Source organism: Juglans microcarpa x Juglans regia, chromosome 2D, assembly GCF_004785595.1.
Source record: "Juglans microcarpa x Juglans regia isolate MS1-56 chromosome 2D, Jm3101_v1.0, whole genome shotgun sequence".
Lineage (NCBI taxonomy): Eukaryota > Viridiplantae > Streptophyta > Magnoliopsida > Fagales > Juglandaceae > Juglans > Juglans microcarpa x Juglans regia.
In genome coordinates, this window is record NC_054596.1 from 8,994,335 (window position 1) to 9,125,897 (window position 131,563).

General features: G+C 35.5%; 14 protein-coding genes across 23 annotated transcripts; 8 read left to right on the forward strand and 6 right to left on the reverse strand.

Moving 5' to 3' along the window:
- The first annotated feature begins 7,829 nt into the window (after nucleotides 1-7,829).
- On the forward strand, nucleotides 7,830-10,712 carry LOC121248281 (pentatricopeptide repeat-containing protein At2g22410, mitochondrial-like). The gene has a single exon (XM_041146688.1). It carries the CDS (start codon nucleotides 7,943-7,945, stop codon nucleotides 9,800-9,802), a length of 1,860 nt encoding a protein of 619 aa, XP_041002622.1. The 5' UTR covers nucleotides 7,830-7,942; the 3' UTR covers nucleotides 9,803-10,712.
- Nucleotides 10,713-10,978: 266 nt separating this feature from the next.
- On the reverse strand, nucleotides 10,979-14,063 carry LOC121248329 (L-idonate 5-dehydrogenase-like). The gene is made up of 6 exons (XM_041146770.1): nucleotides 13,771-14,063; nucleotides 13,535-13,602; nucleotides 13,171-13,407; nucleotides 12,100-12,390; nucleotides 11,752-11,939; nucleotides 10,979-11,470 (listed from the first exon to the last, which is right to left on the reverse strand). Exons 1-6 carry the CDS (start codon nucleotides 13,886-13,888, stop codon nucleotides 11,278-11,280), a joined length of 1,095 nt encoding a protein of 364 aa, XP_041002704.1. The 5' UTR covers nucleotides 13,889-14,063; the 3' UTR covers nucleotides 10,979-11,277.
- A 7,730-nt stretch (nucleotides 14,064-21,793) lies between these two features.
- On the forward strand, nucleotides 21,794-25,431 carry LOC121248328 (sorbitol dehydrogenase). Its single transcript, XM_041146769.1, has 6 exons — nucleotides 21,794-22,108; nucleotides 22,269-22,336; nucleotides 22,414-22,650; nucleotides 23,364-23,654; nucleotides 24,084-24,271; nucleotides 24,802-25,431. The coding sequence occupies exons 1-6, from the start codon at nucleotides 21,982-21,984 to the stop codon at nucleotides 24,992-24,994; spliced, it is 1,104 nt and encodes a 367-aa protein (XP_041002703.1). The 5' UTR covers nucleotides 21,794-21,981; the 3' UTR covers nucleotides 24,995-25,431.
- A 487-nt stretch (nucleotides 25,432-25,918) lies between these two features.
- LOC121248313 (zinc finger CCCH domain-containing protein 48-like) lies at nucleotides 25,919-31,645 on the reverse strand. 2 transcript variants are annotated; one of them, XR_005937420.1, is made up of 10 exons: nucleotides 30,285-31,645; nucleotides 30,030-30,125; nucleotides 29,335-29,424; nucleotides 29,079-29,180; nucleotides 28,356-28,502; nucleotides 28,078-28,197; nucleotides 27,918-27,977; nucleotides 26,884-26,926; nucleotides 26,518-26,615; nucleotides 26,251-26,390 (listed from the first exon to the last, which is right to left on the reverse strand). XR_005937420.1 is itself a non-coding variant. In XM_041146747.1 (9 exons), the coding sequence occupies exons 1-9, from the start codon at nucleotides 30,708-30,710 to the stop codon at nucleotides 26,249-26,251; spliced, it is 1,281 nt and encodes a 426-aa protein (XP_041002681.1). In that variant the 5' UTR covers nucleotides 30,711-31,632; the 3' UTR covers nucleotides 25,919-26,248. The 2 variants fall into 2 exon arrangements, 1 of the variants encoding a protein (XP_041002681.1); XM_041146747.1 differs by lacking the exon at nucleotides 26,884-26,926 and having other exon boundaries at nucleotides 25,919-26,390; nucleotides 30,285-31,632.
- A 1,195-nt stretch (nucleotides 31,646-32,840) lies between these two features.
- Nucleotides 32,841-33,430, reverse strand: LOC121248378 (uncharacterized protein ycf20-like). The gene has a single exon (XM_041146839.1). It carries the CDS (start codon nucleotides 33,428-33,430, stop codon nucleotides 32,963-32,965), a length of 468 nt encoding a protein of 155 aa, XP_041002773.1. The 3' UTR covers nucleotides 32,841-32,962.
- Nucleotides 33,431-38,766: 5,336 nt separating this feature from the next.
- LOC121248338 (post-GPI attachment to proteins factor 3-like) lies at nucleotides 38,767-43,879 on the forward strand. The gene is given in 6 exon segments (XM_041146786.1): nucleotides 38,767-39,173; nucleotides 40,725-40,986; nucleotides 41,089-41,285; nucleotides 41,689-41,876; nucleotides 43,239-43,346; nucleotides 43,349-43,879. Coding segments are annotated over 6 exon segments (1,026 nt in total). The 5' UTR covers nucleotides 38,767-39,078; the 3' UTR covers nucleotides 43,525-43,879.
- A 743-nt stretch (nucleotides 43,880-44,622) lies between these two features.
- On the reverse strand, nucleotides 44,623-45,705 carry LOC121248365 (dehydration-responsive element-binding protein 1D). The gene has a single exon (XM_041146824.1). It carries the CDS (start codon nucleotides 45,543-45,545, stop codon nucleotides 44,907-44,909), a length of 639 nt encoding a protein of 212 aa, XP_041002758.1. The 5' UTR covers nucleotides 45,546-45,705; the 3' UTR covers nucleotides 44,623-44,906.
- Nucleotides 45,706-53,962: 8,257 nt separating this feature from the next.
- LOC121248360 (ethylene-responsive transcription factor ERF027-like) lies at nucleotides 53,963-55,144 on the reverse strand. Its single transcript, XM_041146815.1, has one exon. The coding sequence runs from the start codon at nucleotides 55,021-55,023 to the stop codon at nucleotides 54,295-54,297; it is 729 nt and encodes a 242-aa protein (XP_041002749.1). The 5' UTR covers nucleotides 55,024-55,144; the 3' UTR covers nucleotides 53,963-54,294.
- A 1,873-nt stretch (nucleotides 55,145-57,017) lies between these two features.
- LOC121248322 (traB domain-containing protein) lies at nucleotides 57,018-64,625 on the forward strand. 4 transcript variants are annotated; one of them, XM_041146760.1, is made up of 7 exons: nucleotides 57,020-57,482; nucleotides 58,096-58,211; nucleotides 58,283-58,371; nucleotides 58,473-58,547; nucleotides 58,730-58,861; nucleotides 63,797-63,892; nucleotides 64,243-64,625. In XM_041146760.1, the coding sequence occupies exons 1-7, from the start codon at nucleotides 57,103-57,105 to the stop codon at nucleotides 64,516-64,518; spliced, it is 1,164 nt and encodes a 387-aa protein (XP_041002694.1). In that variant the 5' UTR covers nucleotides 57,020-57,102; the 3' UTR covers nucleotides 64,519-64,625. The 4 variants fall into 4 exon arrangements, with proteins under 4 accessions (XP_041002696.1, XP_041002697.1, XP_041002694.1 ...); XM_041146761.1 differs by having other exon boundaries at nucleotides 57,021-57,482; nucleotides 58,754-58,861; XM_041146762.1 differs by lacking the exon at nucleotides 63,797-63,892 and having other exon boundaries at nucleotides 57,018-57,482.
- Nucleotides 64,626-66,911: 2,286 nt separating this feature from the next.
- LOC121248270 (two-component response regulator ORR23-like) lies at nucleotides 66,912-73,642 on the forward strand. Its single transcript, XM_041146677.1, is given in 10 exon segments — nucleotides 66,912-67,234; nucleotides 68,388-68,534; nucleotides 68,779-68,862; nucleotides 68,865-69,191; nucleotides 69,305-69,381; nucleotides 70,928-72,126; nucleotides 72,274-72,381; nucleotides 72,736-72,831; nucleotides 73,056-73,115; nucleotides 73,302-73,642. Coding segments are annotated over 7 exon segments (2,001 nt in total). The 5' UTR covers nucleotides 66,912-67,080; the 3' UTR covers nucleotides 72,287-72,381; nucleotides 72,736-72,831; nucleotides 73,056-73,115; nucleotides 73,302-73,642.
- LOC121249219 (deSI-like protein At4g17486) lies at nucleotides 72,325-82,363 on the forward strand. Its single transcript, XM_041147939.1, has 7 exons — nucleotides 72,325-72,381; nucleotides 72,736-72,831; nucleotides 73,056-73,115; nucleotides 80,038-80,131; nucleotides 80,882-80,965; nucleotides 81,718-81,979; nucleotides 82,158-82,363. Exons 1-7 carry the CDS (start codon nucleotides 72,325-72,327, stop codon nucleotides 82,228-82,230), a joined length of 726 nt encoding a protein of 241 aa, XP_041003873.1. The 3' UTR covers nucleotides 82,231-82,363.
- A 2,123-nt stretch (nucleotides 82,364-84,486) lies between these two features.
- On the forward strand, nucleotides 84,487-89,845 carry LOC121248312 (serine/arginine-rich splicing factor RS40-like). Of its 6 annotated transcripts, none has more exons than XM_041146741.1 (6): nucleotides 84,487-84,645; nucleotides 86,037-86,148; nucleotides 88,014-88,126; nucleotides 88,215-88,450; nucleotides 88,661-89,347; nucleotides 89,461-89,845. In XM_041146741.1, the coding sequence occupies exons 1-6, from the start codon at nucleotides 84,514-84,516 to the stop codon at nucleotides 89,483-89,485; spliced, it is 1,305 nt and encodes a 434-aa protein (XP_041002675.1). In that variant the 5' UTR covers nucleotides 84,487-84,513; the 3' UTR covers nucleotides 89,486-89,845. The 6 variants fall into 6 exon arrangements, with proteins under 6 accessions (XP_041002675.1, XP_041002677.1, XP_041002679.1 ...); XM_041146743.1 differs by having other exon boundaries at nucleotides 84,608-84,645; nucleotides 86,037-86,388; nucleotides 86,780-88,126; XM_041146745.1 differs by lacking the exon at nucleotides 84,487-84,645 and having other exon boundaries at nucleotides 86,031-86,148; nucleotides 87,473-88,126.
- A 4,518-nt stretch (nucleotides 89,846-94,363) lies between these two features.
- On the reverse strand, nucleotides 94,364-96,043 carry LOC121249220 (protein FAR1-RELATED SEQUENCE 5-like). Its single transcript, XM_041147940.1, has 2 exons — nucleotides 95,488-96,043; nucleotides 94,364-95,235 (listed from the first exon to the last, which is right to left on the reverse strand). The coding sequence occupies exons 1-2, from the start codon at nucleotides 96,041-96,043 to the stop codon at nucleotides 94,364-94,366; spliced, it is 1,428 nt and encodes a 475-aa protein (XP_041003874.1).
- Nucleotides 96,044-109,459: 13,416 nt separating this feature from the next.
- LOC121248290 (protein DETOXIFICATION 49-like) lies at nucleotides 109,460-111,560 on the forward strand. Its single transcript, XM_041146709.1, has one exon. It carries the CDS (start codon nucleotides 109,728-109,730, stop codon nucleotides 111,393-111,395), a length of 1,668 nt encoding a protein of 555 aa, XP_041002643.1. The 5' UTR covers nucleotides 109,460-109,727; the 3' UTR covers nucleotides 111,396-111,560.
- Nucleotides 111,561-131,563: the final 20,003 nt, after the last annotated feature.

Here is a 131,563-nt window from a genome sequence, read left to right on the forward strand (position 1 = left end):
AGCAGAAAAGTTCCGCCTAAGATGTTTCATATTCAAAGTTGATTTTGATCCATAAATAATGAAGTTGTTGGCGTGTTAGGTGAACATATCGTATATATGAGGGAAAGCTTTAATTTATTATATATATCTGCATATGTATAAATAATCAACCATATATTGGATAAAGCTGAAAATATATAACTTATCCTATATATATATATATATATATATATAAGATATATATATGGGCAGGTCATGTACGTACGTGTATGAATGAGTCTTAATATAAATGGAATTAGTTGATTATTGTGATGCGATAGATCATCTAGAATTAATACTTATCAAAATAGAATATTTATCCTTAAGGTAGAAGATTGCTTGATTTGCATGTCAAACGTACGCATGACTCTATCTATTAATTAATATCATGATAGATAATATATCTATTAATCATGATCACGTAAGTACATATATATTCTAGCCTTTCCTATGCTTCCAATGTTTTCCTATGCAATTTAAATTTAATTAGACGTTTCTTTTTCTTTTATTTTTTTTTAATTCGTATCTTGTTTTTTCCTTTGGAATACTAAAAGGAACAGCTATATATATATAGCCTTTGATTGATAAATCACTGGTTAATATATATATATATATATATATATATATATAAAAGAGTAGGGGCTTTTAGGTACATCTACAAAATGTGGAGCTAGGAGTTTCGAAAAGACAGGTTTAATGAAGAAAATTGGTGAAAGAGAAAGAAAGAGTAATTAACGTGGAAATTATGAGGAAGTGGTAATATTTGTGCGTACGTGGGGGAATGGAAGCATGGGCAAATTGCGTGACAGATCAATATTGGTGGCCACCATTCTTTCACGCAATAATAAACTTATAATCAACCAGAACCCCCACTAACCTCCAACTATATATATATATATATATATATATATATATATATATATATATTTATATATATATTATACAGATAAATGATATATAATTGATCGTCAAGCTGTATGCAGTTGATCTGATTTGTGTTGATCTTGCCTTAATGATTTGTGTCCTGATGCTTTTAGTTCTGGTTTACTCTACTGATGCTTGTGTTTTTCAAGTTGTCTACAATTAATTTATGCTGGTTTGTGCTGCACGTAAGGCTTTGCTTGTGTTTTTCAAGTTTTCTAAATCAAAATAAAGAGCAACGACATATGTAGTTGGTGATTACAGAACTACCAACGAGACTTGATCCTCTTCATGACCACCACAACAACCCAACAAGACCGTAAGTTAATTTAGTTTGTGTTTTGTAATGCAGTGTATAAATATCAAATAATGTAATATATAGTAGATTGTATCGTGCATTTTACATGATGAATATTTTGTTTTACGTGCACTTAGTTAAAAAGTTAATTAGTTTTTTATTGCTTTAACTATTTTTTACATAAGTTTAATTTTCCATTTTGATATATTTTTTATTATTATGGACAATGTTCAATGCATTAGTATTATGTTTTTTAACATGGGTTTTTGAAAAAACTTTAATAAAATATAGCCTTATATATATATATATATATATATATAAAGTATGCTTTTCAACATTTTTTCTTGAAATAATTGTAATAATATATAGGCTTTAAATTAAAAAAAAAAATCTTTTCAACACTATTTTTTCTTGAAAAAAATGAATAGCTTTTGAAAAAAAATCGCATAGATACCAGAACCCGAATTTTCAAGTTTCAAAAAATCCGAATTCATCTAAATTTCGGCCCAGATCATAATCTTGACCGGATATACCCAAATACCCGGTTCTAAATCCAGATAAACGGTACGAAGAGAACATTATGTGGAAGTGGCAATATTTGCACGTGGGGGAATCGAAGTATAGGCAAAAAATAAATATAGATAGAAGCTACTATTAGAAGTATTAATTTTGCATATATGATGTGGTATCATGTAAACCATACATCTCCTTAAATGAGTGTTGAAAACAATCAACTAGAAGCAACCACGCAGTAAGTGCAAAATATGCATTGCTATAATAATTTTTCTCTAACATTACTCATAGGCAAATTGCGTGAATTTCAAGCAATAAACTTATAATCACCAGTACTATCTGCTACCATAAACCTATAATCACCAGTACCATCTACTACCATAAGCTTATAATCAACCAACACCCCCACTGATAAATTTAGAATTTACCTAACATTACTCCTTATTTTTGTTCAATTTTTAGGCTAAGCATGCACGGGACAAGTACCGGTAGACTTTGAGACTTTTCGGGTGCGTAGGTGTGGGACCAGCTAGCTGACCAAGCCATTCTCACGTGCGTACGTGTGAGAATTTGGAACCAAATCAGCCTACCGTTGGGGGGCCCAAAAAACCATCGTTCTCGATCCAATGAATCCATTATTGTTCGTTTTGCTTGGAGAGAAAAATATTGCAGGAAAATAGCATTATTTCATCTGGGCCTTATTTGGTTAAAAAATTATTTTAACTCATTTTATTTAATCTAATTATTATAAATTTTTTAAATTTTTAAATAAATATAATAAATAATTCAACTTTTTTAAATCTCAAAATAAAAATTATATTAAAAAATTAAATTTTAATAATATTTTATTCAACTTTTAACTTCTATCTCATTTCAATTTAACATACTGTAGAAATCTCCATATTGTACTTTTATTAATACTTGTTGATCTAATCAGATTTTGTAATCTTTGTTTTGAAAGACGCGAAAGTAGTACTACTATTTTGCAAAATAATAATAATAATAATAAATAAGAAAAACTATCACTAGCACTGCCTAATTGTTTGTTAAATTCTATGAAGCAGCGTACCATCATAATTAATTAAAGAGTTATTTTATTATCAAGCTAGTATTTAGAGTATTTTATCGATATCACTTAAATATAATATTTGATGATCTATATGATTTGATTCGGTGTGATCGGCTTAAGAATATAATTTTTCTTAATTAAATATATAGTAACGGACCTATTAATATAGATACGGTTGGTTTATTTAATTCGTAGAAGTCCGATGACTCATAATAAAACTTGCCAAGTATATATTAAAGTGTGGTACATTAATTAAAGCCACCAAAAGTATTAATTATCAACCAAACTATTTAAAACCGGATTTGATAAAGTCAAAATGTTGTGCAGCAGTACTCTTTAATCACCCTTTTAATTTAATTCAAGCTAGCTAGTGCTCTACATTACGAATTGCCATTTTAACATTTACTTTTTCTTCAATAAGCTTGAAGAAAAAGTAAATGTTTTAATGCTCTGGTTGAAACTTGAGGGGGAGGGGATATGCAGTGAGGGGTCGATCGATGGGGATGGAATAAAAGAAGTGGAGAGGAGATAAAGTAGTTCTTTATTTAGAAAGTCTACAGATTAATTTCGACCACTTGCTTTTAATTTTCTGGATTTGTGCATAGAGGAAAATTTTGTTCATTAGTTTTTTGCAATTTTGCAATTATTATTATTCTTTTCTTTATACAAAAGGCTAACTAGCTAGCTAGCTAACTCACAAATATAATTAAATATTAAATATCTAAATTATTAATTTTTCTTGTTTTAGACCCACCGCTCCCAACTCCTATTGGCAATTTTTATTTTTTTATTTTGTGATTAAGAAAGTGGTTTTAAATGATGTTGTGACTTTATTTTAAAAAAATATATATTTAAAAGTGTTAAAAAATACATATAAAAAAGTTTAAAAAAAAAAACACCAAAATAACTAGCAGTAGTTGGAGCTACCCAGCGGTGGCTATAGTGCCACCCTTTAAGAGTGTGTTTAGATGTTGAAGTGAGTTGAGTTGAGTTGATAAAATATTATTTAAATATTATTTTTTAATATTATTATTATTTTGAGATTTGAAAAAGTTGAATTGTTTATTAAATTTTATATTAAAATTTGAAAAAATTGTAATGATTAGTTGAGATGAGTTGAGTTTGGTTTGGAAACCAAACGTACCCTAAGATATTCAAATCTCTGACATATTTGGAGGGTACAAGACAATTTTATAAAGAAATAAAATGGAACATTAACTTTCTCTTACAATTTTATAAAGAGCCTATCACAACCAGAATTATGGGACTTGAGCCGTGCCACATGTAACAGACAGACTCGACGAGGACATAAAAAAATTTAAGGGAGGGAGATTGTAATACCCCATATGATAAGGATAAGGGTAGGTGGTGAATAAGATTCCACATTGTTTGGGAGGGAAATTTTTTTGCTTTTTATAAAGTTTCAATGGAGCTCTAATTGTATCATTGACTAGTGTTTTTGAAACATAGGCCATATGGTTTTAGTCTTCCATTAGAAGTTTACGGCAGAGCTTTTATAAAAAAATTTAGCTTTGAAATTTATGAACCTTCAAGATTGTTTTCCTATTTGTACACCGTGTTCCCCATCAATAAGATAGCGTTATCAATAAAATTGAGGATACCATTTATTTTCTAAATAATGTCGAAAATGATGCCCAATGTCACAACATATATCTTTAAATATTTGTAAACCTGCCAACTAAGATCAATAATTTTGAAAAGAAAATGTTAATAGCTTTATCATCATCTCATTTTTATTGTTAGTCATTAATTATTAAATTCATATTTTTTTTAAAAAAAGTAAAAATTAATATAAAATGACAGATTAACGAATAGTATACAGCATAAAATGATACAACACTAGTGTCATGATATGGTGGCACTAAATCTATCAGAAGTCCAAGGTTCAAACCTCGGCCCACAGAGAGGATCTACAAGGAAAGCTTGCCATCCATATCAAAATCGACCTGGCAACTGCCCCATATTCTTGGCTATTCTGGCCTCTGATTTGTGAAGAAAAAGGCCGAATTACCTACAGCAAACCATAGGTGGTTCGCCCAAAAAATAACCTCACTCGTGTTAGGCCTTTTCAGCCCAAAAATATATAACTGGTTTTGAGCTTAACCCAATCTCTAGACCTAATTACATTAGATGTGGATCCTCTCAACTTTTAAAGGTACTCTTATCAAGTTTATTGTTTTTTATTTAAATCTCCACAATTATTTTCATATTTCATAATTTTTTTTCTTTTGTTACACAAGCAATTATCATTTTTAGATTAAAATTCAAATCTGCAACTTTTTTAGTTATATTGTAGTGTACCACTGTACCATTGACATATGTCTACACGTAGAAGAAATTTTAAATGAAAGTCTTACACCACATACATCTACCTAATTAACATGTGATTTGTCATTCTATATTAATGCTTAAATATGTGTGTAGGGGTGTAACCGGTCTGGTTCGGTCGAATCTTGAATAAATTTTGAAACCGAACTGGTATATATTGATTTTTGAAAGTTAAGAACCGATACGGACCGATTCATCACTAAAATCGAAACTTTAGGTTTTTTTCGATTTTGGAAATTTAGTATTCATTATTAACAATTATTAAATCATTAGTATCTATTGTATTAATATAGTATAAATAGTATCTAACTTATTAGTGAGATTAACTTATTCGTTATTAATGAGATTAACTTTTTTTAGAGAAAACTATCACTGTTTTTTATTAGGAAAATAATCTTCAATCATTACAAAACTCATCTTTCAAAACCACATTCATGATCAGAATAGGATAGTCCTCCATCCAGATGTGCTCCCCTGGTAAAGAAACAGCAATTTTGACCAAGTTGTGTGTAGCCAAATTTGATTCCCAATAGTTGAAAGAATCCTTCCAACCCAATTTGTTATTCATCATTCTTTTGATATCACGAATCAGAGGATTAACTTCCGCCCAGCTGTCCTGATGGGTATTTGTAGCCTTAACAATCTCCTAGCAGTCTCCTTCAAAGATAGCCTTCGAGAAGCCTAAATCAGAACATATATTCATAGATCTTCTTAATGCCATTGCCTCAACAATTACAGGTTGTAGAGTGGTATTAATGTTGCAGCACATGGAAGCTTGAACATCACCTTCAGAGTCTCTAATAATCACTCCTAGACCTGTGATCTTAGCCTTGGCATCCTCAACAGCATCTCAATTAACCTTCATATGGTACTCATATGGTTTTTTCCATTTCCTTAGCTCTCTCTTTGCTCCAGCAGTCTGATTGAGATTGTTTATGTTAGCTGTTTTTTGTGCAGACTGATAGTCATCCAAGTTCTTGAGGGTTTTCTGAACAATCAACTCTAGCCTATCGAACTTCTTGTAAAAAATGAAAGCATTCCTTCTGGTCCAAAGATTTCTCATAATGATAGCTACACACTCTTCTCTTCAGGCTTCATATTTTCAATCAATCTCTGCCATAATTCCCAGACATTAGTAGCTGGATTCGACCATTTTTTAGAGGACTGTATTCCTCTCCCCATACATCACTAGCAGCAGTGCAAGACCAAAGGGCATGGATAGATGGTTCCTCTTCCCTTTCAGAAATGGGACACCAAGGCCCTTCAACCACCTTTCTTTTAAACAAGTTTAGTCATGTGGGGAGTAAGTCATGACAAGCTTTCTAGAGGAAGTGTTTCACAGATCCAGGTATTCTAAGTTTCTACAAAATTTTCCATTCTGTCTCCTCGGATGCTCATGTTGAGATCTCTCTTCTTGTAATTTCCTGATTCTGTCCAATTCAAGATGATAGGTAGTTTTCACCTTGAAAATTCCATCTTTTGAGGGCCTCCAAACCATCTTGTCTTCAGCACCTAGCCTGCTTAAAGGTAAGCTACAGACTGTCTCGGCTTCTCTCTGGTTAAAGATCTGATTAATTAGACTTATATTCCGATCACCTGTGTCTTCGTCCACTAATGCTCTTACTTTAGCCTCTTTGTCCAAAACAGTGGTATGAGACTATATTGTGTAAGTTCCCGGAGAGGGAATCCATTTATACCCCCCAAATTCTAATGTTTGATCCATTCCCTACCCTCCTAAACAATTCTTCTTTGATAAATTCCATCGATGACCTAATGCTCGTCCAAATGAAAGAAGGTCGAGGCCCAATGTTTGCTTCCAGTAACATACCATCTTTAAAGTATTTGTTCTTCATGATTTGTGAGACTAGAGAGTCAGGATGTTGCAACAATCTCCAAAGTTGTTTTGCTAATAGAGCTTTGTTAAAAGACTATGTTTCTAAATCCCAATCCATCCCTTGTTTTGGACTCTCCCAACTTGGACCATTGGATTCCTGTCATTGTGTTTGTGACTCCACCAGAATCTTGACATAAGATAGGCCATTAATGAGATAAGCTTAGCATAGTATAACTAGTGAGATTAATTTTATGTTATATAAAATGTTATGTTAAAATTTTATGATTAATTTTATGTTATGTCAAATGTTATATTAATTTTTTATTCAAAAAAAATGTTATATTAATTTTATGCTATAAGATTAATAGACATAAATAATAAGATTAAAGTTTCATGTTATATTCATTAGCAATTTAGCATATAATATATACAATATAATATAAATAATTATATAAATAATGTTTTATATATAATATAAAATATTAAAAATATATATACCAACCAGTTGAAACTGGTTTTCAAAATATGAAAACTGGTACCAGATAAGTTTAGAATCGGTTCCAAACTGGACCGGTTATGAATCAGACCAACACAAGTGTTCGGTTTGGTTCAATCAGTTTATCGATTTTTTTATACTCCTATGTTTAAATAGAAAGAAAAAAATAAAAAATTATATATTGATTAGGTAGAGCTGTGTAATGTAAAATTTCTTTATAACATTTCTCGAATTAATTACCATATGACATATTTTATAATTATATGTTCAGTAAAAAGGAAATTATTTGTACATATATATCAATGTATCATAATTGAATTCCATTAGACAGTTTACTGTAACGCGCTAATGAATTGTGCAGTGCCTCTTATACGAGCAACTTCGCATTCATGCATATATCATCCCAAGAGTTGAGAGAGGGATCAGCGCGGCTGCTCAATCCTCATGAAAATCGCAAGATCCATTTGCCGCCGATTCAGCACCTACACGGCGAACCAAAAATCAGAGCAAGTAACCAATAGACCCATCTCCCTCAACCCCATCAAAGAGCTTCACGCCCACCTCATCCGAGCCCGACTTTACACTGACCCGTCTTCCATATCTGAGGTTATCAAGTTCTATACACTATCTCAACCAGCTCTACCCAAAGCCCACTTCGTTTTCGACCAAATTGAGCGTCCCACATTGACAATCTGGAACCATATGATCCGTGGTTTGTCACTGAGTGACCAACCTAGTGAAGCGATTTGTTTTTACCACCGTATGTACCAGCAAGGACAAGCGGGGAATCATTTAACTCTAATATTTGTCTGCAAGGCTTGTGCTAGGGTCCCTGATATTGTACAGGGCCAGAAGGTTCATGTTCATGCTTGGAAACTTGGGTTTGAATCGCATGTTTTTGTTTCCAATGCTTTAATTCACATGTATGCGGCTTGTGGCGAGTTGGGTTTTGCAAGGAGGGCTTTTGATAAAATGGGCGAAAGAGATTTGGTTTCTTGGAACTCTTTGATATGTGGGTATAGTCGGTGCAATAATTTTAAGGAAGTGTTGGATCTTTTTAAAGCAATGCTGGTGGCAAACGTGAAGGCCGATTCGGTAACAATGGTGAAAATTATTTTAGCATGTAGTTTTTTGGGTGAGTGGGAAACAGCAGACTCAATGGTTAAGTATATTGAGGATAATCAGGTTGCGATTGATGTTTACTTGGGGACTACCATGGTAGATATGTATGGACGGCGGGGTTTAGCGGATCTGGCACGGGGAGTATTTGATAGGATGCATGAGAGGAATATAGTTTCTTGGAATGCCATGATAACGGGGTATGCGAAAGCCGGGAACGTAGTTGCTGCGCAGAAGCTTTTTGATGAGATGCCCAAAAAGGATGTGATCTCTTGGACTTCTATGATCACGGGTTACTCTCAAGCTAGCCAGTTTGCTGAGGCGGTGAGGCTATTTAAAGAAATGATGGCAGCAGAGGTGAAACCCGATGAAATAACAGTAGCTAGCGTGCTTTCTGCTTGTGCCCACCTAGGATCGCTTGATGTTGGCAAGGCAGTTCATGACTACATACGTAAGCATGGTATAAAAGCAGATGTTTATGTGGGAAACTCGTTGATAGATATGTATTGCAAATGCGGGGTGATTGAGAAGGCACTAGAGGTATTCCGAGAGATGAAAACAAAGGACTCTGTCTCATGGACTTCAGTAATTTCAGGTCTTGCCGTGAATGGTTTTGCAGATTCTGCACTTGAGCTCTTCTCACAAATGTTAAGAGAAGGTGTTCGGCCAACTCATGGAGCCTTTGTTGGGATTTTACTAGCTTGTGCTCATGCTGGATTGGTGGATAAAGGCTTGTACTATTTTCGAAGTATGGAAAAAGTTCACGGGTTAATTCCAGAAATGAAACATTATGGTTGCGTAGTGGATCTCTTGAGCCGCTCTGGCAATCTGGACAGGGCATATGAATTCATAAAGATAATGCCTTTATTTCCTGATGTTGTGGTATGGAGGATATTCTTAAGTGCTTGTAAACTTCATGGAAATGTGGTCCTAGCTGAGATTGCTAAAAACAAGCTTCTGGAATTAGATCCGTGTAACGGTGGGAATTATGTTCTTTCTTCTCATACTTATGCTGGTTCGAATAGATGGGATGATGCAATAAAAATGAGAGAGTTAATGGAGGAAAGCAATGTGCAGAAGCCTTTTGGTTGTAGTTCCATTGAAGTTAATGGCACAACATTGTACAACTCTCAATCCGTGCCTTATCCAATCTTAAAGGAGGAATCCATCAAGCAAGACATGTAAAACTTGGTACTCTGACAGAACAATTCATTCAATGAATTGTTAGTTTCGGTAAAACGGAATGAATATGAGTACTATTTGCAGGTATGAACCTTACCCTCTTATCAATCTGGTGGGTATCGGAACCAAGATGTTCTACTTTTTATTAGCTTGTAAGCTGCGATGCCATGTTGGTATTGAAAATGATTTTGGCGAGGGAACCAATGGAGTTCAATATTTTGGGTTCTGAAAGGACAAATTCTGCTAGAGGTGCCCATCACAAACTGAAAAATGGCTTAGTCCTATGACTGGTCATAGCATTGATGATGTTGGGAAGGCTTGATGGGGTTCAAGTATTTGACAATGTGTCAGGAGGCAAATTCTTTAAGTGTCCTCTCTCTCGGTAATAAGTAATATTTGGGGACAAAATTCGACCTTGGTAAGCTGTGAAAAAGGGAGCATTGGTGATAAGAGGAACTAGGCTAGGTAGGAGTGCTCCTGGAGATGAAAGACCTCACGCTGAACCTCCTCATAATTTCACCCGCTAAACTTCCAGACACAAAATCTCCATTCGATTGTATTTTTATTGAAGAGTATTTGGGAGAATCTTTTTCACGTGAAGAAAGGTAACACAACCAAGGAGTCCAACCAGAAGTTCTCAATCCTATGAGAGAAAAACAAACTTTGGTTGGGGAGGTGACAGAAGATGGCTACACTTCTTATCTAGCCGCTGATTGCTACAAATTGATTAGTAATCTCATGTAAATAGTAAGGGTTGAGATCATTGTTTCTTGAGGAAACCTTGGAAGACTTATTTCCCGTGTTGTTAAAGGTAGGGAAAGAATTTGTAAAGAAAACAGAGAATTCTTCATTGCATTTCTATCATCGCTGCGGAAATTGATTAGTCGTTGAGGTTCGTCTATTTTTCACATTACTTTTGGCTATAATACCTTTCTTCTTCTAAAAGTTCATAAATCCATTGGATGTCCACCAGAATTGCTTGAAATAGGTTTTCTGATGTGGACCAAGTGCACAACGTCTTCAATAGTTCAATTAGTCCTTGTTAAAATTTTAAATACTGAACTACACTGTCTTTATCGTTTTGCAAAGAACAGTAACCCAAAAGAAGAAAATGGAATTTAAAAAAGTAAGCAGAAAGAAAGGCGGTACATTTAATTAGTAGTTTTTTTTTCCTTTAATTTAATAAACTTATATTATTAAATTTAATATTTTACAACTGACAGATTTTTCCACTATCAAACTCTAGGCATACATGATGGAAGAAGGATTTGCGGTATACATCCAAATGTGAGATTGGATGCTGACCATTGTGCAAGCAAGTGGGCATATCTATTCTGATCCTCCATAAATCTTTCACTTACATTTACTTGGTAGTTAATGGCAAGCAATTGGATACTCAGGCTATAGTACTAGATGGAACAAAACAAAGAAAGAAGCGATAAAGTTCGGTCTCATCAGATGCATCATGAGACCTTTTCCTACAGATTAAACATAACTTTAATAGCAGTACCTCCACGAGCACTTGTTTCAAAGGCATCTTCTACCTCCTGCTGCGAGAAGCCAAACCTGTGAGTTATCAATGGCTTTACATCTATCTTGCCAGACTTCAAAAACTCAATGCAGAGCGGCCATGTATTCCTATATCGGAATATGCCAATCACATCAACCTCCCTGCCAGCCACAAGAATTGGAAATAATCAATTGTATGAGATCAAAGTTTGAAAGGGAAAAACTGAGAATTTAAGAATGAAATCAAATCTCTGCTCGTAAACACAACATAACAAACACGCACATGGAAATGCTCATAGTCAAGCCATTGGAGGATGAAACCATTATGACTACTGCTGGCTTGCTATTAGGTATAGTGTAGGAATCTAGGATCGAAAAGGGGTGTTCGGGAGTGGAGGGAAAATATAAGGATGTCAGTTGCTTTGCCATCGAAGTAGACCTACCTTGCAGCCGCTGGGGTAAGAGGGGCAGTCATCTCGCTCTTAGCCAATCCAATAAGGCAAACTTTGCCGCCTGAGCGGGTGGCATTCAAGGCAGTTGACATGGTTTTATCAAAACCAACACAATCAAAGCTGACATCAATACCAGAGCCCATGGCATTTTGTATCTTTACTACTTCTTCACCTACATCCTGAGAAATGATCTTCAAGTGAGATCATTTCTAGCACAAATAACTTGGAGGACAAAATAACTTTTGTAAAATTGTCTATATGTCAATAAAAATGTTCAAGTCCTTAAATGATTCGGTGAGTAGTTCAAATGACAGAGAAAAGAACAACAACGTCAGGAACCTGAATGTTCGTTGAGACTTGAATAATCTCATCTGCACCGAGATTCTTCGCAATAGATAAACGGATATCATCAACATCAGCTATGATGACTCTGGGGGCTCCAAAAGCACGAGCAGCTAATAGTGTAACAAGGCCTATTGGTCCTGCTCCCATGATCAATACACTTGTCTCAGGACTAATATTTGCACGACGACAAGCATGGATACCAACACTGAGGGGCTCGCACATAGCGCCTTCCTCCAAACTCACATTGTCAGGTAGTTTAAAACATAAATATGCTGGATGAACCACCTGGGACAAGAAAATTGCATTTCAATTATAACTGAAAATGAAGAACATTGATTGGCATCTCCTTGATCCAACATACTGCAAATATTCCCAATTTAACTGACAAAACAAACAGGATCTCTAACATGGTAACATATGGTGTTTGGATGTGGTATGATTAACAAAATGAGGAGCAATTTGTACTGTTTAGTATCTCACATTTTAAAATCGCATTTCCAGAGCATTGATTTTGGGGTGGGAATCAAACCAGCCATAAATATGCTCATCTGCAAACTAACAACCTATGGTGAAAGTTGTATTGGCAGAAGTTGGATACTAAGATCTTTATTTTTGGATTAGAATAGGGCCAAAGTAATCAAAACTTCAAAAGAAATTAATAAAATGCATGCCCACCTTAAGAAGTTATCATATTATGAAATCTGAGAGAAGCTAATCTCTATAAACCATGCCTCAAAACTGCGGATTATATATAATATAACACATTGCATAATCTTCCTTAATTGAATCCCTATATAAATGCACTGATATGACCTGATTTTTGCATCAGTAAGATAGCGCAGACAAATTTCAACAAACTCTGGATAACTTAACAATGGTATATTCCTGTAGATTGTTTATATTCACAAGTGAATTTCGATTTCAAGACCAAAGTTGCAATGAACTATTTTTTATTTTTTCCCTCCCTGTAAAAACAGGATGGAAAGCAGTCATGGATTCAAAGCCCAATGAAGTGTATTCTTTACTAATAAACATAATGTCATGAAGAGAAGCATTATGGGAAACCTTATTAGCAAGAGAGCCATTAGTCGGGGGAGAACCAAAAAATTTCATCTCTCGGCAGAGATTGTAACGACCATTTTTGCAGAGGTCGCACCGCCGGCAACTGATTCCAGGCTCTAATGCTACACGGTCACCCACTGCTAGAGACTTCACATGGCTTCCAACTTCCTCAATGATTCCAGCACACTCGTGTCCTATAACCATGGGCTTTTTCACAATAAAGTTTGCACATCTCATCGTCTGATACGAAACATACAAGTCATAGCAGACATCAGTTGATCACAAGAAAAAAAAAAGGGGGAAAAAAATATTACTAATAAGCAATCTCATCCTCTGTCTTATTGGCAAGGTGCTGGGAATATATTACCTTGAAGTGATGAACATCACTTCCACATATACCCAGTGCCTTTATCTGAACTTTGACATCATGGGGCCCTAAATTTGTTACACGAAGTTTATGGTCAACATGAGCGACTGTCTCAAAAATTGTCGATAGAATGACTTGTTTGAAACTTCATCTGATCATTTATTTTGAAACATAAACGAGAGAAGGCATTGCCTAGACAAGAAATATTAAATACAAGGAGAGACAATTTCATTTACCTAGAGCAGGGAGATGATAAGGTTGGATTTTAAGGGTTTTGATACCAAGAAGCCAAGCAGCCATATTCTCTTCTCCATTCCTGTGTTCCTTGTCTTCACCACCAGTAACCCCTGACATCTCCCTCTCTCTCTCTCACTCTCTCTCTCTGTGTGATTGAAGTTGAACGTACTTTGTCCTCGTATACAATTCAGCTTCTCCACGTTGGCAACATGTCATGAGTCTCCACCTAACTTTTGGATTGAATCTCTCCTTCTACCATTCTTGATTCAGGTTTTGCTCTCCTGTGGTCAATTCCAGAGTTAAATAGCAAAAGCAAAACCAACTTTATTGGATTGATGCAAACTATGTTGTACATTTGGGCCCAAACATAAAAACTTTGAAGTTTTTGGCCGAAACAGCCCCTATATTTTGCTTACTCATATTCTATATCCTGTTTTGGGAATAATTTATAGTGCAATGCCTAAATGAGGAAGAGGTTCATGTGTTAGTATTTTTTCATTCATGTTTAAAAAAAAATAAAATAAAAGACGCCTAAGCCTCGTAAGAAAATAATCGTTGAAAAATAAAAATATACCATTTCTATATAATAAAAAAAAGTAAAAAAAGATTGTATAATAAAGAAATGAAGTAAATACGACTGAGGCGTATGTTACACTATCACTGAACAGGGGGCCAAAATCTGATTCATGGGCAGATCGAGATCATCTGCAATTCGGTCAAGGAATTGCAGACGATCCAAATCCTTCATGGGCACCCAATCGGCCTCATCAGTCTCCACGCGATTGCGATGGGATGAATCAGGATCGTAGGGATATTGAAATTGAAAACGAAACAAATAGTTTTCATTAAAATAAATTTATAAATTTGCGTAATTTTATAGAATTTATTAAATATTATAAAATAAATTTATAATTTAATATATTATATCAAGTGTCGTCAATTTATAATTTATTTTTATGTAATCATTTTATAATTAGAATATTTTTCATTTTCAATTAAACAACCAAACTTGCCCTTCAGACTAGGGGTGTAATCCGGTCGGTCCGGTCCAGTTCAGTCCGGACTGGACCGAATACCCATAGGGACCGGACCGGACCGATAACTATCGGTCCGGCCTAATTTTTTTTTCTTTTTTTATTTTTTAAATCAATTAATAAAAAAAATTTATTAAAAATACTAAATTAAATTAAGTGATTTATTAATGTGAATTATGTAATAAACTCAATAAAAAAATATTTTATATGGTCAATAATAATAAATTAGATGAAAATTACATTATTAATTTATATAATTACTATATAATTAATTAATTGATATTATATATTAGTTAAATCATAGAATATTAATAAGTGTTAATAACATATTTAAAATTTTATATTGTTAATAGTGATAGTTTAGATGAAGATATATATAAAATATTGTTAAATTTATAAAATATTAACAAGTATTAATAACACATTTAAAATTTTATATTGTTAATTGTATAATTATTATATAAATAATATATATAATTTTTTTTATTCGGTCGGTCTGATCCGGTCCGGCCTGAGAAATCTCCACTCCGGGACCAGACCGAAGACCGAAATTTTTCTATTTATTGGATAAGATTGGACCATGCATTTTTTCGATCCGGTTCGATCCGGACCAAACAGGTCGGTCCGGTCGGTTTCTCCGATCCGAATTACACCCCTACTCAAGACCACTAAAATCAAAACAGATAACGATGTGAGCCTTCTCATCATGATAGGCAAAAGCAAAACATATCCCACATTTAGCTATTACATAAGGAAAACCAACTGGAGTGGGTTAGGAAGTCACTCCAACTAAGTTTTAGTTACGGGTAGTGATAGGGTTACTATTCATCTACTATCCAAGTGCATTTCTAAGTTTTTTTTTTTTTTTTTATCATTTTTAAGTATTTTGTTAACATTCTTAATCACTAATAAAAAATTAAAAAATATATATAATTTTACTAATACTTACTTCTTTAATTATTAAGTAAAATAAAAAAATAAAAAATAACGGTCTGTTTCTTTCCCTCTAATTCACCTATCTTCTTCTTGGAAAAGATTACTCTGCGCACCAATTCTTCCTCCTCTACTTTGTTCACCAATTCTTACTGTTCTAAATTTTTTTATTTTTTTAACTTAACGATTAAGAAAATAATTTTAAATATATTGATTTATTTTTTTATTTTTTTAAAATATTTAAATATATTAAAAAATACAAATAGAAAAATAAAAATTAATTAATTAATTAATTAAAAAAAATTGTAAAAGCAACTAGCGATCTGCAGCCCGACTCCTTTTCTTTGTTTCACCCTTGTGAAATCATAGAGCTGGGGAGAGCAATGTTTTAAATTTCGTACCGTACCGGCCGGTACGGCTGAAATTTTTCGTTTCGGCCGTCTGGCCGGTACAGGTACTATACATGTTCCGTACCGGCCGGTACTGGTCGTACCAACCTCAATTTCGGCATGTATCGGCCTATATTTCGGCCTCTGTGTGTGTTTTTTTTTTCATTTTTTTCAAGATACAAGCTTATTTTTTAACCCCCAATTCAGACTAGACTATTTATAATTTATATATATATATGTATTTATATATAATTTATTTATATATAGACTATTATTTTGGAATATAATTTTCATATATATATATTTATATATATAATTTATTTATATATCGACTATCTCGAAACGTTATCCTGAAATGCTATCCCGAAACGGTTCGGGTATCGAAATATTTCGTTCAAGTACCTTGACCGGTACGGCGTCCGGTACGGTATTCAAAACATTGGGGGAGAGTGCTCTGAAGTTTTGGACTACACACTAGGGACGCAATCGATCTGAAGTATTTATCTCTGATAAATTTCCAACGAGACTGGTCTTCACTACGCATCCCTTGTTGAAACCCTAACTTCAGCTTGGCTAGACGCATATTACTCTTCTCCCCAAGGTATGCTAATTTCTTTACCTCTTTTATTCAATTTATTCACCCTACTATTAAATCAATGCAAAAATCCTAGCTATTTGATTCTGGAAACTTCCTTCGTAATATTTATGTAAAGATTTATTCCACAGTCTCCTTTGTACATAACTCAGAATAACAAAGATTGATATAAAAAATATATTGATAGAACCAGCAAAATTCGAAGTGATGCAAATCTCATAACAGAATCAGAAAATAACAAGAAAACAGAACAATATCAAGAAAAATAATCAAAGAAATAAAGAATCAACACAACATATTTACGTGGTTCGACCCTAATTGTCTACGTCCATGGCAGGAATGGCCTCAGAGCTTTATTAATAATTGATGTCCTTCACAGAGAAGCCTCAAAACCACACATATTTTCTCCTCAAAGTGAAACCCTAAACAATACCCTAGGTTATTCCCTCTTTGTTCTCTCTCTCTCGAAGCCTCTCAAAACCAGAATGACAAACACAAAATGAATTAGGGTTACACATATCGGGTTAGCAATGAATATATATGATGAAACAGATGCCAACGCATATCATGATCCTGCAGCATGAGTTTGATTCTTTTCTGGTGCAGCTTACGAGTCACGTGCAAGTCACATGATCAACCAGCTCAGTGTATTAATCTCCAAAGATTTCAGAATCAGCCACTTGTCCACCATTCAAAGGTCCACCATTCAAAGGTCACAAGAAAGAGGATTAGAGATTAAAAGCAACAAATAAATAAATGTATTGACATAACATTTACAATTTACATGAAGTTTTTGATTGGACTCAAATGAATAACCAATGTGAAGTCGCAGAAGGAGCTTTTTACTGATTCTCGTCCTTCTTGTGATTCTCTTTGATTTATGCTGCTACTGATTCTTTTTGTAATTGTTTGGTAAACTTTGAGTTCCTGGATTTTGTTTATAGGAAGATCCTGGTTTACATAGTTTGTTACTATCTCCGCTTCTATTGTCCTTGTTATTGTGGTTTGATTTCTTTTGAGTTTAATTCGCGGGGGATTGTTGTTTTGACTTCTATTTTGATGGGTTTATGTTCTTCGGAGTTTTGGGAATGGAGGTATTTTTATTTGCTAGTTTTTCTAACTTTTAATTGGTACTTGTAAATTTGTTTGGTGGGCATTACTTGCAGCAAGTCAGTGTCAAATATTGTTTTAAGTCTTCATCTTCTGTGTCTTGGCTCTCATCACGGCAGTGCAGTGGTGGTTGGGGATTGGAGTTGGGGTCGCTTTTGCCTTCATTTTATAATTCCTAGAATTTAAGCATCAAGACCACTGGTGTTCCATCAATGACCATGGTGAAAATGCCCCATGATTCTTCTTTATTATATTATGTTACTCTTACGCTAAATTTGCATTTGTTTTTAACTTTTGTCAGCTGAAGATGATGATCTAAGGATAAACTGAGATGGGTTTAAGTGGTTATGTCATTAACTTCTTAGATTAAAACAACTGGCTCAAAGGGGGATGGCCTAAGTTTTTTTTTCTTTAATTTTTTTGAGAAGATGTAAAGGAAAAATAATATTGTAAAGTATCATGTTTCCCATTGGTATTCAATGAAGAAAAATGCTATTTGTACTTAAGAAAAACTTACAAAAAACTTATTTCTCTATTTGTCAGTTATTGATTTGTTGAAAATTATGAAATTATTTGAATTTCAAAACAAAACTAACAAAATGAGTGTTATAAGTATAAGTAAAAATTGTAAGTACATGTAATACTACTCATTCAATGAATTCTCATCTCCAAGTCAATGCTGGAAAGCACAAGCTTGGTCTCTGGGAAAACACTTAATTAGTTAATTAGTACTGGTTTGTTTGTATGAAAGTATCTTAAGTTCCTTTTTTAATGCTTTTGTTTGGTCACTCAAATACATATATTACTGTTCTTGATTACTATTTTTTGAAAGCTAAGGTGCGAGTTGGGATACCGGAAGGAATAAATATTAAATATATATCAGTCAGATATGTTCAGAAGGCTCTTCTTGATTGAGTAGCTCACATCTTATATTTTGAAGTTAAAAATAAGACGTCTATTCTATTATTCTGGTTATGAAACTTGATTGAGTAGTTTTGATTGTATCTGGTTACATGCCAGTTGTTGCTCCAACACAAAAATGAATTCCGAGAAGCAAGTACAATAGCTTTCATTGCTGATATTTCACCTTCAGTGCATCATCCTTGGTGCTGGACAGCTGCAACAAAGAATCAGGTTTGCACATACTTTTTGCTGGTTCATTCATTAATGCAATGTTAATGAACTAAGTTTTCTATGACTACTGATGTGGATTTTCAATTATTCATTGCACATCTTTTTTGCACATCCTTGGTTCATTCATTGAGTTTAGGATTTTCAATTAGCTGGTATTATGTAGTGATGGCATAAAATTGAGGAGATAGTTAAAACAGAATGTACATACATTCAATTACTGCTTATATTACATCAAAATTCAGAGTCCCTATGTTTGGCTTATTTCAATAGCTCCTCCCTATTTTCTCATTTCATTCGTTATAATTATAATACGATGAAGGATGTCTGCACCATTTGATGAGGATCCTTTGTTCACCACTCTCTTACAAAGTGGTGGACATGGGGAAGACAGCACTCCGTTCGATGGCATAGATGATGATATTCTGGTCCAGGCTTCACATTGCGTAGGTGAAAGAATGCCACCCTTTAAAAAATCATTTCGAGGTGTCTCTTTTCATCGTAGAGGAGGACACCCTCCTTGTTTTAGCTTGGCTAAACATTAGCATTGATGCTATATGCGGGATCGACCAAAAATCCACTCAAATGTGAGAGAGAATAGGTGAATATTATAATCAGTATAAAAAACCAAACAATCCTGAATGTTCTATAGTGTCATTGACCAATCGATGACAATGTATCCAAAAATGCATAAATAAATTTTGTGCAGCTATTGTCCAAGTAGAGTCAATACATCCTAGTGGTGCCACGGAGTAGGACAAGGTAATAATTTAGTTTCTCTTTTATGTTCTTTTAATGCTTGAGCTCATTTTTACTCTAACATTCTCACGTGGCTCATTTAAGCTTGAGAAGGCCAAAATATTGTATAAAGAGAATGAGAATGCGAAGTACACCATAGAACATTGTTAGTGTCTATTAAGATACCAACCAAAATGGCAATAACATATGTCGATGTCGCACATGAGGAGGAGACTGCCTAGGAAACTTCCAACCATTGCTGACTTAACTCCGCTAGCAAATGACACTCTCGATGACAATGTTGAGATCATTGGTGAGAGACCTCTAGGCAAGAAGAGTAAGAAAGAGAGGGAGAGAAAGAAAATATTTAGAGAAGATGAAGATGTTGAGTTTAATAAAGCCTTAAGTCACATGACCGATGATAGAACCATGTGCATGGTGGAGAGGAGAGAAGCGGTCACCAAGGCCGAGAGCAATCGAATGTCATTCATTGCACTTAAGAAGAAGAAGATTGATATAGAGATCATGAAATTAGATCTTGCTGGCATGAATGCATTGCAACAAGACTATTTTCAAACTCTTCAGAAGGAAGTTTACGAGGAAATGAAGAATAGATCTACATTCACTTCTACATCTTCATCAATACCTTTTGAAGGGAAGTAACTGCTTGGTACTCCTGCTCTTTTGCTTGTTGTAAATGCATATTAATGTAGTTAGATGGTAGACTCAAAAATTATGATTTTAGTGGCTGCCTAGCCAAATATGCTGGAAATACATGTGGCTGGGCAGCTACTATGTGACAGATCTGGGATAGTTCGGAATTTATGTTTGAGATGTGTGCGTTGTACTATTTGGGCTGAAAGCTGTGGATGTTTTCTTGGCTGCCACCATATTGTTGTGGATGTTTTTTGAAGTGCAGATTTATGTGGATGTTTATTCCAAAGTTTAGTAGTTTATCTTTGGGCTGTATGTAGACTCTAAAATGCTTTTTTTTTTTCAAGTGAATATTTATGCAGATAGTCACAACTATGTAGTAATGCAGCATCCTTTGCATAGATGATGTGGTCACTACTCACTAAAAGGCCTCTCAAACGACAATGAAATTAACAGAAGTTACTACAACATGCAAAAGCTCCAAACATGTAAATTCTGGATAGCTAATAAAAGATAATAAAATTTGATTTGTAATTAAGATATTTATATAGAATTTTTGATGGGTTTAATTAGACGTTTGTGGTTATTAGCATTAAATGACTATTAAAAATATAATTTTTAATTAATAATTTAATTAGCATATGATTACTAATTAACATATAATCTGTAGAATGGTTAAATATGATAAAATTAAATAAATTAAAAATTAAAAAAAATTAAATTATTATTATTTTATGATTATATAATGAATAAATAGATAATTTAATATGAGAATTTGATGTGAATGGTATAATCAAAATCAAATTTATCTCATATTATTTTATTATTATATAATAAATAAATAAATAATTTAATATACAAATTTGATGCAAATAAAATAGTCAAAATTAAATTCATCTCATGACTTGGATTTCACTTTCGCTATTCGTGCTATGACGAAAAAATATCCCACATTTTATACAGATTTTTATAAACAAAAATGTTATACGTCGGCTGAATCTGATTCGCCTCCATTCCTCTTCGCTGCTCGAGTGGTTTGGTTGTGAAAGTCATCTCAGTTTATATCAATTCATTATTATAATTTTTTTAAATTTTAATATAAAATATAATAAATAATTTAATTTTTTTAAAATTTTAAAATAATAATAATATTAAAAAATAATATTTTAATAATATTTTATCATCTTATTTTAACTTAATTTAACTCAATTCAACATCTAAATACAACATTAAAAATAGACCCTTTATAACTTTCGAGGATTTGTTGTGAGTAAATAGTGAAAGTAAAATCTTTTTTATATTATTTTATTATTATATAATAAATAAATAAATAATTTAATGTGAAATTTTGATGCGAATGAAATAATCAAAATTAATTCATCTCATATTAACTTGAATTTATCTTTGGATATTCGCGCTGTCAACGGAAAAATATCCCACATTTTATACAGATTTTTATAAACAAAAATGTTATCCGTCGGCTGAATGAATCTGATTCGCCTCCATTCTTCTTCACTGCTTTTCCAGACTTAAAGATAAACAGAATGTGAACCTTCAACATCTTACCTTTCATAGCTTTTAAGAGAGAGAGAGAGAGAGAGAGAGAGAGAGAGAGAGAGAGAGCAAATGGGTAAGGGCGGGATGTCACAGGGGGGTGCTGAGGAAGTCAGAGATGGTGAAGAAGAGAACATGGCTGTTTGGCTTGTTGGCATCAACAGCCTCAAGATTCAGCCTTTCAAGCTCCCTTCACCTGGTATCACTTTTATCTGTCTTTTCTTTGCTTTTCTTGGATCAAGTAAACAGTCACAATTTTAACAGTGTTATTGAGGTTGTGCTTTCCGCTTCTTCTTTTTTCTTTTTTAAGCAAATTCACTAATGACTCTTTTGCTTAATTCTTTCTGGATATTTCTTAGGACCCCATGATGTTAGAGTTAGGATGAAGGCTGTTGGTATCTGTGGCAGTGATGTTCACTACCTCAAGGTAAACCCTTTTCCACTTCTTTAATCCGCATCAATTGTTGTTTTAAGACCCATGTTGAATGTTCCCTGTGTTTTCAGACCATGAGATGTGCAGATTTTATAGTTAAAGAGCCGATGGTAATTGGGCACGAGTGTGCCGGGATCATAGAGGAAGTTGGGAGTGAGGTGAAGACTCTGTTGCCTGGCGACCGCGTGGCACTGGAGCCTGGGATTAGTTGCTGGCGTTGCAACCTTTGCAAAGAAGGTCGATACAATCTGTGCCCAGAGATGAAGTTTTTCGCCACTCCACCAGTCCATGGTTCTCTTGCAAATCAGGTCAAAATTTGAAGCGTCTCAAACCATATTAGACTTCTGCTTTAACATACATACACCCAGCACAATACGAATCACATTTTATGCCTATTTATTTTCATTTGTAAAAGCATTCTGGTTAGTTAAACCTTGAGTTTATTACTTAATCTTTTTGCAAGAGAGAGGCTAAAAAAGGAATCAAGATTATGAAACTTCATCATGATTTTATCTACCCATTTAATCCTACGGCTCTGTTCAACAAATTTAAGCGCTCTATCATGCCATCATATATATACTGAAGAATTGGACTGTACCCAAGCCCCCCACCCTTTCCATGGGACAAGTACCGCATATGATCATAATGACCTTATCACATTATCCTACTAGTGTTTTGAAAGGCAAAACAAAGGTGAGTTTAAGTAGCTAAAAAGGTACTCATTTAACAGTGCCGACATCTATTAGATTTTTTTTTTTTTTTTTTTGTGTGTTTAGAAAGAGTGAACAACTCATAAACTTAAGAGGGATTAACATTATTTATGTGAAAAAGGGAGATTAATAACATGAAAGCACCATTGTGAATTCATTTCGCTGATAGCTGAATTAAGTTTTGATAAGTTGGGTTGTGTAGACTATTCCTCCCATAATCCTGGTGGCTGGTCATCCGATGCCTAGAATTGAATGTGATGACTAAATTCATTGGGCAGAAAAGCCGTTTTTATGCATTTTTCTTCTGGCAGGTGGTGCATCCTGCAGACCTATGTTTTAAATTGCCGGATAATGTCAGCTTGGAGGAAGGAGCTATGTGTGAGCCATTAAGTGTTGGTGTTCATGCTTGTCGACGAGCAAATGTTGGTCCAGAAACAAATGTGTTGGTCATGGGAGCAGGGCCCATAGGGCTTGTTACGATGCTAGCAGCTCGTGCTTTTGGAGCACCTAGAATTGTCATTGTGGATGTGGATGACCACCGTTTATCAGTTGCAAAAGAGCTTGGTGCAGATGGGATTGCAAAAGTTTCGACAAATATTCAGGTTTCAGTCTTTCTTTTTTTTGGAAAAAAAAAAAAGAATCCACAATTTTGTAACGTACAGATCCATCTCTCAATCCCCACCTCCAACCCCTTCCAGTGGTCAAATATCTCCATCTTGTAAATTTGCTCCATTTTTGCTACTTTTTTTTCCAGTTCTTTTGGGTAATATTTATTTTTTAGCCTTAGCCCAAAAAAGTTCCTTAACCTGTCAATCTGACCTCAGTCTATCTTAGTTCTCTTATTAAAGTCGCAACATTAATTTTTGAAACAAATGCTAACTTCTCACAGCGGATCAACAAGAAGATTTATGATCCATTCTTTTGTTGACTGACTATTCTTTTTACCTTTCTTTTCTCCGAATAGCTTCAAGTTCCAATGGCTGTTGCTTCAAGACACAACACTTCTATTTTTTAACTTCACTATCTTACAGGATGTAGCTGAAGAAGTAGTACAAATACATAAAGCAATGGGGGCCAGAGTGGATGTGAGCTTTGATTGTGCAGGCTTCGATAAAACCATGTCAACAGCACTGAGTGCGACTTGTCCAGGGGGGAAAGTTTGCCTCGTGGGAATGGGTCACAGCGAGATGACTGTCCCACTCACACCAGCTGCTGCGAGGTACTGGATATTATCATATGATTGAATATTTTGGGTTGAGGAATTGTAAAAGTTAGTGACAACTAGAATTCCTTTCTTGGTTTTGTGGGAAAATCATAAAGGTTGACATTGTAAGTTCTAATTAGAGAGCAAAAGAATTGGATGCAAGGGAAAAGGCAAAGGGCATATATCTGCCTTTTTATCATTAGTGGGAAGCAGACCTTGATAAGCATCTCACACGGTCAAGAATTCAAAACCTCACTTGTATAATAATCCCTTTGAAGCCACTCTCAGGGTTCAGCGTGGCCTGTTAATTGCTCAGTGCATATAGAATGGAGAGTTGCATGTGCCCAAGTGATTAGTAGGAGCACATAATCTTGGATACAATTGTCGGGGAATTAGCTGGAAAAAGTTGTTGGACTATTGATTTGAGATGGAAACCTGTTAGGCTGGTAGTATAGGGATATGAATTTGGTATAGTGAGTTTTCTTTTTCACTCTTCGGACTTTTCTATTTAACCTTTGGAGGTGATAGTTTTCATTCTTTTGCAGGGAGGTTGATGTGATTGGCATCTTCCGTTATAAGAACACATGGCCGCTTTGCCTGGAGTTTATAAGGAGTGGTAAGATCGACGTGAAGCCCCTTATAACCCACAGGTTTGGGTTCTCTCAGAAGGAGGTGGAAGAAGCCTTTGAAACCAGTGCTCGAGGTGGTAATGCCATCAAGGTCATGTTTAACCTATGAAGTGGGAGAAGCTTTACTGAAACAGCATTGTCTTGATACTAATAGTAAAAATGGTTTTTAGAGCTCAGTTTACCGTTATAATTAAAAAAGAGGTAAAAAAAAAAAAATACTAGCTTACGTATAAACTTCTTGTGGTTTGCCTATCTCAAAAGTGGCTTGTATAGACTTCTTGTGGTATCTAGATGCAGAACTTCAGATGTTAGTGACATCTCTCCCAGGCTAAGGCTTACCATTGCAGTCGTTGCAAGACATTGGCTTGGCTATCTGGGACTGAGCTCTATTATCCACTAGCATGAAGCATGCCTGAAGTCGGTGGTTCTTCTTCCGACATAACCGTTTATCATTTAATCTCAAATTCCTTGCATCATAATAGACCTTTTGCACTTAATTATGTTTCCTTGTCTTACAAAAAATAAAAGACCTTTTGCACTTGTTTACGATGTCGTGTTTTCCTCAGATTAGTTTAGACATTATATCATAATCTTGGTTCTGTAAACAGTGGTAGATGCCATTGAAATGAGAGCCATATCCTACAAACCAAACACTGGTAAAGCAACTTTATGAAAGTTTACCGATTACGAAAGCAACGATACAAAGAATTTGGCATTATAATTTATTAAGATGCTTTAGGGTAATTAAAAATGCTGTCACCAGCATGTTGTGCTTCTTGGTAAGTGATAGCAAGGCAAGGACACCCCCACCTATTCCAAAAATCCTAATAATACAGCGACGAAATAATCCTTTTACCATTATAAAATCTTTATATGGCCACCGGAGAACCAAAACGCACAACTGCTGATGCTAAGTTCTACAGTCTGCGAATCTGATTACCTGAAGGACACTACTCTAGTATTAAGATCTGCAACAAAAATGAATGCTTACCGATATACAATATAGGACACAATGATGAGTTGCAGAACACACTGACGAGAAATCTGTCTATATTGCATCAACCAATATGAATATTGGCTCAATTTTCATGAATATTTGTCAAAATCTTACAGCCTGGATATGGTCCAAGAAGCATATCTTTATAAGTTATGACACGGCAAGGAGACAATAGCTTCGATGCTACTAAACAGAAAACACCAACTACTATAAACCCCAAACCGGCATTCTCATCTTACAATTCCTTCCACGAACTCACCAATTACATAGAGACCAGAAAATAAAAACTTAAAAAGAGAAAAAAAAAAAAAAAAAAGTGAACTAAGCTGATAAATATAATCCAAGAGAAAAAATTAGGGTCGCTCATCAGGCATTAGCTGTTGGTTCAGTTGACCACTGCCACACTTTTACTTGACCTGCTCCATCACCAGTAAAAAACAGGCCACCAGGACCAACCTGAATTGCTCGAACCTCTTGTTTAGCAAAGATTTTACCCCTCTCGGTAAATCTAAACCAGAACATGCCAAAAGAAAACAAACAGATTTAAGTTGGTTATTGGAAACAAACAACCAAAATAAATAAAATTTAAAAAAACAAGAAGATGGGAGACAAGTTAAAACCAAGAAAACACTCACGATGGCAAATCATACAGGTGGACAGAGTTATCATTGGAAGAGCATAGCAAAATTGGCTTCGCTTCCGAATCATGCATTCCACGGAGGGTAAGTAGGCCCTGCAGCAGCCAAATTCATAACATCACTAAACTAACTATAGTAGGATATAAAGTATGACAGTGCAATGGTAATTCAATGTTTCCTAAATCTACAAGTAATTCCACCCCAATCCGATAATTTCCTTTTTCTATCATAATCCAATACCGATATAAGTTAAAGAAGTTGAGATTCACCTCCCCCACCTCCCTCTTTCCCAAAAAAAAAAAAAAAAAAAAAAAAAAAAAATCCAACCCCATACTCAACATTTGTAATAAGATTATGATTCACCCGGGAATATTGGAGACCCCAACTCTTTGAGTGGATGCCAAAACTAGAAAAGAAGTGAATAAAAAAACAATAAAATAAAATAAAAATATAATTTTTTTTATACATTTATAAGTAAATAAAACATATGATCTAATACTAAGATAAGGTTATCTATACTGGAACAAATAAATTCAACCTAACTATGATCCAATGCTTTGGTCAATAAATCTGGCTAATTGAGTCTCAGTTTATACAATGTCTTTGTTGATGATTTGTCAGAGTGACAATTACTTCAATATGTATTTAGTTAACCACATAAAAAAATTATAATATGTATAAAAAAATTATAATATGTATTTTGAATAACTCAATATGTCTTTGTTGATGATTTGTCACAGTGACAATTTACTTCAATATGTATTTAGTTAACCACATAAAAAAGAACTTCACCGTGTATTTAGTTAACCACAAAAAAATTATAATATGTATTTTGAATAACTCAATATTTAATGTCCCATTAAAAGAAAATGGATCTTACAATAGCAAAAAAATTTCGAAAACCACCAAACCTGGAATAGATATTTAGTTAACACATGCCAAATTTCCATTAGTTACAAATTTTTTAATAATCTGAAATATCGTTTAGGTCATTTGAATCCTGAAATAGTGTAAATCAAAACCTTATGTCAAGGGCAATCACAGTTACTCTAGTATAGTATCTATAAACAGCCAAATTCTGTATCAATAAAGGAAAGCTGGAAAACCCATTTAAGCCTATCTCATGATATGAACAAAAAATTCAATACAAGTCAGCATACTTTACAACAAAATCTCCCAAGGTTTAGATGACCCAAAATAAATTTCATAATCTCAACAAATGTATGCCAAGATTGAACGAAGATGCTCATTTTAGCAGTCTCAACATCTTAATTTAAGATATTACAAACAAATGCATCAACAAGCTACACAACTTCAATTCTGATATGGCTAACTTATTTGCAAATCAAATTTCAATATGCATGGCCAAGCTAAATAAAACATCATAAACAGCATACATGTTCATCTTCGTGAGTGTATGTGACTTCCAAATTTCCACTTTCTGTAGCAACCCACACCTGAACAAACAAAAATTGGAAGCAAAAAGTTTATAGCTCTAGTGCATATGAAGATAAACATGTGTAAATACAGTATGGGACAAGCACTAGAGACATCAACCTTTATTGTTTGGTCTAATGAACATGATAATAGAAACTGGTCCCAGCAAAGAACAGACATCACAACTGCAGTATGCTCTTTAAGTGTCTGTATACACTGCAAAGTTTCAAGGTTCCAGACCTGAAAAAGAAGGATGCAAAATTTTGAAAAGAAAAAATGTCAAAATGCCAGACAAAGAGATACCAAATCCAACTACAATGCAATTTCAAATCAAGACCCTAGAAGTACACCAAAAGGATGAGATGTACAGGAGAAATATAATACTGAAACCGACTTACTCTTATAGTACAGTCCATGGACCCAGAATAGAGTCTATTAGCTCCAACTACTAGTGAAACAACTCCAAGGGTATGACCTTTAAGGGATGCAGCTGGTTCAAAACAATTGGTAACAGCATTAAACTTCCATGCCAATATAGACCCATCCTGCACCAAAGAAAATCTTCCTTCAATCCTGTAAAACATGCTAATTACTAAAGATGCACTGGCTCTTCCCTTGGTGAGATTCAGGCTACATTATTGAATCTAGCTTCCAAGGAAACTTTTTGATAAGTTAGCTTCCAAGGAAAGGGGCCTTGTGTACCATATGTTCATTTACAGTAGATATCACATATTCAGAACCCCCTAATATCCTGATGGGAGTAGAGATACATGCATGACTGTCTACTCATAACTACAAAAATCCCCTTCCACTTTTTTCCAATTTTGGTTTTCTTTACACTCTTCATACCTTCTTAAGTGTGTTGAATTTTATATCCCCCCCCCCCCCCCTGGCCCCAAAAAAAAAAAAAAAAAGTAAAAAAAATCTGATAATTCATATAACATAGTTAAAACAATCAGATGGTTCGTGTAATGCGGTATGATATTCATTATAAACCTACAGCAGGAAGTCTAATGAGACCGCCACAAGTTTTAGAAGAAACCATGACGAGTGAGAAGCAAACACTCATTTTATTTTTTTTATAATAAGAGAAGAAAACACTCAAAAATCCAGATAATTACCTGCGTACCAGCAAAGAGCAAATCACTACCCACAACCATGGCATAAACTTGTCCTACAGGCCCATTTAGACTCAGCTCAGTAGAAGTTTGGGTGTTCCATGCCTGCAACACCATTGCCACAAATCCAATTAGGCAGAATTACTCACACGAGTATAAGCTGAACAGAACAGTAAAATCATACCATAATACCAAAAAGGGAATAATAAACATTGTACTATAGTAAAACACACAAACCTGAGTTTGCCTCCCATCTTACCTTGACAATATTTGGTATCCCAACAAAGAGCCAAGGACCTTCACTGATCATACAACCTACTTCACCACCGAGATTAATCACTCCCATACACTGCAAAAGAGAAAGGTAAAACCATAACATATGAATTAAGTTGCCTACTCTTTGAATTCATCTCAACAAAGCAAAATACGAGGGTTCTCAACTTTGAATTTTTGTGATATTCCAAGAGGACTAGCACAATCGATACTGACAAATGGTACAGATAGAACAAGTCTAGGATTTCTTCTTTAAAAGCAACACCTATTTAGTCTTTTGAACTTCGGCAAGTTTGCTCACCACAGTTGCATTCCGTTAGCATCAGAGAAGTGATCCAAAACATATGGAAATTGCTTTCAAAACACATGAAATTATTGAGACAATCAGACTCAACAACAAACTTCCGTTTAATAGTTAATTCCCTCGATATATTTGATGATTGCAGTAAAATGTTAAGTTTAGCTAGCTAATTCCATAAGTATTACAAATTTAGCCATAATGTTTGAGGTCATCTTATTCGTCATTTTGAGTGGGTACAACTAGTAGAAAATATGACTTACAAACCATAAATTTCCCTTCCTTTCCCACAGATTCCCGGTGACCAAATACAAAATGAACTAAAACTGAAAAATAGAATCAAAGCCAATAATATCACAACAAAACAAAAGGTTGATACCAACCTGCCCAGACTGGCAATCCCAAACCCTTACAGTCTCGTCCTTACTGCCCGTGTAAAGGTTATTGGACCCCGATGGTAACGCAATCCCGCTCACAACCTGTTCACAAAAAATTTACAATTAATCCACGAAATCCCATAACCTAAATACCATCAGTCCCCAAATATTTTTTTATAGGTATCAGAAACCCAAAAAATTTAGCCGAATCAACACGCAAGAAGCACCAAAAGAACTAAAAAAACCAACCAAAATCTTCACCTTTTGATGCCCCTCGAGCTGCGTTAGCATCGAAAAACCCTCTCCCAAGCTCCAAGAATGCAAGAACCTACACTGCTCGCCGTAGCCACAATTCCCCTGAACCCAATATTTACAAATCTTGGATACTCTCTCCGGCTTCCTAACCGTTCTACTATTTGCACCGCCGTGGGAACGGCCCCACGTCGAACCGGTGTAATTTGTCCTGGCCCGGGGGCCCGAGAAGCCCGATGAGTCATCGACAAAGCCGTGAGCCCGTTTGGAGGAGGAGCCGTTGGAAGGCGGAGGTGGCAATTCTATATGTAGATACGGACATGGGTGGCGAGTGCAATTACCGGCCCGCCAATGGAAGCAGACCTTTTGGTTCTTGGGATCCACGGGCCCACCCAACCTCTGGAACACACGCTTGTTACCGCTGTCTAAGTCCATAGCTTAAATGCCCAATCTCTGACTTATCAATTTGATCCAATTATCTCCCTCTCTGTTTCAGAGTTTGTTACTTTTTGGAAATGAGAAAGAGATAGTGACAGTGGGATAATAAAGAACTGTTTGTCTTTGAGTATTTTGGATTGGAAGTAGAAAATCTAAGTTGGAAGAATCGGGGGATGAGTAACGTAATTAGAAAATATCAGAAAACCTAATTTATCTCTCCCTCCAAACGTGAGTATGCAAGAGATATGTTTTGAGAATATTAGAATCAGAAACCCTAATTTTGTTTCTGTTTTGCCGAATCTCTCTCTCTCTCTCTCTCTCTCTCTCTCTCTCTATCTGGGGGTGTCTCTGTCCTCCGGGGGTGGAATGAAGGTAGGTGGACTGGAGGAGAAATACAGTGCGAAACCGAGTCGGAAGTACGAAGAGGTGAAATTACAAAGGTACCCTGTAAGTCGAAAGATTTCTCTCTTTACCACGTGCGTGCTACTGAGGCTGTTCGGGCCATCAGTGATGTGTGAAGTTAGCACGCCGTTTTCAGTTCTATCCTGCAAGACGAAAGGGAAGCCGAACTGAATTCCACAATGCATCCGATCATAGATAACAACTCTACCTCTCGTCTCCGGTCTCCAGTACTCAACCTGTGCACTTGGTTCGATCTCCTTTTTCTTTTTCTTTTTCTTTTTCTGTTTTCTTGCTTTGTGCGTGAACAAAACACTCGGAAACTTCTCGGTGATCCTTGTTTCTTTTATCCTTTCTTTCCAACTACACAAAAAACGCATCGGAGGGACAACAAGTTTAAACTCTTCAAGATGGTGGGTGATTCATTGCCATGCACACGTACCAGTTGATAATTGATATAAAGATAATACAAGTCTAGCAATTTAGCGAGGCCTTTTTACGTTTGGATTTGAGAGTCAAAACTAAAAGAAGAAAGGAGTTGAGTTCACCTTGCTATTTATTTTACACAAGTTAAAAGCAACGAGAGAATCGCATGTCCAAGATTGAATTATAGTTGAACAATAGTTTCTTAGACACAAGGAGTGTCCAGTCGGCTTTGGGTGGTTCTTTAATGCTATGTTTCTGTTTATGCAGAGCCCTGTTTCCTCAACAGGGGATCTTTACCGTCTTCGTGTCCATAATCTGCAAATCTCACACTGCTCCAATGCATGAAAACTCATACTCCAGATCAGATCGTATACATCCTGGCTGCTTCATTTTCAATTCCTGATCGATCGTTCTCCTTTCACACAGTACACGCCAACCGACAGCTGCGGGTAGAACCGAAAATGAATCCTTTTCTTTATTCGAGCGTACCGATAATTAGCCATTCTCTCTCTCTCTCTCTCTCTCTCTTTTGTACTGAAAAAGAACTGAATAGTAGGACAGAAGAATGGTAGGATCAGGGTCACGTTCTTTTCCCAAATAAAACGCTTAAACCAGTAACATCATCAATTACAAACACTAATTCTCTGTCAACACCTCTTACAAAACAAATTTTTCATTATCAAAACACTAATTCTCTGTTATCAACTCTTTAACCCAATAAGCCTATCGAATCATCTCACAAAATGTACCAAACAAGAAGATTACCTCGGTCACAAATTGCTATGCATGATATTAGAGAGCAATTCTCTTCGGTTCTGAGCCATGTCAAGGGAAGGACCAGCTCGTAAAGATTCAAGATTTAAACAAATACTATTGGATCAAGGATACTCAAACAAATTCCATCTTTCCTAAACGACTAGGATTCACGATAAAATATGTTATTGCTTGGGTAATCTGCATTTGACCCACAAAAGAACCAAGCACGCAAGACAACATACTAGCAGAGGGCAAGATATCCTTTATTTTGTGGTTTGCACATATTGTTTTTGGTTCACGACATACTGTTCTGGTAACGTCCATGCATTCAACTAAGCTTTTCTTCATAGAGAGAGAGAGAGAGAGAGAGAGAGAGAGAGAGAGAGAGAGAGAGAGAGAGAGAGAGAGAGTGAGTTTCCTGAATTAAGTAATAAAAGAAATGAGGCTTTTATAAAATTAGTATAACTACATAGGTAGAGGAGAAGAAAAAATTGAGGAAAAACGGAAGGGAGACAAAAAGACAGAAAGATCAGAAATATATAGTATGACTAGATTGAATATGCAAAATGTATCTTATCTTACTACATATTCGAATATGAACATGAAACTAGAGAAATTTACAAGAACCAAATCTGTCGAGACAACTACAAGTGCTTTATGAGGAATTGTCAGCTGGCAAGCTTGAAAGCATCAATGAAGAGACCATAAGTGAAGCCCATCTTGAAATTGTTAAGAAGAGCAAGTGGGAATGTTACCTTGGGCCGGCTGTAATAAAATTTTGTCACATACTCTGTCAGGAGAACACATACAACTGCAGCAATCACATCATTCACTCCTAAAGCTCCAAATGACAGAGAGATTGTCTGTGCAATATAAAATCCGCCCAGCAGCGAGATTCCCCCAAAAAGAGTCCTCCGAGAAGGACTTCGAAAGTAGTTCCTCAAGAGCTCTGGCACGAGTCTGATAATGTCAACTAGTCTTCGAGGCCCTCCATTCTCTTGCACAGCTCGGACACGAAGAAGCCCAGGCGAGGATCTCAAAGTAAATAGTCCATATTTATTCAGTGAAACTTGGGTTTGGTGACTCAAGCCAATTGTCGGGAGGCCTGTAGAGATCAAACTCACAGAATATGCCATTTAGAGTATCACTACCAAAAGGACCAAACCCAATGCCTATACAGGAAAGTTGAAGGCAAGCACATTAAATAAGAATACATCTCTAACATAGACAACAGAAAAAAAACACAAGCAATAAAGACACTAATAGAACATGTATCAGTTAATAGTGGGAGTAATAAGAGACTACAGTATGGTTTTCACTGTACCAAACTTCCAAAATTCTCAAAAGTGAAAAAAAAAAAAAAAATTGTTGTTTCATCATGCATGATTTTTCATATAGATGTTGACATATTTCTTCCAGATTCACGATTCACTTCACAACGTATTTATGAATATCACTGATTTCTGAAGGGTTGTGATGGAAGTTACAGTTTGTGGAGTACAGAAAGATGATCTAACTAGATGGAGACATCCAAGTTTTTGAAAACATAGATCACCTCTCTGATCTGCCAGACAACTACTGCTATGCTATGATGGATTTTTTCTGTGAGAAAACTTGGAGCCACAGTCCTCATACAAGGTTGGTTATTGCCAGCAGTGCCCTGGCAAAGTCAAGTGGCCTCTTCAAGAACCTCAAAACTACCCCTCCTACTCCTTTTTCTGAGCAGGTAGTTATGTAGTTTGCATGGTTAGTTTAATCATTATAAATCTTTTTTTTTTCAAGATTCATCACAGTTGTTGCTTAGTTTTAATCTAAATCTGACTGACTTGAGCGTTTATGATTCTAGCAGGACTTTTTGAACATGTTCTTCAGGGTGTGTACAAGCCGATCCCTCCAGTTTACAACCTTGTTCTTGCCTTGATGTGGCTGACACCCAGAGAACATGTTCCTTCGCAATTCATTTCGATAACATACAAAACAACAATTCAGTTAGTAACATTTCTTGGTTCATTAGCACAAATGCAGGTCTTGGCAACATCAACAGTCTGTCCTATATCGGCAAGAAGATCTTTTTATTCTTCTCTATCAAAAGTACATCTTCAATAAAGTCTCCCTAAACCATTTCGCCGTTGTCTTATCTGTTGAGAAGTTGATTCCATACCCTTATATTCAAGCACCTGATGTGTCAACTATTAGGACAAATAAACCAATCAAATCTCATAAACAAGTTTGTGATACCGGATAAAGATAGGTGGTGAATGAGATTCCACGTTGCTTGGAAAGGAAAAGTTCCTGCTCTTTATAAGGTTTCAATGGGAGTCCAATTATATCATTGACTAGTCCTTTGAAATATAGGTTATGTGGTTATGGGCCTTCCATTGAGGCGTTACAAAATTGTTCAGAAATAAACACATTTTTTTTTTATTGGCACCGGGTTAACCACATTAAATAAACGATACCATGTTATGCTATATATGTGTATATACAATTACGCAAGTTGATTGCTTATAAAAAAAAAAAAAAAAAATTACGCAAGTTGATTTACTTGTTAGGTCGCTTCTTAGGAAAAACTAGAATCTTGTAGACGCTATATTCACCTAAATTAGGTTAAGCGATCAAAATCCCAGCACTCAGAACCTCCGAAAAAAAACTATAAACACCAGAAAGTATCCTATAACTTTCAAATGCATACACGAACGAATGAGAAAAAAGTTTTATTTGCAAGAAAACCCATCACCACTTGCGTAAGAACTCAAATGAATTCAATCCAACAAAAATTTAGAGAAAATAAAAGAGCAGAAAAAAAAATACCTCAATCAAACCTAGGATTTCAAATGCAGAGGCTTCACAAGCTCCATTCTTCTTCGTTGCCGCAAACAAACGAGAGAGAGACAGAGGGAGAGATGTAACTGCCCAAGAGGTGTGCAGAGGAGGAGCGAGGAGGCGATGCCTTTCTCACCCCATAAGACGCTGTGTTGGTGGCGAAGTCCTCCATTTAGATAACGTGTGGGTAGTTCTATTGCTACAACTCAATATCGTCTTAACAACAAGTTTTGGTCGTTAAAAAAGATGAGACGCCAAATGGAACTATTTGGACGGGTAGTTTTTTAAACCGGACAAATGATATTTGTAGTCGTAGAGTATATAAATGTCGTGTAATATTTTTTAGAAAAATGAGTAAATATAAAATTCACATAAAAATAAATTTTTTAATAGTAAACCTCACTCTTTTTCAAAACGATTACATTACGCTTGAACATTCTACAGATGTATATAACATTATTCAAACAAGACACATTATTCCCATGCATAGAACAAATACTCGTCATGGTGCTTCTTAATTTTGTTGATAATTTATTAGTACAACTATTTTGTTTAATTGTTTTTGTTGATCTAAAGGTGAGAAATTCTCTTTATAAGAAAAATTCAATACACCATATTACTTTATCATTTTCATTCTATTATATAAGATGTGACATATTTATCAATATTGTACATTCTACTTTTATCTCATTTTATAAGATGTGACATATTTATCACTATTGCATATCCTACTTTCATCTCATTATATAAAATGTGACATTTATCACTATTGCAATTAGGCATGCAACCCAACCAATTCAGTCTGTATTTAGTCCCGATTCGGTTCGACCCGACTTCTAGGCTAGCACTAACCAGTCCAACCCGACCCGAGTCAAGTCAATCCATTATAACACCTACTAATTAAAAAGCCTCAGTTTGACTACATGCATGCCCAACTTTATCAAAAACAGAGTTTATATCAATATATTTGGCTTGACAAGATCTCTCTCTCTCTTAAAATTACTTCAATGCCTCGTAATAATCCTTGACTGTCATCTCGTCACCACAACTTCAAACTACTATGCATGCAGCTGAGAGCTCTAATAATCTTCATTATTGTTCAACAAAAGTCATTCAATCCTACCGCCACATCTCCATAGGTTCCATCTCATTCTTGCCCGAGGTCCGAGATGCTGACTTTTCCCACTACAACACTCCACTTCTCTTTGTCTCTTCCTTGCAGCCATTTTCAGCCTTGCAAGATAGAAACAATTAAATAAAGATCGAGGGAGGGAAGAAAGAGACCCTTTTTGTTTTGAGTGAGAGAGAGAGAGATAAAAACCAGCGCTGCTTCTACTAGTTTGAGACTACACCAAAAATGGGTTCCACTGCATTTCTATTCTATGTTAATGTCATCTTTTTGTTAACGAGCCCAACATGAGTCTATGCAAATCTAGAGCTTAGAGCACTCATGGGCATTAAGGCAGATTTGGGCCCACGGAGCCTGTACCTATCTTCATGGACCATCGATGGTAACCCATGTGACGGTTCCTTCAAAGGTGTTGCCTGCAATGAGAAATGTCAAGTGGCGAACATTTTGTTGCAGTGAAAGGGGCTCTCATGCAATATCTCTCTAGCTATTGTTGGGCTCAGGCACTTAATGGGGCTCTAGTTGCATTATAACTCTCTCTACAAAGAGATACCAAGAGAAATAGCAAATTTGACTGGACTAAGTGATTTGTATCTGAATGTAAATAATCTCTTTGAGGAGATACCTCCTGAGGTTGGAAACATAGCCGGTTTACAAGGTTAGTACCCGTGGATTTCTGTAAAAATCGAAGACTTCATCATGAACGAACGTAAAGAAGCGATGATGAATAGAGGTGACGACGATGATGAACAGAGAAGACGGCGATGATGATGATCATAGAGAGAAATGGGGAGGGATGGCAGCAGGGGAGTGAGATCTAGAGAGGATTAGAGGGTTGGTGGCTAGGGATTGAAATCTCCTGAGCTGTTAAAACATGTAGTCAAATCATTTTTACTTTTAGTGGGTTCGACCCGCAAGCTAGTCGAAACCGCATCTCTCGGTTGGGCCGGGTCGGGTCTAGTTGCACAGACAGACCCGATCATCAACTTTTATGCACAGGCCTAATTGCAATAATGATAAATGTACCGCATCTTATATAGTAGGATGAAAGTGAGATGAGAATATGATGTATAACATTATTCCTAAAGAATACATGAACATATAATCATTCAATCCTTTGAAATATATTATGAATAATGTTATAAATGCATAGATCATCTAATATATCCATACAGAAAATCTAGATTATATTTGTTATATATTTTATAGAAAAATGATAAAAACCGAGTCAATTGAAACTAGAGTTGATTATAAAAAGATAATAATATTATATACCACATTCTCATTTTATTCTTTATAAAGATCGTCTACGCATCTATAACATCCTTTATAGTATATTTCAAAGGATTGAATGATTATATGCTTACGTATTCTTTAATTATCAAAATACTGTCTCTAAGAGTGACAATTCGTATTTGTAGATCGTGTTAAGTTATGGACGTTTGATTATATGGATTTATCCGAACCTAACTCATTAAGCTAAAAGAATTAAACTTTTAAACTCTAACTCAATCAATTTAAATAATAGATCACATCGTATCACCTAATTTAATCTATTTACTAATTAATTAAAAAAAAGGGTATCGTATCTCATGAAAGAAAAAAACTTACCAGTGAAGTGTCTTAGACTCTTTTATATATATATATATATATGTAAACTCAGGTTGTTTACATGCATGTGTTCTATAGCTAGCTAATTCATCTCAATCCATGCTCGAAGTTTTTCCAACGGTAGATATTCCTATATATAATTAGGTCACAGTTAAATAGATTTTCCTTTTAGTTTTTTTCTTCCGGGGCTTATTTAGGTCTCGTTGGGATTCAGAAAATATTTCATCTCATTTCATATCATCATTATAATTTTTTCAAATTTTCACACAAAATAAAATAAATAAATTAACTTTTTCAAATCTCAATTCAATATTTTTAAATCTTAAAATAATAATAATATTAAAAAATAATATTTTAATAATATTTTTTTTTTTACTTTAATTTTTCATCTAAAACCAACTCACCTTATGAATACAAACCAACCCCTATCATGAGTCTAAATTATAATTAATTATGTGATCATAGCTTCAGCTTTTTAGCCATATACTTTCAAAGAATAATAATAAGTTTAGAAGAACAAATCTTGCCGCAATTGGACATCTTTAACCATATATTAGGAAAAGTTTTCATTGAGTGGTTCTTCTCTCAACGAAACTTTATTTTTAAGAAGAGTCCTTCTATTTATTATTCTTATATTACATATCACATATATTTTTTTATTTTTTATTTATTAATATATGATGTATAGATGTTAAATAGAAGAATTTATTTAATTTAACAAAACAAATATTAAATAAAAATAAAACATCATGTATAATATGTGAGGAATGTGTCACGAAAGATGCATTTGAAGAAAAAAAATCCAAAACCTTCAGATCGCCCTTACAAGTCTATAATCCCCAAATCCCGATACAATACAAAGTTGAGGAGGGTCATTATAGTAAAATTATAAGTCTCATGTGGGTGTCCACGTGTTCAGTAGTGGATCGCCTCTGGGGCTCTGAGAATCACCCCTCATCACGAGAGATTCTGGTCTCTCAATCTGCTACATCTCACCCCACGATTATGAACCGATTCACTCCCTCAAACAAACGCCCAAAGCTCGCCCGCCTGGCAGACTGACCACAGTTCGTGAGCCATCGACTCCGTCCTTTATCTGATTCCATGGAGCGCGAGTTGTCGCATCGTCTTTGTGATCCTTATGCATCGCCCTTGATTCTCTAGAAATCTTCTGAGCTTTTCTTTTTTCTCTCCTGTTGACTTCCATTTTCAACGAATCGGATGGCTCGGTTTCATGGGATTCTGCTCTTCTCCGCACTTCTCTGTCTCGTTCGTGCTCTAGAAGCTAGCACTGGTGACGCTGATCCGGTTTACAGGTAAGTTTCTTTTTGTTCTTTTATCTTTTACGTCTGCTCTAATTTTTCAAATTTCTTTTTGTATTATCATAATCGGTTAAATATGTAACCGCCTTTCTTTTCCCCCAAATTTAAATATTGATGGTTGCACTATTTGATGGAGAAGATTAGTTTGTTTACCTTATAATACCTGTGCAGCAGTGGAGAAGTACTACTTTCGAATTTCTGATACAGTGGAAGTTAAACAATTAGATAAATTTGAATGTGAGGGTAATCGCGTAAAGTTTGAGATTTATAAAATTTAGTACTGCTAGATAAATCTTTCCAGGATAATTAATTTTTTTTTCCTCAATCTTTTAAGATTATTTAGTTACTGGAGGAGATGTGTGCGGCCCCGTTTGTTTTTGCAGATGAGATGATATGAGATGAGATGAGTTGTGATTAAAGTGAAAAGTTGAATAAAATATTGTTAGTATATATTCTTTTAATATTATTTTTGTTTTAGGATTTGAAAAAATTGAATCATTTATTTTATTTTGTATGAAAATTTGAGAAAGTTGTAATGATTAGATGAGTTGAGAGTAGTTGTGAAAACAAACGAGGCCTCTCTAGAGGCTATGTGAACCTAAGGTTATTGTGTAATGAATAAAGTTATTGGAGAAGGCAGTACTTGAGTATTGTTAATGTTTGTAAGAAGGAACACTCGGTCAAAATTAGAAGAACTTCATCCATTTTCTTGGATGTTAAACCTCCGATTGTTTCGAACTAGCAAGATTTTTTCAAGAAATGATTTGTTTGTCATTTGGTTAAGATTTTGAACATGGTTTTTCACTGTTGGTTTGGATCTAATACCATAGAAACCAATCATGCTAAAGCCTATTAGCTGATACGGCAACAGATATGATTCGAGGATGGTAAATTAGGAGTTGGGGATGGTGCATTTGAGGGCGTGGTGCCAGGGAGTGAGGGAAGGAGGCTGTGGTGGTGCATAGGAGTTATTAGGGGGCGATGGGGGGATTGAGATGAAGGTCGTGGTGTGTGGGGTGAGGAGAGAGGGGGAGCTGGTGCTGTGTGAAGAAGTGAGGATTGAGAGATCCAAAAGACAGATAATAGACAAAAATATATGGGAAAAGACGGAAGATAGGAGTAGGACTCGGGTTCCGAAGAATGACTTGTTTTTTAAAGCATCATTTTCAGGTATTTCATCTATAATGTTTGGTTGATCAAGAAAAGCTTTCACCTGACAAGTATTTTTCAGTGCCTCTAAACATAGAAAATATGAAAACAAAATTTTCTGGAAAACATAACCTGCCAAAATAATTGACTGTGAGAGGTAAAAAGTACTTTTTTTTTTCTAGCAATATCCTAAGTTTAGGTTGGAGAGCTGAATCTACCTGGGATTTCAAGTACATTCTACAAATTAAAAGAATTAGTTTCTACATGGTTTAATTTGGCAATTACAACCAGGAAACTTGCTTATTCATGACTTTTTCTTTCTGATTTGGCAGTTTACGCATATTTATCCTTATAGTTTTAAAACAAGTCATTTCCATTCTCTTTTGTCTTTTACAGGGCTTGTGTGGACCAGTGCGAGAAAACTGGTTGCGTAGGGGAGAAATGTTTCCATCATTGTAAATTCTCATCTGATGGAAAATCTATCGATGGTCCATGGTATCTGCAAGAACCACTTTATCTGAGGTGGAAACAATGGGACTGCCTCAGTGACTGTAGATACCAGTGCATGCTAAGTAGGGAGGAAGAAAGAGAGCAGCTTGGTCATAAGCCTGTCAAATATCATGGGAAGTGGCCATTTCAGCGTGTTTATGGGATTCAGGTTGTTACGTCAATTTTTAGGAGAGCCGTTTAGTGTGAAATGGTTATTACCTTGATTATAATTGCTTACACATTCTACATATAAATGTCTTTCATTTTTTAGGAACCTGTTGCTGTTGCTCTGTCTGCCCTCAATCTTTCTATGCAATTTCATGGTTGGCTATCCTTTTTCATCCTTTTATACTACAAGTTACCATTGAGGCCTGATAAGAAGTCTTATTATGAGTATACTGGCTTGTGGCATATCTATGGGATTTTATCCATGAATTGCTGGTTCTGGAGTGCTGTTTTTCACAGTCGGTAAGCAGCCCTTACATCACTGCTAGATTTAAAGGATAATGTAAGCAGTGTATAAAATACTCAAAAAACAAGAAATATCATTTTACTTCACACATAAATGATCTATTAATATTTGTATTCTGGTTGTTAGTAATTGCACATCCTTCTTGGCGCACTTTGAGACAAAGTGGATTGAGTTTTGTGATATTAGCTCTAAAATAGGGATGGCCAACTCGAGACATGCTCAGAAACCTAGTGCCGTTCACATCCCGCGGAGGGGAAAACATATTGTGGATCTTTATTTCCAAGCTTCTTTTGTCTGCTTTTGTTTAAAACTTACGAAATTAGTTATCACTGGAGGAAATTATTTGTTTATTTTTGTTGCGTTATGTTGTTAACTGTTTCTTGATTCAAATATTTACAGAGATGTGGAGTTGACAGAGAAGCTATATTATTCATCTGCTGTGGCCTTACTTGGGTTTAGCCTGATTCTGGCAATACTGCGAGCTTTTGATGTGAGAGATGAGGCTGCAAGAGTTATGGTTGCTGCTCCACTGATTGCATTTATGACAACCCATATCTTGTATCTGAACTTCTACAAACTTGACCATGGTAAAGCATTTTCCTACTAATCTCCACTTAAGGAATGATGTTTGTTATTAATATTCCAAACTATTGGTACAATTGTGACAAATGTGTCTTTCTTACTTTTCATTGCATATGGCTTGGGTACTCTACCAGCAGTTTTAGTTTCCATTCAGCCAAGATTGGATCATTTGGTAGTTTCTGTAGAGTTTTAATGCATTGTTTATTTTAAATAGCCCTTATCTCAGCTATTTGGGACTGGTCATGCTTACTTTTGTTACTTTTCTATCTTGGGCGATCTTTCCTGCAAAATTTTTTCATTGTTCTCGGCTCTGATGGCATGGTTGTTGGATCCTTTCCCACACAATTTACCATCTTGATTGACCATATCACAACTTTTTCCTGAATTACTGATACCCTATTTACCCATGAGTGGATTTGTATTTCATTCTATCCTTTCTTGTCTTGTCTCTCATCTATCTCAACAGCCTTGTTTAAGCTAACCCTGTTACCCTGATATTGTTAGCTGCCTATACGTGGAAATATGTTGATAAACTTTGTTTGATCGAGACACAATTGAAATTTTTTTATCAGTTGAGATACACTATAAAATACTTTCTATCAATCCTTTTCGATGATGTTACCCATGCATTTCTCTTCATAACTTCAAATATAACTGCTTTTTGGAAATTAAATAGTTACAGATTTTTTTATTAATATGTTCTTTGAAAAATGTTGAAAAAATGTTGTGTATTTCAGTATATCTGTTTCCCTGTAAGTTGATCCATATTATTTTGTGGTTGGATTCGATAACTTTGAATTCTCAAAGTAGCTTCAAATATTGTAATTAAATATTTTATGCTCGCAACAATTATCTCATTTTTTACCTATATCCAAGGAAAATTCACGGAGAATGCTGTCTGTGTGGACTTTCTGGTTATGTAAGACAAATAATATCTGACCAGTACAACAATATTTCTTGGTACCTCATTGTTTGGATCACTAATAATTCAAAGTTCCCAGAATTGTTTTATTATGCATTTATTGGGAATTGAAAATGCAATCAACTTTATGATGGTACATGCTCAAGTGTCTATTATAGTGAAGCAGCCTTTGAACCTGTTATTGTGTTCATCAATAATAATGAAAACAGAGTTAGAAAGTTTTTGAGAGAAGTAAAGGTATCATGTGTGTAAAATACCAGCATGGAGTTCTGGAATTGATCAATTTCTATCATGATCCCTCAATATATTTACCATACCTATCAGCGAAGTTTAAAAGTTGAAATCTCTTTAGAGAAAAAGCTACATGCATAATATGTACGTGAAGTTGGAATAGGAGTCATGTTGGGTGACGAGTTCTAGGTTGAAAACCCACTTTGTATTGCAGGTTTGAACGTGAAAGTGTGTGCGATCATGGGTGTCATTCATCTTCTTGTATGGGCAATCTGGGCTGGCGTCACTCGCCATCCATCCCGCTGGAAGTTGTGGTTGGTGGTTGTGGGGGAGGCCTCGCAATGCTGTTGGAAACTAAAGACTTCCCACCCTACCGAGGATTTGTTGATGCTCGTGCACTTTGGCATGCAACCACCATCCCTCTTACTTACTTATGGTGGAGTTTTATCAGGGATGACGCAGAGTATAGGACATCATCTCTCCTCAAGAAGATGAAGTAGCATATCTGAATCTATTGGCTGCACTAATCAGCTGGTGGATGCATCAAGTACATGACATGCTCGCTCACTCTGTTAATACATTGGAATGTACTCTCTTCTTTCCTTCCTGAGTATGCATTTCTTTGAAGTGCTTATCATAATGTGTCCCCTTGTTTTGCTTTTTGTTTGATAGCAACCATTTTTTTTTTCTCCCACATGAATATGTGGGATGTTTATCTGTGATGGAGTTTACATTTCCTCTTTTTTTTTTTTTCCCTCCCCTCTTAGAAATTTCATAGCTCTAGATGTATAAGAAGCAAACAACCATTGCAACTTATATTTTACTGTAAAGAAATTGTGTAGCCTTGCTAATTTAGATGCTGGTGTTTATCTAGAATCACAGATACATGCTTACGCAGGAATATATGAAGAGGGCAGACATTTGTAGTTCTTGAGCGAGCCAAATTGAACATGGTGTAGGCAGAAGCCACGGTCTCATTGGGTTTCTGATTGCAGGCAGAGTTTTGGGTCATGTCACTGAAGAAGTTCAATCATCGGAGTTAGCACGACAAATGTACATTCTGATTCGGCTCGACGGCTACACTTCTTTTTGACCAACATTTACATCATGACTGCTGAGTTTCTATCCAATAAACTTCGGAACAGTCTGATATAACCATTTCTTTTTGACCAACGTTTACATCATGACTGCTGAGTTTCTATCCAATAAACTTCGGAAGAGTGATATAACCATTGTGTAAAAAATATATCTTTATTTCATGTTTAAAGGAAATTCCCAAACACTCCCCAGAATTGAACTCATTAGAAAGTATACGTTTCCTTCCCCATTCCGAATTAAAAGAAATTCTGCGCCGCAAAAGGGGTTAGCTCAAACTCCAAGTGTGGATGCTCCATTTCCATCAACCCCAAATCCAAGCACTCTTAGAAAAGCAATATAGACTTGAGACGCATAGAACTTTCCTTAATTCAGAACGAAACAAAAAAAAATTGAGAAGTTTTTTCATGTATAATATTATGGCTTCGCCATCTCTACTTATTATATATATATATATATATATATATATACAATGAAGCACGAATAGAAACTTACACAGCATCTGCTTGTTGGGCATTTTATGTGCCCAGATGACTATCATGATAATAATAACCCAATACTTGCTATCTTACAACATACAATGCTCATCTCTATGTAGATCGAACACATGACAGTGACACACAGTAGCCGCACTCAATCTAAAAAAAAGAGTACGGAATGATGGCCGCTTCAACTTCAAAACACATCTCATCACCCATTCGGTTTCCTAACACTACTACTATTACTCTCACCTTTATATGGTATATGTTCCGGGTGATGATATGATTTTATATTTATGAGTTCTAATTTATATGGAATAACTCCATAATGACATGTCAGCTGAAGCTTCCACGTCATCACCACCACTGAAAGCATCATCTCCCGCACAATTTGGTGGAGGCAGGAGCATCGCCTCTGCCATATTTGCCAGCAACCCCGGCATCCCAAACACTGCTTCTTCATCCATAAAGAACACTCCCTCCGGCGATTGCCTCTCATCCTCCGCCACCGTTTCCGACGAAGTGTCCATCAAATCCGCTGGCCGAAACGCCTCTGCAGCCTCTGCCGCCGTCCTCTGAATGTCCTTCGCTTCCCCCGACGCCGGCCTTGGCAACTTCGAGGCCGAGTCCGCGAAATTAAGACAGGCGGACCGCCCACGCAGAGCTATTGCGGCGACATCGTGAGCGCGCGCCGCCATCTCGGCAGTCGGGAACGTCCCCAGCCATATCCTGGACTTCTTGTTGGGCTCGCGGACCTCGCACACCCACTTCCCGGAGTTCCTCCTCCTCACACCCCGGTAGACCGGGTGCCTGGTTTCCTTGAACTTCTTCCTCCCGGCACGTTTCTTCGGGTTCCTGGAAGCCAAAAGAACCTCCTCGTCAGACAAGTTGACGACGCGACCACAGCTACTCTCGGAATCGGGGGAATACTGGAAGAAATCATCCATGTATGTACTTGGTTAGTTGGAGAAGGAATGGAATAGTGGAAGACGCAGTAGTGGGTACTGAGGAGTAAGTTCAATCAGTTTTTGCTGGTGTAGCAGATCAATGAGAAAAAGGGTGTGTTGGTTTGAAGTAAGAATGGATAAAAGTGAGTGTATATATACGTTACTTTGGGAATGAAAAAGAAGGAGGGGGAAAAACACGGAGAGTGATGAGGAGGAGCCAGGCTGGGAAAGCCACGGTTTTTACATAGTTGAAGGGGAAAGCTAACCCAAAAGAAAAGTAGAACAAAAAAATAATGATAATAATTATAAAGAATGGGGTTTAGGAGCCAGCTGGAGTTTGACAAGTTGTAGGGAAGTGGGTCTCTTTAGGTGTATTGCTGACACGTGGAGTATTTGACCGGTTCAGAGACTATTGATTGAAAGGAATTAAACAGTGCTTATTAGTAAGAAAATGAAATGAATCATCTGTAAAGGTGTCAGTTTGGGAGTCAAGGAACGGTCCTGTCTCCCTCCCTCTCTCTCTCTCTCTCTCTGTGCTTATCATGTACGTGCTGACGCTCGTTATCCATTTGCGTGGGATTCCCTTCTCACCAATTCCTCGCACATTCTTTATGTTTCTCCCTCTCCCATTTTTATCGAGGGCTCGTTGCTTTCAAAAAATATTTTATTTCATCTTATTTTAATTTATTATTATAATTTTTTAAAATTTTTATATAAAATAAAATAAATAATTTAACATTTTCAAACTTTAAAATAAAAATAATATTAAAAAATATATTCTAATAATATTTTATTCAACTTTTTAACTTTAATCTCAACTCATCTCTGAAAACAAACGAGTCCTAAATTGCATAGGTACGGCGTAATTTATTAAAAAAAATTATGAATACAAATATTAAAAAGTAGAGAAAAACTGAAATTTCAATATTTCTTTTTTTGTATTTTTAGATATCTTTTTAGTTTGAATATATTTTTTTATGTTCTTTTAATAGACCAATTGGTACCACGTGGTGGTGCAATGTCAAGATGATCATCTAAGTAGTTAATTTCAGATGACCTAATAACAATACTCTTGTTTTTAAGAACAACCCTTCTCTTTTCATTTTTTTTATCACTTTTTATATTATTTTTTTAATTTGTTAGGGAGATTTTTTTTAGAGTTTTGCAGTTATTTTTGTATACTTCTTGCGTATTCCGTTGATGTAATTGGTTAAAATATTTAATTTATATTAAAAAAAAGTGATGCAGTCAATCATATTAATAGAGTACGTAAAAATGACTACACGTAGAAATTTTATTTTTTTAACATTTGATAAACAGGTGAAAATAAAGAAAAATAAAAAGAAAGGAAGCATCTACTCAAATACTATAATAGAATAAAAGGTCATTTTAAAAACAAAACTGCTAGGTACAACCGGCCTGCGTAAACGTGGGATAACCAATTAGCCTACGTGGAAGAGAAAAAAAGAAAAGAATGCAAAAATAAAAAAAGCAAACAAAGAAAAAGGGAAAGAAGGAAGCGAGAAGCGAAGTAAAAAGCTGATATTTTCTTCTTCCCATAGCAAACTAGATCACAATCAAAATTCATGATACATTTAAGCATTTCTCTGCTAAAAAAAAAAAAAAAAAAAAAAGCCCATCTCTTAAATTTTATCATTAACATATTTATCCCAAACTCATTTTTGCCAAACGGTGAAAGAGACATTTGAAATTACTACGATTGGTGAAGAGATTTCTAGAAAAAACATTGTTGGAGAGAGTTAATGAGGAAATTAAAGAGACCGAGATTCTCAACCTGCAGAAAGGAGGTTGGTAAAAACTAAAAAGGGGCTTGAACTTGAAGCAACAAAGAAACAGGAGATTCAGGAGGTAGACAAAGTAGAAGAAAATGAAATGGAAAAAGAAAAGACCACCAAGGATGAATCTGGTTGAGCAGAACATAAAATTCCTCAAGAACCACACGATTTGATGTCACATACAGATGTTCAAAAGTTAACAAAATCCAAAGCTAATCAAGAAGAACCATTTGGACATGGGGAACTCCGCTCCTGTTTCTACAACCTCAGACTCGACCCTGAAACTTCAATCTTGGTCAACTGGTTCTAAGCTAGAGAGCATCTTAACCGAACCTCTGTTCAAGTGTTCCTCTTGGACTTTTGTTACAGAAATTACAGAGCACAGCAAGCGACCTCTGTGGTCTGTACAGCAAGGGCAACCGCTCTCTCCACCAAATCCAATTCCCCCTTTTTTGGTTTATTTCCATTCTTTATAAAAGGAGTTTCTGTCCCCATTCTTCAAAATATTGATGTATAGAATCACTCAGTGAAACTTGTTCTATGGCAGTGCTATTAATATGAATCTTCGGCTAAAAAAAAAAAAAAAGGCATAGGAAGAACAGCTATGGCGTCAATAGTGTCTCCTTCGGCCAAGCCCCGTGCCTGGGCACTTGACTCCGAGCCACACGAGGCCGAGCTTCACCAACTACAACAGAACGAAAACCAACCCATCTCCAGAATTCCAACCGAGCCTCTCACCGATTTTCCGTCCCTGTCCGCCGCGGTCACCTCTAAGTCGAAGAAGAAGAAGAGCTAGACCAACTCCCTCATTGAGCTCACAGCCAAGAAGGAGTTGCTTTAAGTGGCGATGATGAAGTGGTCTTCGATGGTGGCTTCGTGGGTTCGTAGAGACAACCAGGGGTAGAGAAGATGAAGAGAAGGGTTGGCTTCGTGGAGAAGACGTTGGGCAACGGTGCGTTTTGAGGCATCCAATGAAACGGGCCATTTCATCTCCACGTGGGCAACGATTCCCCAAGGTTTTCCAAAGGCGGTTGTATATAGTATTTTTCTTTTAAAAGACAGTAAAGAGCTAGCATAGATCTCAAATTCCTCAAGAACTCGACTATAGATTTAAGACAACCTTAGAATATTTCATTATTGTTATAGTGACTTCCAATTCAACAATAACAGCTAAAATTTCATACTGTTTGATTTAAGAAGTGTTTAATTATTATTGTATAGGCAACAATGATTCAATTCAGTTTTCCCGGCCAATAATAAAATAATAACACCTTATAAGATCATCTTAAATTTAACTTTTAATGATTTTTTGAAATTTTGGGATATTTTTTTTCCCAATAGACAACAGGAATATTCTTCAAATGATTACCCAGTCAAAAGAGAAGTTAAATGGGAAAATTCGGCAGCATTTTAGAACTTTCATGGAAGATACGGGTTAGGATCCAACTGTCAAGCAGGAATGCACGTGGCACGTTTTTTTAATAAACAAGCGGAAACCCTTTTTGGGATGACGTCAGGCATATCCCAAAACACGGTTGACAGTTAATAAGGCCGTTTTTAAGAGTACGTACAACGACAACGAGAGACAGGGGGCGGTGGTGGTTTCGCCACGGAAACGCGTCGTTGAACCAGCCACTCTGGGTCCCACGTTATTTTTTTATAATTTTATAATATCTTCTTTAAAATTCCTGAAAAGATCTCACTGATAAATTTAACACGTGTCCAGCTTTTACTTCTTATTTTCTGCCGCCCTTTCACCTCTCCCCATCGCCCCTTTCCCCTCCTTGAGAATCAGTTAAATCACATTTGCCTCGCAATGTGTCTCCATACATTATCCTTATTGGCAACGTTAGATAAAGTCATAAAAATGTATAAATATTGTATAATTATTTTGAAATAAATAAAATTTAATATTAAAAAATCAATTAATTTTTATGTGAATCATGTATTTATTTATTTTATTCAAAATAATTATACGACATTTACGCACTTCATAATTATAAATATGATTTCCTTTTATTTCTTTAATATTTTTTATTTTTAGACTTTTGCTTATTTTGGTACTTCTTCTAAAGTTTTAAATTTCGTACCGTACCGGCCGGTACGGTCGAAATTTTTCGTTTCGGCCGTCCGGCCGGTACAGGTACTATATCTGTTCCGTATCGGCCAAAATACCGGCCGTACCGGCCGGTACCGGTCATACCGGCCTCAATTTCGACATGTACCGGCCTATATTTTTTTTTTTCATTTTTTCAAACTACAAACTTATTTTTTAACCCTCAATTCAGACTAGACTATTTATAATTTATATATATGTATTTGTATATAATTTATTTATATATAGACTATTATTTTAGAATATAATTTTTATATATATTTATATATATAATTTATTTATAGATCGACTATCCCGAAACGTTATCCTGAAAAGTTATCTCGAAATGGTACCGGTACCGAAATATTTCGTTCCAATACCTTGACCGGTACACTGTCCGGTACGGTATTCAAAACATTGACTTCTTCTCCATTAACATGAATTCATTATTGCTGATGTGGCATACGAGGTGGCATGGATGGACTCTGTCAGTGATAGCAACATGAAAGTATGCATAGGGTGGATATCAATCCCAATAAAATTATGACACGTGACCTAGTAAAGAATTTATTGTTTTTTGCTTATCACTCCCATCGTTCCAATCTAGAAAGGCGGTGGGTAAAGATGAGAATGACAGCAGCTATGGATAGCCTACACCTAAACGTGGGTTTATCCTATATTAAGTTTTTTGGGGAGTGAAGTTGACCATACGTACGACTCAGATACTCTCTTCCTTGGCTATTAATGGAATTATGGAGGAGGAAGGAGAGAGGCATGGGGGTTCTCAGGACTACTACTACTGCAATGAAGAGCTCATTCATGCATTTGAGTTGGCCTAGTTTGATTGGGACAAAGCCAAATCTTTGACGTTCACATAAGCTCTTTCCTGGTTAGATTGAAACTCAATTGAGAGTTTGGTTCAGACCAAGATATCTGATACTCTGATCCACTTGGCAACTAGGCTCAAGTTCCATCTGAGATTTTGCATTGATTCAGTTTACATGTATTGACCAGAGAAGGAAAAACGAATATAGAAAAGTCCATTGCTTCGAGATAGGCATCCCCTTAATTCTTAAAGCACGCGCTTCTCACTAATTCAGCTTGGACTTAGCCCACGTATTTCTTCCAGAGTAAGCTCGTACGTAGCACTAAATTAAAGATATTTTATACTGCTGCATTTCCCAGAAACTTCTATTTTCAATGAAGTCATCCCTGCATGCCTAAGATATATATATGTATGTATGTATATATATATATATATATATATATGTATGTATGTATTTGTCCAAATTAACATAGCTGTAGGCTGAGTTTGAGCATTTCAATCAGCATTAATTAATTGAAATTTATTTTTCTTGAAATTCTTCGATAAAATTAATCAGAAAAAAAAAGATATACATGTAATACTGGAGCTACCAGTAGTGATTTTACTTCGTTATTAGGTTCAATCTCATCTCACTCTCTCTTTTTCTCCAAAACTTTTCCCTTATTAAGTTTGGATAAAATAATTTTGAAATATTACGGGCCATTATAAGGTAAAGAGGGAAATGATACACTCTATATTCCCAAGCATTCCCACTACTCTGTTTTAAGTTTTTTAGTCAGACAAGTTTTCCATATGCTATGTTAATACAAATATATATGATTAAGCTTGTGTTTAATTGTTGAACTAAATTCAACTCATCTCAAATTAATCATAGATGAGACTTGCTACTTTTTCAATTTTTCATAAAAAAATTAAACTCATATCAACCTACTTCATACATTTCAACCTAAAAAGTTAAATTCACTTCAACCTACTTCATACATTTTATATATATATCAGACCCTGTTTGGAAGTTGGACTCAGTCTAATTTTAAACTGAGTCTAATATCTAAATACTCAACTCTCAAATCACTAAACTCATCTCAACTCAAAATATTTTTACACTTGGGATTCACAACATTTTTTAACTCAACACCTCTTTACATACGGGACCCACAACTTTTTTTAATTTTTTATAAATACATCTAAACTCAACTTAACATCCAAACACATCTAAACTCATTTTAGGTGGGCCACACAAAACTCACTCTACCATCTCAACTTATTACTATTCATAAAGAACTCAATTCATCTAAATTCAGCTCAACATCCAAACGGGCTGAAGTCTAAAAACTTTAAACCCATCTCAATGGGACCTACAAATACTATTATTCACAACTCAATTCAACATCTAAATGTAGCGCTAGATTTACATTTATTCATCAATTTAAACTTTTGAAATAAGTGATAATTTTATATAATATCAAAGGTCATGAGTTTGAATTTTAACTTTACACTCTATCACATTTAATTAAATATTACATGTATTGAAGCAAATCTGGTTATACCTGAGAAGGAGTTTTAATAAAAATATAATTATCGCTTAAAGGCAAAACTAATATTGGGTTTTCATGCGTATGGGAAGTGAGATGAGTTGAAACTTGAGATATCTCATCTCATCTTAAAATTTCTCAAAATTCCATTTTCAAAAATCACTTAAACACAAAAACAATTTTCAATTTCAAGTCTTCAATTTTTTAATCTAATTATTACAATTTTTTTAAATTTCAAAACAAAACCAAAAAAAAAAAAAAAAAAACAAATTTTCTAATTTTTAAAACAAAAGTAATATTAAAAAATTATATTCAAATAATTTTTTAATTTTTTTATTCAATTTTTTTTTCTTCAATTTTTCAAAACATAATAAAATATCTTAACTAAAACTATTTTATTACTATTCATAAATCATTTTATTACTATTTACAAAATTTCCATTTTACGGTACTCTAGCAACTACTTTGCTGCTAAAAAAAAGAAATGATGCCTCGTCGCTGGTCATGCTCATAACAGAGACGATCGATCCTAATAGGAATTAAGAACGTGCATCTGTTTTAACTAGAATTTTTGTGTACGGTTAAAATTAGTCAACATGTCGACCCCAAGTGTTCTAATTCTGATCAGACCTATCGAATTTCAACCAACATGATCTATGTATATGTAATTATGTTTAGGTATATGTGTACGTGTATAATAATGATAGATCATGTGCATTGACCGTCAATCAACAACCATTACGTCAAATAATATTTTCTATATATCCTCGATCCAAAGCTTAAAACAAAAAAAAAAAAAAAAAAAAAAGGAACGAGAGGGGCTAATTAATTTGTTTAGTAAGGTAAGGGGGTGTTGGAGGAGACAACCATTCTAGTCCAAGTCGTAGTACGTCACCCATGACGAATTAGCTGCATTGCTCTAATTTAATCTTATCGTTAGCATTGTATTAAAAGGTGATTGAAGGTTTCCAAATCCAATCATGCACCTTGAAAAGATAAAGGTGGTTATGCTTTCCTTCTCCTTCCATTCATTAGTCCTTTTAACTATTTCTTAGCCGCTTTTGGAACAGTATTATTCCTTCTGTTAATTGAACTTAATTATCCACTAATATTCAGAAATATTATTATGTTAATTAATTAGCTTTGTATATATAACTAATCTTCTAATCTAATTCCCACTCAAAAAAATAAAAAATAAAAAATACTAATAATATTCTTAATTTGATCCCACCGGCCATTTACATTAATAGAAATCAATCTCTAGTGCTAGGCCATGGCTGCTTCTAATTTTATTGACCGTATCTTTAACATTCATCCTCTTTTGGAAAGACAAAACAGATCAACTTTCTTTTTAAAGTAATTAGATCATCATTCATGTGGTCATGATCTTCCTTTAATATCTTCATCATGATTGTTAATTTCTTTTACTCTTCCGTCTAAGGTCAGCCGAGGGATTCTTTGATCTCTTTGTTGTCTTTTTTTGGGTATGGTATTGATAAGACATGATTTAATCAGTTGATGAAATAACACGACCTTTAGATAGATCTTATGCATATATGTATATATATAAACTCAGACCCATTGTGAAATAATTATCATAAATCAGCTCGATCGGACTGCTTTGGAATGATTATCAAAACTCAAAGGTGCAATCGTGAATGATATATATAATCACAACCCTCATGCATGGATGAGAAACAGAGAAAAAGTTCGGTGATCAGCTTACGAAAGAATTAAGAAAACAAATAGAAATTTTAAAAGTTCAGTCAAAAGTTATTCAAATTTCCTGAAAATGCTGCCCTTGATTTTGGCACAAATTTTGCCTCGTCTCAAATCATGTTTGACTACCATGATGTCTAAAAAGTTTATAGATATTTGGATAATTAATAAAATCCTTCTTCTTTTGAATCAAAAGGGCGGATTAACTATTAATTAGCAAGGTACGTACGTAGGCGTATCTCCAAGATATATAGACAGGGTGATACTTAATCGATTGTAGGACGTCATATCAATAAAATTGATTACATAACCATTAACTTTAAACGATATAACATCATTTATTTGAGTAGCAAGTGTTCTGAGGGTACGTGAACTACTGGATTGATCATAGGCCACTGAAAAATAAAAAATAAAAACTTGGCAAGATCCAACACATGAGAAGGTCGAAATATTGTAAGCTCTTGAAATTTGTATATACATCAACAACACAACCACCAAGACATGATCAGCAGCAAAATCAACACTAGTTCTACCTTCCTACCTACCTAACGCGACTGCTGCTCATGTAGTTCAGAACCAGAACCAGAATGCAGAGAATCATGTAGGAAAGCACTTTGAAAACCTAATAGGAAACCAAAAAAAAAAAAAAGAGAGAGAGAGAAAAAACCACACGCAATATGGAAAATACTCAAAAACTTTTCCATGAATACCATTACCTGAAGTGGCAAGCGACGATTATATAAATTTATATATATGTTTCTTTCTTCCGATTTGTGCCTTCTTAGGAATAACTCCATAAATCTTCTCCATCTGAGTCGTCCGAAGACTTCGACTCAATCCTCGGCGGGCTCACGAGCATTCCCTCCGCCATGTCCACCAGCAAATTCGGCATGTTCAGGAGCGCTTCCTCGTCGATATACTCCTCGCCCACCTGAGTACTGCTACTGCCGATCGTTGTGTCCTTATTTTCCGAGGGCTTCGTTTCCTGTTTTCCTTCAGTACTCTCCGACGTCTCCGGCTTCCGTGCCATAGCCTCCGCCGCTCTGGCCGCCGCGGCTTGAATATCGATCCCAGATGTCGAAGATGGTATTGGGTACGAAAGGATAGAATTCGGGAAGTTAAGAGAGGCATCGGGGCCTTTCAAGGCCAGAGCGGCCACGTCGTAGGCGGCGGCCGCCATCTCCGGAGACGGGTACGTACCGAGCCAAATGCGCGTAGTCTTACGTGGCTCCCGTATTTCGGACACCCATTTCCCGCTCCGGCTCCGCACTCCCCTATACTTCGGGCTCCCACCGGAGGCCTGTTGACCCAGTGATTCGCCTGGAGATGGTACGGGCCTAGGAGACGGGTCTTCAAAGGTTGTGGGACTGGGAACAGAAAGACGTGGCGTAGTCTCCTCCTGGCGCACATTAGCTGGGAAAGAAGGTTCAGGCACTTGTATGGAGAGGATGGGCACAGGAACTTGCGGCTGTGGGTCATCTTGGCGCACGTTAGCAGGATTATTGGCCATGTGAGTGCATGAATATGTATACTTTTGTTTGTGTACGTAAACAAAATATGGAAAAAGTAGATAGATAGGGGTCGAACTGTAATATAGAATTGATCTGTGAAAGGTTTAATGGTATGTGTCATGGGATTTTGGGTTCATTTAAGAGGAAGTGAAAGGATGGGGGGAAAAGCGTGGGAAATTCGTGGCTAACCCTCTAGGCTGACATGGTGTGACCAAAAGTGGGCACACGTATTAGGCGCAAACTAGCAATTAGCTGTAAACTACCCGGTCAATTAACATTTCCTTTTCATTGTGGTACTTGACCAAACACTTCATCTTTTCTTTCACTTTCATGGAAAACTCTAATTCCAATTTCTCATCATAATAAAATAGAATAAAAATATATTATATTTATTGAATATCTAATGTTTTGCGAAAATCTATTTCTCTTCTATTTGAAGTTTTTAAAGTTAATGAAATTTGAGAAATATCTTTTTTAATTTCATGTGAATTGGTTTTTTTTTTTTTTTTAATTTTTTTAATTTTTTTAAACTTTGTTCGTGATGATTTATTTAGTTCATGGTGACCCTTCTCTTTATTTATTGGCTACTTATTTGGATACAAAATCCGACTTCTAATGGAGTACTGTGATTTATATATATATATATATATATATATATTTTAAAGAATTTATATATATATATATATAGATATAGGAAATGGTTTCCATTATTATATATTAATATGTTGGTCAGTTTTGGAACTTGCTTTGCATTCTATTTACGAGGGAGAGTAGGAAATGATATTCCATCGGCAAGAACATTAGCAATTTAGCAGGGACTAATCATTATCTTCAGTTAAAAGTCTGTTTCGTTTTACCACAGATTATTATTGTTCCTTTAGTTTGATTTTCTGAGGTGGTTGGAAAATTATATATATATATGTATATTTTTTCTAAAAAAATCATAGGTCAATCAGCTTATACATGCGTATACCCTCATTCATTAGTCTGTGGGCCACTGATGTTAAAAGCTGCAATTGCCAAAGTCTAGATACAGGCTTTGTGCATTGATATGGTTAGGCGACTAGCTAGCATCTGAAAAGCTCCAGCAAGTCATCCAGAAAAACACACAGAAAATAAATTAACAAAGGTGCCCATGTAGAGGAATTTAATAGATATATACTTGCCATTTTTATATAATAAAAATATAAAATTTTAAAATATACAAATATTGCTTCGATAATATAAGAAAAAAATCTAATTTTTAATCATAAATTTTATTTTCTTTAATAAAAATATACTAAACTTATACAACACAAAATTATATATAACATTATTCATTTATATAATATTTTCAAGTACTAAAATCAGTTAGGCCTGAATTAAAAAAAGAATTGAAATGATTTTAGATAAGTTGAATATAATATTATTAAAATATTATTATTATTTTAAAATTTTAAAAAAATTAAATTATTTATTATATTTTATATAAAAATTTAAAAAATTATAATAATTAAATAAAATAAATTGAACTAAATTTTAAATATAAACGAGACCTAATCATTTACATATCTTACACATAATTTTCTTTTCTTCATTCTTATTACAATTTTTTTTTTCCTAGGTCCTAAGAAAGTTTGTTTTTTTCTTTTTTTTTTTCATTTCCATTTTCCAAAACGCGGTTTTTTTAAATATCGGTAACAGAGCATGAAAAGCTTTCACATGTTACCGATGAAATCTGTCGAGTCACTGTCCTTAAATGCTACCCACGTGCCTTTCAGATATGTGGGTGCACGTAACATTACACCCAGGTTATGTGCTGTATTTGTCATATCACCTGTCTTATCATTCTTCATCTTTAAATGACCAAACTCCAGTTTCCGGCCAAATTTAAAAAACATAAAATTGAAAAAAAAGAAAAAAAAAGAAAAAAGAAAGTAGCTCACCTACACGTGTGACAATCAAAGCCCTGCTCATGTGTGGGCTTATGGTCGTTAAAGTTAGTTGCCTTATCTAAATTCTTAAACACAAAATTAGCTAGGAACACTCGCATTTCTGAGAGTCGCACAAAGACCCACGTAGCTCTCTCATTCTCATCCATGGAGACCCTCAAATCATCCTTCCCCATCTTCACCACCAACCCATTTTGCCTCTCCAAAAAGCCCCTAAAACCCTCCAAGGTTTCAATCAAACCACCTCCACCAGACTTTGATTTTAGAACCGAAATCCTGGATGATTCAAGAACCATAATAGCCCAAACTTACCCTGAATTGCTTGATTTGGCTGATACTGGGAGCTTGGTATTGATTGAGAAAAGACGGTATGGTCCAGTACCAGCATGGAGAACGGAGTTTGTGGAGCCGGAGAAGATATGGTTGGTCGGGACTACCCACATATCACAGGAATCGGTTGAGGATGTTGAGCGCGTTGTGCGGGCTGTGAAGCCTGATAATGTGGTGGTGGAGCTGTGTAGAAGCAGGCAAGTGTGATTTTTTTTACTGGTTATTGGTTGAATTTAGTTTGTCAATGCAAATTGTGAAGTAGAATACTGAATGCTAATATATAAACAAAGGCATTTCCCTGAAAAAGGAAAAAAAAAAAAAAGGTGATTCTCCATTTGCGAAAGCTTAGAGATTTTTACGACTTCCTTTTCCATGTTGCGGTTTCACAAGCGAAGTGTTTGACCAATTTTCACTAATATACATCCAATTACCCCAATCCACAATCATGACTATCATAGACTTAACAATTACGGTTCTTGACCTTTGGAAACTTAAGGATTTAGCCAGCAATATCACCTCGAATATCTGATTGAGAGTACAGGTAACATATAACTGATGTCAATAAATAGAACTAAATCTTATGCAGGATTTAGTTGATTCTATATGCTGCAAGGCCTCTCAGATGGCCAAGTGTTTTATTTTTCTTTCTGATCTCAAGGCTACACTTTATCTGGACAATGGACATAGCATTAACACTATTTTAGTGCTTTGATTGGCAACAAAGATTGCAATAATTAAGCAGTATGGTTCTCAAACTTGTTTACCTTCAATCCACATCTTAACTCCAGTTGTTGCAGAGTTCATTTTCAGAGCTGGAATCATGTACACTTCCAATGATGGTGCGGCTGTACAGAAATTACGTTCAAATATGTTTTCTTTGAGTGGGAATGAATTCTTTGGTGCAGTTGGTCGTAGCATAAACTTGGGTAAGCAGTAAGAAGTTGTGCTTTTCAACATGTTCCATCCGAAAATTAGTTACTAAATATCCGGATGGCAGGGGGTCAAACCGCTCTAGCACTGCGTCTACTACTGGCAGTGTTTTCCTCAAAAATCTCTTCAGATATCAACCGCCCTTTTGGTGGCGAGGTAGTCGATTTAAATTAAAGTACCCAATCAAGCACTTGAGAAACTTGCCTTTGTTTTTGTTTTGAGAATGCTGATTTACCAAGTTGTTCCCTAAAATATAGTTCCGTGCTGCTCGAAAAGTATCCGAAGAAATAGGAGCTCAAATAGTTTTGGGGGATCGTCCAATTGAGATAACGGTATGTATAGACATGTTGACTCTTGCATTCTTGTGAGACGTTTTAAAGTTAATTCCTATTCTGGCCATAATGATATTTTATTTTAGTGATCACGCATTAAATTAATTAGTATATTCATTGGTCTTTGTTTTGGAAGCTGGGTTTTTAAGATATACATAATATGCCAAGTGACAGAATTTCAGTCATTGTCATCTGTGTTGTTGCAGCTTGAAAGGGCTTGGAATTCTCTAACTTGGACTGAGAAATTGAGTTTAGTGACATCGGTTATTCGTGGGATAACATCATCATCTGATATGTCTAGGAACGGTCTCAAGGTATGCTTACCCTGGTTTCTTTGTCATCTGTACGATCTGATTTATTCCTTATTGATGTCTTAGTAAGGGGGGAGAGAGAGAGAGAGAGAGAGAGAGAGTACGCACACGTAAATGTATCCATGGCTCCGAGGATGTTAAGAATTGAACATTTTATTTTTCAAAAGTCTGAATTACAGTGTAAGGATGTCTAAAATATATAGATACATTCCTAGTCTTTCTATGTTAACTATTAAAAAAGAAATAATTACAATTGAATGGCAAATTTTCTCAATAATTACAATTAAAAGTCAAATTTTCTAAGATTAAGAGATTGCTAATTTGGTGGGATTTGATTCTGTCAATACTCCTCCTCAAGTTGGTGTATAGAGATCCGTAATGCCCAACTTACGTAGAAAGTGTTGGAAAAGTTCCTGTCCCAAGGCTTTGGGGAAGATGTCGACGACTTGCTCATGAGAAGAGGTGTGAACAGCTGTAAGGAGGCCTGCCCGAATTTTATCATGAATAATGTAACAATCAATTTCAATGTGTTTGGTGCGCTCGTGGAAGACAGGGTTGTGAGCGATATGTAGAGCGGATTGATTGTCACAATAAAGACTAATAGGCTCAGAATAAGAGACACCAAGATCTGTGAGGAGCTATTTCAGCCAAGTGAGTTCGCAAGTGATAACTGCCATGGCGCGATATTCAGCTTCAGCGGAAGAACGTGCCACTGTCGTCTACTTTTTTGTGCACCAAGAAATAGGGCTCGTGCCAAGCTGAATGAAGAACCTTGCGGTGGATCTGCGAGTAGTGGGGCAGCTGGCCCAATCTGAGTCTATGCAAGCGGAAACATGCAAAGTGCTAGATGATGAGAAAAAAAAATGCCTTGAGTTGGACTGCCTTTGAGATAGCGAAGGATGCGGATGGCAGCTTGCATGTGTGGATCTTGAGGAGCATGCATGAACTGGCTGAGAATATTCACTGCAAAAACAACATTAGGATGTGTTATAGTCAGGTAAATAAGACGTCCAACCAGTCGTCGATAGGCACCAAGGTCGCTGAGGAAAGAGCCATCACAGTCTGTGAGCTTCAAATTTTGTTAAATGGGAAAGTGAGCGGTCCGAGCACCAAGTTGACCACTATCAATCATGATATCAAGTGTGTATTTGCGTTGGTTGAGGAAGATGCCTTTCTGAGAGCGAGCAACTTCGAGACTAAGGAAATATTTGAGGGAGCCGAGATCCTTTGTTTTGAAGTGTGTAGAGAGAATGCTCTTGAAAACATTGATCTGGGAAATATCATTGCTAGCAACTAGGATGTCGTCTACATAAACGAGGACAATAGTGATGCTAGTGTGAGTGATAAGAGTGAATAAAGAGTGGTCTGCTTGAGACTGATTAAAACCTGCATTAAGAAGCACAGTGGTTAGTTTAAAAAACCAGTTGCGGGAGGTTTGTTTGAGGCCGTATAGAGATTTCCGAAGCCGACACACACGAGTCTCCCCCTTAGGGCAATATCCAAGTGGTGGAGTTATATAGACCTCTTCATCAACATCACCATGAGAAATGCATTATTGACATCAAGTTGTTGAATGACCCAATTTTTTATAGCAACGACTGCCAGTAAGCAGCAGACAGTGGTCATTTTGGCGATTGGAGCAAATGTTTTATGGTAGTCAAGACCTTCAACCTGAGTGTAACCTTTAGCAACTAATTGAGTTTTGTACCTCTCGATAGAGCCGTCAACTTTGAGTTTAGTTTTGAAAACCCATTTACATCCAATGGGTTTCTTACTAGGGGAAGAGATTCAAGAGTCCAAGTGGCATTATCCTCTAAGGCTCGGATCTCAGCAGTCATGGCCTTACGCCACTGAGGATGGCGAATGGCAGTGGAATAACAGGAAGGGTCAAAAGATGTGGTGAAAGCAGTTAAAAAAGTAAGATGAGAAGGAGAAAAATGAGAATAGGAAAGAAAAGCAGATAAATGATGAGCAGTACCTAAAGTTGATGCAGCTGATGAGGATGCAGTGGACTCCGTATGTATGGTCGGACATAAGTAATCTTGAAGATATGCGGGTCGAGTGGTGGTGCGTCTAGGACGAATGGAGAGGGGAGATGGTGGAGGTGGTTGGGGTCGGGAATAGGAGTGGAAGGGGAAGAAGAAGTTATGAGTTCGGGGACGGGGAGAGGAATAATGGGTAGGGATGGATCTGGAGAAGAAGAAGCAGTTTGGAATGGGAATATTTGTTCACGAAAAGTAACATCACGAGAATAAAAAATAGCTTGGGTTTCTAGGTTGTAAAGTTTGTAAGCTTTATGTTGACCGGGATACCCAAGGAAGACGCATTTTGAGGCACGAGGTGAGAATTTGTCGCGAGAAGCATGGAGGATTTGAGTGTAACAAAGACATCCAAATACGCGTAAATGAGCGTAATTTGGTGGGATATTGAAGATAAGTTCAAAAGGGGATTTATTTTGAAGAAGACGACTCGGGGTGCGGTTAAAAAGATAAGCGGCAGTGAGGGTAATTTTAAGGGTAAATGTGCTTGAAATCGGCGACTACAAGCGACATTCAGAAGGTGCCGGTGTTTGCGCTCCGCAACACCATTTTGTTGTGAAGTCTCAACGTAGGTACATTCATGAATGATCCCGTGGTCATGAAGATAATTTTGAAATTTTTGGGAAATAAATTCTTGTCCATTATCAGTTCTTATAATTTAAATCATGGTGTTGAACTGATTCTGGATAAGTGCAAAAAAATGTATGAAAGGAGTATATGCTTTAGATTTATGTCGCATGAGATAGATCCAAGTGGAGCGAGAAAAATATCAACAATGGTAAGAAAGTAATGAGCATCGCAAATTGAAGAAGTATGGTAACCACCCCATATATCACAAAAAATACGATTGAAAGCGAAAGTACTTTTATTAGCATTTGAAGGAAAATGAAGTCGAGTATGCTTTGAACGAGCACAAATATCGCAATCAGAAATAATACAAGGATTATTATTGAAAATATTGAAAATATTTAAATGAGAATGATGACCTAGGCATTGGTGCTATAAGATCTTATTAGCAAGAGTCTGAGTAGAAAGAGCTGTGACGAGTTGAGGCCGATACATATAAAGTCCATTGCAAAGCTCATCCGCTCCAATCAACTTCGTCGACTGAGGGTCCTGAAAAAAATAATGAGTAGAGGAAAAAAGACAAGTATTATTAGAGGTGAGTCGGGATACATAAAGTAAATTAAAATGGAATGAAGGGACAAAATAGACATTAGATAGAATAAGGGATTCAACCAAATGAATTGTGCCGATTCCTTCAATGGGAAGTAAAACACCCGTGGGTAAGCAGACATTCAGCGCATGGGAAGGAGATGAAAGTGTAGAGAAAAGGGTCCGATCATGGCACATGTGGTGGCTAACTCCACTATCGATGATCCATGTTCAACCTAGAGGAGAAGAGATATTGTAAGAAACATTACCCACGAAATTTGTGGAAGGGTTTGGTGGGCTGAGCATATCCAAGAGTTTTTGGTAGACATCGGGAGTGAGACCAAGTACTGGCGAGCTCGCGGTGGAGGAAGAGGCCTGGTGGGCCATTGGCAGCAGACTTGGAGGAGGTTTGCCGAGAAGGGAGGGAGGAGACTTCATGCGGGGTTCACGACCTGGAGTGTACCCGATGCGGCGCCCGCACCTGTCACGCTTGTGGCTGTTTCGGCCACATTCCGAGCATTTGAATGGTGGTTTTTGGGAGCCATTGGAGTGGGCGGTGAAGCTTTGAAGCTCTGATGGGGAATTTTGAATTTGAAGAAGCCTCTGTTGTTCCTCCTGAAACAGAATAGAGAAAATTTTAGTGATGGGAGAAAGGGGTTCCAGTGCCAAAATCTGGGTTCTTAGGTGAGAGAATGAATCATTGAGACCGAGTAAAAACTGGTAAACTCGTTCATCCTTCGCTTGTTGTTGAAATTCTTTGAGATCACTGCATTTTGGGAGGTGACTAAGTTCATCCCAAAGTTGTTTAATCTGGTTGTAGTATTCATAGATGGATGTGGTATTTTGGTGTAGGGAGGATAACTCTCATTTAAGGTGATAGACCCGTGCGTTGTTCCCATGATAGAAACAGGATTGAAGGTTGAGCCACACCTCACGAGGATCAGTATGGAATTCGAGAGAGTTTGCGATGGAGGGACTGATTGAGTTAAGAAGCCAGGTAAGGACCATGTCCTTTGTTTGATTCCATTGAGTATAATTTGGTGAATCTGTGGCGGGTGGGGAAAGAGTACCATCAACAAACCTGAGTTTGTTTTTGGCGTTGAGTGCACGAGTCATTGCTTTTTGCCATTTGGGATAGTTATCTCCAGTGAGTACTCCAGAGACTAGAATGAGGCTAGGGGAATTAGATGGGTGAAGGAGATAAGGGGAATGAGAGGGGTTGGAGGGGGTGGCCATGGAAGGCGTGGAGGTGGGAGGATTAGGAACGTTGTCTTCTCTTTCTCAATCCATAGGTAAAGTGGAATGTAGTTGACGTCGCCCATGGCGTGTTTTGCAATTAACTTGCTTTTTCTTTTCGGTTGATTGTTATTTTTATGTTTGTTTCACACCCGTAGACATAGATATTATGCGGACACGATTCATAAGTAAGTTGTCTATTCTCAAGGAGCAGGAAATAATGATAAAGCAGTTGCAAATTGCTCTGTTTTGAAGTAGGATAGGACACAGGAGGCCTTCGATTGTTAACAGAATCTAAATTTTGGGGTCTTGTCCTCTTATTAAAAAAAAAAAAAAAAAAAATTGTTAACCGAATCTAGAAACTAGCATGAAGTGTAACAGCAAGGGGAAATGCAATAATAAAAAAATCCCTGGCTCCTGAGCTCTTAGCATGTAAAATCAAATTGCCTATGCACATTTTACACCATTGTCGACAATATGGTTGTGATAATATAACTATATTTTGCAGGAATCAAATTCAGATGATAGCACCTTTCGGCTCTACGAGCAGCTAAGTTTTTCATATCCATCACTCCTGCAGCCTCTTATACATGAACGAGACACTGTAAGTACTTCCCAGCCTGGAAAAGCACTAGAAACATAAAATGTCCTCGAATTCTGAAACGGAAACATTCTCGTGGATCAAAGAGTGTTGGGATATTGGAATAAAAAAAGTTTGTGCACAAACGAACTTAAAATTTTCATTTAGTTTTGTTGAATCAAGAGGGGAAAGATTAGTCTTTGCTAACTCATGTTGTAATATCATAACTAATATATAACCGCGTTGTCACTTTGGATCTCTTTAATTTCTTTTCCGAATCAAGAGGCATTCAATATATTTCTGCTTTGCTTTCCTAAGCTCTATAATCATCAATGTAATAAAGGAATATGTGATGTTTTTCTGTCTCATGCCAGTACCTTGCATGGTCACTAAAGCGGAGCAAAGCTGTGAATAACAGTAAAAGAGTGGTGGGGGTGATTGGAAAGGGGCACATGAATGGAGTGATATATGCATTGGTATCAGACCAAGGAAACTTGAGGTTTCGGGACCTTGCAGGAGGGAAGAGGCCAGATGGTGATAATCATGGCTCCAATCGTTGGGTTGATGGTCTTCTTAAGAGTCTGGCTAGAGACACTGTAATTGGCATTCTGCTGTGGGCATTATATGAACAGATAAAAGGTGGAGCCTAGAGTACTCGATCGGGTGATCCTCATTTTCAACTATATATTCTACTACTTTAATTTGTTTATTCAAAATTCAAATTTCTATAATAAATATGCATTATTAATGTTATTAATTAATAGAACAACTAATCATTAAATGTGTTAGTTTGGATATTGATGTGTAATGGGGTGAATTTAAATGTTTAAACATGAAATGGCATTAATTGTGGGCTGGCTCGGGACAGTTCAGACAGATCAATTATTGATCTTATCTGGGATTCTACTTTGTTTTTTTTTTTTTTTTTTTTTTTTGTGAAAATTAATGAGTTTTTAACCTTTGGAATTATCGAAAGTCAAAGCTGAGTAGGAAAGAGAAAGCATTAATATAAAGGAAAAGCTAGTGCATAATAAGAAGAAGACAACGAAGCCTTAATTTAATGAACCCTTTTAATTTGTCCTACACTGGAAATTAAGTTGACTACAAAATTATAACGGCCAAAATTGTGAGCTGACTTGGGACAGTTCAGAGTCTTAATTAGATGGAATACTCATCTGGAACTTTTTTTCCTTTTTATTCTTTTTGTGTAATAATTAATGAAAAAGAAAGCAGCATTGTAAAAAGAACCAATGAACATGCTGCATATTCAACTTATATAATCAACTTTTGAGATTTTGGATTCTTTTTAAGTAAAATTATATATATAGGATAATTATTATTTACTATTTTTCAATCATTATAATTTAACGTTATTTTTTTATTTATAAAAATGATAGTAAAAGAATGAAAAATATATAATTTTTCAAGACCTATTATATAATCTAAGTGGCGTAATTGATTATATGGTATTAATTCATGTATGAGTTGTAAGAATAGCATGGAGGCACTTGTCCATGCCAATTTTGAATGTGGACACAATAAATTTCATTGGGAATTAATTTCTAGATAATAATTAGTATGTCATGATAAGGCACATTTATTATGCATGATTTTCTTTTTTAACATCTGGAGACATGGAGGTGGGTCAACTTTATATGGATGTAACCGAAGGAAACGGCCGGGTCCTTTTCTACCCATAGATTTATAGAAGTGTTTTCCAGAAACCAGCCAAATTGACACAACAAATAGCAACATTTTACTTGCACACGTGTGTTGCCACTTCACTAATTGGTTTCCTCATGATTTCATTTGGTACACACTTATAGACTGATATCATGTTCGTACTGATCATGACTAGTTTTGTTTAGTAATAAAGAATTAAGATCATGATTTTAAAATAAACTTGGAGTAGTAGTACTTATTCGATCGTGACCATTGATTTCAATAATGTCACGTACTCATAACCCTATTTCAATGCATCAGCACTTCAAATAGCTGTAAATTATAACTAAATTTGAAGCATTAATCCTTTTAATCATATATTAGTGTCTAATTAAATTGAACATTTTTTTTTTGTTTGAGATAACCGAATTATATACATTTAAATGATTAAATGTGTATAATAAGGCGTCATAATATTAAGTATTACAAGATTCACTTGACGTAATCATCTTGTATTTAATATGCTTGATCGGTCGTTATATCGTTATTACCGTTAAATTCAAGACCTACGCGCTCGGGTCGTTTATTCAGTTTTATTTCTATTTACGGTTATAAGATCATTTTTCCGACACGATTAAACCCTAACTGTTGTAACTATATGGTTAATTCAAGAACAAGTTTGAATAATTTTGTAATTAGTCTTTCCCCTTAATTAAAATCAAATATTTCATTGATCAATACTAAGGAAAATAGTTTTCTATATTATATTACATATTGTATTGTCATAAATTATAAAAAAGCAAGAGGCCATGTTTTAATTATTAATTTGAGGTGATTCCTGATGGAAAATAATTTATAAGGAAAACAACTCTAATAAAAGGGAACTAATTAACGAAAAGGCTTATATCTTTAAGTCTAATTTCCTAGATCGAATTGTCATTTTGGATTTAATAAACAGGCAGCCTCTGATTGGCATGATCATATATATGAAAAAAATGTTCATTACGGCCTACACATGAATTAAAAAGAGAGAAATAGTACTACTACATGCATTTTTATATATAAGCTTGAAAATTTATAATTAACTTCAAGGCTAGCTAAAACAACTGATCCTAAAGCGGATTATGAAAACCAGGGAACTGTCATTTAAACAAAGATTGCGAAATCTTCTTTACAAAGGCTCCATGTAAGAATCTCCAATTTTGGCTAGATAGCATTAAATCTTTTATTTTATTCCAGATTTTCTGAATTTAATTAGTACATGAAGATTCAGGCCAGAAGTAATGAATGTATGTTGTCTTCATAAAATACAGTCTGCATTTGTTTAGAAATGAAAATTTTTAAAAGAAAAATTGCTTTTAGATTCAGATAAGGCCTCCGGCCGGCCTGTCTGTCCCTATCTCTCCATATAAACGCACGCAGTCATTTGACAGTTGTTGCATCTTCTTTATGCCAACTTTGATTCAACTAGCACCACCTTACACTATAAGTACTATCTCCCTCTTTCCAGTTGTGGCATCCTAGCAGCAAGCATATTGAGATTAATCATCATGGAATGTGAGAAGCTTGGAGCAGTTCAACCTCTGTCCAACACCCAATTAATTACCCCTTCTCCCATTGTTGATATCCACATCTTGGTTGTTGATGATGACGCTACATCTCTCGCCATTGTTTCAGCGATGCTTAGAGCACTGAAATATGGAGGTATATATATTAATTGTATACATATATATATATGCCTTTTCGATTCCTTTTGGTTTATTGCTTTTACAGATATTGGATGTCATGAGGATGATCTTGACATGTCTGATGATCTTCAGCCTGTTCGATGATATTCAATATTTAAGGATATATACTCGATCCGTTCCCCAGCTAGCTGCTGTTACCATGAGAGGTGATCGGTGTCGACGATTTTGATCACTGGCCTGTTTGGGGCTACTTACCTTTCAAATTACATACGCCAATTAACGATCAAATTAATTCTTCTTAATTTGTCTGTGAAGTACTTATGGTCTTCATTTCTTAAAGATGTTTGTTCCCTTTATTAGACCTCTAAACTTATTTTTCTAGTATTTTGTTGTAGGTGCAGATATTCATATATCGCACTGTTTGGTAAGCCATAGCATGCAAGTTTTTCAATTCACTCGGCCAAGAGACTTCATCGTTTTCAGCCACATGCAAAGCATATAAATTGAAGTGAAAATCCGAGCTTCCATATATATATACTTGGCCCGCCACCGGATTAATATATCCAACTTCTGATATATAATTCATTGTTTTCTTTCTCCCAATGCCTACTTTTCCAATCCCGGCCCTTTGCTTCTTCCTTTCACTGGATGTCATGCTTTTATGGTTAATTGGTATTACAATATGGGTATCTTTAAAAGTACTGTAACTGCTTTTTTCAAGTGTCAGTATCGAGACGTTCTCCGAAGAAGAAACAAGAAAACCCTAGCTAGACTTCGTTCCGATCGGTTCCGGCAGGCTTTAGTACTTCACCTTCTCTTCTTGGCACGATCCAGGCGTTGAAGAATTTACATCCATACAAACAGAAATTTTATAATCTTCCTTCTTCAAATGTTATAACAATAATAAAACTTTTTTGGTCAATTTTGGGGAATTTTATTACATATTAATTGTTGATTTCCTTTCAGGCCATTGAATAACAAGCTGCTTCAATTAATTATTTCTAATCTTACTTGGAAATTAAGACTTTATATATCTGCAAGAACTTTTCTTGTTTTGCACAATAGTTGTACTTAAATATCTTAAGAGAAATTCCAATATATATAACATATTTATGCAATAACATCTTCCCAAAGTACTGATGACGCTGTTCCTACATTTTGATCATCAGTTGTGACTGTTAGAAACCCACTCGATGCTTTGGCTACTCTTCGGATGCAGAAGTTCGACCTTGTTGTTACAGATCTACATATGCCTGTAATGAATGGGTTTGAATTACAAAAGGAAGTTGAAGAAGAATTCCAACTACCTGTGATCAGTGAGTACTGCCATTTTACATCAATAATCTCTTACCATTTGATTTTTAAAGCATTAATTCTAGCCAAGTTCAGTACTTAGGGTTTTGCTTGTAAACAACAAGCTGCCTTCAGTGAACCATGTAAACTTTTATATATTTAGACATGTACAGGAAAACTGATCATTAAAGTACCGGTACTGCAAATTAGTACTTTTTGTGAATGAGGTCTGATATCATAACTTTTTTTTTTTATTTGATCATGCAGTGATGTCCGCAGATGACGAAGAAAGTGTGATATTGAAGAGTTTAGAGAATGGGGCTGCTTTCTACATGGTAAAACCAATAACCCAAATGATCTCAAGAATGTTTGGCAGTACGCTGTTGCAGGTAAAAAAGGCAGATCTGCTGCTATCGAACAAATAAGAGGCATCCGGGGAGATTCATCAGGTGAGAAAGGATCTGATCATCATCATGAGTATGTACATTCTGCTTCATCCTGCGTGAATGAAGAAAAGCATACTACAGGCAACACTAAGCTGGATCCCAAGAGAAAGGCACCGGCCAAAAAGGCCGGCAAGGAAGATCATGATGGGGAAGAGGCTAAAAAGACAAAGGTGGTTTGGACAACTTCACTCCACAACCGGTTCTTGCAAGCCATAAGACACATTGGCTTGGAAAGTACGTAATTTATAAGCCATCCCTTAATTGCTAATTGATTCCATGTTTTTTCTTCGAATAATACATATATATTGGTAACAACATAGTTAATTTTTTAATTTTGATTCTTTCAGAGGCTGTCCCAAAGAATATTCTCCAGTTCATGAACGTGCCTGGCATAACCAGAGAAAATGTAGCAAGTCATTTACAGGTTTGGTTTTCCTTCAAAGAAATCTGATGGCAATCACTAGCTATAGCAAATTAATGCATGTTTCCCATAGACAAACCTGGGCATAATGATTTAATTAATTAGTGTTTGGATGTTTAAATATAGATAAATTGGGAATTATGATCTCATGATAAAATTCAAAAAATATTCTGTATATAATGAACTGTGGGATTGTATAAAACGTTGTCCTTCTATAAATTAATATATCTGGAGATAAAGTTTTCTATCCCTATTTCCAAAAGCATTTATGTACGTTTTCTTCTCTTTATGGTCGTTTTCGTTATAGTTCTACTTGCAAACATGCATGTGTATTAAAACAGTACTGCTTGTGAGACCCACTATTATAGTTATAATATAAAAAAGTTAATACCTTTTTAAACATTGTGGGACTCACTAATGATGTGTTGGATGTATAAGAAACAAGAAACAGCTTTGCAATTATTATTTAATTTTTACATCTTTCCTGCATGATTAATAGGGATAACTGATCTCGTCATGTTACGTTGTGGCCGGGGGACTGCACAACAAGAATGAGAACTTTATTATATATTCATGTTTTAATACGTTATATATAATCTCTAATACGAGATGCATGACCACCATCATATATAAATGAATTAATTTTGATGAAAAAGATAGGATGTTTTTCACACATACATATTATCTATTACCTACTATATAATTTTGAAAGGTAATATTGTCTTTTGCTTCTATTGTGCCACCTCAATACTTTTAATTAATTTTGTTTTAATTATTCGAATGATTTTAAATTTTTACAAATATCTTTTTATGTATCATTAATTATTATTTAAATGATCATTCAATACACAAAAGGCCCGCCCTTCAGTTTCTACTTTTCAAAATAACTGATCATAAATTTGAATAATCTTAAAAGGACCACGTTCGTCATCCATTCATATATTAAAGAATAATGCTATTTATCATCTTAATTTTTAATAAATAGTTTTCAATCATCTAATGTTACATTATAGGATAATGAGAAAAAAGATAATGAATAGATTTACTCTGTATTAAATGACCATAATTTGAAAGGTCGAAAATATTTATTCTTCTTTTATTTATAAAGTTTTATCTTCTTTCATCTATTAACATTTCGTTTTCTTTCATTTATATATATATATATATATTTTTTTTTATTTATTAAAAATATTAATTAAAGAAAATACATATTTAAACAACTTAATACACAATCAAGTTATAAACAGAATAAGAAATTTATGTATGTTATAACAATTTTTTCCGGACGTCGCGCGGGTGCATGACTAGTACGTACGTATATATATTATATATATAAACAGTGCAGTATCAAGAATTTAGAATAGTAAAGAAAGGAGGTTTTCTACAATATTCAAGCAAATTCTAATTTCAAATCATATTGTATATATGTCTTTGATCACAATTCGAATGAATGGAAACATCCATCTACATGCAAATTTTTGTTAATATTTTTCCAATCTTCATCCTTCCTTAATTAACGATGCTATATATGTGTGTGTGAATATGACAGAAGTATCGTATATTCTTGAAAAGAGTTGCGGATAAGGGTGCCGTCGCCTCAAGAGGCTTGTCAATGTCTGCTGATAGATACATGAGATCAAGCTTCGCATCTGGCCAGCTTCCGTTTTCGGTGATGCAAAATCTGCACCAACAGCAATATCCAAAATTCCCAGAACAGCAGCAAATGCGAGCATCAATGTTCCAACAAGGAGGACTAGGTGGTAATATGCGGGCTCTTAATGCTCCCAGCACTATTGACCCTTTCCTTTTTTCCAACAGAGCAACCTCAAATGGCAGCTCTGTGCCTCATTACGGATTTGGACATTCATTTAAAGCTCCCAACGTCGGCCCTGTCCGCTTTCCCGACAAGCAAGCTCCAAGTTCCAACTTTAATTTGCCTCAACTAGGGCATGGGCATTGGCCTGCACTGATCAGCCATCAAGCTAATCTTCGGGAGCAGTCTTTTGGCAACGGAAATCCTCTTTACCGGGCAAATCGCTCAGTATTTGATATCGATCAACCTAAATACAATTTTGGATCAATGTCTTTGTCAAATGGAGATATGGCACATGGCCACATGAATGCTACGGACAGCCTTATGAATGGTGCAAATTCAATTCCCACATACCCACAACAAAATGAACAAAGGCAGGGACTTTTAACCAGCTCCCCAATTAACTGCAACTTTGGGATATCTGAACTATTAATGGGGACTGCAAATAGTTCTAATCCACCCCCAAATTCTAGCTTTACTAACGGTACTTCTTATGCTGGCATCAAATTAAGCAATGAAGGGCAGCTAGTTTTTACGGGTCCAAGTGGTGATCATGGCTATGGCTTGTTGGCTGGGAAGAATAACAATATTGCTGTTGCACCTATGGGGAATATTGGGACTTCTGGTTATATGACTCAAGGAGGGCGTTCTTCTTCTGCGCCAGGGTTGGAGAATGCAAATCAATTGCCACCAGTGTTAATTGACGAAAGCACTGCCAATCAACATGAAAATGCTTTGTTGATGGCGCCTCAGGCGCAGCAACAATATGGTCTTTCGAATCGAGGAGAATTTACTAATCATTATGGCTCTGATATTCTGCTCAATAACATTTCAACCCTCAGTGGAATTTCTGATCAGGGGCAACAATTGGGGAAGATGATCTCAGTGATCTTTTCTTGGAGCAAAGCTTCAACCAGCTGCTTCCTTATCAATGTGTAAGAAGACCCAAATTTGTTCTCGTTTAGCAGAATTTCATTTATTAATAACTCGATTTCTTTACGCAATGTAGGCTTCATAAACCTGCATGCATGCATGATTGCTTCTGACTTCTGTAAATATTCTGATCATGATGATCATCACAGGAATCCCAAGTGAATTATGACATTTCCGGTTCATCATCCTGTGTTGAAAATATGAATGACGACATTGAAGAGAATCCACTTTTGAGTGAAGTACCATCCCTTGACCAGGTATCTCTAATTATACTTTTATCCATAAATAATTATCATTTCTTTTACTTTACAGTCTAAACTATTAAAAGTTTCTGATTACACCCTCAACTATCAATATTTTTCAAATGAGAATATAATCCACTAAAATTTGACTGTTAAGATGGATGAAAAAATCAATCTTCATGGTCAAATTTTTGTTAATACTCAAAAATTAATTATCTTAATCTGAAGTGGAAATTGGATATATATATATTGTTTCAACTTTTCACTTCAATCCATTTCCTTAATTTACAAGTCGTCTTAAACAAGGAACATTGTCCATGTGATTGTTCGTAATTGATGCCAAATGTGTTGTCACACAATCATGTGTAGAATCGGGCCAATGAACAGCTACCGAATGCAGTCTTTGAAAGCAATGTGTATCATGATCCAGAGAAGAACATCCAGCTTGATCAACACTCCAACCAGGTAATTTATAAATATAGCTTTCCCTTTTTTTTGTCCCAAGCATGTATATATAGCTCGTACTTCATTACAAGCATTTTATATAATCTTAGAAATATAGAATAGATCAATAGGTTTAGATAAACTCTGAAGAGAGAAAAAAAATAAATAAATCTAAAGATCGATCGGGTTGAAACGCATGCACTTTTTCTCTCCTAATCCTAACCTATTTCTTAAAATGCGTACAGCAAGAAAACGACAGAGAACTGGAGAAGGATGATGATCTTATAAATTGCATTAACGATCAGGTAAAGAATACAGTACCTCCTGAAGTGATATAATATTTCTCATTCAGGCATGCATATATGGGGATCATAAAGAGCTTTTATTTTCTTCCATACAGATCAATAAAAAAAAAAATGTATTTTGTAGTTTCGAATTAATTCGATCGTTTAGTTTTTTCTAATGCAAGTTTGGAAATGATTTTTGTTAAGGAATGGCCGGAAGAGGAGTTCATGGATTTCTTGTTCGGTCTTGGGCCATAGCTAGTAGCTGATGATCAGGGAGTAAGCTGAGGCTGCATGCATGGATGGCGAGGATCTAAAATATCCGGTGGCTGATCGAGAAACAGTACTATGCATCCTAGTTGACTGACTGGATTTCAAATAATAATATAGGAATTGCGCAGTTTAATTTTTAACTCAGTTATGGTTCTGTGGTAATCGAACTTTGCAAGTGCCTTTTGTTTATTTTCGTTGTGCAGCTTGTAATGTGACTCTTTTCGCTCATTACCAGTATGAAACCAAGTAGGAAACTTATAAATAATATTTACCCTGTATATATATATGTGAGTGCGCGCCATCTCTCTCTCTCTGTGACAATTTAAGTATTCAGTTTTTCTTTCTTATAAAAAAAAAATAGTTGATTCGTTAAATATTAATCGGACTACAAAATAACGTATACTTTTGGCCAGTTATAACTTATATATAATAACGACGTACAATGATAATTTTCTATCGAAATGAGTTTATTATCATGGTAAATAGTTATTTTTATCGCAAATTACTCATCTTAAATATTCATTTTTCTTGTTGTGATATCCCGTAAGTGGTATAAATATCATGTATGGATTAGTTCCATTTTCTATGTAGTAGTTGATCTTACAATGAATTCTACTGTAAATTATTTTTTATGAGATCTCTACGTACGGTAGAATTCTTGAAATTTCAATTACTATATTAAATTAAATGGTTCAAGTTTGACACAACGTTATATATACGTTACATGAACTTAAGATAATGTATCCAACTTTATTTTTTTTTTTCCCTTTCAAATAATATAAAATATTCTCAAAGCCGACTTATGTGTATCTTCAAAACAACAAATATTCACTTGTAAATTAAAATATGGACTTGCATTAATTTGATTATAAGAAGAAAGGTACTCTTGATTTTTATTTTTTATTTTTTTTTTTGGGTGAAAGAATATATATGGATACCCCAAAACCTATTGTATAGAGAAGTGAAACTCCCAATTCTCTTGGTCTACTCTTACCATCTATAAAAATTAACCTTTCCTTTGATCTAGTCCCCAAATTGAAAGAATAACACATGTAAGTACTAGACGTATGTACTTGGAGGCCGACTCTGATCCAAAGTTAGCACCCACCCACGGCATGCAATACGAATATTGATCTCTCTCTCTCATTAATTTGGACAAATGACTGATCATTAAAGATTTTCATTATGAATCTATATACGATACGATATTATAATCAAATTATTGAAAAAATAAATAAAATCTTCGTGGCTTTAGACCTTAGATTTTCTAGAGGATTAATTTGGGACCATCATCTGATCTGGTAGTTGGGCAGCATGCATGCAGCTAGCTAGCAAGTATTTGAGAAGAAAATGTTCTTTCTTGATCTTTAATCAGCAAATTAATTGATCCCACCCGGCCATGATCTCCGAGCTGCTCAAGCAACAGCTAGATAGACAGTAATGATATTAGCTGAAAAAATTCAAAACCAAAGGTAATTAAATTTTAAAAGCTTACTCTAAGTAATGATATTAGCTTCCTATGTATGTGTTTCAGTGCCATGTTTTGAACCTTTTCGTAGGCTTTGACTTTCGATATCTATAAGCATACTACTTATCAATTTCTCTGCAATTAGGCCACTTTTATTGCTAGTAGAAGCTAAAAGCACTTATGATAGACAAATTTGATGTATTATTCTTTTTTTAAAGAAGAACAATGAAGAGGCAAAGAAGGTTGTGATGTTAATAATGCAAACAATGTGCATACTACATTGGTAGCAGTATGGCATGGAGTTGGAAATGCCGTGAATTGATGGACATGATGGCTATTGCAATTTACAGCCTTGTCTGCTTGGATTTATTTTCTTGAAATTGAACTAGGTTGATATAAATTCTTTCATTTAATGTTTGATAAGAGCTATATATATGAATTGTGTAAATTTAACTATTGCTACAGTCTTTTTTTTTCCCTGAGGGGTGGTTGTCTGTGAATATTGCCTCAAAATCTAGACTTGTGTGTTCTTCAATTCTTTTCAAGAAGGTAGAATAAATGGACTATATTTGTAGACATCCTTATTATAGAGCAATAGCATTATCTATATTTCCCGTCTGCTAGATTGTACTATTTAAGTGAAAACTAGTTATTTTATTGGTAATTATCAGTTATTGTTACATAGGTGATCAATTGTGGAGCAATTTAAGATCTGAGAAAGGAATCTTTATGTCACTTGAATTGCAATGTTAACAATGGAGTTTTGCAAGTCGAATGCTCGTGTTTTAAATACTTAACTGGAGCATGATGGAGTGCACTAATTGATTAATCTGAAACAAATTGGGAAATATTTATGGAGCATCTTCAGAAATGTTATATGGGGTTCTCTCGTTTCTTTCCACCATGGTTTGAGCTAGGAGAAAGGTTTAGGAAGAAGTTTCTATGGAAGAAATATAAATTATGGATTGTGTAGACTTGGGAACAATGTGTTTTTTCCTAAATTCAGAAATAAAAAGACATTCCTCCATGGTGTGTGTAGAAAAGCAATTTTGGATGATAAGATATTGTCTGTTGGCCAAAGATCCTGGTGAATAAAAATCATGAACGGGAAACAAAAGTTTCGTCATGTTAATTACTTTCATGATCTTTAACATGACGAAACTTCTTTAATGATTTTGTTAATAATGGAGAAACATTGCAACTGCCATTTTCCCTCTATGATATCAATAACTTGTGATACTATGTAATTACATATTTTTTTCAAACATTTCCTATAAATTATCCATTTGTTATGGAGAAGTTCACACATAAAGTATTTTCCTCCTTAGACCCTGCAATAACAGGATTGCAAAACATAACATTTGTCGACTTGTTTCCATGAAGCAGCATTCTCATGTTAAAAATTTCGTGTTCACATTATTTTCTTCATTATTCCATGATTTTTTTGATGTTATGTATTTGTTTCTAATGTCCTAAACATGTCAAAAGCTTTAAAGTCGAACTTTGAAAGATGGCTACAAGAAGAAATTTTACCTACCCCAGACCACAAAAATAAAATGATATCTGGGTTGTTGGAAATGGTGTGGACTATTGAGATCAACCAAAATCGAGAGGTATTACCATTTAATTGCTGTTTTTATTTTTTATTTTTTTGTTTGCACTAATTATTCTAGTATGCAGATCAAGCAATTACTAGTGAGCTTTCAATCATCAAATGCTAATGTTTCCAGGCTCTTATGGTTGAGTTCTTCGAGCTATTATGGCCAAGAATAAATATGGAGTGATGAAATTGATCAATGAGAAAATAGTAAGAATCAAAGCAGCTGAATGGGTTAAGGCTAGAAATTGTTCTTCCCGTTTGCTATAGTTCTTATTGTTATTCCTGGTTTGGAGCTTCTATTTTTGGTTTCCAACATATCTATGTGTCTTTATAGGGTGTTGAATTTCTTTACTACTGAATGGCGATTGATCTCTCTTGCTATTGTAGCTATTGCTTAGAGTAGTTGCGACCAAAATTTGGAGGCTTCAAAGGTGGTTGTGGCTTGAGAAAGAAATGACTAACATATGGATAAGGCAGCTTGTTGAGCTATTATCTATTGTCTAGATGTACTAAGTTGATCCAGCAACAGAGATTTCACCAAGTATGTTGGACTTGATGTGCTTTGTACTTTGATATGCCATCAATATTCTAAAGTTGCACGCATGCTTAGAATATAATGCAATTGCTTTATAGATTGTAATATAACGTAAGATGTATACTTTTTTTATGTATTTTGTTTCAATATTATTATTTTTTATTTTATTTTGTAACATACTATTTCAGGCTATTACTACTCTTAGGAAATAATTCTCTTGTGACAAATACTTATTTACAGAAAATCATATCGCCGCAAATATATATTTGCGACAATCAAATTTAGTCCAAATCCCATAACAATGGTTATTTTATTGTCGCAAATAAGTATTTGCGACAAATCCATAGTTATTTGCGACAATTTTGTTGACTCAAATATTTATTTGCGTTGACATAAAAGGCCGCAAATAAGTATTGTGACAACAAAAATCGCAGCAAATACATATTGCGACAACAAAAATCAACTGTTGTAATGGATTTTTGCAGCAGAACATATGATTATTTGCGGTGACTAAAAATGCCGCAAATAGTTAATCTATTTGTGTGCAATAAGGATCGATGCAATAAACTTTTTCTCGTCATAAACAAATTGACGGGAAAAAGTTTTTGCAGCGCATTTACTACATTTTTCGGCCATTTTCAGAGTCGCAAAAAGTTATTTTTCATTATTTTTACCGAGAGGCAAAGTGTAAGTTCATTTTGGTCACAACTGCCCCTCTCTTGTTCTGCATCTTCTCCCAATGTCTCTTCCAATGCCTCTTCTTTCTCTACCGCATCTTCTCCCAACTGAGTGTATCTTCTTTCTCTTTATGTGTCTTTTGCGTCTTCTAGCTTTTTTCAGGAAGAAGAATATTTTTTTCCATATGAGTGCGTCTTCTCCCATCCGAAAAAATCCATACAAGATGAAATCTAAAACTATCAGATTTGCATGTACTAGAAGAAATATGTTTGCAGCAGAAGAAATTTGTACCAAGTGCTTCAAGTCAAGAAAAGGAAGGAAAGCCTTGATATTGAAGAAGGAAGACTTTGGAGTTTCGAGTGCTTATCTACTACTCACTGGTCCACTGCACGCTTCCTTCTAATAGAAAAAACTAGACTTTACAAATCTAGAGTCTTCCTTCTCCACGATAAACAACTTCAGGTTTGGGTTTTGGTCCTTAAACAAAGTCTTCCTTCTCCGTATTAGGGTTTTGATCCCTAAAAGAAATACTTGGCTAGAAAGAACTCTCTCTCTTTCTTTTGTTTTTTTAAAGAGTCGTTCCATACATCCGCCTACACAGCACACCTTACGTGTAATATTATTATTGTTTTTTATTTTTAATAATTAAAACGTGCGTTTTGGTGTTATTATTCTCTACCTACACAGCACACATAGCTGCACAGGAAAAGAAGTAGTTGGAATCAAAATGAAATCTCTCCCATTGAAACAGCTTCAACTTCTCTCATTTCCTTCAAAATCATCTCCATGTCTTCCAACCTTTCGTTGCACCACTTTATACTATTACTGCTACTTCTTCTAGTGAAGCTGCTTCTTCCATCACAAGTTTAACCCAAGAGGAGCTCATGAAGATCAATCCAACGTTGGACCCACACGCTGATCGTTCAAATCATGTGTCTTTTTCACAGCTTAGAAACCCACCTCCAAAATCTCTCTTTCCATTCTCGTCGATTCCCTCACTTACTGAGCCAAACATGGCCTCTTCGAGCTGATGGGCATAAAAAAATACTCAAACATTCATGCAAAAGTTAAAAAAAAAATAATAAATCACAAAACAATTGCAGATCTGGAATCAAGTGTGGTTTCTCTTCGACGCTAATTTGACTTCACAGATCTGGAGTATGAATGCAAGAGAGAGAGAATAGAGCTCAGTGGGAAGGAAGAGACGACTTCCATGGGACAAGTTTTGAGGAAGATAGCGAGGAAAGAGACGAGTTCAGAGGGGAAGGAAGATAGTGACGTCGTACACAAGATTTGAGGGAAGAGATGACTTCTGGCGTGATTCTGAGAGAATAGAGTGAGGGAAGGGAAAATTTTGGCGTGATTACAAGTTTTGCATAACAAAAAATTTCCAAGGGGAGGGAAGCGAGAGACAAAATTGGAGTTGGGGGAGATCGAGTTTTTCGTGTTGAACCGTGACTTGGATTTAAATCGGATTTAGACACGTCAGGTGTGCTATGTAGCTTAAAGGAATCGGTAGCTGAGTAGCTTTATTCATTGCGAGAGCAATTCATGATCGACGGGCCAGACTCCAGAATGCTACTATTGTTGGCCTGTCTGTGGTCCTTTGTCCAGTACTCATACTTTCTACTTGGTGTATTTGGAATAATTGTATTTTCAAGTGCCAACCAATTACAAGTATATATATATATATATATATATATATATATATATATCTTCTATATATATAAGTGGCTATTTAACGGAGCTTAACGGAAATTCTTGTTTTCAGTTAAGTGACTATCAAACGGTGTTAAAACGTAGCAATCTGCGTTTTTATGGTCCATTCGAAAATGCCTCTCTCAAACCCAGCCTTCTCTAGAAAGTTCCTTCTCTGGAAACCAGACATCTCTCTCTAAAAACTCGCTCGCCCGAACGGGGGAAGGAGAGCTTCGGCTCCTTCTTCCTCTTCCTCTCCTCCTTCTTCTCACAGGCCCTTCGTCGTCTCCGGTGGTCTCGTTTGTTTTTTTTTTTTTTTCACGTTTTTTGCCGAATAAAGGAGTAGCCGTTTCGAGCTTCTCCGGTGACCATCTTCCGACACGCGTACCACCGGGAGAAGCCTCACCCGCCGATCTTGTGGTCGATAGAATTGGGAGCCAATCGGAGCTGCGCGTTGCGCCGACGCGCTGTTAAAGGAAACGCATGGGGTTCTCAAACCACCGTGTTTGTTGCTTCTTGATTTGAAGATCTATTTTGAAATTTTTATTCGCTTCTTCTGTTTGTTGTATTTTTCTTGCATTGTATTGTTCTTTCTCTCGTCGAGACGGTGTGAATCCGAAAGCCAAGTTTGGATTTTGTTTTCTTTTTGTTTTTCTGTTCGTTGTGGGTTCCGTTTTTTTTTTCCTTGCAGTTCTTCTTGAAGGAGCTAGCAGCAGCTCTCTATCGATTTCTGCGTAGCCGCCGTGCTGTCACCGTAAGAAAGATCCATCGAGCTGCCAACCACCGTCTGCAACAGATCCAGCCTCTGGTTCCTTGCTTTTCCATTTGAGCTTCTTGTTGTTGTTGGTATCTCTTAACTTTCTCAATTTGTTTAAATATGAAGTTGCTTATATGATTTCATATTTGTCTTTTGTATTTATATTTGCATCTTTTTATTATTTGTGTTTATGATTTTCTAATATATTTGGTTTATCTAGCGGATTTTTTGTTCGTGGGATTGATATAGGGAGTTTTTAAAGTATTGTGTAAGGACTTTTTGCAAAATCCTTGAATAGGGATTACTTTTCTTGCACTCAACAGATGCACATGAAGAATTTCAATCATAATGCTCTTATAGGAATGTGGGAAAATTTTAGCAAAGTATAGCAATCCAGATTGTTGAACCTGGAAAATTTTGAAAAAACCAATATTTCAATAATAGTGCACCTCATTATATGGTCCTGCTTATGTGTAAAGCAAAGCAAAATGAGACTAACTTTAGAGTTGGACCCACTTGATAATCAGTTTTCGCTAGCAGGATTTTTTGATCTCTTGCGGTTGTGTATATTGCCTTTGTATGTTAAGAAGTTAATCTACAAAATTTGAAGTACTTTGGTTTGTGATTCCGCAAAGGGATTATGATGTTTTCTTTCCATGATATTGAATCTTTTTTACTTGCAGGAGATAGTTTCAATATACCCTCTTTTATCACCACCAAATCTTCTGGTTCTCTTCATGTAACATCAAACTATTCAAAGCTGGAGTCTATTGTCCAGCTTATCTCAATGTTTACGATCTGACGTCGATTAATGGCTACGCATACTGGCTCGGCCTTGGGGTCTACCATTCCGGCGTGCAAGGTGAGATTTTTTTTATAGCATGGGCTATATTATATTTATCTGTTTATTTTCCTTTTTTAAATCATGGGTCGTTTATTTATTTTAAACGTTTTTTAGGGTTTTCGGTTCTAAGATAGTAAAGGAAGATGAATGAGAGAAATGAAAAGCTAGGTTTTTAACGGCTAATTGAACTTGGGGCTGTCATAAGATGCCTATTATTCCATGTTTTGTTGCATTTTTCTTCTTGGGTTCAAGTTCAGATCTGTAGTCTGTTTGTTTAGGAGCTGAGTGATGGAAACCCAGATTTTTTTTTCTTCTGGATGCTTAGAAATTGATGAATTTACCGTGGAGATTTTTATTAATATGCATGCGTCTTTAGTTTTTTTTTTGTAGGATCGAGTAAGGAGTGATATATTCCAAAGAAAAGTAATTGTGTTGTATGCATGATTATTTCTTTGTTTGGAAAGTGAGGAAAAGAAAAAGTTTAATTAAATAAATATATCTAACTATGTGGCTTTATTTGGGTTGGCTCGAGTTTCTTAATATTCTAGCAAACAAGAAAATCATGGATGAAACTATTTTGTGACCCTTAATTTTCGGCAGCCAAATAAATGGTAAATGAGGGAATTAAATTCTGTAGTAGATATGCTTTTTTTTTTTTTTTTCTAATCTTGTAGTAGATATCCTTATTTGTTAACTCCATCAAATCCTAAGCAGTTCTAGATTTTTACTTTTTCGATGGTTGTAGGATTTTCTTGTTAATTTTGGTACAGTTCATGATGTTGAATATGCATTTGGAGCACATGATCATGGAACTTCAGGGGTTTTTGAAGTGGAACCTAAGTGTTGTCCTGGTTTCACATTCAGGAAATCGATATTGATAGGAAGAACTGATCTAGGTCCCAAGGAGGTCCATGCCTTTATGGAGAAATTAGCTAAAGGGTACTGTGGAAACACTTACTATCTTATCACGAAAAACTGCAACCATTTCTACAATGACGTGTGTACCAAATTGATAAGAAAACCCATTCCTAGGTGGGTCAACAGACTCGCCCGACTTAGTAAGACACTGACCATAAGATTGCATTTTTTTACATTTTTGTTGTTGTTGTTTTTATGTATGAACCGTTTACTTACTTGTTAGAATATTGTATAATGCTTTTTTTCTTTTTAAATCTAGAACTTTAACAATGTAGATTTTTTGTTGACAAAGGTGGCAAAACACCACATTTTTCGCCAGAATTGACGCCATTGCTCAAACTCCACCTTTCTGCAACTGCCGTTAGTGCTGCAACTGCCAAGGTGGCAAAGTCATTGATGCAACAATTGGAATAGACCCTTTGAAGTATTACTGCTGCTTGCATAACAAAAGACCTTCAAATTCATAAACACAGCTTTCTTCCTTTTGAACGTGAACATTTTTTGGATGTATATATTACTATGGTTGATGCATATATTACTTTATTTTGAGATGTATAGTTGAGATATATGATTAGCTAATTTTATTTTGGCATGTATATTACTACGATTGATGTGTGTTACTTTATTTTGGCATGTATATTATTTTATTATTAGGTTATTTTCTCTCAATTTCTTATTACATGTTTTTACAAGAAATTTCTATTTTTAAAAATATTTTTCATGTTTTTGCAATTAGGCACACGTGCATTGCACGTGTTTGCCCTTACTAGTATATATATATGTACGATATATGCATATTATAATGGCCGTTTTCTTTCTTCAATGCATTAAAGGCTTCCTCTCGCATCGCAAAATTCGTAGCCTTTTGTAATCTTGGGTTTGTAAGATTTTAGGCTATAATCGGAGGACAATATTCTTGAAGATTTTTCTAATTGTTGAGAGAATTTCTTGATCTGAGTTTTTATTTTTTTGGAATTTGTGAAAAAAGATAGGTCCATGAAAACTATTGAGAAAGTTTTGTAGCTATTTTTTATTATTTTTTTTTAAAATTATTTGGACCCATTATCAACGTGTTGAAGAGAAAAACTTAGTGGAATATTTTTAACACAAACTTTTGAGGTTGTGTGTTTTATTTTTGCTAGAAAATTAATTAAATGATTAGATAAAAATGTAAACTTCAAAAATCTCAGAACATGGGCCATTATGCGTAGCCTGCTAGTCCTGAGCCCGAGAAGAAGCCCAAGCCCAAGTCCAACTTTTTCTGGTCAGCTGATAAATAACGAAGATATTTTCTGAGAGTGGCACCAAGACAAACAGCACGTGGTTTCAGACGGAAGTAACGGTCACTAAAACACGTGGCTTGCTACCATTCGTGAGTTCTTCTAAGATTTGTTGCGTTATTAATAACCCTCAATTTGCATCCGAAACCTTTGTATTTACGGGTTTTCCGCTATGCATCATTTCTGAAAGTATTGTTTGCAATACGGACCCTCAATAAAACTCAGGTTCGGCTTCCTAGGAGCTTGTCTCCCTAACGTATTTTGATGTTCTGTATAATAAAAACTTTTCATATGCTGTTTGGAAAGGCATATCTTTTAAAAAATAATTCTAAAAATTATTTTGAAGGGGCTCATAGATTATTTCTCAAAAAGTAATGCTATATATATTTATAATTTTTACTTACACTTTTACTTATAAAATTTATATTGTCAATTTTGTTTTTAAATTCAAATTTTAAATTTTAAATTTTATAATTTTCAATATATCAATAACTGTCATGTAGAGAAATAATTTTTTTGTAAATTTCATAGATTATTTCTCAAAAAGTAATACTATATATATTTATAATTTTTACTTACATTTTTACTTACAAAATTCATATTGTCAATTTTGTTTTTAAATTTAAATTTTAAATTTTAAATTTCATAATTTTCAATATATCAATAACTGTCATGTAGAGAAGTAATTTTTTTGTAAATTTTTCTTAAGTATAAATAGATTTTTTGGTTCTCAATCTAATTAAATTTGTCATTGTTTCAATTATTAAGTTTTTAATTTCAAAACCATTTTGGATAACAATCTAATTGCTGCAAAAGGAAATTTGTATAGCTAATTAAAGCTGCAGTTTATTTTCTCAGATGGTGGGACTCGAAAAAAAAAATATAAACCAAACAGCTCATAAGTTTTTTTGTTTGTGTTCTTGCATATCACGAAGAGTTTTATAACATAAATAATGTTCACATTTTTTTATTGCATATTACTATATTTGACAAGGCATAGCTTTTTATAATAATTATTATTTTTTTAAATTAAGATAACATAAAAATAAAAAAAATATGCCTTTTTTTTAAGGATGCATTTAGAAAGAATTCTATTTTCAAGTAAGTATATAGAGCATACTTAATAAAATATTTATATAATATATTTTGTTTTAAAAAATAAATTTTATAATTTAAATAATATTAATAATATACTTTACGCACCATATTTAAAAATAGAATAAATCAAAACATTTATAAGCAAAATGTCGCTCAAAAAAGCGCAAAAGGGTCGACTGGAATAAACTTTACGGACATTGGTCACCCCACTTACAAATACTAGAAAATATAGGGTCCATTTAACAATCTCGCAACGTTGTTTTCGTTTATATGCTTTCATCACACGTTAGGCTCTGCTTTTCGGTCGATCCAAAAATAATTATCGTAATCTTCTCTCCTTTAGGGTTTTGGAGAACAATTCTCAATTTCTTCCGACGTTTTTCCGGTCACTGCCTTCGAAAGGTACAGGAAGAATCTCAAACCCTTTTAAATGCTCTATCCTAAACGTGAATTTCTTTTTTCTTTCTGAATTTCCCCGTTGTTCCGTTTGGTTCCCGATGAATTAAGACAGAACAGAGAAGAATTTGGAATTATTAAGGGAATTTGTAAGGGCTTTACGTTCTAACTTTCTTTTCTTACAGTTTTACGGAAACCAAACCGTACGTTAACGGTCTGATCCGAGATTGTCGTTTGTTATCTTGTAGATCTGATATTTCTCTTACTTAAACTGTTTTAGAATTGGGTCATTCTGGCTCTAATATAGTTGTTTGGTTGTTATCTAAGTTTCATATGATTTTCTCGCTTATATTTTTGAACGATTGTAATGTGAACATTTTGGCGAATATTTTCTTTCCGGGTATAGTTTGAATATGGTATATAATTATGAATTTTGTAGAATATGATAAGTTACTGGCACATAGCTGAGCTGGTTGTTGTTTTGTGTATTTTCTGAATATTGGTTTTGTTATCGATCTATTGGTTAATGGGTCTTTGTGTCTTCTTTATTTGAGGATTTTGTTGAATATTACTCGTGCTATTGCTGTAATGGTTGATGGCTTTTCTGTTTTTGTTGTGTTGATTTTTGGGGTTTCCTCATCTTTGTAAATGACTTGTAATCTTATTCCTTTTTCTTGGGTTATTAATAGACGCACTGTTTATGTTAGCATGAAACTAGGGAAATGCACATAATGCCCTCTTTGGTCAGCGTTGGGTTTCGTTTCCTCAAGTTAATTTTCTTTAAAAAGAATCCCCAGTAAGATGCGATGTTATTCACATCCAAGCCACACTAATTTTGGGGTGTGGTTCTCGTTCAATCTGAATGCGTTTAATGACTCCTCTAATGTGTTTATGCTCTCTATGTATCTTTCTCTCAATAATTATATTTACTCGCTCTTAGTTCATTATTGGTTTGATAGTGTGGTAATCAGAGGGAGAGTATAAACATTGGAGGCTCTTATCTATTGATAGGTGGGCTTTGTTGGTTTCCTGTGTTGAATAAGTGGTTATGAGAAGCTTGACTTGTAACTTGGGTCATCTTTTGCCGAAAAATACCATTACCCTGATTTTAGTTCCATTGGAATTTTCTTGTCTGAAAAAGGCCATGATGTCTAATCAGATGCCATGATAAACTTATAGACTTTATCCGGTTATAAGCATATCGTATATTAGTTGACTTGCATTTTACAAAGAAGTTGTGTGGACAATATTCTTTGGGTTTTTATGCTGCGGTTGCACTTACTTTTATGAGGCTGCACTAATTGCAGTTGCTTTGACCAAGTTTCTTCTTGCTTTGTCCGAGATATATTCAGCATATATTTATATATATGAAACGTGTTGTCTCACAATGTGGCCAGGAAAAAATGAGGCCAATCTTCTGTGGAAATTTTGAGTATGACGCTCGACCGTCTGATCTGGAACGGCTTTTCAGTAGATATGGGAAGGTTGAGAGGGTGGATATGAAGTCTGGTAAGAACTTTTGTTTTGCCCATCTACCATTTGGTCTTTTATGAATTCAAATCTACCATATTTCTCTGTTCTCTCTTTCTATTTGGCTAATCATTAAGGTATTGGTATATGAGACTTGGAGGCTGACCTCCTCAAAGTGCCGGGATATTAGTTTGAAACTTTGCATTTAGCTTATGAAATAATCCATTAGTAAGGTTCAGCATTTATGGGATCAAACTTTTAAGAGAATTCTCTCAGAAGGTGGTCAAGGGATTGGAAGTTTTGCGAGTTAGCAAGTTTAATGCATGTGTTATAATTAATCACATAAATAAGAATACCGGTACCTTCCCATATCTACTGGAACGGCTTTTCAGTAGATATGGGAAGGTTGAGAGGGTGGATATGAAGTCTGGTAAGAACTTTTGTTTTGCCCATCTACCATTTGGTCTTTTATGAATTCAAATCTACCATATTTCTCTGTTCTCTCTTTCTATTTGGCTAATCATTAAGGTATTGGTATATGAGACTTGGAGGCTGACCTCCTCAAAGTGCCGGGATATTAGTTTGAAACTTTGCATTTAGCTTATGAAATAATCCATTAGTAAGGTTCAGCATTTATGGGATCAAACTTTTAAGAGAATTCTCTCAGAAGGTGGTCAAGGGATTGGAAGTTTTGCGAGTTAGCAAGTTTAATGCATGTGTTATAATTAATCACATAAATAAGAATACCGGTAACTTAATTAGGCATATTGTCCAATTGGACTTAATTACACTAAGGAAGAGAGAGGAAATGTGGTGCAAATTGGGAAATTATGGAGAATGAGGTGTGCTGCTGCTAATGGTAGATTTAGGAGTCGAGGAGTGGGTAATTGCTATATTTGAATGTCTTGGAGCACCACACAATTTCACTCATAATAAGGTAATCACTTGAGCTTCTTGCTTGCAGGCTTTGCTTTGCTTGAAATTAAATTGCTTGATTATCTTTTTGAGGTGAACAAAAAACCCGCGTAAATTTGAAAAAAAAAAATACTTTTATGCCTGTAACCTGCAATTGTGTGATGTCTTAAACAAAATAAACACAATCATACAAAAAATGCCTGCACTCTTCTCAATAAGGCATGGGATCCTCCACCGGCAAGGCAACTCGGCAGTAGCAATCCTATCCACAGAGGTGGCAGCTTCCTAGCGCACATAGCTTGGCAGTATGACTGTAACATCAGTCACAATCCGTGACTCAGCGACTGCTTTCTTCCTTTGTGGAGTTATATTGGGGATTCAGGATATGTTTAAGAAAAACATTTTTTTGAGGCATCGACCCCCATATTCAACATTTTCTTTGGCGCAGGATTATCTTGGCAAGTCCCCCATTCTTCCTGGCTAATGGATGGGCTCTTCAGAAATCTGATCCCTGCCTGTGACAAGCTTCTTCTTCTTGTTTTCAAGAAGAGTCACTCTGATCCTCAATGGACTACCTTCCCACGTTTCCCTCAGTCACAATTGCCTATCATCCCTCATGAATTTTGCCCAGCCTTCAATTTCAGACATGTTTCTACCTAGAAACATTGCCAACCTCACAGCAGAGGCAGCAGAATAGATGGAGAAGGCACTCTTTTCATTGACCTACTATGAGACATCCACTTTTGGAATGTTGTTCCTTGACACCACTTAGTTCATCACACAAGGTCTGTTACTAATTTTGCTGGTCACTTAGTTTATAGAATTAACGGAGGTTACCAACATCTTTACTTCAGGTTAGATTTTCAGTTGAAGGGGGGAAACGCCGTCATGTTGAAGAATCCTTTAACGGGAGGATTCTTGGTTTAGATACCTATTTTCAACCTCTATTTTATTTTATTAATTTGATTCTTTTCTTCATGGGTTTTTAGGATTTGCTTTTATTTATATGGAGGACGAGAGAGATGCTGATGATGCTATTCGGAGACTTGACCGAACAGAATTTGGTCGAAAGGGACGCAGGCTTCGTGTTGAATGGACAAAAGTAACATATCTACATCATTGTTTAGGTTCATAATTTTTGTTCCAGCTCTGTTTTGTTATGCCTGAGCCCTTTAATATATGTGTTGCAGCATGAACGTGGCATTAGAAGGCCTGGAAGTTCCAAAAGATCTTCAGCTAGTGCGAAACCTTCAAAGACTTTGTTTGTTATTAATTTTGATACACACTATACAAGGACTAGGGACTTGGAGAAGCACTTTGAACCATATGGAAAGTTAGTGAGTGTGAGGATTAGAAGGAACTTTGCATTTGTGCAGTATGAATCACAGGATGATGCCACAAAAGCATTGGATGCGACAAACATGAGGTATAACTTACACTTTAAAACATATTTAATTTTCACAGAAAGGCCCTTAGACACCTTTCAGGCTGGTGAATGGCGGGTTAAAATGTGGTGGGATTGTTCTAGGGTTTGATTTTGCATGTTAATAAATGCATTCATATCGGCGTTCTTAACATTTTACGCTCATGTTGTTGGTTATGATGATGATGATTGTGTTCTAATGCTGGCATGCAGCAAATTGCTGGATCGAGTTATATCAGTGGAATATGCAGTCCGGGATGATGATGATGATGAACGGAGAAATGGGCATAGCCCTGATAGATTTCATGATAGGTCATTGGATAGAGGTCGTGATAGAAGGCGATCCCCTAGCCCATATCGAAGAGAGAGGGGTAGCCCTGATTATGGACGTGGTTCTAGTCCCTCTAGGAAAGAGAGAGGCAGCCCTGATTATGGGCGTGATCGCAGTCCAAGTCCCTATCGAAGAGAGAGGGGTAGTCCTGAGTATGGTCGTGCACGCAGTCGTAGTCCTCAAAGAGAGAGGGTTGGCCGTGATCATCGCCACGGTTCCAGCCATAGTCCCTACCAAACAGAAAGGGTGAGTGCTGATATTGGTCATGGCGCCGGTCGCAGTCCTTATGCAAGAGAGAGGGCAAGTGCTGACCATGGTCGTGGTCCTAGTCGCAGCCCTTATGGAAGAGAGGGGGCATGCCCTGACAATGGTCGTGACCCCAGCCGCAGTCCTTATGGGAGAGAGAGGGCTAGTCCTGAAAATGGTCGAGGTCCCAGCCGTAGTCCATATGGAAGAGAGAAGGCTAACCCTGACAGTATTCATGAAGTCAGCCCAATACCTGAACCTAGAGAGGATAGCCCCAATTATGGTGGTGGTCCAGATACCCCCGTGCATGAGAGATATCAAAGGTAAGCGTTGTTGTAATTTATTTGTATCTTTTCTACCCTGCTCTCTTTGCTATGGTATGAACATAGTGGATTTATGTTGTTTTTATTATTTCTATATTTTTTTGATAATGCAGTCGATCACCACCAACAGAGGAGTGATCTAGATCATAGTATAGAAGAAGAACTCCAGTTGGTTGCTCTGATTTGTGGTCGTGGCATAACTCATGTAGAGTTTGTTCCAGTTTGCCTCTTTCAGTGACAACAATCGTGGAGTTAGGGCCTCTTCCAGTAATATGCTTATGAGCTTGTGATGTAGGACCTAATCGTGCTTTGATTTCTGCTCGAATTTTCATGGACCGTTTGGACAAGACTACTGTATACAAAACCTCTGATCCATGTTGGACTTGGCTATTTGCTGTTATTGTTTAGTACTTCGAATCAGAATAATTGTTGTTTCTCGTAGAAACTGATGGTTGTGTACCCTTATTTTGTGATAATGATGACTGTCCACTTTATACATTTTGCTGTTAAATCTTATAGAAGTCATATGTGGGGTTGGATAACATGTTTAATTGTTCATGCCACTGTTCTTTTTCCTTATAAAAAAAAAAAATAATGTAAAGACTGGGTTTATGTGCGCTTCTTTGCTTGCAACCCTTATTGGAACACAGGAGATTGTGTTCTGAGACCGAGAGCTTAAATTTGGCTTATTTAGGATCCTGAGACTGAATCCTTCGGTATTTGATTTTATGTACTGAACAGAAGACACCGAATCATATTTTTTTAACGCTTATTCTTCATAAGATTTTTAGTCAGCCTGAACCTCTATATGCAAAGTTAGTCCACATAAACAATGTTGGCCGTTCTTACCGTGGCCAACGCCGTATTGGCAGAAACTCTGGCTGCTGTAGACAGAGTATTGTTTTTTGAAAAATGTTATATGTACTGAGAAAAATTTATAAAAAATTTATTTTTTTACATGTTAGTTATTGATACGTTAAAAATCATAAAATTTGAAATTCAAAATTTGAATTTAAAAAAAAAAACTAACAAAATGAATTTTATAAATAAAATTATAAATAGGTGTAACCCGTTTGTAAGGTGCATCTTCACTTGCTGATCTTTTTTTGTTTACTCAAAAATAGTAGCCCGTTTGGATTGCTCCCTTCCCGAAGTTAAGTTTAGTTGGGCTGGATTCTGTATACTTAAAAGTATGGATTTATTGTTACATAATGGGTCTAAAGACCACGTAAAAGACAAGTAGAGCAAACCTGACCGACACCTTGGGGGGGGGGGGGGGGGGGGGGGGGGGGGGGGGGGGGGGGGGGGTCATGAGAGAAAATCATCATCATCAGGAGCATATTTAGAACGTTTTTTATAAGGAGGTCCGGCTAAATTGGATTTGGAGCATGTACTTTAGCGTGTTGAATGAGTCTGAACCTCACCACAAAGAAAGTAGAAGAGGCCAGCTTTAGAACGAGTCGTCCACAATATCCGATCTTGAAGCTTTACAGTAAACATATCCAAACTTGTACGCCATTGACTTGACTTAAATGTGATGAAGTGGGTGTAGTAAGTACGTACTTGGGGGTAAAGGAACATTTGCAGAGTTTCTCTTCATTTCCGTGTTGATTCGATTGTATGCGCACTTCCTTTCTTCCTGTTTTGTTGTCTTTCTTTGTCTTCCATTTTTTTAACTCGCGGCAAGCACCATGTCACCACAGTTATCAACAAATAACAAGATGAATAATTCTGGATGCAGTCCAAAATAAGATTTCCCCACGCACGACTAAATGAAACGGTGAGTTTTGATTAATTTAAACGTTGCCGTTTAATACTTCCCACAAACCCCTACTAGGTCTTGTCTCCCCCAAACCCTCACCCACCCCCTCCCCCCGATTGCCGTTTAACACTTCCTCGAAACCCTTGCTAGGTCTCATCTCCCCCAAACCCCCCCCCTCCCCCCCAAAATGAGCTGACCCTCTCTCACTGTTCGAAGGTATGCTCGCTCTCTCTCCCAAACTCTCACCCCCCCCCCCCCGATTGCCATTTAATACTTCCCTGAAACCCCTACTAGGTCTCATCTCCCCCAAACCCCCCCCCCCCCCCCCCCCCCCAAATGAGCTGACCCTCCCTCACTGCTCGAAGGTCATGTGCTCTCTCTCTCTCTCTCGCGTTTTCTTTAAGTTTAGTACGTTTGTATGAATTAGCTATTGGTGTAGTAGTACTACTGGAGCCATTTTAACTTCTCTGAATTAGGAATAATCGAAATCTATAGCATTGATGAAAGTGATGGGGCTCTATCTCTCTCTCTCTCAAATCTGGTATTTCTTTTTTCTGATTTTGATTTCAGAGGGTAAATTTTGTCGTTAAAATCCTTTTTGTATTTGATTTTGATTTTTGAGGGTATTTCTTTTTGAGGATTTTGATTTTGATTTCTCGTTAAATTTTCTCCCACCTGGTATTTTCATGATAAAATCATTTTCTCCCATTTGGTATTGTAACGTTAAACTCCAGATGTATGAAGATCTTCACTGCCTTTTGAGAGAACCGGGTGGCCCTTGAAAGTGTGATGGCACTTGTTTTCCGTTGCAGGCATATAGAAAAGATGAATTGGATTTTTATTGAGTTGCTTGTGTTCCATTTCGGCTGTTTAATTCATTTTCATATGTTGCCCAACAAAGATTCCTTTCTCCATGTTTATATTCTCTGCTTGTCATATTGCAAATATTCATAGTGAGGTCATGATTATTTCTTCCAAGTTATCTAGCAATGATTATTATTTCACTTTATGTCTCTACCTTGTCTTCAATTTATTTCAATGATTATTTCACTTTACGTTTTTGTGATATAATTTTAAATATTGCTTCACTTCTAGTATCTTTCTATCATGTTCATAAATGGCATAACATTATACTTGTGTGCTAGCTTCTAATATTTATTCTTGTATGCAGGCATCGGTGGAGCAGGGGAACTGAAGCAATATATTGAGGTGCTTTACTGGGGTTGATGTTGTGGCTGCATTGTTAGTTTACTGGTTTGATTTAAAACAATAAAGTTTCTGGTTTGGGTCTGGTGCAAAGTCCCTATGGTTAGGGGTGTCAAATTGTGTTAACGGGTCGTGTTCGTGTCGTGTCAAGACATGTATATTATACTATATAGGTCAACCCTAACCCGACCCGTTAAGCTTATCGTGTCAAAATCTCAAACCCTAACACGACCCATTAACATAAGGGGTCGTGTCGTGTCAACCCATTTTGATCCGTTTATATAAATGGATTGAAACAGATCCAAAATTAACCCATTTTATCTAGTTAAGTTTAGCATAATTTTATATAAATATTAAAATCACAATATCTATAAAAAAATATAAAACTAATTATAAGTTCAAAATTACAATCCAAACAATAAAAATATCGAAATTAAAATCCCAACAATTTTATTTTTTAGGTATAATGGTATAATTGTAATTTTAACTTTCTTAACGGGTCATAATGGATCATAACGGGTTGACCCGTTATCAACCCGTTAAGCTATCGTGTCTTAACGGGTCAACCCATTTTGATCCGAACCCGTTAAGGGTAAACCCTAACCCGCTTTTATCATGTCGTGTTCATGTTGAGTTAATGGATCGTGTCACATATTGTCACCCCTACCTATGGTGGCATCCCTTTAGCTTCTGTTACTCTTGGTGAAGGCCAATTGTTGACAAAGAAACCTGGATGATCATGGAATTTTTTATTTGCAAGCTTCGATTTTAATCTCATTTTGGTTGTTAGGATCAAGATCAAATGATGATTAATGTTGTTAATGTTGTGTTGGGGACTTAGCTCACTTGCCAAGTTTGTAACTGTTGTCGTTAGACTGGTCACTTGTAAGTGTTCTTGTAAGTGTTGTAAGCATCTAATGTCACTTTATGTGCTACATTGTACCATTGTACCAGACTTGTGAGGTTACAATAAATTTTCTGCTTTTGTGGTTTTATTTATATAGCAATGTACTGTCCAACAACCATACTTCATAAGCAAATTCTTTGCGCGCAGTAATACTAAAAACTGCATTTCATTCATAAAGTAGCATCTTTGAGAATACATCATCAAAAACTTGAAACCAACATAGAGTAGCAACTCTCAAAATACATTATAAAAAACTCGAAACCAACATAGAGCAGCAACTCTCAAAAACTATTATCAAAAACTCAAAATCCAAAACATCAATTCGGGGAGGGGTTCATCAACTGAGTAAGCTGGTGATGATGTTGAGGATCCATCTGTAACACCTCATCCATCTGTAAAAATCACCAAACTCTAAATTAACAACCACAAAAATAAACTCAAAATACTTTAAAAAAAACATGTACTTACTTAAAATCTGCATACCAGTGAAATGACACTTTGTTGTGAGCCAGTCACTAACACATCCTCTGTAAAAAGTGTATAGCCATTCGTGATGTTGTTATTTTCCGTTTGTTTCTTTGTCTACAATTCAATATATACATTTTTTTTAAAAATCAAATTAAAAACTCAACATATTAAATACAAATGAGAAATGCCATTGAGAGAGAGAGAGAGAGAGAGAGAGAGAGAAATAAGAATGGAATACATTTCTTCTCTTGCTATTGTCACAGGTATTGGATTGATTATTTTTAGTACGTCACTTTCCCATAATCTTCTCGATTGGATGTACTTTTCTCTTCGATAGAGGTCTTCCTTTGCCTCTAACAACTCAAGGACTCAAAATCTTTTTTGAACTTCCAACCTCAACATCATGTCCCTCAGTACTAGTTTGCGCAAGTGTGGGTTGGGTCTTTGTTTTTGTGTATTGCAAATTCATTGCTCATAACTTTTGTGCCATATCTGTTGCATTATCATCACATTCTGCTGCATTTGTAGCTACTTCATAACATAGCTTAATCAACATAGAGTACTTGCTAGCAACTGGTTTACCACTCAAATCATCGTAACTACTTCGAATGAGAGCATACCTACGTTTAATGTCATTTCCCTATCTGTCCATAATGTATTTTGAAGGCAACACTCAGACATCCCACACTGAGAAAATTGCAAGAATATGCCTACATAAAATGCCTCTCATCTCAAATAGGTCACACATGCACTTCGCCCCACATTCATCCTTATTGAAGTATACTTGATATGTAACCCGCTTAATAAAGTCCTTGACTTGCAGTTGGTCATTAACTTGACATGTCGAAATTGCCCCTTCTGTCTTGATGAGAATACAATGTGAATAGATAATCCTTAGGATTTGGGACTGTACTTCCTTAAACTTAGAGTTAGTATACAATTCTTGAATTTGCTTCTCCACAGCTAAATGGGTTATACACGGGATTGTGCAGTTCCATGAATGAAAGTTTGTTGCTATCTCATTCTCTACTTTCTTCCTCAGTGCATTGTCAAACTGATCAACAAACTCTTTCAACGTTGTCCCCGAATGCAAAAATCTATCAAAGAATGCATTCATGCTTTCACTCCTTTGAGTTGTGTTCATCCCAGTCCAAAATGTATCTTTTAGATATACAGGAATCCAATACATTCGCTCACTATACAGACTTTGAAGCCATACATGGTCGTGCAAGTTGTAACTATTAAGAACCACCTCCCAAGAAGCCTCTAACTCGTCGAGAGTCTGACAATCATAAACACATTTGTGCAGGGCAGTCTTCAAACCACAGTTGTATTGGGAATGTGAACCCAACTTCTCGGATAGTTTTCGCATAATATGCCACAAACAATATCTGTACCGGGTGTTTGGAAAAACTATTTCAATAGCATTTTTCATGGCCCTGTCTTGATCAGTGATGATAGCTTTTGGTGCTCTCCCATCCATGCATTTCAACCAAGTTTCAAATAAGCAGACAAATGTTTCAGTATTTTCACTTGATATCAAACCTGCGCCCAACAATATAGATTGTCCATGATGATTAACTCTGACAAAAGGGGCAAATGACATACCATATCGATTTGTTAGGTACATTGTATCAAATGTCACAACTTCTCCAAAATACCCATATGTTGCTCTGCTCCGTACATCAGCCCAAAAAATATTTTTTAATTTTCCATCGTCATCTAAATCCATCAATGAGTAAAAACCCTCATTCTTATACTGTATTCTCACGAAATAATCCCTCAATGCTACAATACCTCCTTTGCCAAGTCTAAGGTAACAGGCATTGTCAATATAATTTCTTGCATCTTTCTCAATAGATGGTAGTTTATCGAATCCACCAGCCTTAACAACCAATGCGCCAAAACTTTTTGCCATACCTATGCCTGCCTTGTTGTTAATGTCTAGTTGCCTCTTGACAGAATCATCAATAGCTCGATTACATCTAAAAGATCTTGCCTTTCTTGGACTTAAGTCATGGTTGTGTGCATTTTCCACAGTATTTATGCGCAACAACTCACCAACCAAGATTGCATTAATTCTCGCCTTACATTCAGTCTTGGTTGTTAGACATGGTTTAACGAGATTAATACTACGATTCCTTGCCTTCCCACCACGCGCACAACCAAGTGTTATGTATTTAACACTCCCATTTTGATTCATTCTACTTCGTTGGGTCATTATTCCAAACCCAGCCTGTTTCCCATATTTCTTATAGTACTCAATGAGTTCCGCCTTAGTTTTAAAAACCATCATAGTTGTTGGCTCTGAAACCTCCTCATCATCATTACAGCCTGACGTTGGCTCTAACATCCCCTAATTATCATTACATCCCGACATTGGCTCTAACATCTCATTTTCAGCATTAGAGCCCGTTATCAGTTCTAAAAGCTCATCTTCAGAAAACAACGATTGTCGAGTATATGTGGTGGGTTCAACCTGATTACTTTTGCCACTTTCTTCCATCATGTTCATGACTACTAGATTAAAGCATGATTGTAAGAAAACAACAAAATAGCATACAAACCTAGCAAATTAGAGCAACAACGTTGATAAGCAAATTAAAATAATAAAAACATGAGGATCAGGAAGAGCATGATTGCAAGAACAATAAATTAAAGCAACAACAATATTTTAGCATACAAAACAACAAGTATAGCGGAATTGATTGTCTCCACAAAGGAAAATGTGAAATGATTGTCTCTATAAAGGAAAATGTGAAATGACCAAATTAGGAGCAAGAGAGCCTTCTGCACATTGATTGGGCACTCAAATGAAAAGAAAATGGGAAAAAAAAAGTGGGGATACGTCCCTATCGAAATGGAAGTAAAAAGTTGTTTACGTTGAGAAGTAAAAGGAAGAAATTTCAGAATCATACCCTTGGAAGGACTTTAAAAGTTGAATCAGATAGGAGAACTTGTTGCTTTTGCCTCCTTTTCTTACCCTCAAAATCTTAAAATGCAAAATAAATATGATAGTTGGCCTAAAAGAAATAAAGTGAGGCTTTTCACATACCACAGAATCTCAGAGAGAAAGCTTGGGATATCTGAGTGCTTCAGAAGTGAAGGAGAAGGGGTCGAAAATGGTGGAGGAGAATGACGTCTATTGGGAGGGATAATTGCTAGATTGGAGGGAGTTTATTGAAAGGGGCAGTTTTGATATTTCACAACATAAATTTGAGATTAATTTACTGAAAGCCCAGTAGTCCGCACGCAGTCCACCCAACGTAGACTGTACCTAGCAGTTCCCTAACAAAATTCAAGATTCGGCCTAGCCAAGAGAGGCCTTATGTGTTTTTTATTTTTTAAACCAGCTGCAGTACTTGCAGTCAACCAAACTTTTTTTTTTCACTTTTTGGTGGGATACTTTGGTATTTTCAGATATCCTCAAATATTTTATTTCCAAACGACATTTAAACACAAGATATTCTCAATTTCAAATTTTTAATTTTTTCAACTAATCATTACCTAATTATTACAACTTTTTCAAACTCTCAAACAAAACACAAAAAATAATATAAACTTTTTCAAATCTTAAAATAAAAATAATGTTAAAAAATTATATTCAAACAATGTTTTAACTTTATAATATTTTTATTCAATTTTTTCTCTCATTTTTCAAAATTTAATAAAATATCTTAACTCAAACTATTTCACTAGTATTTACAGATATTCTAAATATCTAAACCCCATAAACTTTTTTAGTAACAATACACATACGATCTTTTTTTACAATTTTTTATACAATTATATTTTAAATTGTGGGTATTTTTATAAAACAATATTACCTTTATAAGTTATTTTATAAAAATGTTCCTCATTAAAAATAGAGTTGTATAAAGAATTGTGAAAATAATTATGTAGATAATTTCTTCTTTTTTTCTTTTAATGCGATATGATTTGAGCCAACCCCATGTTAAAACATGTTCACTTATCGTATAGCCAAGACAACATTTAGGAACGTAGAAATTGAACATAGGCGGTAGGGGTGCTGACCAGGTACCCATACATGGTTCGCCCGAGCTTCACCTGGGGCAGGCATCAGCCCTTAAGAAAAAAGTGGAAGTGGGTGCCAAGTGGGGCACTACCCTGCCCAAATTTCACCTGCCCCACTCTTTCCCCTGAAACCCTCTCGGCTCTCTTTCTCTCTCAACTCTCAGTCACTGTCTCTCCTCTCTAAATTCTCTATCTCACTCTCTCTTCTCTATCTTTTGTTGTCTCTTCTCCATTTCTATCTCATTATCTCTCCTCCATCTCTCATCTCTTCTCCGTCTCTATCTCACTCTTTCTTCCCTGTCTCTCTTCTCTTCTCCATCTCTATCTCACTCACTCTTCTCAGCTCTCTGTCTCTCTCAACTCTCAGTTGTTGTCTTTTCTCTCTGACTCTCTGTCTCACTCTCTCTTTTCCATCTCGTCTCTTCTCCGTCTTGCCATCGTTGTTGCCAATAGCCCACTGTGGCCCGAGGGTGGTCGAACGACCATGGGCCAATCCACTCGCTAGTTTGGCCGAGCGAGGCCACCCGCCCTCATATAGCAAGGCCGGATAGAGGGACAAAAGAGGATACCCGCCGGTGTGGGGCCGGGAGGACTAGCTTCCCACTCACATAGGGCGGGTAACATCCATATTAGAGCATCCTCATTGGCTTGGTCAAATGCATTTTCAAACTTTAGCCAATATCACACTTTTTTGCATTTACCCATTCTATTTAAATTCAATCTCCATATTGGATTAGCCATTCACTCTCTATATAATAATAAAATATTATTAAATTAATAATTTTTTTATTTAATTTATTTGTATCACATTTTATAATTCTACCAATTTAATATTAATAATAATTATATTATAATTAAATTAATATTAAAAAAATCATATTTTCAAATGTCATTTAATGCTAATAACCAAAAATTGAGATTAAACTTATCTAAAAATTTATCTAAATTTCTTATTCACTAACCAAATATCTAGCAACATACCCATTTCAATGTCAATAAAAAATCGGCACCTACATAAACACCTACAAGTGGTTGGAGTGTGAAATTAATATTTTAATGTTTGGTGAATCAATTGTGGTTCTCCATCTTTGATTAACTACTGTAGCAAAAATCTAAATTGTTTTAGAGATGCTCAATCCAATGTGGGGTCTTTTTGGCATAGATTATCTAAATTTTAGCCATCCTTCAACTTTGACCAAGTCAATGAAGATGCTCTTAGGTGGAATATTGGACTGTACTAAAATATATTTTGGGGGTCACATCTTTATCCCTTCGAATGACCATTATTTTTGTAATATAACCACAAGAAATTAATCATGTGGCTCCCTTCATTCGAAATGTATGTTCTAATTCATCCCCTCATCACAATCACACTGTTAAAAAAGAAATGTCCCCTAAAGTTTAGCAGGTAAAGTAACAACTTTGATGATTTGGTATCGATGGACCGTATTAATGCAAAAAGTAAAAAAGAAAAGGAGAAGAAAAAAAAAAAAAAAAGGTGATAATCTGTATTAATGAACGCATCATGCATAATTTATTGTCTATCAAAAGCCATATTGGCAAAAGGGATACAAACAGAAGTAATCTTCTTGATCCAATCCTCACATAAACAGTCAATGAAAGATAATTGAACCGAATCCTTTTCCTTTCGTGTCAAGATATTAAATTATTTGTTAACACGGACACTCTTTGCATGCAAAGATAACTGCCAAGTGTTAGCCAAATCCATTTGAGAAAAAAACAAAAAAAAAAAAAAAAAAAAAAAAAAAAAAAAAAAAAAAAAAAAGCAAAGAAAACACGCATGGTGTGACAATGACCCGAACATGAAAGTTTGGCTGAATTTCATCAATTCATAAATTAAAACACGGCATGCACTCATGGTAATGAACATTGTTCTATACAATCTAATCTAGGTAGCTAGCTAGCTAGCTAGAAACTTACTAATTACTCCTCATTGGACGAAAGTGGTGTTCTGAAAGGTGGGAATATTTATCTTACGTAGGCAAGACCAACAATACATATTTTTATTCTACCATAGCAATTTGTTGCCTTTAAAATGGCGAAAAGGTCATCAACTTAGCCCTAGAAAGATGATCCTGGAATGAGTCACACCTAGCATGTGGATATCTACGTCAAAAGAAGTTCCATCATAATCTATCTATATATAGGGCGTAGGGCTTGAACAATTTCCGTGAAAAGAATTGAAATCCTTATAAAGATATATGCGCATGAACTCGTAAAATTAAAATCCGTTTGAACGTTGAAATGAGTTGAATTGAGTTAAGTTGAGATGATAAAATATTATTAGAATATTATTTTTTAATATTATTATTATTTTAAAATTTTAAAAAAATTAAATTATTTATTATATTTTATATTAAAATTTAAAAAAATTATAATAATAAATTGAGATATGTTGAGACTAATTTAATAATCAAATAGACTCTTATTCAAGTGACTATTATGAGAATGAGAAGGCAAGTTGCTCCCCTGCTCACGGCCTAAATTTTTCCGACCGTTCAAAAGGCAACCCACGAGTGCTAATTCGATGGATCCCACTCATTGCATTTGCTTTTTCAAACAACTTTTTCTCTTTTTTTATTTTTTCTTTTTTTCTTGAAAGTTTGATCCGAAATTCACATTCCCAGCCTCCATCCAAGAGCGTGCTATCCAGCTTTTCGTCCCCAGCAGAGAAAAAACACCAATCCTTTCAGAGCGTATTCCAAACGGACCAAACCCCCTTGCGAGTAGGATGTTGATATCGCAGAGATATTATTACGTATTATTGATGCAAATCACTTCATGGATAATTAATATGCTTTCCAACTCAGCTGGTTTCTCAACCAATCAGGCTGACACCGGAAAGAAGACAACTGATATGATAGAGTGTACTTTAAAAAAAAAAAAAAAAAAAGTTATCTACGTCATACAATTAAGACTAAAAATAAATAAAAATAAAGAAAAATCAGCAACCTGATCAGCATATGTGAATGAGAGTTTTGAGGACATGCTTATAAAGGATGCGCATACATATATATGATTAAGCTAGAAATTATGCCGACGGGACAGCAATCAGTACGTCACTCTCATCTGATAAAGAAGATAGGAGAGAGGCGGTCATATATCATGTGGATGATTAATCAGCTAATAGCAGTATATGATGGTCATCAGCTAGGTACGTTGAATGGATTTAATTAGTTTTAATTTTGAATTTTGTTGCAGTTGTAAACTTTCGATAAATCATGATCAAATCTTGATCGAGTTTTCAGTTTGTGGGTCTGTGTGTGTTCGTGTTCTCTCTTAACAGAGTTTCATATTGCAATGTTATTAACTGATGTTGTGAAATGTTATACAAAACACACATTAACGATCGCAAATAAAGTAAAAACAACACAATCAAGCACACGACACACAATATACATATTTCGACAAATTTTCTACATCTATAAAATTACAGAAATCTTATTAACCAGAGGAGATTACAATCACTCAATCTCAACTCACACTCTCTAAGACTTTTTACTCTCTAACACAATATGCACTCACTATACAATTGTTATCTCTCAAAATATGCTTAAGGTCGTATAAAACAAGTCTAATATGATATATTTATAGCAAACGGTACTAAAAACCCTAAGTTGGCAAAATCTGTGTTATTCCCTCGAGCGTAGTGTGGAGTGCGCATCAAGCAAACAACATTGGCTCGAGCGGGGGTCAAACGAACACTAGGATTTGTGTCTTACTCGAGCTCACTGTCGCACGGGACTCAAGTGAACTCTCAGACTTAAACTTCGCTCGAGCCCAGTGTCGAACGCAAGTCTCTCGAGCCCAGTGTCGAACGCAAGTCTAGTGCACATTCAGCAAACACCATTTTTAACTCCAAAATCAGTATCCACATACACCCCAACAATCTCTCACTTGGAGACTGGGTTTTCACATGCCAGCCACTGTTTCCAGCTAAACCCTATCATCTCTACAGCTCACAGCTTCCGTCTTCAAGCTAGAAAACAGACTTAAGTCAAGCCCGACTTTAGTCTTCCACGTACATCGCCTTTAGTCAGCACATGATCTACTGTGCGACTCATAACTCTCACTACACGAGGAGTATCAGGTCTCGAATCGATCTTGGCAACTTTAGCCAACTTCCCCAGGCTTCCATGAGGAACGACAAAACTGACTCCCTTTGCTTTCCTCACGTGTTTCGTGCAATCAATCTTGCCTTTTTACACTATTGTATTTCTCTACAAATCACTGGACCCTAATGTTAAATACAACGAATTAGATCTTTTATCATGCACTAGAACCAGTGCACCCTTGGTGATCTTTCAAGTTATTTTAGAGAATGCTACTGCAAAATCGTTGTCATCAAGTTGTCCCACAGAGATTAGGTTTTTTCTTAGATCTGAAATATGTCTGATTTGCTGTAAAGTCCACACGCTCTTGTTTGGAAGTGTGATGTGCACATCACCCATTCTCACTATATCCAGTGCCTCTCCATCAGCTGTATACATCTTTCCGTAATCACCATCAACATAATTCTGCATTATTTCTCGATGTGAGGTGCTATGGAATGAAGACCCTAAATCCAAAAACTAATCATCAATCGGACTGTGCACTGCAAGAAGTAAGGCATCATGAATTTCATCTGCCACTACATTCACCACGTCATCTTCAACACTTCCTTGATTCTTGCAGTTTCTCTTAATGTGACTTGGCTTGCCACAATTCTAACACATGATTTGTTGCCAAGATCTCGTCTTGCTCTTCTTTCTGCTCTTGGAGTTTGACATGTCATATCCCCTACCTCTATTGTCAACATCCAGGGCCGATCCTAAACCAGAAAACTCACTCGAGACTCTCCTACGTACCTGTTTAGCAAGGACCATGTCACGTATGTCATCGCATGTCATCGTAACTCAATTTTGTCTTGCCGACTGAACTACTCACAACCATCCTCATGGCCTTCCAACTATTTGGTAACAATGCCAACATAATCAACGATCTAATCTCATCATCAAACTCAATCTCTACAGAAAACAGTTGATTTGCAATCGTATCGAATTCCATCAAGTGTTGAGCTACAAACATACCTTCCGACATCTTCAGACTGATCAATTTCTTCATCAAGTGCAACTATTGTTCGCAGATGGTTTTTCATACATACCTGACAAAGTCGCCATAAGATCCATCATAGTTCTCTCCTTATTAACATTGTCTACCACTGTTCTGGATAAGGTCAGCCGAATAACCCCTAGAACCGCCGATCTAACAGGATTCACTCAGCATCACCCATGCTCTCCAACTTCTTTTCCAACAGTGGAAGGTGTAGCCTTCTCCCATAGAGATAATTCTCAATCTGCATCTTCTAGTATACAAAATCAATGTCGTCGAACTTCTCAATCCCGTGTGCTTTCATTTGATCTCAAGCCATCGTTCTTTACCTTGGTTCTTGATACCAATTGTTGTGAAATGTTGTACAAAACACACACAGACCAATGATGGAAAATAAAGTAAAAGTAACACAATCAAGCACACGACGCAGAATATATGTGGTTTGACAAATTGCCTACGTCCATAGAGCTGTAGAAATCTTATTAACCAGAAGAGATTACAATCACTCAATCTCAACTCACACTCTCTAAGGTCTTTTATTCTCTCACAGAATATGCGCTCACTAGAGAATTGTTTTCTCTCAAAATAATAATATTGGCTCAAGAGGGATGTCGAGCAGGGTTAAGCGAATACTAGAGTTTGTGTCTCGCTCGAGCTCACTGTCGCGTGGGACTCGAGCTAACTCTCAGACTTGAGCTTCGCTTGAGCCCAATGTTGAGTTCATGTCGAGCGAACTTCGCTCGAGCACACATTCAGCAAATATCTTTTTTAACTTCAAAACCAATGTCCACGTACACTTCAACATTAAGAAATTAAAATATACTTTCATACGGTTCAAGATTGACATGATGTTAACTGATCATATTTCATAAGGAACGTCATAATTCTGCTTTACAATTATATATACCTCCATGAATTTCAAACGCTTTTCCATGTAGAAAATAATTCGAGCCCTTCATCGTCCGTGTGAGATTCAGGTTGTGTTTAGATATTGAAGTGAGTTAAGTTGAGTTGAGTTAAGATGATAAAATATTATTAAAATATTATTTTTTAATATTATTATTATTTTGAGATTTGAGAAAGTTTAATTGTTTATTATATTTTGTATTGAAATTTAAAAAAATTATAATAATGAGTTGAGATGAGTTATAATTCCAAACAAAGTTTCAAGTTGTGCAAACCTGAAAATTATATATATATATATATATATATATATATATATATATATATATATATTATCCTAGGCCTGAAACCAATATTATTGTTCCAAAGGAGCTAAAACCATCCGGGAGAGGACGTTCAAGTTCCTATAAGCTAGGAATATTTTTTTTTTTTTTTCCTTTGAATAAAAAGGGTAGGAGGGGTAATAACTAGAGATGGTTAGCTACAGTTGCTTTCTTAAATTAGATTTAAGCTATTGCTTAAATTCTAGCCTCACTTGAAAATTCAATAAATTAATCCATATTTGGATACGAATCTAGGACTATATTTCTTTCGCTAAGCTCGAGGGGATTCAACCCCCTATCAATCTGATCATACTCTAATACAAAATGATCATGAATGTTATTTAGCCTAAGGTCACTAACATCTATGATTATATATATATATATATGGTGAAAACACCACAACCACGTATAACGATAACGAGACAGACAGTAAAATAAATATAGAAATATAAGAATCAAGCACACACAAACGACACACATAATTTAACGTGATTCAATAACATGCCTATATCTACAAAGTTGTAGAGAATTTTATTGTACTAAGTAATCACAAAATACACTTCGAGGCCAAATTTCACTGTTCAGAACCCTCTGAACTCATTAAATACATGATATTTATAGTGTCACACGACGAAAATCTTAGTTTTCACTTTTCAACATTATTCGCCTAAGCGGAGTGTCGAGCGCACCTCGATACCTGAGTTTCAAGCAAGTTACGTGTCACGCGAATATCGAGCGAACTTTCTGCTTAACGCTTTCCGAGTCAAAACAGTGCCAAAGATCTACCCCATGGCTCAAGCCTCCTTGAAAATCTACCAAAAAATCATAATGCATCATTATCGTGTCTGATAATTAAATCGAACCGATACATCAACAAATCAGACTCCACATATCGGATAATATATATATATATATATATATATATATATATATTAATTATGTGTGTGCGAGAAAGACATATTACGAAAATTGTCTGTAAGAATTCCGGCCCATCGAAGCAGTACCGACAAGTGGATTTATAGGCAACATTGTGCGCGAGTAAATACCTGATTTTCTTTCATTGCATAAACTACATAAATTGATGGAAGGGGCTTCGTATCTGATAGCCTAAAGGAAAATGTTATGTCTACAAAATTAAACCTACACCGTAATTCGATGACATGAGTTAGATTTATTTTATTATAAGAATTTTACATACGATATTAAGTCACCTCATTTATAAAAAAATTTTTATAAAGTTTATTTAAGACATGAAAGCATCTCTGTTACCTAAAAGTAAGAGTGTTGGAAGTTTATTAATTATGATATTAGATTTGCAGCTGGAATTAATATCTCGTAATCTCTCTCTCTTTCTCTCTCTGTTATCCTGCTTTACGTTTACGCTAAGTTTTATAATTATACTGAGTTATTGCAACAGCGGTTAATTTCCTGATTGTTACAGTATCGTTCATCTGGAAATGGTACTAGTTAATTAACTTCTGATTGTAAACAAAAAACAAAACAAAAATATATATAGCTTTATCAAGTCCCTGACAAAACTGCAGTTAAAAGCCTTCGCTCACCTAATTTGTTTGTGTTTTCTATTATTTCTTATCATGTTTAAAACCAATGACTAGTTACTAAGTTAGCATGATATTATATATATCCCGATAAAGACATGGAACATATCATTTGCATGAGATGAACAATATTGGGTGGATGAAGTGACATCCGTGACAAGTACATAGTTACACTGCGATTAGATGTTGAACTGAATTGAGTTGAGTTGAGTTGAGTTGAAATGATAAAATATTGTTAGAATATTATTTTTTAATATTATTATTATTTTAAAATTTTTAAAATTTAAAAAAATTGTAATAATGAATTGAGATTAATTTATGTACTAAACGAAACTTAGTTGTGTGAACTCCAATGGTATCCACTAAGTACAAACACTCCGTCTCTTTCGGGTTACCAACCAAATGAAAATGGCTTTGCCTAGAAAAAGAAAATGAGAACAAGGAAGAAAAACAAATGGGAATTGCTTTCGGTGAAGAAGACAATAAACAAGCTGGTGACATCGTATTTGGCTTTAGTGAGGAAGACGAAGTCAAAAGGAAAAATAGAAAAAAATAATTTTTTTTAGATGCTTCTGATCTTCACTGCTCGTCTTAGTTCAAGAAAAAAAAGAACTATGTACATGAGTACTCGATTCTCTTGAGAGCAATTAATCAGACTGATTGAGACTTTGAGATCGGTTAATCTAGAAAACATCCTAGCTAGCTACACCAAAACCTATGCAGGTATATATCAACATAACGATCCTAATCAACACTAGACAACAAGAAGACAAAAGAATTAAAGAAGGATTTGGGTTCTTTTCTGTACGTAGCTAGCTAGATTAGAATGTGATACGTTAATAGTTACCTATGCTCGATCCATCAAGCTTACTGTCTGTATAGGAAATTTAGATAGATTTTCGGCCGTTTAACACGAGGGATAAGAGTCGTAAGACTAACGCCTCGTTTATTTTTAAAAAATATTTCATCTCATTTTATATAATTATTATAATTTTTTTAATTTTTAATATAAAATAAAATAAATAATTTAATTTTTTTAATTTTAAAATAAAACTAATATTAAAAAATATTTTTTAATAATATTTTTTTTAACTTTTTAACTTTCATCTCATCTACAAACTTAAACTAAGTTTCTCAATCTTCTCGTTTTATTTTTTATTTTTATTTTCTTTCCTTGTTTTTAGGGTTGTTCTTTTGCGTAATGGGTAGAAGCGAGGTCATGCACGGTACTCATTACTGCTCTCAGTTTTCAACATCTAGTTGTCAACATAATGACTATATTTATATATATATATATATATATATATATATCGGCCTATTCGTAAAGCTAATGTTAACATGTGTTATACGAAGATTAGCTCTCAAAATAGTGTATGTATATATATATATATATATATATATATATATGTAATATTCTCAGCAATATCTATAATTTTCCGTAACAAGCGGCAGATTGCATTAGAAGAAATCTCTCTGATGATTCTGATCTATCTGAACCTAACTTAAAATAGGCTTCTTTAAGACAAAAATCTCAGACTAGAAGAACAGAACTAATAACAATCTTCATGTACATGTTCTTTTTGGGGAAAAAGGAGATCGAGGGTACGTACGCTTAAAAATGAACACCGTAGTGGGTTGATTGTGATCGGAGCATGCGATCCATAATGTTCTCTAAGCATGATCGCATTTTTCAGCTCATGTTAGACTTTAGAGGTTCATGGTCTGTTGTCGTATTATCTACTTTCATCATGCCACGTCTTTTTCTTTCTTTTATTTATTTTCCGATGTGTCGGTCTGTACAAGGGTGTATACGCGCGTAGGATCTACAGAGACGCTTAAACGACATGTAATTAGTTCCCTAGCTACCGAAAGCAATTTGTCCTATGATCTTAATTTTACGCAAAGCAAATAAGCATAATTAGTGGCAAGAACTACTTCAAAACTTTGCTTTTACCTTTGAAATTAATTCATTTAACAAAACATCCCCAAAAGCACTTTTTTACTATTTTCTAACCTAATTATCGAAGTCTTGCATTAATATTGTATCTTTTTTCCCTTCTTTTTTTGGTTTTATATGTGTGTTGTCTATAGCGTAATCTTAGATTTCCTCTTTTTTTTTTTTTTTTTTTTTTTTTTTTTTTTTTTTTTTTTTTGCTCCCTTCTATTTTTAATATTATAGTAATGGCTTTTCTTGGTCATCAATTAGGGTATTTTCCAAAACTTAACGCGCACGTCGAAAGATCCACCGAAAGGGGATTGCAACTAGAAAAACCATCCCCCAGCTGATAGTACTTACAAAGATATGGCGGGACTAGATGATGATCTATGTGCTGCTAGTGCTTGAGTTTGGTTTAGAAGCAATGTTTTCCAGAAGCAGCAAAATTCTGGAGGTCAAAGTATAATGAATTGAGATCCATGCAAACTTTGTTTTGCTGACTTTTCTACACGTTTTTATGACCAAGGCATTGTGTCTATTCTATCTTGGAGTCAAAAGAACATCCCTTCCAGTGGGCTCATGCCCTTGTCATGAAAGGCTCTGCTAAGATCGTGTCCAAAAAGACCAACCCACTCATGGAAACGTCCATGACTACCATCCATCCACTTGGCAACTCATACTTGAATGGCCCAACTGTAGTGAAAACGTAAGACTTTTGAAGAAGACTTCCCCATTAAAAGCTGAGTTGTCGTTTCCGTATTAAGAACTCTGTATCAAATGCAGTATGCATGGAGATTGTGTTAAACCAAAGGGGAACCCACCGGACCCCTAGAATCGTTATTTATCCTCTTTAGACAAAGGAATGGTACGAAAGTGTCGAACGCAATGAATTGTCTTTTTTTAGTAATTGATAATTTTCCCTGATGATCAGTACCCTGAACAGTATCAAGCCCTGCCCTAAAATTTAAGGATAAGGGTGGCTCACTGCTGAGAATATATATTCAGTAGAAAAATGATAATTAAAGTCGTGAGTGTGCAAGTATCATATAATTACTTTTAAAAAAATAAATAAATATGAAACCATTTAGAAAAATCATTACTCTTTACTTGTATATTATATACTGGAGTACCATGCAGTGTCCTCCCTTTGATTTTTGTATTTCGAACCATGCAGTAATCTGTTTGACTAGTCGGTGGCCGACTAATCTTATTAATTAATCCCAAAGTTTGAAAATAACTAAGTGCATGCATGTTTCAGTTTAGTGGGGGCCGGAAAAAATAAGAAAGAAGATCCACCCCAATGAAATGCAAGCTCTAGGGGGCTAACGGTTGGACAAGAGGTCCCATGACTCAAGAGGCCTAAAATGGTTCGAATTATAAAAGAAATAAAAAGTGCAACAGCAATCGATCGGCCGTCTGGCCATTCCAACTTGACGTTTAATCCAAAATTCCTTGTACAAAGACAAAATTGACGGGCCCTGTTGGGCTTTTTTTTGGTTGCATTGTTAATATGGTCAATACAACAACTGTCCAAGAAACAATCTTTGTCCTTGTTTTTCAGTCTAAAGACACAAAAAATAGTCCCCAACGACCATATGTATATATATATATATATATATATATATATATATATATATATAGAGCCCTGGCCTTGACCCGAAGTGTTAACGAAAACCGTCTTCTTGTAACATATAAATAATATATTTTGATCCGAACCCATGCCAGTTTTGAAAGAACTGCTTGAGTACTTGTTTCGTTAGATCAGATCTAATTTAATCCGAGAAGGAGATCATGTATAAATGAACACAGGAGTAACAGTACTAGTAGTACTAGTACATGATAATCGAACCTCCAAATCTTAGTTCTTCAGACTTCAGAGTTGGATTTTACTATTTCCTATCTTTTGCAGGCCGGTCAAAACTCAGAACCGGACACTTGCGTCCTTCCAAAAAAGTTAGCAGACTGTGCTAAGTTCAAGGTTGTTAAAAAAAAAAAACACACTCGATCGGGCCGCGTTCTTTCAAAGTTCAAACCCTATAAAACCCTTACACCACCACCTTCCCAAACCCCACCTCTCGATCCCGAGCTCTCTCTCTCTCTCTCTCTCTCTCTCTCTCTCTCTCTCTCTCTCAACGCTGCAGCACATATATTTTAACCACGCTAACTATAATGTGCCAGCAAACTTCTGTCCCCAGCAAATGCGATTCAGACTCTGCTTGTAAACTTCCCCTAATGAAGGAAGCAGAGCAGGAGAACATGCTTACCACCCCATTAATCTGCAGCCCAATAATATCACAAGAAGGTCGAAAAAGGGCGCTACCGGACCGAACCACCTGGAAACAACCACAGAAAAGCTGCCATCTATCCCTTGCCGTCGCAGAAGTCATTTCCATAGCCAAAATAGCTCTCCCCATGATGCTGACAGGCCTTTTGCTTTATTCTCGCTCAATGATTTCCATGCTCTTCCTCGGCCGCCTAGGTGATCTCGCCTTAGCCGGTGGTTCCCTCGCTGTTGGCTTCGCTAACATCACCGGCTACTCTATTCTCTCTGGCCTAGCCATGGGGATGGAACCCATTTGTGGCCAAGCTTTTGGTGCCAAAAAACACACTCTCCTCGGCCTCTCCCTGCAGAGAACAGTGCTTTTGCTGGGCTTAATATCAATACCTATTTCTCTTCTCTGGTTAAACATGCAGAAAATTCTTCTCTTTTGTGGTCAAGATGAAATTATTGCCAGAGAAGCACAAATATATCTGCTCTATTCTCTCCCTGACCTCTTAGCTCAATCACTTTTACACCCATTACGCATTTATCTTCGAACTCAATCCATAACTCTGCCTCTAACATTTTGCGCCACTCTCTCAATTGTCCTTCATATACCCATAAACTACCTTCTCGTTTCACATCTTAATTTAGGAATCAAAGGCGTTGCTCTTAGCGGTGTTTGGACTAACTTCAATCTTGTAGGCTCTCTAATCCTCTACATCCTTATCTCTGGCCTCCACAGGAAAACTTGGGGAGGTTTTTCAATGGAGTGCTTTAAAGAATGGAGATCTTTATTAAGTTTGGCCATTGCAAGCTGCATTTCAGTCTGTCTCGAGTGGTGGTGGTATGAGATCATGATTTTGCTATGCGGGTTGCTGTGGAACCCCAGAGCAACGGTGGCTTCCATGGGCATCCTAATCCAAACCACAGCGCTAATCTACATATTCCCTTCATCGCTAAGCTTCAGCGTATCCACAAGAGTTGGCAATGAACTAGGGGCAAAAAATCCAAGAAAAGCAAAGCTGGCCGCCATTGTTGGCCTCTCTTGCAGCTTCATATTGGGACTTTTGGCACTGGTTTTCACAATGATGGTAAGGAACGGTTGGGCTTCCATGTTCACCTGGGACAAAGACATTATAACATTGACATCAATGGTTTTGCCGATAATCGGGCTGTGTGAGCTCGGAAACTGTCCGCAAACAACAGGCTGCGGAGTGTTGAGAGGGACAGCAAGGCCAAAAGTAGGAGCGAACATCAACCTGGGGTGCTTTTACCTTGTGGGAACGCCGGTTGCAGTGGGGCTGGCTTTCTACGCTGGATTAGACTTTCAGGGGCTGTGGTTGGGGCTTTTGGCAGCGCAGGGCTCGTGCGCCGCTACCATGTTGGTGGTAATCAGTCTAACCGATTGGGATTTAGAAGCCAAGAGAGCAGAGGAGCTGATCACAGGGGCTGTCGGTGTTGATCATGACAGCCAAGATCAGGTGGAGGAACAGAAGCCTCTCAAAGCTGAAATCAAGGAAGATTTTTCAATTTTATCTGGGGATTTAAACCAAGCTAATAACTTACTTGTTTAACTTTACTTCTGTTTTTGTTTTTATTTTTGGTATTGTCCTATATATGCTCTACATGGCGGGAGCATGAGAAACGTCACTGCTACTGCCAAACCCCAATTCTCAGTGCATGGCTGTTCAAAATTTTTGTAGTATAAACAAATTGAAAGGATACTTTATTTACTGATGCCAAATTCTTTCAGCGTCTCAATGTTTCTTTCTTTTTCTTTTCTCTGCGAAACTTGGTTTAGGAGAGGAGTTAATTAAATGGAAAATGCTGTTATTCCCGCTAGCAGCTCTCGCGGGAAGCTTTCGCTGAAATTTTTTATTCATTTATTTATTTACATAATAATTAAGAAAGTTTTCTTTAATGATAATGTAAATTTTTTATTTTTTAAAAATTTATTTAAAAGTGTTAAAAAAACTATGTACGAAAAACAAAAAAAAAATATCTAAAACTAACGGGAGCTTCCAATGGTGGCTGGCACCCTAATTTAATATAGTTAATCAAGGAAAAAATGCACAGTTTTCAACAAAGCAAGACCCCATAGGCTATATATATCGGGGCTAATTCATTGTATAACCAGTAGTACTCCAGCGCAACATAATGAAGATCAGAAGTGATATATAAAATAGGTTCTATAAAAATAAGCACATGCACGTATTAACATAATTTCGTATAAGAAATTTGATCTATTTTATAATTAAAATAGTTTCACGATCTAATTTATCATATCAAATTATATATGTGGTTAATTTATTTTTATACCATCTCTTGTAATTTTAATAGCTTTGACTTTGCGTTGCCAAACCATATCGCGAGTTCAAAAAAAGGAAACGCGATTCTCTAGCAAAAAATGTTGGAAAATGCTAGATATGTTCGATTGGTAGAACAAACTAGATATGACATAGAATCACTTTTGCGAAATCGCCTTATATTTTTTAGGGTCCAAACTCGATTACAACGTCTAGTTCAATGTTATACTTCATCGCGCGATCTGATAAACTTTGGAAGCTTGGAGGTCATTTACTGTTTTAGCTATGTTGATTATTCATCTACTTGGAAAATCTAATTTAATATTTTTAGTTTAAAAGATTTATAGTAACCTATAAATGAATGACATTATGCGTAGTACTGCACGGAAAGTCATATGAACTTGTACTATTCTTCATATAGTAAGCTAGTGTCTATAGTTTTTTCTGCCATATCTATTAATAATCGTCTGTAAAGTCGTATTAATTAAATGCACTAAAATATAAAGAAGCTACCAAATAGAAAAAATTCTAAACAATTGTATACGTTATTTTCATTCAATAATTTTAATTATTCTCACACATTGCACAAATTCACAACTAATGACGTCAATGACCAAAGCGAAGTATCCTGCATGGCTATAACCATGGAAGTAATTATTACTTACCATATATGTTAACCTAGTTTAAAAATTTAACCTAGTTTTTATTTTTATTTTTTTAAATCTCGTTTGGGTACGCAAGAGAAAACTCTAAAAATTACTCCGATGGTTAAGATCCATGGACCGTGCGTATTGTGCGATCCTATGCCCGGATGAAGAAATTGATCAGGGATTTATAGTCATGCTCATGGAGGTATTATTAGGCTTTGTTTGTATGTTGAGCTTGGTTGAGATGATTTAAATTATTTATAAATAGTAGTAAGTTGAGATGGGGAGGTGAGTTTTGTGAGATCTACCTAAAATGAGTTTAGATGTATTTAGATGTTAAAATGAGAAATTTAAATATATTTATGAGAAGTTGATTAAAAAGGTAGTGGGTCCCGCATGTAAATAGGTGTTGAGTTGAAAAATGTTACGGGTCTCACGTGTAAGAAGATCTTGAGTTGAGTGATGTTTAATCATTTGTGAGTTATGTATTTAGATGTTGGGTTAGACTTAAATTTGAACTCAACTGATCAGATCAACTAAAATGCATCCATGTTCGAAATGAGGACTTGGGTTACGTTTAGATAGTGAGGTATTATCAGGTATTCTGTGAATAATAGTGAAAAAATAATAAAAAAATATTAAATAATAATAAAAAGTAAGTAAAAACTAATAATAAGATAATAAATAATAATAAGGTATTTCAAAATATGTGAGACAAAAGGAGAAAAGGCATTCATAATTTCGCGACCCTTTCCTGAACCAAAACCGTCTAGTGATTGGAAAAGAAAAGGGCATCAAAATGTCCCATCACGAAGGAATCAAAGTTTAAGCTTAGCTAATTTTTTTTTTTTTATTATAATCCATTTCGAATTATATATAGTACTACGTCCACTCTTCCAATATTCCAACTTTTAGGTTTGCGTTTTACCATATTATAATAATACGAGGGATCACTAAGATTAATTACTATTAAACTTAATAAAATTTAAAAGTAAATAATATAAAAAAAGATTTTATTTAGAGCCTTATATATTTTAAATGTCTTAACTTGATATATATTTGAGGGTTTAAAGTAAAGATCAGATCCATCATGTGTCCATGTTACACGTACATTGGTTGAACCCCTAAAGTTCACAATAATTGTCGGATGCCTTTGCATATATATACCCGTATACTGGTTTGTTAGATTATAAATTTACTTTTAGTGTAAAATATATCTGACATACTATATGAAATCATGTAAATTTATGAATTTATTTTTCTAAGATATTCTTGTAACTACAGTACTTTTCTCTAAATTAATTAATGACCTGGTGATCTCTTTTTTATATCAGTGAGTGCGCGCCAATCCTCTCTTACTATATAGATGATATTCCAACCTTTTTATTAACAATTTTTGCTAATCTCCGCATATGTTTCCCACAAGAATAATTTAATTATATATATGTTCTTATTTTTCCAAGCAACTTAAACATATGCGTGTGCGCGCGTGTGTGATCTAGCTTTATACCCTGGATGGCTGAGCTCCTTGGAATCTCTTTGCCAATAAATATATGGCCGGAAGGAAATATGCAGATCATTGATATATGCAAAAATCCAACTCAAACGAACCTCAACTAGCTTGTAAAGTTCCTTGCATATATAACGAGTCAACTAAAATATATCTAGAACGAGAAGAGTCAGCGCGAAGACTCCAAAAAGATAGATGTTTTAATCCCGATGAGCTAGCTAGCTAGCAGCTCCATCAATTCGTGTTCTTTTTCTTCAAAAGTGGACTTCGATCGATCGATCGATCTCAATTCTCAATTAATGGACCATATGGATTGAAAACTATAAAGTCTTGGAATCTGACAAAAAAAAACTTGATTTTTGGAATCAAGAAAGTATTTATGCCCTACTAATTAGTCCTTGATTTCTTCGCACCATATTCCACGCAAATTAAGGAATCGGAAGTGACCGGGGTTGATTTTTTTTTGTCCATTTCCAAAGTCAAGTCTATTATATATCTTAGTTGAGCACAAACCCATAGTTGATAATTGTAGAATGGACAACTCTTTCTTTTCTTTTTATACAATTAATTAAATTATCTTGAACACATTTTCTGTAAGTAAAAGAGTTAACAAACTAAATTGAATAAATCATATCGTTAATATGATTTTTTATTTTATTATATTGATTAGTTGACTTTATATTTATTTATTTATTTATTTAATACTGATCAAAACTCTCATTGGAGTAGTAGTTTAGAACTGCCGGTGGCGCCACCGCTAATGAATTCTACAGCAGCACTTTTAATTTAGTCGTTGCCATGACCAAACAATCGGTAGGCGCATATATGCATTTTGTCTAGCGATGATTGCATGCGTAGTCGCCACTAGAGACTATTATATACTTGTAGTTTTCTTCATCGATCGTCGACGTATAAAATGGTATATGATCCTGCAAAATATTCTAATAATATTTTGACTTTAAAATATTTTTATTCTATTTTCTCTCTCATTTTTCAAAATCTAATAAAAATTTAAATTCAAACTATTTCACTATTATTCATGGATGTCTCATCTCATCTGACTATCCATACGAGGCCTTATAAAGTACGGTATAGATAGTGAGATGAGATGAGATAACTTTAGATGAAAGTTAAAAGTTGAATAAAATATTATTTAGATGGGCTTGGGAACCCACGAGGCGTTCGTACCCTATGCGATTTGGTGAAGAGGGAAGCTTCGACGTCTTGTTTCTCCAAGAGACAATGCTTAAAGCCCGACAATTCGAGATATGCAAATTTAAATTAGGTTTTGTCAATTGTTTAGTTGTAGGTTGTTGTGGTAGAAAAGGGTTTGACTTTATTATGGGGTAGTGATTTGAATCTGTCAGTTCTGAATTACTCGACGAGTCATATTGATTCTGTTGTAGAGGAAGTGGAAGGAGGATGTTGGTATTTAACTGGGATTTTACGATTCCCCTTATGCCAGTACCACGTTCAGAACCTAGGATTTGAGTAACACTTTGTGTAGTAGAATTGGGGAAGCATGGATGGTTTTGGGAGATTTTAATGAAATTCTCCATCACAATGAGAAGTGGAGGGCTAGGCCACGACCTGAGGGGCAAATTGATGTTTTTAGGAAAGTTGCGGATGCTTGTTCCCTATGGGATTTGGGGTTTAGAGGAAACAAATATTCTCGGAATAATCATAGGCAGGGGTCACTTTGCATTTATGAAAAACTTGATAGGGTGTTAGTAAATTATCAATAGTGTGGTCAGTTTTCTAGGGCATTTGCTACTCATGGGTTAATAACTTACTCTGACCATGTACCCATCTGGGTTCAAACTGAGGGTGGTGGTGGTTGTGGTAGGGTTAAAAATTAGTTCATGCATGAAGAAATGTGGGTAGGAGAGCAGGCTTGTGAGAATATTATTAAGTCTACATGGAAGAAGAGGGAAGATGGTGAGGTTATTTAGAATGTTGTGGACTCGATTAAATAATGTGGTATTCAGTTAGATAGATGGAAAAGGTAGTCTTTTGGTAATTTTAAAAAACAGTTAAACCTGGTTAGAAAACATATGGAATTGTTGCATGAACAAGATCCTATTGGAGAGTGCAGTGTTGATCATAGTGAGGCTCGAGATGAGGTGCGAAAATGGTTAGAGAGAGATGAGGTAATGTGGAGGCAAAGATCTAAAGTCTTGTGGTTAAAAGATGGGGATAAAAACTCAAAATACTTTCACATGAAAGCCTTTATGAGAAGAAAGAAGAATTAGTTGGTCAAAATACAGAATTCTCAAGGGGATTGGCAGTATGGTGATCAAAGAAACAAGATTATCTTGAATTATTTTGCAGATCTGTTTACCAGTTCAAACCCAAGATGTTCCATTATTTTTTGGCTTCTCTATCTGGTCGAGTAACAAGTGATATGAATGAATCTTTATGTCAGGCTTATACTGAAGCTGAAGTTGAGAATGCACTGTCACAAATGAGCCCTTCCAAAGCACCTGGCCTTGATGGAATGTCACCCATATTCTATCAAAAATATTGGCATGTTATTGGGAAGTCAATTTCAGAAGCTGTGTTGAAAACATTAAATACAGGTGTGTTTCCTTCCAATCTTAACCATACTTATCTTACTCTGATTACCAAGAAGAATGCTCCTACTGTAATTACTATGTATAGGTCCATTAGTTTATGTAATATGGCCTATAAGCTTATTGCTAAGGTAATTAGTGTTGCCTTGCATTATTGGTGATTCTCAAAGTGCATTTGTACATGGTCGGTTAATAACTGATAATGTCCTCATTGCTTATGAACTGGTGCACTTTTTAAAACATAAGAAAAAAAATGAAAAAAGGGTTTATGTCTATTAAGTTAGATATGAGTAAGGCCTATGAGATGAATGGAATTTTCTTAGAACTGTGATGGGAGTTATGGGTTTTCAGCAGTCCTTCATTCAGTTGGTTATGTATTGTGTGAAATCAATTTTCTTTTTTGTTCTGATTAATGGGGATCCCAAATGGCCTATTTATCCTTCCAAAGGTTTGAGACAAGGGTCCCCTTATCTATTTTTATTGTATACTAAAAGACTTACAGCTCTGATAAAACAATCAGGGGTTAAAGGTGAGATCTCTGGATTAAAAACTTGTAGGGGTGCTCCAAATATCAACCATCTGCTTTTTGTAGATGACAATGTCATCTTTTGTAAGGTTGAATTGGAGGAAAATAAAAAAGACCAAGTTGTTTTAGAAGCTTATGAGAATGTTTCTGGGCAAAATGTTAACAAGGATAAAACAATTATGGTTTTTAGTACTAATATAGAAATGGGGTTGAAGGAGGAGATTAAACTATTATGGAGTAATAGTGAGATTCAACAATATGAAAAATATCTCGGGTTACCTTCTTTAGTTGGTAGATCTAAGTCCAAAACTTTCCAATCTATTAAACAAAGGGTGTAGAAGAAGCTTCAAGATTGGAAAGAAAAATTACTATCTCAGGATGGAAATGAAGTGTTATTGAAAGCAGTGATTTTGTCTATCTCATCTTTTTCTATAAGTTATTTCCTTCTACCGCCAGGTTTATGTTCTAACTTGGAGAGTTTGATGGCAAAATTCTGGTGGGGGCAAAGGCATGATGAGAAAAAAGTCCATTGGGTTAGTTGGGCTAAAATGTGTGAACCAAAAACAAGAGGGAGTATGAGATTTAAGGATCTCAGAAATTTCAACATTGCCCTCCTTTCAAACCACAGTTGGAGGTTATTGCAGGATGATGACTCAGTTCTTCACAAGTTGCTTAAAGGTAGGTACTTCTCAAGACCTAGCTTCTTTGATGCAAATTTGGGTTATTGTCCATCCTATACTTGGAGAAGTATATGGGAGACTAAGAAATGGGTGAAGGAAGGTTGCAGATGGCGCATTAGGGATGGAAAGTTACTTATGGACAAATCAATGGCTACCAAATCATAGATGATTAATGCAGGAAGTAAGTTTTGTTGGGCAGAACGGTGATGATGTTGTCGCAACTATTATTGGTGAAACAACTGGATGGTAGAACTTACAAAAGATTAGATCTCTCTTTAATCCAATAATTGTTGCAGAGATTTCTAAAATTGTTATCGGTCCAAGTAATGCAGCAGACAAAAGGATTTTGAGCTATGAGAGGTCTGGGCAGCTTTCAATAAAGAGCTGCTATCGTTTTATTTGCTCTCAGTGAAGGGCTTGTAATGTTAAATCTTCAAGTATGAGCAAGCAAAACAGATTGTGGAAAGTATTATGGAAGATGCAGGTCCTTAACAAGATTAAAGTCTTTGCTTGGCGAGTGTGTAGAGAAGGTTTGTCAACTAAGGAAAATATGTTAAAGACAAAGGTTTTAGCTGATGGCTTGTGTAGCCTTTGCGCATTGTCACAAGAAGATATGCATCAAGCTCTGCTTAGTTGCCCTTAGATTAAGGAGGAATGGAAAGAGTATTTTCCTTTTCTGCCTAGCAACATTAGCTTACAAGTTTTTGACCGAGCTTTGAAGCTAGTAGAAGACAACAAAGCCAATAAACTAGATTTATGTTTCAGTTTAGCTTGGGCCTTCTAGTATAGAAGAAATACGGTAGAATTTGAAAAAGTGTGGCTAATTCCAAAATCTAGGATTAATCATGCTATAGGCCTTATGCAAAGTTTTAAAGCAGTTTAGGTTAAAACTAATGTGTAGTTGAGATCTCACTTCAGTTGGCATCCACCTCTTGTTTCAATGTTAAAGCTAAACACGGATTGGGCTATGTTTGAAGATATGCAGAGAGCAGGGGTGGGAGCTATTCTTAGAGATGCAAATGGCAAAGTGCTTATGGATGCTTGTTGGGCAAAAAATGAACTGGAGCATCCAGAAGTGATTGAGTTATTGGCAATATTCCAAGGATTGCAGCTATGTTCTACTATGGGTGATTGTTTGCTTCTTATTCAATCACTTCAAAATAAAAATATGGGTGATCGTTTGTTAGGTGCACTGTTTACAGAAGCTCAAAGGCTTAAGCATTGTTTTGTTTCATGTTCCTTTAATCATGTTTATAGGGAAGGAAATAAGGTTGCTCATGATCTACTTGCCCATAACGCTTGGAGAGTTGCGAATATTTAAATGTGGTGTAATTGTTTTCTCTAGTGAACTGAATGAACAATTTCTTATAAAAAATAAAAAAAGAAAACCCATAATACCGTAATCGAACGCGTGAGGAGTCAGAAGTGGAACTAGGATTTGGTGTAGGGATGCTACCCGCCCCCGCAGTGCAGGGGCGGGGAGGTTCAATCTGTCCTCCCCCTACTAGGCCTTTGGCTCGAAAGAGGTTTCTGGACCATTTTGAGCCCAAAAAAAAAGGTTAAAAAATCATATTATAAAAAAGTTACATGAATAAAAATAATATATACAATATACAAATTTACTAATTTATAGCAAATGAAGTACTACTATAGACTACAAGTCTACTACCTAATAAATTAATAATAATAATTAAGCTATTACAAAAATAAAATTAAAAGGCTAAACAATTACAAAATTTCAAACATAAAAGTGTCCAAAGGACATTGTATCAACATTACAAATTATTGAATACATAATACGTTCAAATGATTCAAATTTCAAAATTCTAAGAATCTAAAGATAGATTTATTTGAGTCTTTGGCTGTGACATTTGGGGCAGCCTGGGCAGCTAGTTTTTTGAGGTTTGAGCATATATTCATATTGCAGTGGAGGTAGATGCCATCTGAGTCGTCTCATGTGTTGTTACAACAATTAATATTAAAATTAAAAATTAATACCGATGAGATCGAAATGAATATAAATAAATCAAAATAATAAAATAGAAACAACAATTACCAAATGGTCCAGATCCAGACTGATCACCACCCTTTTCGTCGGTCTCCTTAAAATCTAAAACATCTAGAACATAAATATCATTTCCCATCATCCAACTCTGTGTGCATATCAATGCCTCCACAGTTGTAGAAGATAATGAACTACGGAAATGATCCAATATGTGCCCTTCGGTACTAAAAGTTGACTTCGAGGCAACAATGCTAATAAGGATGACCAAACTACAACGGGTCATCTAGAAAAGGATGGGATATTTCTTTGATGCCGTCTTCCACCATCCTAATGTATCAAAACCATCATCATCTTGAATAAGATCCCCTAACCAATAGTTCTCTAACTCCGAAACCACCTCCGTAGATTCACGAACTAGTGTGGGATTCTATGTGATGGTCCTAGTCCATGCGAATCTACGCTTCGGTGTCTAGAGGAGGCATTGGGTAGGTGTAGGTGTAGTAGATGCAATACTACCCTTAATTACATTAAATTCATCATACAATTTAGCCAGAGTATCTCGAGCCATATCACCAATAAGATATGTCCATGCCTGATCGTGCGCAAGTCTCAAACCATATAACATGTCTAGAATTTTTAGACGGGGATCAAGAATAACAGCCACATATAACAAAATATTTAGTCTACTCAAATCTCTCCAATACTTGTCAGATTTGACTCTCATGGTCAATGCCATCCCCTCATCCTTAGATTGGAACCCTTGCACATGTCATATAATTCTTCTTTCACCCTACATATTTGTTGACAAAACTCATGAGATGTAAAGTACAAAAAAATAGATAATTTCAATGTGACACCGTAAAGAAACCCGAGAAAATCAACAAAAGTATAAACTACCTCTCAATCATCATCGTAAGGTTGAGTTCCATCTGGTAGGAACATTAGTACAAAGACCCTTCTTCAATGTTATTCCCACAATCTTCGCAGTAACCTTGAATTTCTCTAATCTAGAAGGAGAATACCTTACAAATTTCATAGCCATTCTAACTCATGCAACCGAGTCATCAACATATTTCAACCCCTCAGTCACAATTATATTCAAGATATGTACAGCACATCTAACATGTAAATATTCACCACCCAATAATGTCTTATTTGCCTATATAAGATAAATTTTCAGATATCCCAATGTGACATCATTAGATAAGGCATTATCAACCGAAACTGTCAAAACCCCTGCCAACCCCCACTCCTTTATTGAGGCCTCTAAAGCCTTCCCAATCGTCTCACCCTTGTGATTAGTTATTTGACAAAACTTAATAATCTTTTTATGAAGAATCCAATCAGAATCAACAAAATGAACAATCAAAGACATGTGATTGAAATTTTGAACAAAAGTCCAAGTATCGGTAGTGAGGCAAACTACCAAACCCGCCAATTGGTCCCTCAAAACATCTTTATATTTTCTGTACATCTTTTTAATATCTTTTGTCACAGTATGGCAAGAATGAAGCTTAAATCTAAGTTTCAATTCTTGGACAAGTTCTTGGAACCATCTCCCCTCCACAAACTGAAAAGGTAGCTCGTCTATGATAACCATAGGAGCTAACTTCATTCCACACTCATCGGCATTATACTTCATATACCCCTTCAATGTTGGGCCCCCACTGCTCCCATCCACCATTTTTTTTTAGTCCAATATCTAGTCTAGATTGACTTTTCTCTAGTAAGAATCTTAATATTGGACTCTTCTTGCATTATTTCTCTAAATGGACCTTTAACTAGGATGTACCATGTTTTCTATAATGACATCCATAGATTTTCCTACAATAATTACATTTAGTTTGGGGGTTATTGGGGTCACCACCACTAGTATGGTAAAGTGAGACCAAACTATGGAAACAGGTTTCTTGCCCTGTGTGGGCTTAGGGGCAGGGCAAGGTGTACTCCCACTCCCAAAGGTTGGAGTAAGATAGGTTATAGGGCAGGGGTACTGGTAAGGGCAAGGGTACTGGTAGGGGTAGGAGAACTATCACTGAAATCCCTTTGAGAATACATTCACGATTCCACAACACAATAAAAAATTATAAAATTAATTAACACAAAATCATAATAATACATCACACATGAAAAAAAAAAAAACAAAGTGCAAAGCCAACACAATTTAAGGGTTTCGGATTGAAACCCTTAAATAAATTGATTTAGCCTTTTGAAAAAAAAATCAAACACAATGACAGAGGTGACATCAATTTCAAACACATGCACAAATCAGAATCCACAGTACACAAATTCACAATCATTCCCATCCTCCATCTTTGATTCAACCCATCATTCCTCTAATCTCCAATCCAAGACTAAAAAAAAAAAAACACACTAGGTCCAAAGTAAGGATTAGGAGTCTTACCTTTGGAGTTTGGCGCAGCAAATGACGATGGTGCTCGTGCAATTGTGCGAGAGAGAGAGAGAGAGAAAGAGAGAGAAAAGATCAAGAGAAAAACTGGAGCGCGAGAGAGTGAGTCTAAGAGTGAGAGACAGAAAGAGAGTGAGTCTGAGAGAGAGACGAGAGTTCGAGAAAACGTGCGCGCACGCCGGATGGGGGGGGGGAACTTAAGATAAAACTAAATGGCGCATTTCACTTATGGACTTTATATATAAAATTTAAATATTAATTATAATTTATTAATTATGCAAGGCGGGGGGAAAGCGGAGCGAGGCCTAACCCCTTCCATTCCCCCCCTCTACTGACCTCCAGAGGTGCTGGCAGGGCCCACGCACCTTGCATGAGTTGGACAGAATTCCCGCCCGCATGGGAAGGGGCAGGGCGAATGGGGCGATGCAGCAGGGTACGGGGCCCCACTGCCCACTCCTAATTTGGTGCGTGGGGGGAGGGGGGGCGATTAGTAAAATGTATTGTATGTAAGAGAGAACGGTAACTAATATTTAACATTAACCATATAAGGTAGTTATCTAGAGACAACTAAATTATTCAACCCGCTAATCTGAACCTCTCACTTGAGCTCCATCAGACTTAAGTGAACGATAAAAATTAAGATAGAAATAGTTATGTGAGACTTGTCGAAACAAATGATAAAAATTAGCTATGTGGTTTTATCTTTGTCTTCACTCCTAATTGTTAATTCGACGGTGGTACATATATACTTACTAACAAAACTAATCGAAATTAATAAATTAGCTAGTGGAAGACTTTAAAATAAAAGTGTAAATAAGTAAGAAAAATGAGGTTGTAAATTTATCAAATAGCTTATAAAAAGAGACAGAGATATTTTCTTGCCTCTTATGAGATGTGAAAAAAAAATGAGAATGTGAGATTTTATTAATAATAAAAAATAAATGTGAGTATGAAAAATTGTTGAAAAACTAAAAGACACCTAGACAGCTAAGTACTAAGTAAGATTTTTGAAAATATTTTGAGAGGACAAATTATCTTTATATTAAGACCTCTTTAAAAAATCATATACGGAAACAAGTTTTTAAAAATTTTTGGGGGCAATGTAGGTCCGCCCCTGCGTCGAGTCGATATTGGATCGGTTTTCCAAGCATTTTGGCCAGAGCACTACTCTATTTATCCGTAATGCTCGTATTCAGATCACCCTCTAAGTTCTAACAATGTAAATTAGTACCATGCATGCATTAATTAATATCCGCAGAAATTACATGATCTCCCCCGTGAAGGAAATAAAGAAATTGTCTTTTAATTCAGTACTAGTGATCAGATCAGAACTATAGTCGCAAAAAGTGTAAAGTAAACAATTCAAATTCGGGATATTGTGTTCAAAATATTATTTACTAATTTAGTTGCTTGCATGTCATGATATTTAAAGTCAAATATTGTTTAAATAATTTTGGCACTTCTATTTGACTTTTTAGAGAGAGGTTGGTGATCTGAGAAATTCTTGTAAGGCATGCATAACATCATTATTGCATGATATATATACCCTTTTAAAATAATTAGAATTATTGAGGTACTGGACAAATAATATCATGAGATGAAGTAAATATCAGTATATATATATATATGAAATAAAAAATCATTCAACAATTTGAAACAAAAATTCTGACAAGTATTATTAATTTTCCTTTCATCATTGCCTGAAACAAGTCTTGTATGTATTTTTTTAGTGTATTATAGACTATATATAGTTGATTACTTTGATGCCTTCAAAAGGCCGTACTTTATTTGGTACTTTCAAGTGGATCCTAAAATCGTTGTGGTGTACTACTAATTATTAAAATCTTTAATTTGTTAGATTTAAAAATCGACGATGGATCATGAAGAGCGGGTTGACATGATCAATAATATAAACTTGTCAACGATTTTTAAAGGTGTTGACTTTGGTGAATTAACACCTCTGTACATGAACATTTGAGGGCTCGTGATAGTAGACATGTGCAGTAATATATATATATATATATATATATATATATATATATATCGTGATAGTAGACATGTGCAGTAATATATATATAAATATATATATATATATATATATATATATTACTGCACATGTCTACTATCACGAGCCCTTTATGAGTACGTTTCCTTTATGATTTGAATTACTAGACCGGAGGGAAAATTTATAATAATTATTTTATAATTCATTTTGCGACTACCTAATGTTATGATCATATCAATCCATTAAAAATAATTTTAATTTTATCTAATTATTTCATTTCTGTTTGAAATAATATACTAAAATAGTTGTAAGGTTATGACTTTCCTTAAATATTATAGTTCGCTGTACGCAGCAAACTCCCTATGGCTTTAGGCAAAGGTAAGATTCACCTAATGATCTCATGCCTTTTGAAGGGACTTCTCCATTATTTTCCGCTAATATATCCATTGTCTCTCCAAGCCGTCTTTGATTTTGAACTTCAGAGATCTCTATGTGCCGGCACTGTACGTAATCGCCCCGGCCTCTTAATTAGTTGAGTATCACGGCTTTGTCGAGCTACGTTTACTATCATTTCTGCTCCACCCCGCGTGCTTCATAAGGTGTCTTTTTTCTTTTTGGTCAGGCATTATTCATGTAATTTCTTCCATTTAGGAAGATAGAATTTATACCTAATGACCTAAATGGGAGGTCTCATATCCCATATTATAATATTTTATCAAACCTTAGAGTCATATATAGCCTTGCATGCATGTTACATACATAAACAATATTAATAGTACTACTCGATCCACGACGTTATATATAGTCGTGTATAACATGTTGATCATGTGATAAACATGATATCAGCATCAGCATATCAACTACAAGAAAATAATTAACGCGCTTCTCTTTCAAGTCAATAGTAATGTTTGGATGTTATATATGTTCAGAATATGATCTTATGATAAATAACTTTCAAGGGAAAGAAATTGATCCCCCCCCCCCCCCCCCCCCCCCCCCAAATCCGTCGCGATTAATCTATCATGAACAAAATCTTTAAACCAAAGCAAAGTATTTCGTCTTAAATTCATAGCCCGTGGATCCCATTACCTCCATCTCTCTATCATGGGACAATAAATTAGAAGAGTAATGCTACATAACCTCCCCAACCTTCACACACCACATTTTTTAAAATTTTTAAATTTTTTAATATTTTTTTAATTTTGAGTTTATTCTTTTTAAACTAATTCAATTCTTCTATTCATTATTCATATATTAAATATTTGATAAAAGAAAAAAATAATAAAAATTAAAAAAAGTGGTGTGTGAAAGTTGTGTGAATAGTAAGAAGTTGTGTAGATTTTTTCATATAAGAATACTTAATTATTCACATTTTAGTTTGTGAAACTTTTATTTATTGCTTCGCTTTTAAGGCTTCCAAGAAACTTTATTAGGTGGGGGTAAAAGGCTTAATTGCGTCGATCACAAGTCACGTCGTGTAATCCACTTCAGTTGAAAAATAAGACCAAATATTCTTTCATGCTTGTGTAAGCTTAGGCCGATTGATCAGGGCTATCTTACACCCTTAATTATTTGCTTAAGATGTTACATTTAATTTGTCTAGTTAATTGAAACGATCAATTAAAAAAAGAGCTAATTGAAACTATATGTATACTATTAAGATATATGACTTTAGACTTTGGAGTACGCCATTAGGTTTTTCAGTAATGTACGCAAACTATTTTGAGTTTCTATAACATCAATTGTTGCAAGGGGTGGGCGATGGGGCTCCGCCACCCCGTCCACCCCATTAGGCCCCCACCAAGCTTGGGGTGGGCGGTGGGGAGTACGAACAGATGCTCGAACGCTTTTGGCTAGTGATGGACGGACCTCAATCCGAACTAGGCAGGGTTTACCCCATCTACCCAACCCAAATTTATATATATATATATATATACACACACACACACACACACACACATAAACAAATTCATAAGTATAAAATGACATTGTTTTATACTTACAAATGAGTATATTTAACTTAGAAATCCTAATTCTCCAATTCTTATCTCCTCTCTTCTTTCTCACCCTCTGTCGTTCTTAGTTCTCTCGTCTCCTCTCCTCTCATCTCTTCTCTCTCTCCCTCCGTCGTTCTCTCATCTCTTCTTTTTCTCCTCCTCCTCCACTTTTCAATTTTCTTCTTGTTCTTGAAGCGTTTCCATGGAACCACAGCCACGAATGGCCATGGGTTTTGTTCGCAAACCCACGGCCATTCATGGTAGTAGTTCTTTGCTCAAACCCACGACCAAGCCGTGGTCTTGTCGTGACTGTGATTTTGTTGCCATGTGTTTGACTTTGTAATTTCTTAGATTTATTGTTGTTTTTCGATTGTTTTGTATTTTTTAAAGGTGCACGCGGGGGTGGGGCAAATGGATGTGGGGAACCAATCCGCCTCCAGCATCTAGATAGCTAGGGGCACTCACCCACGGAGGGCGGTGTCAGGTTTTGAAGGCCCAAACTTTTCCTAGTATCTAGACAGGTGCACTCGCCCACGGGGGCAGGACAGGGGCACCACTGTCGAGGGTGCGGGTAGCACCCATAATCACCGCTATTCTTGAAAGGACACATGGATGGTGTTCAGTGTAAAAAGTTTTCAAATAACACTACTCTTTGCGGGTTTGGTGACATAGGTGCTGACACTCAATTAGTTAAAGGGCACTACTGACTTCACATTAGCGAGTCCTTATCTAACAAAGCAATCAAATATGACGAGTCCATTAATTTACATTAATTATATACCAAAAAGCCCTAACAAATCTTTAGATAGCCCACATTTTCTCTTTAAAGATTAGGCTTTGTCACCTTTTCTACTTACTTTGGTGAAAGGTTCAACAGCACCCCGCATTACTGCTAAAGGTAATTTTAGATTCCATTTTTTTATGTCACGGCGCTGTTACGATTATCAACCGTACTGTAAATCGAACAAGCTTTTGTAGTTGCATCTGCGCGCCCACGTTGACCAAATATAAAAAGTATGATTTTTTTTTTTGTGGAGGCAGTGTGAAACTTTGAAGCTTGTTTCTTATATATATATATATGCTTTATGCTGATGCTTAATAATGGAGACTGTTAGGGTCCCATTAGGATCAGTTGCTATTAATTTTATTATGCCTTAGTACTTTAGGAGTTGTTCTTTTGTTGTTCAATAAATGGCCACTAGTGTTAGAGTTCAATGTGGATTAGGTTTAGTGACATCAGTCAAGTTAGGTTTGAAATTATTACATTTATTTAAGAGTTTTATCTCTAATTTATTTGTGTAGGATTTCAATTAAATAGAAAGTCCTAAATATTGTGACCCTGCTACTCTAGCAGTTTTAATTAATTTCCTTTGTACTAGTACAGTTAATTATATTAATATTTTTGGAGTGATTTATTTTTGCTGAGAAAGTGATTAATAAATTATCCACCCCCCCTCTTCTCTTGTCTCTTCTCTCTTCTTTCCCGGCCAATATCATTCCCTAGCTCTCTTTAATTTCCTGAGCTTTCTTCTGCCCTCTCTTCGGCTACTTTTCCCTTCTTTTCTATTATCTCAGTACCTCTGATCATCATCTTCTTATTTTGAATTTCTTCTCGATTCTGCTTGCCCTACATATCATATGCCTTCATTTTCTCGATGAATATAAAGTTGTAAAACGTATGACTTCAGCGGTTAAATGCTTGGTTCAGTCATAACATTAATTTCTTTTCCTTCATTATCTATTATTACTCGCATTTATATTTTAGCAGCATAAATATAGAAGGAATTGCTCCTTAACCTAATAAATTTAATAGCTCTTATAGTGTAGTTGTCGATTAATTATTTGTCCCAAGGTCTTGGCTAGTAATTAATTACCAATGGTAACAAGATGAGAAAGTAAGCTAACAGTACCATAAGATTTATTTTCTATACAGGGGTGGGGGGTTTCAAACCTAGTTCTCCCATTTGAAGACTAGGCCTTTTGTCAATACCCTTGCAAATTTGAATCTGGTCCAAAGGACTTTGGCAACAGTACCATAAGATTTGATATTGCATGCCAATACCCTTCTATTAATCGTGAGTCTTGATCAATGTATCTAGGAAACATATATATAATAAATACGTAGCATATTTTCTAGGGGTGTAATCAGTCCAGTCCAATCCTTTTCCAGTCCACCAGACCTTGATAAAGACTTTGGACAAGACCGAACCAGACCATTTTTGTTCAGTCCAGTCAGTCTTATTGGGGTATTTCGGTCCAGGCTATTTTTTGTTTTCTTTTTTCAAGTTTTTGACAAAGAATTATATAAAATGATGAAAAAAATAAATAAATGATATAATGTAAGTTGTCGAACTAAGTATATACTTAACTCATTACAAATTTTAATTATGTATAATAAGTTAATAATGCTAATAGTATGTGTACTATCAATAATTAATAGTTAATACTTTATCTTAAAATTGTTAACCTTTAATTTTTATATAATTTAAGCATAAATAATTAGGTTAGAAGATAATCAAATAATTACTTATAATTAGTTAGAAAAAAAATTGCACAATTATTTGCATTTAATTTATATAACTACTTAAAAAATTATAAATATCATGTAATAAATTATTAAAAAATTATACATTTTTTTATAAGAAAAAAAAATATACATTAAATTCGGTCCAGTCCGATTGGTTTTCTCGGTCCAAAGAAAATTTTTTACATCCCTAATATTTTCCATGTAATATTGGCATTCAAATAACTGTTAGAAAACGTGGAATAATGGGGCACATTAATGCACGTACATATATATGTGTCTTGGGTGCATGGAATATTAGTCAGTAGTGTAAAAGAACAGGTGGGCATGCATGCACTGACTAGTACTAGACCATATAGCTAGGTAAAGAGGAAAAAGTTAGCTAGGTAGCAGTACCCTCACCTGCATGCAGGAGACAAGCTAGACGGCGCACGCATATACGTAAGCAAAAACCCTCTTCTTGGTGGTAACTTGTCTCTTCTCTGCCCGCCCACGGTACACATGACCTGTCGGCAGTCACCATGCATATATAATAATATTTGCAACTTTTAGATTTTAAAGAATTTCAATGGCCGCAATTGACGTGTCAACCTGGGCCACTTGGGGATCGTACGTGAAAAGCAGATCCCATTGGCCATATATATATATATATATATATATAAAAAGACACACAATCTTTATTTCTTTCTCTCTTTCTTTTCATGATGGCCATGAGTTAGGTGCATGGTTATGTAAATCCGTATCGATTTCTTGGAACATATACACTTGCATGCCTATATATGTTCTTGGAACAATTTAAGATTCGTTTCCTTTTGAGGGAAGGTGTTCTTTTTTTCCTTGCAACCCAACATTAAAAAGAGATTATTTTCCTTAAACCCAATTAAGCCACGGATCGAAGAAATACAATGGGTGCATGCATGGCCGGCGTAGATAGGGAGAAAGTGGAGGAAAAGTACCAGATCTTTTGGGTAAGTCAAAAAGAAACATTATTATGTTGAATTTATAACTGAGCGTGCTAAGAACTACAACACAAGCTCGAGCACGATATACAGTTTGTAGAAATTGGTTAAGAACCCATCAATCTTTTTTATTAGATATTGAGTACTAATCATGTGGGTGGATTCAAGGAGGCCGGAGAAAATATTGGTTTTAGTTCCAAAAACCTTATATATATATATATATATATATATATATATATATATATATATATTTATAATAAAACTGTTTATTTGTCACCAGTTATTTTCAGTAAAAATAATTATTTCTTATCAAAATGAGTCTGTTTTGTCGCAAATAATCATTATCGTCGCAAATAATCCGTCATAAATGCTTGTTTTTCTTATAGTATATATGAACTCATATTTTCTTAGAAAATCTAGAACAAAACACATAAGTTAGCCCCAATGTACATGTGTTGTCATAAATTAAAATATCGACAATATTTCTTTATATCTATACTAAGGAAAATATAAATATATTTCGATGGAATTAAGCGCGTGTTGGAAGAGTCGTTAAAAAATATTCAACGGTGTGCTTAAATTAGTTTCTAATCCGGCCATGCCATGATCATTAGCGTCGTACGTGCATGAGATCGATGATGGTTGGATATATAATGGAATCATCCACAAATCAAGAAAATTTCTCAAATCAAGCACAAGAAAGATGAAGCAGATTCTCAGCCTCAAATCAAGGGTGTAACGGACAATATATTAATTGTTGATTCTGTGTAACAGCTGCCTTAACTCTAGGATTCTTGCCTAAAATAATTTCTGTAAATTTGTATTTATTCAAGCTTCCAACAATTGTAACAGCGTGTGAATATTTTCGAAATATAGCAGGAATACAATTCAGTGCAATATCTTGTAATTCTCAAACTTCATCATGGTATCAGGAGAGCCATCCTCCAACGAGAACTCGACCCCAACCTCTAAAAATACCCGTCCTCCAATCTCCACTCCACCATCCCCAACAGAAATTCCTCTCATTGCACTCAATATTACTGCCCAATTAAACGAAAAACTCACACCTTCAACCTTCCCTCAATGGCGTGCTCAGTTTGAAACCCTCCTCATTGGATATAATCTACTTGATTATGTCACTGGTAATCATCCATGCCCTCCTACTACTGATTCCTCCATTCCCAATCTTCAAAAAATCCACTAGGTAAGACAAGATAAACTTATCCTTAGTGCCATTTTGGCCTCCACTACAACTCCCATCACTCCTTTTATTTTCGCTGCAAAAACATCCCAACAAGCATGGACCAAATTGCATACTATGTATGCAAGCAAATCCCGTACTCGGGCTATGCAATTAAAGGAGGAGCTTACTATAATCAAGAAAGGGAATCAATCAGTTCAAGAATACCTACACACTGTCAAAACCCTTCCCGACGAAATCTCCCTAATTGATCATCCCATTTCTGAAGATGATCTAACTTTGTACATCCCCAATGGACTGGGAAACGATTTTCGCAACATCGCAGCACCTATTCGCACTCGGGAAAAGCCACTATCGTTCGAGGAACTCCACGATCTCCTCGTCGGACACGATGCATAT

What these genes read in the sequence shown, in the direction of transcription:
- LOC121249219 (XM_041147939.1), top strand. Translation starts at nt 72,325, where the DNA reads ATGAATGACGACATTGAAGAGAATCCACTTTTGAGTGAAGTACCATCC. An exon ending in AAGTACCATCCCTTGACCAG is followed by an intron (nt 72,382 to 72,735) that starts GTATCTCTAATT and finishes AATCATGTGTAG; the next exon opens with AATCGGGCCAATGAACAGCT. An exon ending in TTGATCAACACTCCAACCAG is followed by an intron (nt 72,832 to 73,055) that starts GTAATTTATAAA and finishes AAATGCGTACAG; the next exon opens with CAAGAAAACGACAGAGAACT.
- LOC121248281 (XM_041146688.1), top strand. Translation starts at nt 7,943, where the DNA reads ATGAAAATCGCAAGATCCATTTGCCGCCGATTCAGCACCTACACGGCG.
- LOC121248360 (XM_041146815.1), bottom strand. Translation starts at nt 55,023, where the DNA reads ATGGCCAATAATCCTGCTAACGTGCGCCAAGATGACCCACAGCCGCAA.
- LOC121248313 (XM_041146747.1), bottom strand. Translation starts at nt 30,710, where the DNA reads ATGGACTTAGACAGCGGTAACAAGCGTGTGTTCCAGAGGTTGGGTGGG. An exon ending in GGGATTGCCAGTCTGGGCAG is followed by an intron (nt 29,425 to 30,029) that starts GTTGGTATCAAC and finishes TCTCTTTTGCAG; the next exon opens with TGTATGGGAGTGATTAATCT. An exon ending in GGATACCAAATATTGTCAAG is followed by an intron (nt 29,181 to 29,334) that starts GTAAGATGGGAG and finishes ATGGTGTTGCAG; the next exon opens with GCATGGAACACCCAAACTTC.
- LOC121248322 (XM_041146760.1), top strand. Translation starts at nt 57,103, where the DNA reads ATGGAGACCCTCAAATCATCCTTCCCCATCTTCACCACCAACCCATTT. An exon ending in ATCGTCCAATTGAGATAACG is followed by an intron (nt 58,548 to 58,729) that starts GTATGTATAGAC and finishes ACAGAATTTCAG; the next exon opens with TCATTGTCATCTGTGTTGTT. An exon ending in TTATACATGAACGAGACACT is followed by an intron (nt 63,893 to 64,242) that starts GTAAGTACTTCC and finishes GTCTCATGCCAG; the next exon opens with TACCTTGCATGGTCACTAAA.
- LOC121248312 (XM_041146741.1), top strand. Translation starts at nt 84,514, where the DNA reads ATGCTTTCATCACACGTTAGGCTCTGCTTTTCGGTCGATCCAAAAATA. An exon ending in CCGGTCACTGCCTTCGAAAG is followed by an intron (nt 84,646 to 86,036) that starts GTACAGGAAGAA and finishes CAATGTGGCCAG; the next exon opens with GAAAAAATGAGGCCAATCTT. An exon ending in GAGGGTGGATATGAAGTCTG is followed by an intron (nt 86,149 to 88,013) that starts GTAAGAACTTTT and finishes ATGGGTTTTTAG; the next exon opens with GATTTGCTTTTATTTATATG.
- LOC121248365 (XM_041146824.1), bottom strand. Translation starts at nt 45,545, where the DNA reads ATGGATGATTTCTTCCAGTATTCCCCCGATTCCGAGAGTAGCTGTGGT.
- LOC121248329 (XM_041146770.1), bottom strand. Translation starts at nt 13,888, where the DNA reads ATGTCAGGGGTTACTGGTGGTGAAGACAAGGAACACAGGAATGGAGAA. An exon ending in GTGATGTTCATCACTTCAAG is followed by an intron (nt 13,408 to 13,534) that starts GTAATATATTCC and finishes GTTTCGTATCAG; the next exon opens with ACGATGAGATGTGCAAACTT. An exon ending in ATGGCTCTCTTGCTAATAAG is followed by an intron (nt 12,391 to 13,170) that starts GTTTCCCATAAT and finishes TTCTTGTCCCAG; the next exon opens with GTGGTTCATCCAGCATATTT.
- LOC121248378 (XM_041146839.1), bottom strand. Translation starts at nt 33,430, where the DNA reads ATGGCATATTCTGTGAGTTTGATCTCTACAGGCCTCCCGACAATTGGC.
- LOC121249220 (XM_041147940.1), bottom strand. Translation starts at nt 96,043, where the DNA reads ATGTTAGAGCCAACGTCAGGCTGTAATGATGATGAGGAGGTTTCAGAG. An exon ending in CCTTAGACTTGGCAAAGGAG is followed by an intron (nt 95,236 to 95,487) that starts GTATTGTAGCAT and finishes TGTTGGGCGCAG; the next exon opens with GTTTGATATCAAGTGAAAAT.
- LOC121248328 (XM_041146769.1), top strand. Translation starts at nt 21,982, where the DNA reads ATGGGTAAGGGCGGGATGTCACAGGGGGGTGCTGAGGAAGTCAGAGAT. An exon ending in ATGGTTCTCTTGCAAATCAG is followed by an intron (nt 22,651 to 23,363) that starts GTCAAAATTTGA and finishes TTCTTCTGGCAG; the next exon opens with GTGGTGCATCCTGCAGACCT. An exon ending in AAGTTTCGACAAATATTCAG is followed by an intron (nt 23,655 to 24,083) that starts GTTTCAGTCTTT and finishes ACTATCTTACAG; the next exon opens with GATGTAGCTGAAGAAGTAGT.
- LOC121248290 (XM_041146709.1), top strand. Translation starts at nt 109,728, where the DNA reads ATGTGCCAGCAAACTTCTGTCCCCAGCAAATGCGATTCAGACTCTGCT.